This window comes from Cibotium barometz, chromosome 28 (assembly GCF_041138505.1).
Source record: "Cibotium barometz isolate CiBa-2024 chromosome 28, ASM4113850v1, whole genome shotgun sequence".
Lineage (NCBI taxonomy): Eukaryota > Viridiplantae > Streptophyta > Polypodiopsida > Cyatheales > Cibotiaceae > Cibotium > Cibotium barometz.
Genome location: NC_141073.1, coordinates 49,462,555 through 49,606,733, shown reverse-complemented (window position 1 = coordinate 49,606,733; position 144,179 = coordinate 49,462,555). Strand labels below are relative to the sequence as shown.

Genomic DNA, 144,179 nt, shown 5'->3' with positions numbered 1-144,179 from the left:
CCTCCTCTATAGTTTCGGTTGGCTTTAGTCCACCTTCTTCCCATTCCTTTATGTCTGTCCATAGGGTTGGTGAACTACGTAACAATTGCCCTAATGGCATTTGTACAGGTGTGGATAGTACAGCCGTGAGACTTTCTATGTCTCTGGGTTCTCTGGTGATTTTGAGGGTTCTCCCCAGGTATGTGCCTCGCATTCATCCATAGGGAAGGAATGGATGGACTCACCCAGCGCATTTTCCTCAAACATTCTGGATATTTTTTTTGCTTGAGATCTCTCTTTTGTTTCTTATGGAATTGGAGAAGGTACGTCCGATTTCCTTTCCCTTGTTGGCTCGTTTTGTGGTTACATTGTATCCCTGACCCGGTTAGCCCTTAGCTTGGCTTCATGAAGCCGTTGGCATTATTCTACTACTAAGGCCCTGGCGTCTTTGAGCTTTCTTATCTCTTCATCAGCATTGGGGTACTCATCGACTCCTTTAGGGGTTGATGGTCTCTCCCTTTGCTCCTCTAGGTCCGGCCCTTTGTGGTTGATCCTTTGATCCCCCTCTCTCTTGATTGGATGGATCCGGTGTCAACCGTATCTTCTTTGGATCCATCTTGGATTGTGACCCTTGTGTCACCCTTACCTACTTTTTTTACTCTTCTCTTGTGGCCAGTTCTGGAAATAGTCGCATCTTCTCGGTTCTTTCCCTTGTCTCTCCTAATTGGGCTTGGGCTCGTGTGACAGAACATTGAGTGGTGTGATATTTCTAGGCTGCACACTAATGGTTTGGATGGTGGCCTGATTTCGAACCACTTGCGCAATATGGAAAATCCTTGGTCGAATGATCAATACCACATTTAGTACACAAGTGAGTACTGGCATGTCACATTGGCCGAAGCAGTCACTTGTTGGGGTTGGTGCTGTGCGTATAAACCATATTCTTGTTTGGGCACTAAGCAATTTGTGATAAAAAACAGAAGCAGGAGAGAACACACACAAGAGAAGCAAGCCCTAATCCATAACCATCAATCATAAAGAAGGAGAGAAGCCATAGTCACCATCTCTCTCACACACACAAAGGAGAACACAACATAGTGTTATGTCCACACTACAAAGTAAACCTAATGTAATGTCCACACCACACATGACCAGCTGGACGCGGTCATAAACACACCACATGATATCTATCTTCCATACTGTCACTCTGTCAGCACCCATGTGCTATCCTCCAGCTGTATACGAGCTTGACATTTCAACACTCCCCCTCAAGCTCGACATGACCATCTCTAGGACTCCCAATCTAGTACGGAAATACTCGAACTTATCCTTACCAAGTGCTTTGGTAAAGATATCCACAACCTGCTCATCTGTCTGTACATATGTCAAATCAACATGCCCATCTAGCACTTTCTCTCTGATGAAATGATAGTGGACCTCAATATGTTTGGTCCTGGCATGATAAACTGGGTTGCTAGCAAGCTGAATACTACTCATGTTGTCACAATGAATGACAACTCGCATATCACTCTGTAACCTGACATCATCTAGCAACTTCTTCAACCACATAGCCTCACATGCAGCTATGGCTGCTCCACGATACTCTGCCTCTGTGGTAGATAAAGCAACTGTAGATTGCTTTTTACTACTCCAACTCACAGCTCCACTACCAAGGCTGAAAACATAGCCACTGGTAGACCTCCTGTCATATGCACTACCGGCCCAATCTGCATCTGTATATCCATAAACATGCATGTCTTTTCCTGCCTCATAGAAAAGACCATAATGCATGGTAGTTTTGACATATCTCAGAATACGTCTCACAGCATCCAAGTGAGGTTTACGAGGACTCTGCATAAACTGACTCACCAAACCAACTGCATAACTGAGATCTGGCCTCGTAATGGTCATGTAGATAAGGCTACCAACCATTTTCCTGTACATGGTGATATCATTAAGCTCATCACCCAAATTAGCCCTAAGCTTCATGTTTTGCTCTAATGGTGTCAACATTGGTTTGCATGCTGTCATACCATACTTTGCCAGTATGTCAAGTGCATATTGCCTTTGCACCAACCATATACCCTTGCTTGTTCCAATCACCTCAATGCCAAGAAAGAACCTTAAATCACCAAGGTCTTTCATATCAAACTCTTTGCATAAAGAGGCCTTAACCTCATCAATGCCTTTCTCACAATCACCTGTGATAATCAAATCATCAACATAAATGACTATCATCACGATACCATCATGTGTCTTCTTCACATAAAGTGAAGAGTCTGCATTTCCAACCACAAATCCAATACTGACAAGATATCTGCTGATCTTGTCACTCCAAGCACGAGGTGCTTGCTTCAAACCATAGATTGCTTTCTTTAACCTGCAAACGAGAGTAGGATATTTTGGATGTACATATCCTTCTGGCTGTTCCATGTACACCTCTTCTTATAGTTCACCATTCAAGAAAGCATTTTTTACATCCATTTGATGTAAAGCCCAACCTTTTTGTGCTGCTAGTGCAATGATAGACCATCTTAGCCACTGGGCTGAAAGTTTCATCATAATCAAGACCATAAGTTTGTGCATATCCTTTAGCGACCAGCCTTGCCTTATGTCTCTCTAGGCTGCCATCTGACTTGCACTTTACCTTATACACCCATTTGCAACGAATTGCATTCTTTCCTTGCGGTAACTCAGCCAATTCCCATGTATCATTTTTGTCCAAAGCATCCATCTCTTCATCCATGGCTTTCTACCATACATGCTCTCCAATAGCCTCTGTATAGCATGTAGGCACATGCTTTACCATAGATGTCATGTATGCATAGTGCATAGCAAAATCTCGATATGTCAATCTTTCAACTGGATATCTGACTCTCTGGGATCTCCGCAATGCATGCGGGTCACTCTGTACACCTGTAACTCGAGCATGTGGTGGCACATATCTGTCCTGCCTAGCACCAGTGCGTAAAATAGGTATGCCGAGCTCCTCATCCAAACTCTCAGAACTAGATGACTCATAACCTGTGATTCCAATTCCTTCGACTTTCTTCTTGCCTTTATCGATAGCACTATTCCCAGTGCTCACACTCTCATGCCTCAAACGTCCTGACCATGGACGTACACTGCTACTCTCAGCTTCTGCTGGCCCAGACATAGTAGTAGAACTAGAACTTGCTTGTGATGGCAAGTTCACAGACACATCTGCCTCAAGTGAGTCAATAACTCCCTCATCTTTTGCTTTGTACCAACTAGCAAGCTCATCAAACACCACATCACGTGAGATGACTACTTATCTAGTTTGAGGGTTATAACATTTGTAGGCCTTTCGATCCTGTGCATATCCAACAAATACACATTTCTCTGCCTTAGGATCCAACTTCCGTCTTCTTTCATCAGGCACATGGACATAAGCTACGCATCCACCAAAGACTTTGAGATGTCCAATGTCTGGCCTGTAACCTGTAAGCCGCATCTCTAGCGTGCTTCCATGAATGGCTGCTGTAGGTGTTTTATTCAGAATATACACTGCAGTAGCACATGCTTCTACCCAATAGTAATCTGGCATGCTCTTTTCATTGAGCATTGCCCTTGCCACTTCACATATAACTCTATTCTATCTCTCAGCCACACCATTTTGCTGAGGTGTATACCTGCATGTCAACTGTCTTCTTATCCCATGCTTCCGCAAGAAATGCTCAAAAGCTTTTGAGGTGTATTCACCACCTCCATCTGTTCTCAAACATTTAATCCAACAGCCATATTGCTTTGTACAAGAGCTTTGAAATCCATGAATTTTTCCAACACTTCACTCTTCTCTCTCAGAAAGTATATCCATGTCATCCTGCTGAAATCATCTATAAATGTCACATAGTATAGACTACCTTTGATAGATGGGTTTTGTGCAGGGCCCCATACATCATTGTGCACTATCTCAAGTGGCCTGTTACTCATATTTCCTTCTCTAGGAAACCTCAACCTTGCCTGCTTTCCAAACTGACAGGCTTCACAAACATGCATATGTCCATCATATTTGAATCTAGGCAATCCACTGACAATGCCTCTTGTTTGCATGTTCTTTAATCTCTGTATATTGACATGTCCAATCCTCTTGTGCCACATGTTAATGTCCTGCACAATCCCATTGCTCTTTGAAAACATGGCTGAGCTCAATTCTGGTATGCCTGCATCCAATTTGAACAACCTTCCTTCCTTCTTGCCCTTGGCAATTAATCTACAGCCATGCTTAAAGTCTTCCACAAAACAGCCATTCTCATTGAATCTTACTTGTAGTCCCTGCTCAACCATTTGGCCTACTGATGCCAAATTCCTTGTAATGGATGGTACATATAATACCTCTGACATATTCTTTACATTTCCATCATGCATCCTCAAAGGCACACTGCCAACATGTGTTATAAGATGCTGAGTATCATCTCCTGTGACCACATAACCATTTGTACCCAATGGTTGCATCTTCTCAAACCACTCACCATGACATGTCATGTGGTTTGAGGCACCTGAATCCATATACCATGACTCATCTCCAGCATCCTGAGAATCCATTGTCCCCATAATGTGCTTCATTGCAAAAAGATGATTTGAACTCCCATCATTGTTACTAGTAGATGCATAATTTCCATGTTGTGGTCTTCCATTCCTCACATCATTCTGCTTTTTGTAACAATCTTTTGCCATATGACCAAGTTTGCCACAATAGTGACATTCAATCCCATTCAAATTTTGTTGAGGACCTTGCCATCGTCCTCTACCCACGAGCACCTGTTCCAACTCTCCCCCTATGGGATTGAAATCCACGACCTCCACGTGATCCAAATGATGACTGTGAATTCTAAAAATTCTGATTTGATTGTGGTTGAGTAGACCTGTCATTCCAACCACGTCCTCCACGTCCTCGAGGGGTAAATCTCCCCCTGCCTCAAAAGCCTCTAGATGAGTAAAAAGCCTGATTCCTTGCATGGTCATCATTGCTCGACGAGGATGCACCACCTGTAAGACTCATACCACCAAGTCCAAGCTTTAATTCTTCCACAATGAGCAATGACACAAGCTCATTAAAGTCTGGCATTCCTCCCAACCTTACTGAGATGGAAGTGTCAAAAGATTTGTATTCTTTGCCTAAACCACGCAATGTGAGAGCAACCAAATCATCATCATCCACCATTGGGGCATGGATTGATGACAAGGAATCTGCATAACCCTTGATTTCCTGAACATACTCATGTATACTCCGATTCCTTCGTGTTACACTGTGAATCTGTTGCTTTAGTTGTATCTTCCTTGCACCAGTGTCTGTCTCATACATTCGGCACAATATACCCCATGCTTCTTTTGGTGTATCTGCATCTTGGATGTGAATAAGCAAGGCATCTGTTACACATATTGAAAAATAATTCAACACCTTCGAAGACCGCTCTACCCATTGCTTGTGAGCCACCAACTGAGCATTATTTGGTTGAGGAGGTAGGTATGGCTCCGGGTCTTCATCCGAGACGAGACTCCATAAACCTTTGCCTTTCAAAAAACTCTTCATTCGAAACTTCCACACTTGAAAGTTAGTGCGGTCAAGCTTCTCTCCAACAATCTCTATCGGACCATCTCCCATTGTTGCAAAAAATATAGTAGATGTACCCCTTTGACAAGTTGTATGCCGGACCTGTAAAGCTTCAAATCTCTCCAAATCACATCAAATGCTTGCAAATTGTGTACATTAACATCCCACAATGATGCATCAACAATGTACACTCGATCAAAGTTGAAACCAAATGATACTTCTTTACAAAAAAAATTCTGGTTTTTTTCTCGCCAGTAACCAGTCAAGATTATGCTCTAAATCCTTCAAATCTTATCCAAATTAAATGATTCAACTTGCATTGGCTTCCCAACACATTGCTCCAACATATCCTAGAAGGGTTTGATCAAATTCTTCAAGGTGAATGAGAACCACCAATTTTTGTAGCTCCCTGGTTTGCTTTTTTCTGCATCTGTCAGGTACCACCTTTCACTAAAAGTACTCTATCTCCTTCAAATCTTATCCAAATTCAAAACTTTTTGAATCAAAAGTTTAGCAACACCTTGCTCCTTGCTTGTACCAAAGGAATTAGTCCAATTCTCAACAGGTAGAGATAAATGCTTGCATTAGTGAAGCTCTGTTTCTGCAACACAGTTCTATAATTTTGCTAATGACTGGTTATTGAGTTGAATGAGCTCCAAATCCTTCAAGTAAGCTTCCCAAATGTTAATTTCAGCTCCAAACAAGTATTTGATAAGCTCCAAGTGACTTCAACCTCATGAAAAGACCTTGTAATGATCACATATGATTGAAAAAGATGAAAACTATCCAGAATCTGCTTCAAAATGCGCCGCCTGCTCCTGGGGCCTGTAGAGAAGAGGTTTTTCACAATTGAGTTGATAAGACTCTTGGCAATGACCTAATGCATCATGGGTATAAGGGGTTTGGCTCAATTTTGCTTCAATCTTCCACAAATCGATCCTCCACCAGGCATATGTTCTCTGTTTTTGTAGAGTCCAAAAAACCAAAATTTTTTCCTTCACAAATTGCCTGTAATGCATCAATTTTCCATGCAATGACTTGCCCCAAAGTTGCTAATACATGTGTTCATTCACAATACATGAGAGCCTCAGTGTTTGCTTTGCATTTGATCCAATACATTTGCCAAGACACACTCCTTCATAAGCTTTCCATTAAAGCTTCAAAACAGAAATTTTCTGCTTGCTTTTGCACATTTAATCTTCTCATACACTTGCTCTTGATACCTGCAATCCGCAGAGGGGGTCTTGCTACACTTACCAATGGTCCTTAGCTCTCAGATCTGATGCCGGTGTGTGATCCACAGCTTCTCCTTTGCTCCAAGCTCCAATGGCTTCCTTCACAGCTTTTTCTTCTTCTTCCCTCTTCTCTCACTCACTCTCACAACACAACTAATAAGCCCTAGGCTCTGATACCATGATAAAAAACAGAAGCAGGAGAGAACACACACAAGAGAAGCAAACCCTAATCCATAACCATCAATCATAAAGAAGGAGAGAAGCCATAGTCACCATCTCTCTCACACACACAAAGGAGAACACAACATAGTGTTATGTCCACACTACAAAGTAAACCTAATGTAATGTCCACACCACACATGACCAGCTGGACGCGGTCATAAATACACCACACGATATCTATCTACCATACTGTCACTCTGTCAGCACCCATGTGCTATCCTCCAGCTGTATACGAGCTTGACATTTCAACAATTTGATGTGGCCCTCCACAGCCACACGATATCTATCTACCATACTCACTCTGTCAGCACCCATGTGCTATCCTCCAGCTGTATACGAGCTTGACATTTCAACAATTTGATGTGGCCCTCCACAGCCAAAACATTATAGTGGTCCTCTCCTTATATCCGAGTTCATGTTCTTTCCCTTCCATTGTACCGTGGTCTGAAACACAGGTACTGGCATATTATTCTGTAGGACATAGAATTTTGGTATGACCTCCGCGTCTTCTTCATAGTAATCTCCGCTAAGTTCTACTTCATGAACCATATCAATATCTTCAGATCGCTCTTCAATCAATACTTGGTTGATCTTATCCTGTGGTGGTAGAACAGGTGGTTGTAGAGGTGAAGTGTCCTATACCCGAAATATCCCCCTAGGTAAATAGGAAGAGTTGGGTTGTCTTGCAGCTTCTACAATGATTTGTCTAGGTGCTGCTGGTAAAGCCAATGGAGCTCTAGGTGCTGGCAACTGTGCAACATTTTGGAACCTTGGATATCTGCACATTGAAGTGTCATGACTTTCTAACTTTACATAGTGTGCACAATAGAGTAATGGCCTTGCTCTTAATTGTGGACATTCGGTGGTAGTGTGATTCAATCTATACATAGAGCACCACACCAATTCCCTACGGGGATAAAGATGGTTATGCCCATGCCGCCCAGATGTCTCTCTTCCCTCCTTTACCTTTAATTTCTCTGGTATCCTATTACTGAGCTTGTCCTCCACAGTCACGTTTTTGACCTGCTTGCTTTGAGTTCCAATTTCTTGGTGACTCGAGACATACGAAGTTGTAGTTATTGAAGATATTCTGACATCTTCTGGTTGACAATTCTAGCATATTATCTTCATATTCAATTGCCAATTTGCAACATGCACATCTAGAGTGGCTGGTCAGGCTAGTACCAGATAATCATGCATCTTGTCGTCTCTAATCCTCTCTCCGGAAGCAAGGCAATAACTCGTCAGTTAACCTCTCTCCTGTAGTTTGTACCTTGAATTTAAGTGCTTAAGTTGAGATACATAGTCTCTCATCGACTCCATTTCCTTTTGTTTGATATTGTTGTATAGCTATGCCACAGGGCTCCATCGATCACCACTTCTGACAAAGCTGGGTACAAACACATTCTTGAGTCATGTGAAGTTAACCTTATCCTCGGGTTTGAGGGTTCAGAACCACTGATGTGCTTTCCCTTCCAGGGTCAGTGAGAAAACATGAATCATTGTCACATCACTGACAGGTCCACAGGTTTCGCATGTGGATTCAAAAATCTCTACATGTTGGATAGGATCTCTGTCTCCTGAGAGAATTTTTGGATGAGTTTGGGAATAATGTGTGGCTTTATCTTGGAGGGTCGGGATTCTAGAGCAGTGCCTAGCTCCCTGACCATTCCTTGGCCCATCTCTGTAGCCATATTTAACAAATCCATCCTTGTGGCTGCATTAAGGTCAATGGATGGATCCACCCTTGGTCTTTGAGGAATTTCTCCCCCCTACCTAGACCTCGTCCTCTTCCTATGTTAGCTCTTCTAGGTATCTCCGGTCCATGGCATGGTCCTGCCAAATTGCATCTTGGAGTGGCTCATCACATTAGTTGCCTCTGTACGCCTTTGCAGAATTAAAAATTCTATGTCCTGTAGGAATGTAGGATGATTGATCATCTGCTCAATATTTTTTTTGGTGTACAGATGGTCCTCCACTCACCCGTCACTCTTGCCTCTTCTTCTAGGGTTACAAACCCTTCCTTAGCTCTGGGCTTTTCACTTATGGGTTCTAAGTTTGGAATTTCTCCCTCACTTCTTGACTAATTCTGGCTCCTTACCCCATGATTGGATTAGGTTTAAACCTCCCATCTCCTTTTGTTTAGCTCTCGCTCTTTGACTATCGAGTTCTTGTTTCCTTAAGCTTAACTCACATAGTTGTCGTTCCACCTCGATCCGTTTTAGATCTAACTCTACTTCCTATGAGGTGGAGAAGAATACTTGACCTGTCCTGGCCGCACTTTCCATGTCTCGTCTCATTTGGGGGGTGCCGGTGTTTGACAGGCTTGAATTTGACGTTTGGATAGGCACTTCTTACTTGGACCAAGTTCAGCGCTGGTTGACGGACCCATGCCCATAGATTGCACTTCTTCGTCACTCATGATGACTGGGTTGAAGACCGAAAAATCCCCGGGTGATATCAATGATACCACTGGATCTAGTTGAGGAGGGTGGTTTCTCCTCTTCCCCAAACCCAAAGTACCTCAACCCTTCTTCCATATGGACTCTTCACTACTAGTTTCAACAGTGGTTAGGTTCCTTAAGACACTAAAGTGAGTGCTTACTGAGTGACTTGAACCCACACTTTTTTGATAGGAAGATCTTGGGTGATTTGATGCACTATCGTCAGGTGTAAGATCATCTCCGATGAGCTTTCCAGATCTTAAGTGCATGTATGTATGATTTGATAAGGTACTTTGATGTTCCAGTTAAGTTTTGATCAGATTCTATCAATCTGTTTCTGAGGCTGTGAGATTGCAGGAAAAAGTTCATGCTGTGAAGGGATAAGGTTTCACGTCGTGAAAAATAATGGGTTCACATCTCGTGACAAAAAATGGTTCACGCTAAAGTTTCTAAAGTGGTTCACGTCGTGGAAGTTTCTAAAATGGTTCACGTCGTAAATAAATTGGTTCACGCCGTGAAGAGTTCTGAAAAGATTACGTCGTGAATGATTTTCTGCACTTTCACGTTTCTTAATTTTGTCAGACCTCGTGGTGTCAGAGGTGTGAGAATAAGGTTACCTATTTTTGGCAAGGTAATCTCGTGAATTACGGTGTTAATCATGGTGCTAATGTCGAAAGCGGTTCGCAACGTGAAGTTGCAGAAAACGGTTCACAACGTGAACATTTTCTTGCAGTTTCACGTGAGAACTTCCCGCTTCGACTAATGTGATTCTGGGTGTAAAATACTTATCCAACAATTCCAAAAATGATCCTACCACGTCTAAGGAGTGGAATAAGAGTCCAAGGCACAATCAATGGCTCCTTATTTTTTAGATTTTTATGAATTTTTGGAAAAAAAGAAAACAGAACACCAACTTGCTCATTCACGTTAATGCTTCCAATGATGCAAATATTAAATTTAACTAGAAAAAACCTGTGAAGCTCTATTTTAAGATCACTCCATGACACATATACACAATAAACACAACCAATTTCACACGATTTTTCACTTCCACACAAATGTTATCCATTCATTTCTCCTACATAATGCACTACCAGAATGCAAAGACAATTATGAATCTTATGCAATGGGAGCTGAAACTCTAAGAGGAAGGAAGAAACAAAGGTGTTTCCTCGACAGCGGTGCCAAAAATATTATGGGCTACCCACCTCTAAGAGGGAATTCAATGCATTCACCTAAAGGATGAGCAATAGATCACATTCGTCTTAGGGGACTTACCAATGCTTCGAACGTAAGTCCCTTGAGGCCTCCAAGCTCACTTGTTAAGCTTCAAACCTCCAAGCTCTATCTCCACGCTATCACCGTAGAGTCGCTCACATCGTCGCATAAGGCGATCACTCTCTCTCATTTCCCCACACAAGCATGAATCATACAAGCATAGAAGAGACACAATGCTAGAATGCTCTCTCTCTCAAGATACAAAGAAGAGCTCTCTATAGCACAAAGGGGATTGTGTCTTTTCATTTATGAGAAAATGCCTTGCATAGATTTGGCCCTTATTCACACTTGGGTGCTCAAAACTTACTTAACTAGGCCTTAGGTGGCCAATATCTCATAATGTATAACTTTTGTAGTACCGTTTCATGACACTTATTAATGTCCTCAATTGGAAGAGCATGCTTTATTAATCCAAAATGGGATTAGCAACAATGAGGATCATAATGCATTTTTAATCACAACTAGAGATGTGTCCTTGTAATATCTTCTAGAGGATCTACTATCTCTAAGAGTTTCTAAAAAAGGAGGATGAATTCTTTAATTATTCTATTCAAATGAAGCAAGGAGGAATCTCTACATACAAATGGGATCATTATCTACAATTAATTTACCTAGAGTGCACTATGAAGGAAAAAGTGATCAATCTAGTCCCTAGAAAACTTGCTTATTCTACATAACCTAGCTCTTATTCATAAGATATTTCTTACTGTCAGACTTTATTGATTTAAAACCTTATTTATTTATTTATATAATATAGTATGAAAATTTCACATCCACGCTAGTAATAAATAGCATGATATATTTTAATATTTAGAAGGAATTTACAAATAAGAGGCACAAGGTAATGAAATTTTACCTACCTTAGCTATATAACAATGTCTGATGAAAACTTTAGAGAAATGTTTTATTGAATATAGTCTTTAGAGAGATAGGAACTATTTTTTTTGGTTATAATCAAAAGTGTTGCGTTCAAAGAACAAAATTTTAAAAGTTAGAATTATGAGCTAGTTTGTATAACATTAGAAACTTTAATTGAGAATTTTTTATTTAGAGACTTTAGATTCCTTATGGAGGTCTAAAATACTTCTAATGAACAGTCCATTGCAATAGATTTAAGAGAAAGTAGAAATTATTACTTTTGGATATATTTTGAGTTGATTGTTATGTAATACAATATATCTGTTCTTGATCTCCCAACTTTTGGGAAAGACATAAAACTAGACAACATGGATATAAATATTTGCAAGATAGTGGCCCACTCAATACTTGGAATATACAACAAGGTGTAGGTCACCATCCTAGAGTCTCAAGAAAGGAGAAGCTCACCATGGAAGCTTGATCTAGGCAAGACGATAACCCAATGGTTAATATGTCCAAAGATGTCAAAGATGTTTACCATGGAAGAAGATAAACATAGGCAATCCAACCAAGCATTATTTAAGCATAGCATGCGTATGATGAAGATTCTTTCAAAAGCCCCTTGATTGGATATGCTAATTGATTCAATCTTGCTAGATATGGTGTAAATCTTGGAAGAGAATCTCAAATCAAGGCATTAACCATTCCCTTGTACATAAACCCCATTATGAAACATTGACAATGGCAAAATTTTCCATGTAATAATCCCCCATTTTCCATCAAAGTAACAACGAAGTGACCGATGCTTTTACTAACCAAGAATGGATTTCACTAATGCTTATGACTTGAATCACAACCAACAACCACAAAGCATAGCCATCAATGCATCCAAGAATCCCATGTGTCAATGCATAGCATGTGATAGCTAATGGTGGCACAACACATCCCATTAGCTTGCAATCATGCATGTAGAAACACAATGGCATGTATGGAACCATTCGAACCACTAATACTTGCTATAGATTGAAATAGCTCCAAAAAAACCATAACCTATTGATCTAGGGTTTGATTAATAGCATAATGAGGCCATTTCAGATGTATAAGGTCCATAATGTTACTTCCCATGGTTTTTTGGGAAATTGATTAACATGTAATCAAGGCTTAATCCATGAGATTAAGGTTTCTTGAAGGGAAACCCTAAATCTTGATAATGGATTCAAGAAGTGCAAGAAACAGAAGCATAATAAAGCCATTTCACATGCATAAGGTAATGGATTCAAGTAGCGTAAGAAAGGAAACAATTCCATGAAAATCTCATGCACGCTTTAGCAACAATCAATCATATGTATGAGTATAGCCAAGCATGAGAAGAACATTATTTGAAGAAATTTTCCCAAATTTTGATAGAAACCCAAATTCCCAAAAGGAACCCTAATGCCAAGAGATGTAAGAAGTTTAAGCATTGAAGTAAAATATGAAGTGCTTATATTACCTTGGAGAAGCATTGTCAAACATGTTTTTGCAACCAATGTAATTCATAGCTCCCAATCTCATGAAAAACATGTTTCTCATAGGAATAATCGCACATCATAAAGTCTCTTGCGGTGCTTGAGTTGAAGCTTATACCATCTTATTCAAGATCCTAGGCTTCTCCAAGCTTTAATCTTCTCATTGAAGCTCCAAGATTCCATTGGAAGGATGTGCAAATGGTCGGCAGCTTGGCGAGTAGAAAAACATGTAGAGACCCTGCCTCTGACGATCTTCTGCGGCCTTCTTGGCAGCTTCCTCAGCTGAGCGGCAACAATCTCTTCTTACGTGGGCCTGGGGCTTGGGGGTAGCTCTGCCTATTCTATAGGTAGTGGGTTTATGGTGGGGCCTCTTGGCTAGTGGGGAAATGGTGGAGGGTATAAAGAAGCGAATGCGGCATCTAGTCCGCTCAATCGGATGGCTTGGGCAGCTCATCCCATCCCACTGCGTAGTAATACAGAACCCCAGGTAAGTAATGTGGTGACCGGCAACTTGCCTTGGGGGTTGGAGCACACTGCATGAAGCTCCCGGAAGAGATAGTTGGCCCAATTGACCCACTAGCCTTGTGCACGCGAGCTAAGGTTGTCAGACTGCACCTGCTAAACCTGTCTGTCCACCTTATCGTAAGGAGAAACTGCAAGGCGCGCAAGGTTGGCATTACAAGGCCGTCCTGGGCACTGTTGCCCCACTGAACTTCATTCGTGTTGGCATTCCCCTTGTACAGGTCACGGATGAGCTTAAGGGCGTTGATAATAAGACGGACATATGGTTGTTCCACTTTTGTGGTGGTAGTGCTAGTGCCTCCCGCACAAGTCCTATGCTTAGCTGGACTGGATGTCATCTCCCCTCTTGATATCCAAGATGATACATGTATGCTGGTTTGCATCATAGGTCAGTGAAATGTAACGCATTGTATAAATCTGGCCCCCAAGGCTCCAGTGTGGGTACTCGGCCTAGTCCAAGTAACTCTAACTTTTGGACCACAGCTCAGTCAGCTACAACAGCTCTATAGCATGGCCTTGTGTAGTAAAGGAGCTTGTACTCAACTTTACGATGGTTCTTCATCAAGGAATGGATAGTGTGTCCATTAACCTGCTTCATTAGGGCTTCACCCATATGGGAGAGCTAGGTGGGGTGCTTCGCGTACTCCTCGAAGTGCTGGTAGGTCTCTTCCTCCCCAGGGAAGTATGGTGGAGCACCTCCAGGGAGGAGTCGGAAGCTTCAGACATCTTGAAGGTTGGCTCTGAGAGTAGGGGTGTGCAAAAATTATTTGTAAGAGTTTGGCTAGGTTGAGAGTGAAAAGTGAGAAATAGGAGGAGGGGGCCCATATTTATAGCTTTGTGGAGAAGAAAAGTCCATGGCAAGTTCAGGGAACGAGCATGTGACTATAAGCGTACGGGTGCGGTAGGTTAGGCTACAAGCAAACGAGCGTGGTAAGAAAATCTAACGGCCGTGGGCTCATGGGACTATTTGGAATGGCCGGGGGCTTTTGAATAGAGAGATGGCACGGCCGTGGTAGTGTGCAGGAGAGGGAACATCCATTCCAAACTGGGAACGTCTGTGGCAAGTCAAATTTTGAGAAGGGAATGGCTGTGCAAAACTTGGAACAGTTGTGGGCTTTGTGGTTGAGGATGGCCATGGGGCAGTGTGGATTCTGAGAAGGGAACGACCGTGGCACTTTTAATTTTGAGAAGGGAATGACCATGGCACTTTGATGGTTTTTTTTTTGGGTGTGTACCCTATCATCACAGGTTTTGTACACAAAGGCCATGTTGCCAGCACCAGATTGAAGGTTTTGTACTGACCGCATGCCAAATTTGCCAAAGAAAAGACTTTATGCCAATTAGTTGATGGCGAAGTAGGGGGGGTAGCACTTCCTGTGAAGAGATTTTGATGTGAGTGGCAAGGAAGTAGTTGAGGCGGAGGGAGTTGAAGGGGGTTTTACGGTCCTGTCAAGTCTGTGAATGATAGCCGGAGGAATTGCTGACATTGAAGGTATATTTGAAATGAAGTTTGTGAGCGGTGGCTTAGAAGTGATTGTGTCACATACGACTTTTTGCTTCCCTTTGTCTTGAGGAATCTTAACTCTGCAGATGTTGGCTTGGAAGGGTAGATGACTGAGGTATGACATGAGGTAGGAGCTTAGGTTCGTGAGGTTTTGGGATCCATAGGGTATGATTGCCTTCATAACTATAATGTTGAGCGAGGAGAAGAGATTTTAGGATCCACCAAAGGGTTGAGTGCGTGGGTTTAGGGTTTGGTTGAGGGTCAGAGCACCTAGGAGGGCGCATAGATTTGTGTCGATCATGTACCTTATAGGCTTGATGTTGGCAAATGGGGGGCCTATGCTAGGGACAAGAAACTCTGGATGCCGGTTTTGGCGAGGGGGATGGTGGGACCTTTTGGGGATCCACAATGGAGATGTTTCCTCATAGTATCCTTGTCTTGCAAAAAGTTACTTGGGCACCCAGTGGTGGTGAGATATCGAACCCTATGTTTTTTTTCTTAGTATGGTTAGCAGTGTTAGTTTTGTTATTATAAGGTGGTGTGGTAGCTGCTTGTAATTTGACCATGTGAGAGTGCACTGCCACTATGTGGTGGTTGTGTGGGTGCACAAGGCGTTGTTGTGGATGGCATGTTGAGAGGCCTCTTTTTTGGGGGAATGGAATGATAAGGGTGAGGTGTTGGGGTATTTGTAGGTGATGGGAATGGGAGTTCGTGGCATGGGAGAGTAACAGGAACCGATTCTTTATCTGTCATTAGAACGGTAATGTGGCCAGAAGCCAATTGTAGGGTGGCCATCCGTGCATCCCAATCGATGTTGCATCTATTATGGCCCATCCATCTCTTCACTCATAACCATAACCGAGCTGGCTTCACCTCCCAGTCTTCTTCTTCTAAATATATTACTTGGGCCATGTTAACCATAACATGCTTTTGCATCAGCTTTGCTTGTCTCGCCTTGGCTTCTTCTTGCACAATTTTTTTCATATCCGCATGGTCTTGTTTTCGTTGTTTTTTATCAAGTGGCCTTAATGAGAGGGCCATAGTAGCGTTTAAGTTTGCTACCATTGAAGTATCGTGCCATCTCGACACCATCAAGGGATGGCCTTTAAAGTGGCCTTAATGAGAGGGCCATAGTAGCATTTAAGTTTGCTACCGTTGAAGTATCGTGCCATCTCGACACCATCAAGGGTTTCAATGCGCACATTGCCTTGTGGTGTGATTTCAGAGACCAAAAAAGATCCCAACCCACGGATTTTATGCTTTTTCTTATGTATTTTGGTGCTGAATGATAGGACCATGTCACCCTCATTAATCTATTTGTCCTTGAGCTAGTCAACAAACCACTGTTTACACCTTAGCTTTTCGACAATCATGCCATAGACTACAAGGAGGTGAGTTTCATCAAGCTTTTAAAGTTCAAACATGCAAAAACTTAAAGCATTTTCGGTGAGTTTTTTGTGCACTGTGACACATAGGCTTGGGACTAAGAACTCCATGGGCATGATTACTTCAGTGCCATAGGTTAAACTAAAGGGGGGTTAGCGTTAGCTACTGCCAAGGTATATGAAGTTCTATAAGCCCGAAGTGCATACAGAAATTTCTATTCCTAGTCGTTGTGGGGTTGGCCTCCATTGGTCAAAATGGCACACATGATTTTGTTTATACTTTTGTCTTGGCCATTCGCTTGAAGATAGTAAGGGGAGGACTTCCTGTGGGTGACAAGGAACTCTTGTAAAAAGAATTTAATTACTTTGTTGATGAAATGTGTTCCATTGCCGTTGACAAGCTCGAGAGGACACTCAAAGAAAGCGTGTGATTACCAACTCATAGAGAAATTTGGTCGTTGATCGAGCATCAGCTTTGCGGATTGTGTGAGCTTCTACCCACTTGGTGCAATAGTCCATGGTGGCAGCAATTATATGTTTGGATTGAGTGTATTTGGCTATTGGACTGATGGGTCCTATGAAGTCTATGCCCCATTTTTCAAATGGTTGTAAGAACACAATGGGATTCAGGGGCATGTGATCCTTGAAACGAGGGATTGCTATGCACTAGCATTCATCACATCGTTTGACATACTTAGCAGTGTCAGCCATTAAAGTGGGCCACCATAACCCATGGGGTCTACAAGTAAGACAAACTTGGTCACCAAAAGATAATGGCAAAACTTCTTAACCATGTAAACCATAGCTAATCCTTCTCTCAGTTATGGTGTAATTCCTCTCAGCTTCGTTGAGTTGGCGGGCTAGCAAAACTAATGGGGAAATCCATCTTGTGTTTGCCGGGTCGATAATACAAATGCTGAGGCATCGATATGGACATGGAAGATGAGATCCCAATTGGGGGATCTAAGGATTGGAGCACTTGCCAAGGTTTTTTTGAGTGTAGTGTAAGATTTGTGGCATTCTTTTTTCCACTTGAAAACTATAAGGAGTCCATAAAGGGGTCTAACAATATTAGCATACATAAAAATGAATCATCGATAATAGCTAACATGTCTCATGAAGCGCTGGATGCCCTTGAAGTTGGTAGGTGGCAGAAGCTTAAGAATGAGCTGCACTTTGCTGTCGTCAGTCGATATTTCTTTCCTCGAGACAATGTGTCCCACGATCACTCTGTATTGAACTTAGAATTGGAATTGAAGGAGGGGGTTCAGCGAGTTGTGATATAGTCTGCATCGCTCTAACACCTTACGCAAACATGCGAGGTGCTCCTTCCAAGAAGAATTGACACATAGGTCATCCATGAAGACTTCTAGGAATTCCTTGTAAGCCGTACACATTAAGAGTTGGAAGGTTACAGGGGCATTGATCAACCCAAAGGGCATGACTTTGTATGCGTAAGTACCCCATTCAGTAGCAAAAGTAGTTTTGTCTGGTCTTTAGGGTCGATTAACACACCTAGTTGTATCCTGAGAATCCATCTAGGAAGATGTAGGCTTCCTTTTCCCCACTACTCTTTCTAACACGTGTTTCGTGAATGGTAAAGGATAGTGGTCCCTTATAGTGGCAGTATTGAACTTTTTGAGGTCGACGCACACCCTGACTTTTCTATTTTTCTTGGGCACTATCACAATCGATGATACCCACTTTGTATGTTTAATTTCATAGATGAATCTAGCATCAATAAGTCTTCCAATCTCTTCGCGGACCATCTTGGAATATTTGGGGTTCACTGGGTAAGCTCGTTTGCTTGACTGGCCTAGCTCCATCAACCATGGGAATGCTGTGGTGTACCACTTTTGGAGGTACACCCTTCGTATCAGTGTACTTCCAAATGAAGCAGTCCTGGAATTCAGTTAAGAGGGTAATAAGTTTTTCTTCTTCTTCCTTTGAGAGGTCTTCTGCAACACGATTATGGGCCTTGGGTCTTCACCCAGGCCTTCCAAGTTTACGTCCTTAACCTTGGATGGACCATCATATGAGGTCCTAGGTTACCCACTATTAGACCTTTGAGCCGAATCATATTGAACAAAGAAGTCAGCCATTTGAGACAAGTCTTAAAGGTCACCTACCATGTTTCTTCAGCTTTAGCACTTTCCTCGTCAATCAGCCTTTTGGCTTCTTTTTTGTTGCGAGTGCTAACTTTTTGTTGCATGCCTTGTTTTGTGTGCAGAGTGACAAGTTTTCAGGGACTGGTTGAGTGGGTTCAGCCAGATTTGGGACAGTAGTGTGGGCCAAAAGAGAGTTGTTTGCAAAGTATTTTTGCCATACTTCATTGAAATTCTCGTGGGCTTCCACAGCTCCCACATACTTTAACCAATGGGTTTTGGAGTTGTGTGGCAAGATGTACCGCTCTGGCCCAAGGAATCCTTTGGGTCGAGTGGGTTCAGCTGGATTTGGGACAGTAGTGTGGGCCAAAAGAGAGTTATTTGCAAAGTCTTTTTGCCATACTTCATTGAAATTCTCATGGGCTTCCACAGCTCCCACATACTTTAACCAATGGGTTTTGGAGTTGTCTGGAAAGATGTACCGCTCTGGCCCAAGGAATCCTTCGGGTCTATGAGTTTTATGGGAGCGTGTACACCTTGATGGCTTAGCTCAAACAACCTGATCCAGATCTTGCGTGGCTATATTGGGAAGATATGCTAAACTAAGCATATATAACAATGTAAGCTCTTGCCCATCTGCCATGGAAAATCTCGTGCCATTTTTTCTAGGCAAGATGTCTAGTGTAGCAAGGATATGCATCCAATTCTCAGAGTCTTCTGCCTCTGGGAGTGGTGCACAATCCTCACTCTCCTTTTCATCTTCCAATGTTTTATGGCATGTCCAGCATAGGTGGACTTCAGTAGTTCGTGTAGTTGTGACTGAGTCCTCTACAAATGTTCTACCACTCATGGGGTGCACTTTCCATGTGCATGGATTGATATTGAAGGTAAGATCTTTTCTCCGAATGTAGATATGGTCAGTATTCCAATCATGGATCATCTTGGATTCTCACATAAAGGGTCTGCCCAAGGATTCAGTCATATGAAATTGGCCGACATCCAAAATTCATCACCACAAAGGTGTGGCGGTAGGTGGTTTCCCAGAATTTTAATTTTAATATCTTTAATAAACCAATGGGTCTAACGGTGGCTCCATCAGAGAGTTTAACTAACAATCGGGTGTTTTCCAACACAGGTGCTCCCCATTTTTAACAGCATTGTTTGGTCACAATGCTCACTTCATAGGCTTGGGATACCTTGGAGCAAGGTGCCAATAGGGATATGGACATGTGAAGAGAGGAACGAAGAGAGAGACCTGCAATGTCTCTTGGAGCGGAGGCAATCTTGTGAGGAAAGTCGGGTCTGTTGTTTCTCAAGCTTTTTGAGGTGTCTGGGATGGGAACATGGATTTCTATGTTAGTTCCCCTATGATGTCCATCTCCTAAGTCTTTAAGATATTCCGCCACCCTGTCTTTCAGTTGGGGTAGATTCTTCTTTTGTTATCTCTTGTAGGATTGGTTGATGTAGAAGTTCGCAAGGATAAACCTGAGCATCATGCACCGGTCTTGGGTTTGAGATTGACGGGCATGGTTCAAGGTAGGCAGTGGGAGGATCATCTTCCATCTGAGCTTGGCACTCTCACAAACTAACTCTTGGACAGCTAGGAGCCTTTCTTTTTCCTCAATAGTATTGGGATATTCCTTAAGCTTTTTAGATAGCTGACGGGGGTCAATGGGTTCTTGGGCACGGGCGACTGCACGTAGCATATCTTCTTCTTTAGATGAAGAAGTTAAAGGATGAGTTGTTGTGCCTGAGTCAGAACCGCTTTTGATAATCACTTGGCTTTCTCCCTTCCCAACCTTGGTGGCTTTCTTTTGTGAGCGCCACATTATTCAGGCTTGTTCAGAGGATCTTGCTTGTTCCTAGTTTTGAGAGGTTGATGCCTCTGCACAGCATGTGCTGCAGCCCTTTGCCTGTTCTACAGCTTGGTTACTACATTAAAGGGGGGACTACTACAATGAAACCATCTCTAACACTCAATAGGTTAAGGCTGGTGTTGGGATTAATTTCATGAGACTTTCGAGTTGTTTCGGGTCTTAGCGTGGGCAGTCTTTGTACATATGGTCGATATCACATCCAATGCACAGCAGAGTCAAGGCTAGAGCACCTGTTGGGGCACTCACTGCCCTATTCCTGTTGGGACACTCGGCCACTCAGTGAGGTCCACCACAATCATAACACTGTATGGGCAATCTTTTTGTTGTTTGATTCATATTACTAGCCTGCGATATCAGGGCTGCTAAGTACACAAGATACATTTGATCACCCTCCATAACTGTTAGATCCCTGTTCCCACTGCGCAATGAATTCAAGGTGCTAGCACTTCTTATGCGGGGTAGGGTCCCACACTCGGGGCCTCGCCCACGAATATTCGGACAAGAGACTAATCCATCGGTTCTTCCAAAATCGAAACCGAAAAAACTTCCCTTGCCCAGAAAGCACGAGCGATTCCTCCAGGATAAATTTTTCTTTAATGTAGTAAAAAGCCTTAACTAATTGAACTGATCTGACCGAGCCTGTAGTATCAAAGTCAGATCAAGGAAAAGATTGCACTTGGATCATAGAGACCAACGCTTTTTTCTTTATAGAGAGGCACAGCCGTTGATTCTTTTCCATAGAACAATTTTTATCCGGGATTTACTTCATCTATCGTACCATAACAAAATTGAGTCTCATTTTAGGGATCCACCATTCCAGCCTAACCCCATCTAGTCCCATGGATTATCCAACCACCCAACCACTGTAGTGATAGGATCCAATTAGGAATTTGGTTAGGTTTTATCCTGGGTACCAAGGAAAAGAGTTCCCAGGCCCCCTAGCCAGATATTCATGTAAACTTAAAACTAGTCACACCACTTACACACCCAATATGAAATTGCCTTTTTCACAGAATCAGCTATCTTTAAAAACAATCATTTAATAAAACCATTGTGTCACTGATCATAATCCTCAAAATCTCCGGTTAAATCCTTATTTCCAATCATTCCTTCATCGGTGTATCTATGGCATCATTGGTAACCAGAACGCTCACCACCTGTCCACTCATCAGGGGTCTTTTTGATAGTTCCTAGCTCATAGTAACCGGTAATATATTCACACATCAAAATGGAATCTGAAGATCAACAAGATCAACCAACGGATCCATATAAAGAGCCATGGACTCATCCATTGAGGACCAGCAACATCAATCAACCAGATCCATGCCCAAATTTAGAAAACAACTCTTACTCCTTGTTCTAATATTTTCCACGACGCATGTGTGGGTATCATCAGCGACCCAGAGCCCGAGCACCGTATGGTCAGCACTCTCTAGGATCCTTCGTAGGTGACCTAGCGCTTCACTCATAGGCCACTTCCTTGGTCCCTCATCCACTGTACCAGAAGCTCACCATTTTAATCGAACCAAGGCTGGTCAAGACCTCGGTCGACCTTGCTACGCGAGACGTCCTCCATTGACTCTCCGTCATCAGCTGTTGCAACTATCAGATTAGGTCTCCATGACCTCATTCACAAGATGGTCAAAATGCTTCTCCAGCATTCTTGACATAAAACAGTCATTTAAAAACAGTTCAAAAATATAGTTTCTATAACGAACTCTCGTCTTTCCACACTGCTCCACATCAACCCACATTTAAAACAGTTATTTAAAAACAGTCATTTAAAAACAGTTCAAAAATACAGTTTCTATAACGAACTCTCGTCTTTCCACACTGCTCCACATCAACCCACATTATTTAATTCCATAACCATTTCATAAGGATTCCTATTCTCATTCAATCACATCATTTTTCATCTCATCACATCTTTCCTCAATTTATTCTCATCAGATCTCATCCACTCGCATCTACCCATATCCACATCTCATCACATCTGTAAGATTCCTCCCCCAACCCCCTTTTTGATGTCTAGTATCTTCCCCCGTAATCAATCCCTCTTCAGAAATATAAAGACCTTGTTTCTAACTGTTTTAACCTAGAGAGAGAAAATATTCTAGAGAGAGAATATTCAGATTATGAATATTTTTGGATAGAAAAATAACTCATCTTATTAAAATAAGTTCCCCTGAAACAGAAATTCAAAAAGAAATTTCCAATGTGCAATTGGAATTAATTGGAAATAGGTATAAAGAACCTTAGTCTAAGGGCCTAGATTTTCAGAAATCTTTAGACTATGGTCCAATTAAGGTTTCTATGGGCCAATAGCATCAATCCATGTGTAGGGAGGAGATAAATCCAAATTGTAAAAGAAGATACCCAAAAATGAGTAAATGCTCACATAAGATGAAGAGTTGAAAATGTACAAGGTTTATTAGTAAATAAACACATATGTAAGGAAGGGGAGTTCTTTAAAGGAGGTGCATATTTCACATAAGATGAAGAGTTGAAAATGTACAAGGCTTATTAGTAAAAAAACTATGACACATATGTAAGGAAGAGGAGTTCTTTAAAGGAGGTGCATATTTCACATAAGATGAAGAGTTGAAAATGTACAAGGTTTATTAGTAAAAAACTATGAGCAATACAATTTTGACACATATGTAAGGAAGGGGAATTCTTTAAAGGAGGTGCATATTTCACATGCTTGAATGAGTTTTAAACTCATAAAAATTGAGATATTTCATCTCTCCTCTCTCCTCATTCAAGTCTAGTTCCAGAAAGTTAGCTTAACTGACCTAAAAATGGTCAAAAAGTGACCAAACTGACTTAGAAAATTCTAGAATCAGTTTGTTTGGTTAGGAGCTCAAATTTTCCTATAAATAGAAGCCTCCCCTTGTTGAAAAAAACATAGTCTCTTATGCTTTGTTACTCTACTCCACCTAAGCCAAAATATATAGTCTCTTATGCTTTGTTACTCTACTCCACCTAAGCCAAAATATATAGTCTCTTATGCTTTGTTACTCTACTCCACCTAAGCCAAAATATATAGTCTCTTATGCTTTGTTACTCTACTCCACCTAAGCCAAAATATATAGTCTCTTATGCTTTGTTACTCTACTCCACCTAAGCCAAAATATATAGTCTCTTATGCTTTGTTACTCTACTCCACCTAAGCCAAAATATATAGTCTCTTATGCTTTGTTACTCTACTCCACCTAAGCCAAAATATATAGTCTCTTATGCTTTGTTACTCTACTCCACCTAAGCCAAAATATATAGTCTCTTATGCTTTGTTACTCTACTCCACCTAAGCTAAAATATATAGTCTCTTATGCTTGTTACTCTACTCCACCTAAGCTAAAATATATAGTGTCTTATGCCTTGTTACTCTACTCTACCTAAACCAAGAACTGTGAATTCTTTAATAATTCACTAGTTTTTGATACCTCTCTCTTTCTTCAATCTCCATTGGTGGCTCCATCAACATACTAAACCAATTGATTGGTTGGGGGCCTCTACCGTGAATAAAGAATCAAGCAAATCATAAGGTAAGTATATTGAATTTCGATCTTTTCTATGATTTCTCAATGATTCTCTCTTCTCAACCCCTCTCAAGCTTGAGAAGTTTAATTGGTATGGTTTTTTTTTAAATGCTAATGAAGTTAATTGGTGAATAGTAGTGAAGAGTTACATAATTTAATAAATGCTATAGAAGTTAATTTCCACTTATATTTAAATTCTAATGGTTTTTATAATTTCTCTCTCTCACTCAAGAAATGGTCATACTCATGACCCATTCTCAATCCAAATGAAGCTTTTCATAAAGCTTTTCCTTAATCCAAGATTAAGCTATTCTTGAGGCCAAATTAATGGCTTTTTGCTATGCTTTTAGTTTATGCACATTGATGATTCAATCCATTATGGATTGATGACCCAATTAGAGACCATTCTAATTGTTTTCTTAATGATCCAATTAGAGACCATTATGGATTGATGATCCAATTAGAGACCATTCTAATTGTTTTCTTAATGATCCAATTAGAGACCATTATGGATTGATGATCCAATTAGAGACCATGCTAATTGTTTTCTTAATGATCCAATTAGAGACCATTATGGATTGATGATCCAATTAGAGACCATTCTAATTATTTCTTTAATAATGAGATTTATCCCTTAGAAAAAAAAATTGAGATTTATCAGTCATAGTAGCGGAGCTATGGCAAAAATTTTTATAGAAATTACGCATAAAATAAATTCATTCAAAACATAAAAAGAGGACTTCCTACCATATTCTAGGAACTATCATCCTAGATTAATTAAAAGAATATTATTAGGCATGGAGATGTGGATGTTTGCATGTAGATGTAGATGTATGGATGTGAGTGTGAATGTGGAGGTGGATGTGTGCATGGAGATGTGGATGTATGCATGTAGAAGTAGATGTATAGATGAGGATGTAAATGGAGATGTGGATGTATGCATGTAGATGTAGATGTATAGGTGTAGATGTGAATGGAGATGTGGATGTATACATGTAGATGTAGATGTATAGATGTAGATGTGGATGTGGAGGTGGATGGATGCATGTAGATGTAGATGGGAATGGAGATATGGATGTATGCATGTAGATGTAGATGTATAGATGTAGATGAGGATGTGGAGGTGGATGGATGCATGTAGATGTAGATGTATAGGTGTAGATGTGAATGGAGATGTGGATGTATACATGTAGATGTAGATGTATAGATGTAGATGTGGAGGTGGAGGTGGATGGATGCATGTAGATGTAGATGGGAATGGAGATATGGATGTATGCATGTAGATGTAGATGTATAGATATAGATGAGGATGTGGAGGTGGATGGATGCATGTAGATGTAGATGTATAGATGTAGATGTGAATGGAGATGTGGATGTATGCATGTAGATGTAGGTGTATAGATGTAGATGTGGATGTAGAGGTGGATGTATGCATGTAGATGTAGATGTATAGATATGGATGTGAATGTGGAGGTGGATGTATGCATATAGATGTAGATGGATGGAGGCGAATGTGAATGTGGATGTGGGTGTATGCATAGAGATGTAGAAGTATGCATGTAGATGTGAATGTACGCATATAGATGTGGATGTATGGATGTGAATATACGATATGTGATGTGAGGGAATCTGAAGTGATGAGATGGAAATGATGTGATGGGATGAGTATACATATAAATAGAATATGGAATAAGTAATGTAGATTGATGAGGGATAATGTGGAAAAATGAAAGTTAAAATAGAAATTGTATTGTAAACTGTTTGTAAATGCTGTTTGTAAAAGATTGTTTTATGTCAAGAATGCTGGGGGGAGCATTTTGACCGTCTTGTGATTAAGGTCGTGATGGTAAAGTTGCAACTGCTGACGGGGAGTCAATGAAGGACGTCTCGCGTAGCAAGGTCGGCCGAGGTCTTGACCAGCCTCGGTGCGATTAAAATGGTGAGCTTCCGGTACGGTGGATGAGGGGCCAAGGAAGCGGCCTATGCGTGAAGCGCTAGGTTACCTGCGAAGGATCCTAGAGGGTGCTGACCATACGGTGCTCGGGCTCTGGGTTGCCTAGGATACCCACGCGTGCGTCGAGGAAGATATTGGAACAGAGTTGGAGTTGTTTTCTGAAATCGAGCATGGATCTGGTTGATTGACCTTGCTGGTCTTCAATGGATGAGTCCATGGCTCCTTATATGGATCTGTTGGTTGATCTTGCTGATCTTCAACGAGAGTCCATCTTGTTAAGTGATTATATTGCCAAGTATTATGGGCTAGGAACTATCGAAACGGCTCCTGAGCGTTCTAGTTGCCAATGATGCCATAGATACTCTGATGAAGGAATGATGGGAAATTAAGAATCAATTGGATAAATTGGAAGATGGTGATCAATGATACTATGGTTTTATTAAAGGATTGTTTTAAACTGGTTGAATCTGGTTGAAAAAGGTAATTTCATATTGGGTGTGTGAGTGGTGTGACTAGTTTTATTTTGCATGAACATCCGGCTAGGGGGCCTTGGAACTCTTTTCCTTGGTACCCGGGACAAAACCTAACCAAATTTTTAATTGGATCCCATCACTACAGTGGTTGGGCGGTTGGCTAACCCATGGGATTGGATGGGGTTAGGCTGGACTGATGGATCCGTAAATCGAGACTCAAACTTTTGTTTTTACGATAGAAAAAAAAAATCCCGGACAGTAACTGTTCTATGGATAGGAATCAACGGCTGTGCCTCTTGAATGGGGGGAAAAAAGCGTTGATCCCAATGATCCAAGTGCAAGTTTCTTCCTTGAACTGACTAAGTATCTTATAGATGTAATTGGATCATCTCGATCAGAAATGATCTTGACTACGTTAGAGTAAAAAGTTATCCTGGTGGAATCGCCCGTGCTTCCGGTTAAGAAAGTTTTTCCGGGTTCGGTTTTGGAACAACCGACGGATTAGTCTCTTATCCAGATATCCGTGGGCGAGGCCCCGAGTGTGGGACCCCTGTCCCGTGCGAGAAGCGCTACTTCCGCTGCCAGTACCCCGAATCCGTTGCTCGGTGGGAACAGGGATCTTACAGTTGGTATCAGAGCAATTGGTTTATAAAGATCAACTGAGAAGACAAATATGTCAAAAAATTATCAAGAAACACAAAAAGGCTATAATTGTGTGATAATTCATACAATTTGATATTCAAACGGAAATTCGTAATTTTGGTAATTGGGTCTTCAGATGGAAGTGCCGCAATTATATAGAATCCCTGACTTGCTTGAGGCCTAGACATGATAGTATTTACCTTATAATTCCAAGGGCCGTGACTACCCGTATATACCGAGAGTATACTGCAGCTCTTTACTGACAGTATATACGAGTAAATCTAAGACTTGAAATTATAAGCGTTAATGCTATCTAGATGATGATTTCGAATGTGATTGATATGATTTTTAATTCTGTTTGAGAATGAATGAATTGATTTGGATTCTGATTGAAAATGCTGATTGAAAAATGTTGATTTTTAAAAATTAGTTGAACTATAATGAAACCACAATGAGGGGGAATGGGACGAGTCCCTGTGATGATATTCATAACTAGAATGATGATAAGGAATTCAGCAAATCACTATGAGATTAGTGGGTTGTGCTGTCAGATTGCTACTGTTAATACTTGACCGATAGATCAAGTTAAGGGATGTCAAATTGAGAACTTGCTTGACTAAAGTTTCCGTGGAGGAATGTTCCGAAGGAAATTTTTCGATCTAATGGACCATTATCATGTTAAATGAATTGTTATTTAATAATGAGTTCTATATAAGGGATATTTATCCCAGTGTTCTGTTGGGTTGACCAGAATATAAGCAACCCCAGAATAAAAATTGGATCTTAAGAAAAAGAGTTATCCTCTACCTTGCGAGATAAGGACATCTCGCACTTTTTAAGTGGGGTAGAATGTAAGATTCCTCCCCAGCCTTCGAGGTATACAGGAGTAAGAATCTCCCTTTCTGATCTTATAATTATTCCCTCTCTAAAATAAAAGAAAGTTTCTGTTTAAAAAAAGGAAGACCCTTTCCCTAGAATACTCTCAGGAGTCCCACCTGTTTTAAGGATTTAGAACAATGAGTTTAGAAGTGAGAATCGGTGTTTTGGATACCAAGGTTTTGGTTTTCATTCGAGTACGGCCCAAAAGAAGTTCTTTATCTCTTGGGAGTATAAGAAGTTATCCCCCAGATATTGTGATCCTTATATCTGAATTCAATGAAAGTAGGTGACTTAGCCTACAAGTTTCTTTTATCTCCTCATCTCAAAATTCTTAATGCCTTCTATAGAAAAATGTGCCAAACCCAAATCATGGAAAGACGGTAAAACTTCAGTGGCAAGTTACCGTTGGCTTCTAGGTTACGCTAGCTCCTTCCTTTATATAAGTCATAACTTTTACTTGTCGCTCACAGTAATCTTACTCCCATCAATCTGATTTCTTTCTTAATCTCCTTCATGGATTGGCAACAGGAATTAGTTTTATCCCTGATGATTTCTCACCTTCAAGACGCAAGAGAGTCTGTGAAGAAAGACTTTATAGAACAGTATGAGCGCTCACTTTTTCCTCACCTAGGAACTTCTGTAGCGCAGACCAAATGGCGGACCTATCAAAACATAACTAGGGTAACACCCTGGGGTCAGCAGCACTTTCGTAACAATGGCCGCTTGGCCATGGTTATTGAAGCTTTGGGTCTAGGTCCCCGATACTACTGCGTCATGAGATCAAGGCATCTTGGGTTTTCTGAGCGGGTCTTCTTACTGGCATGTTTTCTTCCTCATGAGAAGATATGCCTTTACCCCGTTTTTGGCTTGCCTCTCAGAGGTCCTTTTGTTAGATCACCTCATACCACTGAGATAGGTGCGGCAATAACCAGCAGAATCATTCCCATAGATGAGTTACCCTATACTTGTGCAGCTTGTGAGGACTGCTTTTGTGACCATATGATGGATGGGCTTATGGAAGTGTAAAGAGTTCTTCTATCTTTACTGTATAAGTCCCGTGAATGAGTAAAGTTTAAATCTTGTTCTTATTTTGAATCTTGCTCTCTTTAAGACTTTTCTTGGTGGTTAATCTTGATTAAAAATTTTCTCTAAGTCTCATATTCGTGCATCTTGCGAAATTATCCCAAGTTGCGAGATGAGGACATCTCGCGTTTTTTAAGTGGGGTAAAATGTAAGATTCCTCCCCCAACCCCCTTTTTGATGTCTAGTATCTTCCCCCGTAATCAATCCCTCTTCAGAAATATAAAGACCTTGTTTCTAACTGTTTTAACCTAGAGAGAGAAAATATTCTAGAGAGAGAATATTCAGATTATGAATATTTTTGGATAGAAAAATAACTCATCTTATTAAAATAAGTTCCCCTGAAACAGAAATTCAAAAAGAAATTTCCAATGTGCAATTGGAATTAATTGGAAATAGGTATAAAGAACCTTAGTCTAAGGGCCTAGATTTTCAGAAATCTTTAGACTATGGTCCAATTAAGGTTTCTATGGGCCAATAGCATCAATCCATGTGTAGGGAGGAGATAAATCCAAATTGTAAAAGAAGATACCCAAAAATGAGTAAATGCTCACATAAGATGAAGAGTTGAAAATGTACAAGGTTTATTAGTAAATAAACACATATGTAAGGAAGGGGAGTTCTTTAAAGGAGGTGCATATTTCACATAAGATGAAGAGTTGAAAATGTACAAGGCTTATTAGTAAAAAAACTATGACACATATGTAAGGAAGAGGAGTTCTTTAAAGGAGGTGCATATTTCACATAAGATGAAGAGTTGAAAATGTACAAGGTTTATTAGTAAAAAACTATGAGCAATACAATTTTGACACATATGTAAGGAAGGGGAATTCTTTAAAGGAGGTGCATATTTCACATGCTTGAATGAGTTTTAAACTCATAAAAATTGAGATATTTCATCTCTCCTCTCTCCTCATTCAAGTCTAGTTCCAGAAAGTTAGCTTAACTGACCTAAAAATGGTCAAAAAGTGACCAAACTGACTTAGAAAATTCTAGAATCAGTTTGTTTGGTTAGGAGCTCAAATTTTCCTATAAATAGAAGCCTCCCCTTGTTGAAAAAAACATAGTCTCTTATGCTTTGTTACTCTACTCCACCTAAGCCAAAATATATAGTCTCTTATGCTTTGTTACTCTACTCCACCTAAGCCAAAATATATAGTCTCTTATGCTTTGTTACTCTACTCCACCTAAGCCAAAATATATAGTCTCTTATGCTTTGTTACTCTACTCCACCTAAGCCAAAATATATAGTCTCTTATGCTTTGTTACTCTACTCCACCTAAGCCAAAATATATAGTCTCTTATGCTTTGTTACTCTACTCCACCTAAGCCAAAATATATAGTCTCTTATGCTTTGTTACTCTACTCCACCTAAGCCAAAATATATAGTCTCTTATGCTTTGTTACTCTACTCCACCTAAGCTAAAATATATAGTCTCTTATGCTTGTTACTCTACTCCACCTAAGCTAAAATATATAGTGTCTTATGCCTTGTTACTCTACTCTACCTAAACCAAGAACTGTGAATTCTTTAATAATTCACTAGTTTTTGATACCTCTCTCTTTCTTCAATCTCCATTGGTGGCTCCATCAACATACTAAACCAATTGATTGGTTGGGGGCCTCTACCGTGAATAAAGAATCAAGCAAATCATAAGGTAAGTATATTGAATTTCGATCTTTTCTATGATTTCTCAATGATTCTCTCTTCTCAACCCCTCTCAAGCTTGAGAAGTTTAATTGGTATGGTTTTTTTTTAAATGCTAATGAAGTTAATTGGTGAATAGTAGTGAAGAGTTACATAATTTAATAAATGCTATAGAAGTTAATTTCCACTTATATTTAAATTCTAATGGTTTTTATAATTTCTCTCTCTCACTCAAGAAATGGTCATACTCATGACCCACTCTCAATCCAAATGAAGCTTTTCATAAAGCTTTTCCTTAATCCAAGATTAAGCTATTCTTGAGGCCAAATTAATGGCTTTTTGCTATGCTTTTAGTTTATGCACATTGATGATTCAATCCATTATGGATTGATGACCCAATTAGAGACCATTCTAATTGTTTTCTTAATGATCCAATTAGAGACCATTATGGATTGATGATCCAATTAGAGACCATTCTAATTGTTTTCTTAATGATCCAATTAGAGACCATTATGGATTGATGATCCAATTAGAGACCATGCTAATTGTTTTCTTAATGATCCAATTAGAGACCATTATGGATTGATGATCCAATTAGAGACCATTCTAATTATTTCTTTAATAATGAGATTTATCCCTTAGAAAAAAAAATTGAGATTTATCAGTCATAGTAGCGGAGCTATGGCAAAAATTTTTATAGAAATTACGCATAAAATAAATTCATTCAAAACATAAAAAGAGGACTTCCTACCATATTCTAGGAACTATCATCCTAGATTAATTAAAAGAATATTATTAGGCATGGAGATGTGGATGTTTGCATGTAGATGTAGATGTATGGATGTGAGTGTGAATGTGGAGGTGGATGTGTGCATGGAGATGTGGATGTATGCATGTAGAAGTAGATGTATAGATGAGGATGTAAATGGAGATGTGGATGTATGCATGTAGATGTAGATGTATAGGTGTAGATGTGAATGGAGATGTGGATGTATACATGTAGATGTAGATGTATAGATGTAGATGTGGATGTGGAGGTGGATGGATGCATGTAGATGTAGATGGGAATGGAGATATGGATGTATGCATGTAGATGTAGATGTATAGATGTAGATGAGGATGTGGAGGTGGATGGATGCATGTAGATGTAGATGTATAGGTGTAGATGTGAATGGAGATGTGGATGTATACATGTAGATGTAGATGTATAGATGTAGATGTGGAGGTGGAGGTGGATGGATGCATGTAGATGTAGATGGGAATGGAGATATGGATGTATGCATGTAGATGTAGATGTATAGATATAGATGAGGATGTGGAGGTGGATGGATGCATGTAGATGTAGATGTATAGATGTAGATGTGAATGGAGATGTGGATGTATGCATGTAGATGTAGGTGTATAGATGTAGATGTGGATGTAGAGGTGGATGTATGCATGTAGATGTAGATGTATAGATATGGATGTGAATGTGGAGGTGGATGTATGCATATAGATGTAGATGGATGGAGGCGAATGTGAATGTGGATGTGGGTGTATGCATAGAGATGTAGAAGTATGCATGTAGATGTGAATGTACGCATATAGATGTGGATGTATGGATGTGAATATACGATATGTGATGTGAGGGAATCTGAAGTGATGAGATGGAAATGATGTGATGGGATGAGTATACATATAAATAGAATATGGAATAAGTAATGTAGATTGATGAGGGATAATGTGAAAAAATGAAAGTTAAAATAGAAATTGTATTGTAAACTGTTTGTAAATGCTGTTTGTAAAAGATTGTTTTATGTCAAGAATGCTGGGGGGAGCATTTTGACCGTCTTGTGATTAAGGTCGTGATGGTAAAGTTGCAACTGCTGACGGGGAGTCAATGAAGGACGTCTCGCGTAGCAAGGTCGGCCGAGGTCTTGACCAGCCTCGGTGCGATTAAAATGGTGAGCTTCCGGTACGGTGGATGAGGGGCCAAGGAAGCGGCCTATGCGTGAAGCGCTAGGTTACCTGCGAAGGATCCTAGAGGGTGCTGACCATACGGTGCTCGGGCTCTGGGTTGCCTAGGATACCCACGCGTGCGTCGAGGAAGATATTGGAACAGAGTTGGAGTTGTTTTCTGAAATCGAGCATGGATCTGGTTGATTGACCTTGCTGGTCTTCAATGGATGAGTCCATGGCTCCTTATATGGATCTGTTGGTTGATCTTGCTGATCTTCAACGAGAGTCCATCTTGTTAAGTGATTATATTGCCAAGTATTATGGGCTAGGAACTATCGAAACGGCTCCTGAGCGTTCTAGTTGCCAATGATGCCATAGATACTCTGATGAAGGAATGATGGGAAATTAAGAATCAATTGGATAAATTGGAAGATGGTGATCAATGATACTATGGTTTTATTAAAGGATTGTTTTAAACTGGTTGAATCTGGTTGAAAAAGGTAATTTCATATTGGGTGTGTGAGTGGTGTGACTAGTTTTATTTTGCATGAACATCCGGCTAGGGGGCCTTGGAACTCTTTTCCTTGGTACCCGGGACAAAACCTAACCAAATTTTTAATTGGATCCCATCACTACAGTGGTTGGGCGGTTGGCTAACCCATGGGATTGGATGGGGTTAGGCTGGACTGATGGATCCGTAAATCGAGACTCAAACTTTTGTTTTTACGATAGAAAAAAAAAAAATCCCGGACAGTAACTGTTCTATGGATAGGAATCAACGGCTGTGCCTCTTGAATGGGGGGAAAAAAGCGTTGATCCCAATGATCCAAGTGCAAGTTTCTTCCTTGAACTGACTAAGTATCTTATAGATGTAATTGGATCATCTCGATCAGAAATGATCTTGACTACGTTAGAGTAAAAAGTTATCCTGGTGGAATCGCCCGTGCTTCCGGTTAAGAAAGTTTTTCCGGGTTCGGTTTTGGAACAACCGACGGATTAGTCTCTTATCCAGATATCCGTGGGCGAGGCCCCGAGTGTGGGACCCCTGTCCCGTGCGAGAAGCGCTACTTCCGCTGCCAGTACCCCGAATCCGTTGCTCGGTGGGAACAGGGATCTTACAACATCACATTCATTCACATCTCATCCATTCAGACCACATCACATTCACTCACATCTCATCCATTCAGACCACATCACATTCTCTCACATCACATCTCATTCATTTTACCTCACATCTCATTCATTCACATCTATCCCGATTCACATCCCATCACATCACATTCATTCATATCCATCACATTCACATTTATTCATATCCATCACATTCATTCTCATCACATCACTTCCATCCACATCATATCTTATTCATACACATCTCATCTCATTCATCCATATCCATCCAATCGTTCACATGTACGACTACTCACATCTATCCATACATTTATATCTATCACTTCACATCCACATATATTCATGTCACATCTCATCTCTTTACATCACATCATATTCTTTCACATACACATCTATATATTCATATACATTTATATCTATCACTTCACATCCACATATATTCATGTCACATCTCATCTCTTTACATCACATCATATTCTTTCACATGCACATCCACATCCATTCTTTCACATACTCATCCACATCCATTCTTTCACATACTCATTCACATCCATTCTTCTCATACACATTCACATCCATTCTTCACATACACATCCTTATCCATTCTTTCACATACACATTCACATCCATTCCTCACATACACATTCACATCCATTATCATCACATACATTCACTCACATCTCATATCATTTATTTACATTCTGATTCAAATGACATGACATCTCATCCATTCATTCATATTTATCTGATTCACATCACATCTCATCACCTCTATTCACATCACATCCATCCATCCATTCATTCCCATCTATCTCATTCACATCACATCTCATCACATCTATTCTACTCACATTCTCATCATCTCTATTCACATCACATCCATCTATCCATTCATTCCCATCTATCTGATTCACATCACATCTCATCACATCTATTCTCCTCACATTCTCATCATCTCTATTCACATCACATCTATCCATTCATTCATTCCCATCTATCTGATTCACATCACATCTTATTACATCTATTCATCTCATATTCTCATCACTTCTATTCACATCACATCTATCCAATCACCTATCTGATTCACATCTTATCTCATCACATCTATTCACCTCACATCTCATCACCTCTACTCACAGAATTTAAACATAGAATTTAAGAGGATCCTAATTTTTTGATATAAAGATTCTTTACGCATCTATTTATGCATAATTCAAATTTAAGAAAAATAACACTTTTGAAATAAAATTAAATCCTTTATGCATCTTTCTATGCATAAATTCAATTTTAATGAGAATAACTCTTTTGAAATAAAAATAAATCTTTTATGAATATTTCTATGCATAAATTTAATTTTAATGAGAATGACACTTTTGAAATAAAAATAAATCTTTTATGCCTCTTTTTATGCATAAATTCAATTTTAATGAGAATAACTCTTTTGAAATAAAAATAAATCTTTTATGCATCTTACTATGCATAAATTCAATTTTAATGAGAATGACACTTTTGAAATAAAAAATAAATCTTTTATGCATCTTTTTATGCATAAATTCAATTTTAATGAGAATGACACTTTTGAAATAAATGTTGGAAATCATGGATCTAGGACTAGGCTAGCCTAAGGAGGCTCAAACATAATGCTAAACATGATTATAAACAAATGACAAAAGCAATACAAGGCAACACAAGATGCACTTACTTGACCAAGAGATTGTGTACTTGAGAATGAATTGTTGTGTTTCATTACATTGAAATGACCCTTTATATAGGTCCAAGTACCATATGGGCTTTGCCTTTGCATGTGGGATAACTCCTAGCCTTCACCACATTCATCCACATCCCTTTGACCTTGTCTATGATATGACATAGATCACTTTTTCTAACACCCTTCCTTGATCATGGCATATCATAATGCCCTTCCTTGCTTCTAACATTACATGAAAGAAAAAGCTTAACTCATAAGGAGTATAGCTCTACAGTACATAAAAGAAATTAGCATCGCTCATAGGGAGCATAGCTTCTACATTGCGAAAAGAAAATGACATGACATGAAAAACATTCCTACATGAAAACATTCCTCTCCCATACCCCATCATCATCATAGCATCATCATCATCATATCCATGAAAATTGTGCCTCATGTGCACCATCATGTGTCTCTCCAATACTCCATATCCATGAACATTGTGCCTCATGTGCACCATCATGTGTTGAGCATGGAAACCCAACTCCCATCAATCCCCCCTTGTGGGTTACATGGCCAACGTAGGAGAACTGTGAGCATACATCATATCACATGACCTACATCATCGGTGGTCAGAGGTGAACATACATCTTGAGTAAAGGAGTGCATCATCATGGCTTTAGAAAGCCCATTCATCATCAGGTACCTCTTCATCATCATAAGAGGTGGTTATATGATTACATGGTTCGGTGGTAGTAGTGTCCATACATAAACATTTGGGTAAGAGAGGGCATAAATCATTCGTCATTATGACATGTGAGCCATGACATAATAATCAACATAGACAGCATCTTGTTCATCTTCATTGACATCTTCGTCTTTGTCTTCATCCATTTTTGCATCTTCATCTGCATCTTCATCTGCATCGTCATTTTGTATAGCATCTTCTTCGTCCTGACATTGCTCATAGACTGTGCGTGCATTCCCATCCTTGAGGCATCGGCATAATGCATAGAATTTTCCAAAAAAGAGGTAAAAGAACATCGTACCATATGAACAGCCTCTTAAATTACTTTAAGGTTTTTAAACCTTAGTCTGAAAATAATAAAGAAAATCTTTTCAAATGCAAAAAACGGCTCCACCGGCGCGCTGATTTCGGATCTCGTGCGCTGATTTCGGATTTGCTTGGCGCCGAGCTACGAGCTGCGCTCTCTGGTCTTCACAGTGCTCTGTTTTGCAGAGCTGGTTTTCTCCACAGTGTTTGATTACTCAGCTGCTCTCTTTCTCGCGCACTGAAGCTTGCTACTTCTCTTTGCTGGTTCGCTTGCTTGTGTGACTGTATGGACTGCTCATTTGACAACTTTGTTTAGACAGACATGCAGCTACTTTTTGTCTTCTTCACCACTTTGTCACTCTTCGTTTTTGTTGTGCTCACCTGTCCCTTCTACTGCGTGTCTGCTGCTGCTTCTCTCGGCTTCACGAAACTCTCAAACTCTTCTCTTGATGAGATGAATGAAGGCTACTCTACTATCTCTCTCTCTTCAAAAAGAAAACTCTGTCTTAATGCCCTAATGAAGACTTGGCTACACAGGAGCTTTCCTATGTGAATGAGGATTAAGATGAAGACAACCCAATTTTTTTTTTTTTGCAAAGCTACAACCACAAGGATTTATTGGTTGAATTTCTCTCTAGCCTAATCAAAAAAAAAATCCTAATGATAAGACTAATCCTTGCTAAGCAACACTTCACTTGTGGGTATTGCTCCACAAGAATTAACCCTAAGCTAATCACAAAGCACTTGCTAATCCTAATCAAACAAGGACCACATTAATCAAAATCCTAATCTAGATCCACCACTAATCTAGACACTAACCTAAGCTCTGATACCATGTTGGAAATCATGGATCTAGGACTAGGCTAGCCTAAGGAGGCTCAAACATAATGCTAAACATGATTATAAACAAATGACAAAAGCAATACAAGGCAACACAAGATGCACTTACTTGACCAAGAGATTGTGTACTTGAGAATGAATTGTTGTGTTTCATTACATTGAAATGACCCTTTATATAGGTCCAAGTACCATATGGGCTTTGCCTTTGCATGTGGGATAACTCCTAGCCTTCACCACATTCATCCACATCCCTTTGACCTTGTCTATGATATGACATAGATCACTTTTTCTAACAATAAAAATAAATCTTTTATGCATCGTTCTATGCATAAAATCAAAATTAATGAGAATGACTCTTTTGAAATAAAAATAAATTCCTTTATGCATCTTTCTATGCATAAATTTAATTTTAATGAGAATGACACTTTTGAAAAAAAATCTTTTATGCATCTTTCTATGCATAAATTCAATTTTAATGAGAATGACACTTTTGATATAAAAATAAATCTTTTATGCATCTTTTTATGCATAAATTCAATTTTAATGAGAATGACACTTTTGAAATAAAAATAAATTCTTTTATGCATCTTTCTATGCATAAAATCAAAATTAATGAGAATGACACTTTTGAAATAAAAATAAATTCCTTTATGCATCTTTCTATGCATAAAATCAAAATTAATGAGAATGACTCTTTTAAAATAAAAATAAATTTCTTTATGCATCTTTCTATGCATAAAATTAAAATTAATGAGTAACTCTTTTAAAATAAAAATAAATTACTTTATGCATCTTTCTATGCATAAAATCAAAATTAATGAGAATGACACTTTTGAAATAAAATAAATCTTTTAGAATGCACAAACGGAAGGAATTACTCTTTTAGAATAACCTAATGATAAACTTTAGTTTCATAAAATTTAAGAAAATTTTACCATAACCTCCTTTGTATGGCTGACCATTTCTCAATTTTAACATTCAATTTATGACTTGAATTAATCTAATTTGAATTCTAATACCTCTAATCTACTCTATTTTCTAAAAATTAAGAGAGTAAACAATGAAAAGAGTTTAATCAATCATTTAATTAAACTTTCTAGGATTAAGAAGGGCTGAATTGTAAAGAAGAGAAGGGGGTGGCATTTCCATCAAGGCATAGCATGAGATTTTAACTCAAACATTTTCAAATCATAAAATTTAAGAAAACCATAGATTTAAAATTCACAATAAGTAAGAATTAAGCTTCCATGGAGTTTGTAAGCTTTCCTTTGGCTTGAGGGATTGAGGGTTCTACTCTTGTTTGCAGCAAGAGTGGCCACCAGTTCTTTTGGAGAGGATTTAGTCAAAATCAATTGAATTATCAAGTGAATTCAATGTATCTGTGGTGGAGGAGTAGAGTAACAAAGGGGGAGGCTTCTATTTATAGGAAAAAGTGAGCCTCTAACCAAGAAAACTAATTCTAGAATTTTTCAGATCAGTTTGGTCACTTTTTGATCATTTTCTGGTCAGTTTAGCTTACTTTTTGGATCTAGTTGAAACAGGAAAGAGGAGAGATGAAAATATCTCATTATTTGTGAGTTTAAAATCCATCCACACATGTGAAATAGGCGCCTCCTTCATGAGGAGAATTCCCCACACTGAGGTATCAAAAATGCATCATTTTCTCTAAATATCTCTTCTTTTTTAACTAATAAACCTTGTCCTTAGTCAACTCTTCATCTTATGTGAGTATTTACTCATTTTTGGGAGATTTTCTTTTATCCTTCAATTTATCTTCTCCCTACATTTGGATTAATTTTATTGGTCCATAGAAACCTGTTATTATTCTGAAAAGGGAATTGATTACAGGGGGAGAAACTGGACATCTTGAGGGGCTGGGAGAGGAATCTTACAATCACATTGTATAACTGAGAATTCGTGAGGGTGGACTCATGGGCTCTCGGGTTTCATAAGTGGGAGTCTCCAGGATTTCTTCCTCATTCCCATCCTCAAAGAGTTATGTTAAGGTTATTTGACAAACAGTGTGACTCTGGGTAATAGGGGCTGTGCTGCTGGGAGAACTGGGGGTGGTAGGGGCGTCTCAAAGACCCTAAGGATTCCTCTTTAGGCTACTTCTTGGCTAGGTTGGGAAGCGTTGTGATGTGCAGGGATTGGCAAAGCCAGCGGCGATTGCCTGGGGTGTGCAGGTAGTACCTGAGGCATTGCTCAAGCCAAGGCAGCCTTGCGATGGTAGCAGTTAGAGATGTCATGATTGCTTGATTTTACATAGTAGATAAAATAGAAGCTTGGGTGGGGTCTCAAATGAGGACATTCGGTGCCAGTATGGTTTTCTTGACAGGTCGGCCACTATACGAGTTCCCTTCTAGGATAAATATATAGATGGCCCCCTCGATCACGGCCTTGGTTGATTCTCCATTGTTGGGTCATCTGTTGCATTAGGGCGAAGGCCAGTTGCTCTACACTTTGTCCAGATGTGGACTCCTTACCCTTTTCATGAAGCTTTGTGCTGGTGGTCTTGAAGGAGGCTTCTGATGCACCTTCATGGAGGTGTCGAGAATGTGTTTCCTTGAAGTTATCCTCAAACTTCAGAGCACTCTTGCAACGTTGTTCAAAAGACGTGTGATCCAAAGCAAATAAGGAGTTGTGCAAGGGAATATCTTCGAGTCCCTCCATAAATATCCTAATTAGTCTCTCATCAGAGAAGTTATCTATAATATTATAGCGTGAATGGAGATATCTGACTTTGTTTATGTAATCTCTAATGGTTTCACCCTCATTTTGGTTTGACATTATTGAGCTATTCAACAGGGCTCCATCGAGTACCTTGACGAGAGTACCCTACCTTGAAAGCTTCTTTTAGAGTCTCGAAGGAAGCTTTATCTTCTGCTTTCAGAGATCTGAACCATTGGACAACTTCGCTATCCAAGGTGAGGCCAAAGGTGCTTATCTTGGACTGATCGTCTATATGGCCAAATACCTCGCAGATCTGATTAAACATCTCCAGGTGAGTAATGGGATCACCTGTCCCATCAAACTTCGTGATGATCAACTTCGAGATGTTTGTTGGTTTGGTTCATTCCTACCTAGGTTAAAGTAGTACAGGGGGATTAATGATGCGAGTGGCTACCCCCTCCCTATTTTCATGCCAATTCTTAACATTTCAGGTGTTAGTGTTGGAATTAGGGTTGCAGGAAAGCACACAAAGCTTGGAGAAGAAGAAGCAAGATTGCACGCAACACAAAGTGTATTAGATTGTGTCAATGTACAAAAGATAAGTTAGCCCTAGAAGGATGGGCGTATATACAAGCCGAGGAGAAAAACCTCCTAAAGAGGAAAAAAGTGCCCCGGCGGTCCTAAGTGTGTTCACACACATCACTGCCTATGTATATGGCAACAAATCCCCCCTGGGAGTGATGGTGTGAACGAGAGCTGGCACTCATGTATAGGGGAGTGCCATGCCCGAAGTAGATCAATCCACAAAGGGGAGCAAGCCCAAAGCTTTGCGGAAAGCTTCGAACTTCTCACGAGGAGTAGCAATAGGCTTGCAGTCTTCAAGGCCAAATCTCCGCAACAATGTCTCAATATACTTTGTCTGACACAAAGCAATACCTCCATCACACTGCTTAAATTGTATCCTCAAATAATGATGCAAATGCCCCAAATCTGACATCTCAAAAGAGGCATTCAAATCAGCCTTAAAATCAGCAATATGACTCTCATTTGGTCCTGTGAGCAGCATGTCATCGACATAGAGAGCAATGATTAGATGTACACCATCCACACGTTTAACATACAAAGTGCTTTCTGTTGGACTATTCTGAAAACCATGTGCAGTCAAATATGCATGTATCTTTTCATACCAAGCTCGTGGAGCTTGCTTTAAACCATATAAAGCCTTTTTCAACCTGCACACTTTGTTTTCCTGCCCTCTTTGAACAAAACCACGAGGCTGCGATACATACACCTCCTCATGCAAATCTCCATTCAAGAATGCAGTCTTTATGTCCAGCTGATGTACATTCCAACCATTATGAGCTGCCAATGCACAAATGCTACGAATGGTAGTCATACGACAAGTGGGAGCAAAGGTCTCATCAAAATCAATGCCCTTTTCTTGAGCATAACCCTTTGCAACAAGTCTAGCCTTATAGCGATCAACACTGCCATCTGGCTTTCGTTTCAACTTAGAAACCCACTTACATCCAATGGCCTTTTTACCAATAGGCAAATCACACAAAGACCATGTACCATTCTTCATTATAGCATCATATTCACTTTGCATTGCAGCCAACCAATTTTCTGAATTTTGTGCCTCATCAAATGAAAGAGGTTCTTCCTCTTCACACATACTAGACACAGCCAAAGCATAACAATCTGATGCATAAGAGGCATGCTGAGAACCTGAACGAGTACGACTAGGCATAGGTGCATCAATTTTACTATCACGCAAGGTTTGCACCAGCCATTTAGGCATACCTCTAGCCTGCTCATTTTCAGCCCTATCCTCATAAATTACATCCTGTAAATCTACATCAGAAATAGGCTGATCTATGATGTCGTTTGAAATCTGCATAGGCTGAATATTTACCTCATTAGGACTTACATTTGAATTCCCACCTGTAAATAGAGGCAACAATGTATCAAATACATCCCGTGAGCTCACACCTGTCTCTTTGGTACATGATAACAAGGGCTGCACAGCATCTTCCACAAAAACAACATCTCGACTAATCAAGATACGCTTTGACTGCGGATGATACAATCTGTAACCCTTGCTCTCAGCACTGTAACCAACAAAAATGCATTTGACAGCCTTATCATCCAATTTTTTGCGTTGTTGCACAGGCACTAAAGCATAGGCCAAGCAACCAAAGACACGCAAGTGACCAATAGAAGGCTTCCTGCCATGCCAAGCTTTGTATGGAGTAATAGACTGCAAGGCCTTAGTGGGACACCTGTTGAGTACATATGCAGCACACATGACAGCCTCAAGCCAAAACGCATGTGGCAAAGCTTGGCTCTTGACCATACATCGTGCCATCTCCATAAGTGACCTGTTCTTCCTCTCAGCAACACCATTTTGCTGAGGGGTATACGGCACTGTACATTGGTGTTTTATCCCACGACTAGCCAGAAATGCATCAAACTCTTTAGACATGTACTCCCCCCCTCGATCAGAACGGAGGGTGTCCACAGTACAATTGGATACATTTTCAACCATAAGAAAAAACTGTTTGAAGCACAAAAACACTTCGGACTTTGCCTTCAATGGATATACCCATGCATGCCTTGAGTAATCATCAATGAAAGTCACGAAGTACAAGTGTTTACCAAATGACGGAGTTTGCATAGGCCCACATACATCACTATGTACAAGTTGCAATTTGCGAGTGGCCCGCACAGAACCATCCTTTGGAAACGCAAAACGCTGCATTTTGCCCAAAATACAGCCTTCACAAACATGTTTCAATGGTGCCTCAAGAGGGGGCAATGAAGCAACCATATCAAATTTCTGCAAACGCAGCAAACTAGCAAAGTTCAGATGACCAAAACGAGCATGCCATAGTTTTGCATCTGAAACTGCCTTTTCATCAGAAACTGCATTTGCTGAATCTTCCACACACTTGTCATAAGAATTGAGCCTATATAGCCCACGAAACAAGGTGCTAGATACAATGATCGTATCACCAGAAGTCAAATCATGAACAGTACATCTGTCATCCACAAATTTGACTACAAGTCCAAGTCTAGCAAGCGCAGAGACAGACAATAGATTCTTCTTTATCCCTGGCACATACAAAGCATCTGAAAGTGTGAAAGCGCTGCCATTTGCAGCAGTAAGCATAATTTTACCAATGCCCTTCACTGGGTAAGAAGCATTATTGGCACATGTGACAGTATTCCCATTAGGGACAGCCTCAAGAGAAGTGAACATATCACGATGCGAGGTAATGTGCTTTGTAGCACCACTGTCAAAATACCAAAAACATGAGAGTCAACAGAAACTACCAAACATGCATCATGTACAGATGGGTCATACTGGCAATACACGCTAAATGCCCATTCTGTATCCTGCACAACATTTGCAGAATCTGCATTTGTAGAAGCATCCGCTATTGTGGCTGCATTTGACTCTTTCTTCTTTGCCTCTTTAGCCTTTAGCTTAGGGCAATTCTTAATTACATGATCATTTACCTTACAATAGTTGCACCTGGTCTTTTTCTTGCCTTTATCAAGAGCCTTCTTAGACTTATTGTTGCTGCCTGTGGAAGGAGAAGAAGTTGCATACCTACTAATAGGAGAAGAAACAGTGGAAGGGGTTGCCTTACCACTTCTTCTCTGCTGTTGGGCAGCAATAAATGCTTGATCAACTGCACGCTGCCTGGCCCTGTTTTGCCTGGACTGCGCTTCTTGCAAGAGCTTGTTGACTAGAGTATCATACTTGACAGCATCAAGTCTGTCCTCATTAAGAAGTCTCCACGTGGAAGCAAAAGTCTGATATGTCTCAGGTAAAGCATCAAGAACAGTCTGCACAAGAGAATGATCAGGAATAATCTCACCTGCAGAAATCAACTGTTCTTTGAGATCTTTAATCTCAGCAAGAAAAACATTCATGTCATCATCTTCTTGCATAATCTTCAATTCTAGCTCTTTACGCAGGTAAGCGATTTTTACCTCGTTACGACCTGCATACAAACCAGCTAGAATATCCCAAGCCTGTTTTGCTGTTTTAGCTGAACGAATATGTGGGGTGATGTTACCTTTGACAGAAAGTGCAATCAAGGCATGAGCCTGCGCATCTTTACCATCCCAACGAGCTTGTTCAGCAGTGGGTAAAACAGCAGCAGCAACAGTAGAGCTGCTAGAACCTACAACATCCTCAACAGATCCTACATCCACAGAACCTAGACGTACATCCATACCCTGCACAATGTTCCACACTCCTTTTACAACCAAAACATGCTGCATCATGTATGCCCAAAGTGGGTAGTTGTTGTCTCCATCCAGTTTGTCTTCAGCAGACAACATGCGAAATACATCATTGCTGTTATCAGCCATGGCCACTGACTGAAACTGATGCAAAAGCTGCCTGTAATGAAGCAAAGACTGAACAGAAAACAACTCGTGCTATGTAGCACGGTCCACAATAGAGTACGTATGCCTATTTTGCAAAAAACTGCACTGTCGAAATTTCTGCAGAAAATGACGAAAACACCTGTGCAGAACTTGAAATGCAAAAACGGAGCCCGAAACGACCTCAGATGCAAATTCCGAGAACGCAAAGCCATTCGAGCTTATTTGCGGAGTATAGGGACCTGCGCTCGTGAAAACTCACCTCAATCGGAGAACGTGAGTCGGAGGGTGCTGGCAGCGTAGCCCTGGGAGCCGATGCCTGCTCTGATACCAATTGTTGGAATTAGGGTTGCAGGAAAGCACACAAAGCTTGGAGAAGAAGAAGCAAGATTGCACGCAACACAAAGTGTATTAGATTGTGTCAATGTACAAAAGATAAGTTAGCCCTAGAAGGATGGGCGTATATACAAGCCGGGGGAAAAAACCTCCTAAAGAGGGAAAAAGTGCCCCGGCGGTCCTAAGTGTTTTCACACACATCACTGCCTATGTATATGGCAACAAACCCTATCATGGCGGGTGCAGGTGGTGCAGGTTGGGGAATAGGTTGCGGAGGATCAGGACTGAGTAGATAGTAGACAAGTGGGGGCCTTTGTCCTATGGAGGGAGGACCATGTTGTGGGCCGTGGCCCACGGGGTCCTACTTGGTACACTGGGTGTACCCCTCAAGGTAGTGGGCCTTATTGTGGTGATGGGCCTGGGTAGACCCATTCTCTTTGGTGTGATGTCTCAGGCTTCTGGGAACATGGTCTTGGTTCTTGGTTTGGCAAGGTTTTTGGAGCTTTGAATGAGTCTGCTGTTCCCCCGAGAACGAGTATGGCTCTCTAGTCTAGTAGCTGGATCTGGCTCTACTGGCACGGCATGTGCGTCAAGGAATTCAAAATGGAACGGGCGTTCGCTTTAGGGTCAAGAAGTAATGGGTGTTCGGGATGAAATTTATTGGAATGAGCGTGGCAATATGGTGCCGCGGGCGTTCACTTCTAGGTTGGCATGGGCATTCGCTTCTAGCTTAGGAAGGAGCGGGTGTGTGAGTTTACAAGCCGATTAGAACGGACGTGGCAAGGTGGAAAAGGAAACTCGAACGAGCATTCGCTTCTGGTGAGAGAAGGAACGGTTGTTCAGGGAGGAGTTGGAACGGACGTGCGCTTGTTGCAAGCGTGTGGCCGTGGCGTTATCGAACAGAGATTTCTCAAATTTGACTATCTTACTGCACGTTTAATAGCCATTCAGACAGTAAAAAATTCTCCTTATTTAAATGCACTTCAATGCACATGAGGCCTAATTAAATGCAATTAAACTAATTTTAATGCTCTTGCCAAATTTAGGCAACAAATCTACCAGATTTAGGTTGCAAGAAAAAGGAACATGCCTGGCAGAGTTGGAACGGGCATTCCCTAAACTTGCCAAGGACGTTCGACTCTTAGAGATGCTTGACAGAATGGAATTTTGCCTAGAAACCTCTCCAATCAGAGCAATAGAAGCTGATTTAGGCACCTTCCTAGGGTCTTTTGATGTTTTTGTTTTTACAAAGAGTTAGAGCTAGTCTCTAGCTACTTATTGATAACTACAATGCATGGTTTAAGCTAATGGATTGAGATTAATTGAATGATTAAACAAAAGTGCAAACATAATGAAAAACACAAAAATTAAAAATTGCTTGAATGTTGAGGGCAAATAGGGGCACTTACTGCTCTCGGTGAAGACTCGGATGCTCCGATGCTCAATCAATGATCCAACCTTCGGATAATATCTGACAAAACACAAAACAAATAACGTTAATCAACCAACTGGCAAAAATTAAGCTCTAGCTAATGAATCAAGTAGAGGACCCTAAGCTAAATGCCATCCCTGGAATGGCACCAAAGATGTTAATAGTTTAACATGCTACCTCATAAACACAAGAGAGAAGAAGAAGAGAGTGCTTGAAAGGGTTAAATCCGGTGCTTTGCACTTGGCCAATCCTATTAGGGTTAATTCCCCGATGTGAGGCCGCTACTATAGGGGCTCACTCTCTTTGTGTCACCCAAAGAGAGATCCAAGTAAACTAGGTAGGAGCAAGAGGGAAGGAGCTATGGAGAGCTTAACCTCTACCTCATGCCAATCATATGCAAACAAGACAAGTTGGAGAGCAATGAGAAGGGAGAGCAACACCATTCCTATTCACATTGTAAGATTCCTCCCTCTAGCTTTTGAGGTGTACAGGTGTAAGAACCTCCCCTTCTGATCTTGTTATTATTCCTCTCTTTGAAATAAAAGAAAGATTCTATTTTACTCTGTTTTGACCTAGAGAGAGAAAATGTCTAGAGAGAGGTAATCCAAAATTGAGATATTTTTGGATATAAAAATCCTCATAGTGTCTAAAATGGTTTCCCCTGAAATAGAAATTCAAAAAGAACTTTCCAATGTGCATTTGGAATTAATTAAAAGAAGTATAAAGGACCTTAGCCTAAGAGTCTAGATTTTCAAAAAAATTTAGATTCTGGTCCAATTAAGGTTCCTATGGGCCAATTGGGTCAATCCAATTGTGGGGAGGAGATAAATCCAATTTATAAAAGAAAAACTTCCAAAAATGAGTAAATGCTCACATAAGATAAAGAGTTGATTAAGGACAAGGTTTATTAGTAAAAAACTATGAGTATTACTAAAAAATGAGATATTTTGGATATAATGATTCAATTTTGACACTTTGGTAAGGATAAGGGAGCTCTTCAAGGAGGCGCCTATTTCACTTGTGTGGTGGAGTTTTAAACTCAAAAATATTGTGATATTTTTATCTCTCCTCTCTCCTAGATCAAACCAAATCAAAAGGGAGCCAAACTAGGTCCAAATCTTGTCCAAATTCAGCCAAACTGAACCTAGAAAATTCTAGAAACTAGTTGGGCTTCCTCACCTATAAATAGATCCTTAGCCCTTTGTAATGACATTTGGAATTCCATTCATTGAGATAGAAAAAGAGAAATTCTTAGCATATTGGAATTAATGAGTATTTTAATTAAATTCAAAGATAAAATTTAGATAAATTTATTTTATCTATGAGAAATATTTAAATGTTCAAAGAGGAATTCCTATGACATTTGGAATTCCACCATTTACATGGGAAAAGAGAAATTCCTAGCATATTGAAATAATGGATATTTTATTTTAGATAAATTTATGAGAAATAATTGATGAAAAAAGAGGAATTCCCATGACATTGGAATGCAAATAATCAAATGCAAAAAGAGGAAGGAATTCCCATGGTATTTGAGATCCAAGAAATTAAATGGAAAGAAGAGAAAATTTTAGTATAATTCAATTTATGATTATTTACCAAAAGTGAAAATATGGGTAGAATTGATTTCTACAAATCTCATGAATTATTTCATTCAAAAGGAGAATATTGAATATAATTCAATTGAGAAATTGAGAAGGAATATGAAAATAGTCGTCGAGAAAAAGAACCTTTGATTAGACCAAGCAATTGGCAGAAATTTAGAAAAAGTTTTATTATCGGTATTAACCTAGTTGGGTTTACAAGTTAAAATGCAAAGCAGATGGTAGCATTGATTGCTACAAGGCCAGACTTGTTGCAAAGGGGTATGCACAGCAAAAGGGCATTGATTATGATGAGACCTTTCCACCCACATCTCATATGACTACCATTAGGTGTCTCATTGCTTTGGCAGCACACATCATGGGTGGAATGTACATCAATTGGACATTAAGACTTCATTCTTGAATGGTGATTTACATGAGGAGATATATGTATCGCAGCCTCCTGGTTTTGCTGTGAAAGAAGAAGAGTCTAAAGTATGCAGGTTGAAAAAGGCTCTTTATGGCCTTAAGCAGGCTCCTAGAGCATGGTATGAGAAGATTCATGCATACTTGGTTGCAAATTATTTTTGCAACAGTCCAACAGAGAGTACTCTCTATGTGAAGAGAAGTAAGGACACATTTTTGGTCATCGTTCTATACGTTGATGACATGCTGTCTATGGGACCCGATATAGATTAGATCAGTTGAGCAGATTTATGCATAGCCCAGGTACGAAGCATTGGCAAGCTGTTAAGCGGGTTTTCTGCTATTTACAGGGCACTCAGTATTTTGGATAATTATGTCCAAAGAGGGGTGAGTCACAGCTACATGCTTTCAACAGATTGGGCTCGATATTATGACACACGAGTGTCCACTAGTGGGTTTTGCTTTCGCCTTGGTGATTCATGTATATCATGGCTCAGTAAGAAGCAACATACAGTGGCCACTTCTAGCTCTGTGAAGCTAAGTACAAGGCAACTTTTATAGCTACAGTTGAGTGTGTGTGGCTCAGATGTTTTATGTGGCTGATTTGGGTGTTGGGCAGTCATCTAGTACTACAATTTTCACTGACAGCCAGGAGTGCATTAGCAGTTGTGAGGAACCCAAAGTTTCATGCTTGCACTAAGCACATTGAGGTGCATTACCACTATGTTAGGGAAAGACTCTCTGCAACAACAACAGAGATTAGCTTGTGCTATGTGCCTACACATGACAGCATGGTAGATTTATTCACGAAGTCTCTTCCTCATGAAAAGTTCAAAGCTTTTCGTAAAGCTTTGGTCTTACTGCCTTTTCAGGATTGATCGGCCATACTCTGTACATGTTCACATCATCACTCCTCCAGGGGGGATTTGTAGCATTATACGGTAGTGATGTGTGTGAACACACTTAGGACCGTCAGGGCACTTTTTCCCTCACTAGGAGGTTTTTTCTCCCATGCGTATGTACACCTTCTTATCTACTAATTTTGGGGTGTGTACTTATCTTTTGTATCTGGCACACATTTGTTGATTCTAATCTATTGAGTTTGTGTGCTCTCAAGATTTTGATTCTAATCTACTGAGTTTGTGTGCTCTCAAGATTCTCTATCTTGTGTGTGTGCATTGTTGCGACCCTAACCCTAATTCCAACATGGGTACAGTATAGTATCGCTTAGAGAATACAGCAGTTTGTGCAGGACAAACAAGAGTCTTGTTTTTGGTGAGTTTGTGTTGCAAACAAGATATCAAATGATGGAATTAACCAGATTATTATTGCAGAGAAGCTTGACAAGAACAACTTCCATGCTTGAAGGTTTAGATTAACAAAATTTCTGATGGGAAAACGCTACTGGGACTACATTGAAGGTGAACATAAGGAGACACCAGAGATACCTGAGATTAATCCAATTGCTACATATGTAAAAGAATACAAGGATTGGAATGAAGGAGCAAGGAAAGTCATGTATTGGCTTTCTATTAGCATACAGGACAGCTTTGAGTTTAGCATTTTCTTCCATCAGTGTATAAGAATTCCTTAGCTTTTAGCTCTATTGTTAGCTTTTCCCTCTCCGCTTCTAGCCCAAGCCTGTAGTAGGAAGCTTCATAGTCTTTTTTGGCATTCACAAGCATTTCATTATTTGCCATTTCATGGATTGTCTATATTCTTTGCAGCTCAATCAGCTCTTCATGTACTCTTTTGTAGGCAGCTCTTACAGAATTATAAAAGAAATACTGATTTTGGGGCAGTAGCGACTGCTTTTGTATAGTATCATACACTGTCTTTATGAATTGCCTTGCTAGTTGGTTTCCATGATATTGAGATTATGTTACCTCCAACTTGGCTTCTAGAAAGGCGAGGTCCCTTGATAGAGATTCAATCTTCTAGCTATTGTCTCCCTATCACAAGAAGTTTTAGACAAATTCTCACTTTGCAGATTACGACATCATGAGCTTCTGTGGGGGAGGCACGGCATACCTAGCTAGGTGCGGTTGGGGACACGAGATTGCCGGTCTTAGGTGGAGGACCGGTAGTCCCCTGTCCCTAACCACACCTAGCTAGGTATGTGGTGCCTCCCCCCCCACGGAAGCTCATGATGTTGACCACTATAGGGGGGGGAAAGGGAAAAGGAACCCCTTTCCCACAAGGGAAAATGTCCAAAACTTCTTGTATATGGGCATGGGCCGTGAAGGTTTTGGATTTGGAGCCGACTACTTGGTGGCAACTTTCATGCGGAAGCCACAATTCCCACCAAGGAGTCAAGCAGCAAATGGCCCACAGAGCCAGCACCACCAAGTTCTTCTTCAAGCCCACAAAAGGAAGATGAGACCAAAAGATATGAAGGGGGGGGATCGGGGATCCCCTGCCCCCATCCGCACCTAGCTAGGTGCGCGTGCCTCCCCGCGCAGAAGCTCATGATGTTGTCATAATCCGAAAAGTGGAAATTTGTCTAAAACTTCTTAATTTATTCTAAGCTCTCTTTTGACTTGCTTCGCTTCCTCATTGCTATCCTTGAATACAATGTCCTTGGCAATTCTATATTCCCCCCTATCAATGCTTAGAGGTTTATGGCTTGCTTGCAACCTCTTTGGGATTTCTCGTTCCACCCTAAAAACATCCGGTAATCGATCTATTGTCCCAATACCATAATATGCAAGTCTGGTGAGCGAAAGCATGCCACCTAAGTAGAGTTCCATGGAGAGAAATCCAACCCCTCATCCTTTCTTGATGGGTGCTTAGCTACTTATCCCAATAACTTTAATCTTCCTTTAATCCCCTTTTAGTGTGTAGATCATAGTAATCTAGATCCTCAAGAGAGCACGAACGGGGAAGGTTTCAGACCTCAAATTTTAGCCAAGCAGGCACACATGCATCCCCCAGGTTTACCCTTTCTTGATGAAGAGCAAATAGTGAATGCTAGTGTTGGTGGGTGGCCTCCCTGGTTGGGTTTGTTTGTCAAAAGGTTACTTGCAGTGTAGCAATTGGTTTTAAGCGCCTCCCCTAGATCATATAGGTGCTGAAGAGAAGTAGCAGAAAAGTGAGTGGTGGGACTTTGTTCTAGCTTAAAGGCTAAATCCAAGAGATGCACCTTCAGAACATCTCATTACAAGAATTCTGAAATGAGATACTCTCTAGGCTACCCACCGTGGCTTCTACATCTCATTACAAGATGTCCAATCAGTAAAAACAACCTTCCAGTGATTTGTTATGAAGTTGCTCAGATGAAGTTAAGATCTCTGCCATAAACTGTTCGTGTTAAGGGGAGTTGGCGTATTATGTTAGTTCCCAATTTAGAAGAACCTTGTTTTCCAGTTTTTGCTTGATCAAGGCTCTTAAAAATGTTATGTCCTAGCCGACTTGCTTTATGGGTTAACTTTCATGTTTCCTTTAACTCTTGTGCTCTCTATCCTTCAATCCTTGGCACCCACCACTAGAATGATTGGCAGTCCATGTGTTGATTAGTTCAACCATACCTTGTCTAATTAAAGGACTTCATATCATTGTTGTTGATTTTTAGTGAATTTTGAGGCTTTATTAAAATTTTATGTACATGAGATAAGAATCTAAGCTAAGGTTTGTTATATCTTATTAATTATTTATAGATGTAGAGGAATTTGTGAGACATTGCCAATGCACAAAAATTCCAAGCAATCAAGACAATGTCATTAAGACCAATGATGGCCACACGAGCTTTTGCTGATTGGGGAAGTGATTTTGTTGGACCAATCAAACTCCCTACTAAGAATGCACATGAACAATATATCATAGTTGACACATTATTTGATCGAGTGGATACAAGCAAAACCAACAAAGTGTAACAATGCTAGGAGAATGACAAAGTCTTTGCTTGAGAATATGTTTATGAGATACTTGTGTAATAGAGTTAATTAGTTATAGGGACACTCATTTCCTTAATGAGGTAATTGGGTTCGTGACATCTGAGTTCATGACTATGCACAAGAAATCCATCCTCAAGCTAATGGCGAAGCGAAAAGAACAAACTAGACTCTATGCACAATCTTGACAAAAATTTGTGAGAAATCAACGGATTAAGAAAACAAGGCTTCCATCAATCATACTACATAATTAGTATGTGCTGCTAGTCAGATCAAAACAATGGATAATTCGCAAATGAAGGAACTTTGTGTCGGAGGTCAGATATGAGAACCACACGAGCAGGACGATTTACCGGATCAGTAAATGCCCAGGGATGTTGATTCCTTAGCGCGTCAGCAAGCTCACCAACTGCTTGAAGGTTTTCAAAGTTGAAGATATTTGTGTTATTAGCCAGTGGTACTGCACAACCTTGAGATGCAAGAATGGTATTCAGCAAAGCCTGCTTCGAGTGTTGCGGATTGGCGCCTTGTGCATTAGCCAAAACATCATCGTGCCAGAACACAATAAGAATGGGATCCTCGACACCAGCATGCTTTAAAGCCTTGTAAAAGTCTTTTCTCATTTCTCCATTAATGCCAAAAACATTGCACTGCTCTTCCAGCGCGGAACGACAAAGGCATCTCAGGAGATGACCCATCTGTAGGGTAGAAAAAGTCACAGCTGCATAAATATATATAAATGTAGTGTGATTTCTCACATATAAATTAATCCCTTGAGAAAAAAAAAGTAAGTGCATTCATACACATGCGTACACACCAGAACGTATTTTCTCTTAAGCATGGCCTCTGTATCTGTATGTCTGTATGCGCATAGATACCCGCATACAAATCATTCTGAAAATCAATATGATTAATGAGCAGATTGACTCTTGGAAATTCCAGCATGTATGTCCATCCAACCACACTCCAACAACACTCCTTCCACTGTGCACAGATAGCACAATACTTGTAGGTTGTGACGGCCGCTTCATCACCGGTGGATTAGAGCCATCATCACCCCCCACAGGAGACGACTGCCCCGCCACTTTAGTTTCTCTATCTTACAGCACCCCATGAGAGAGATACTGAGATGAGAAGATTACACCAGTCTTATGCTAGTTGTAGATATTATACACTTTTGTTGTACCTCAGTAGGAGTATTTTCCTTTCATAGCTGTTTAGGACTGTTTTAGGACTTTTTTAGTCCTTTTTGTCTTACTTTTGATGAGACACCATCAGCTGTGTACTATGTTTTGGTCTCATAGGCCACTGTGGCCTTTCGCAGACATTAATCTCTCTCTCTCTCTCTCTCTCTCTCTCTCTCTCTCTGGGCCACTACGCCACCACCCTCTACCAAATCCCAAATCAACTTTTCCTTTCTTGGCCATCAGAGCCCCGCGCCCTCAAAACCACCTCTAAGTATGCTGCAGGATGCCATTAACAGGATGCAGACCCGAAAAGCCCAGGACCATATGAGAGACTTCTCTCATGTGAGGGATACATTAGCACCACCATTGACACATACGTTCAATAGGACGATTTGTGAGGGCTTTCCCACCGGCTGGGCACAACTTACACAATCGTTCCCATCCTGAAATCCGGCCACCCCATGGATCCCACTGACTACAGGACCATCATGATAGGCCACACCATGGCCAAGCTACATGGATCCATCCTCCAGCATGAGCTTAGCCGCTGGGATGAGAAGCAGGGATTGATTTTCGGAAGGGCTTTTCAACACTTGATCACATCTTCACACTTCGAGCCATCATTGAGGAGGGGAGGGACCAGAAGAGGAGGGATTCATAGCTGTTCCGTGGATTTCTACAAAGCCTTCAACACTACCACGGGCCAAATTGATGAGAAGCTTGCAAGACTTGCGCATGATGAGAGTGAAAGAGAAAGAGGGAGATAGATAGAAGACCAAAACGCCAATCTCTATATCAAGAATAGATGCATACAAGAGAGCACTCGCGTGGGTACCTGAGTACCAGTGAGTGAGGGCTCAAGGGATCTGAACTGAATTGAGGGAATAAGTGGGTAAGTGACCTATTTATAGGTCACTCAGAGGTAGGTCAACCACACCTCTAGAAAAACACCCACGACCTAAAATAAATAAATAGACCTGAGGAAAATGCCCAAAAATGGGGCAGATGGACATTGGGTGGCCAACCCACAATCAAGGGCTAGGCTGACAAAAACAAGCCTCTGAACAAGACCAAAAACAAGCCTCTGAACAAGACCAAAAGGTTGCCAAGAAACTGACAACCGGAAATGACCCGCTAACACCCCCTCTCAGATCCGGGATGTGGAAGTAATCCAAGGGACCTGGAGTGTGCCTTGACCAAAGTCTGCTAAAGAGCCTTTGTGAAGGGCAGCGTAATCGTGAAACGCGTTTCGGTCCCTTTTTCGATACGAAACGTTTCAGCCCTGAAACATTCCCGTGAAACGCTGAAACACTAGGCGTTTTGGTGATACATAAACATACAACACCCACATATACATGCATACATACATACATAGAGTGTGTGTGTGTGTGTGTGTGTCTATATATATTTATACATATACACACACACACACACACACACACACTCTATGGATGTATGTATGCATGCATGTATGTATGTATGTATGTATGTATGCCTATATATCAAACACACATACATACATACATGCATACACAGATACACAGAGTGAGTGTGTGTGTGTGTGTGTGTGTGTGTGTGTGTGTGTGTGTGTAGGCATTTCAGTGTGGGGTTTTAGTATGCACCTATCCATGGGTGAAACGTTTTGGCGTTTCGAACCCCGTTTCGACATGAAACCTTTCAGGGGCTGAAACGTTTCACAGTTATGATGGCACTGAAGAGGTCTGCCAAGTTATCCTTTGTCTTGCAAAAGATCAATGCAATGGTACCATCCAAGAGCTTCTCCCGTACAAAGTGGTACTGGATCTCAATATGCTTGGTTGTTCAAGCATGAAACGTCAGGTTCTGACCAATCGCCAGACAACTCTGGTTATCACATAAAATGGTAGAACTCTTCCCTTGCAGATGTAAGGTCCCTCCCAAGCCATGTATGTATGTGTCTCTTCTAATATAGATTTCAATAAGAAAAGAGAGTGTAATTAGAAAGAGTGAGACAATAAGGCTAGAAACATTAGAAAAGTGTTAGAATAAAAATATTAGCTCCAAAAATCCTAAAAGAAATAAGAACATAAGAATAGTTCTATTAAGAGATAAGTATCCCCAAAAATAGAATTTCGAGTTTAGGTGATAAGAGGTCATATTTAGAGTACTTTTACACATTTAGAGTCCATGCATACTAAAAATGTGGAAAAACAACGTGTTTCCAAAGATGGCGCGTTTGTGGCTATATACACACGTTTTTGCCTATTCTGCCCGCGATGGCTTGTAGACCAGATGCCTTCCCGTTCTTTTGACTGGTTACATGAGAGTTATGGCCAAAACAGTTTGCTGTTTCTGTCAGGGTCTCTACATAGAGAAAACTGTGAGAAGGCAGTAAGTAGCCTCAAGAAAATCCTAGAGTTTGAGATGTATATGTCCCTTCATTCTTATCTAATATCTTAGAAAAGAAGCTTAGATTGCTATGGTCTTTCGGAAGAAGAGACCAAAACTCCATAGCTTTTCTTTTAGAGAAAGAATAGTATACCATAGCCCTGTAAGAGAAGGCTATTTTGCCACCATAGATCTTAGAAAGAGAGAAGAGTCACAGTATGAGTAAGAGGAGATAAAGCTTGGAGATGATTGGATGATTTCAATCGTAAGACAAGGTATTAGAAGACTCTATTCTCATATGTCAAGTTCTAAAGCTCTTGTTAACGAGCAAATACAACGATAAACGACAAATTTCTATAAGGTATATACATATTTTGTTTTTCAATTATATATCATTCTTAGGGGTTGAGGTATGGCCCCGGCTTCTCTATTGATTGTTACTGTGATCTATTTGATTGATTTACCATTTAAAGTTTGTATTCTTTCAAACAACAGCATATGCCTTAATAAAGAATGTCTTATCGCAATCTCAAGTTGAAATGCTAAAATCTTTGTGAAAAAGATTGTTTTCTTAAAGAAGGTGACATGGATTCTAGTCCTATGGTTTAGTTGAGTAAATGGATTGCTATCTTGGTTAAATTAAGGTACAAGTACAACTCTCCCTGCCTTGACGCTGCCCCGTTCTTGTGCTTGTATAGCCGGACGGCGGAGACGTTAGTAAGGCCCGGAGTTGGCCCATGGTATCCCTCATACCATTGGGAGAATGAGGTTTGCCGATTGAGACGAGTGATTGTGATGCTGCCTAGTTCTGAGGACCCAGGCTAGTGCGGTGAATTAGCCCACCCTAGTGCGCAGACATCCCTCTGAGGGGCGGGAGGATCGAGCGATGGAGCCTGAGAGGGCGACAGGCCGGCTTGAGTCCTCGCCAGCGGCCGACGATGAGGTGTATGGTCCCGTAGGGTTTTGCCCAGCATGTGGAGATTGGAAGGCCGAATTCTAGATCATCGGCGGTATAAAGGAAAAGAATAAGAGAGCCAATTTGGCTTGTATGAAATTGATTCATGTTTAAACTTTGTTTTTATAAATCTTATCTTTGGTATGATTATATTGTAGAAAAAGGCTGTTTTAACAAACCTTGTGAAAAGGGTCTTAATTAAGGAACATGTTTGTTTATGTCAAACAGTATGGTAGGATTAATTAGAAAACAAATTGAAGCGTGAGTAGGGTGGAAAGTGGGAGGATGGAATGCCCCGACGGCACCATCCTACGGACGGGTGGACTCGATTAGTCGGGTAGCTTTCCAACATATTAAGTGAAAGCCCTACGTTAGATAAATAGGTTCTCGAGCAATTCTATTCTAGAAGACTAAGCCAACGGCTGTGCCTTGCATGGATGAGGAAAAAAGCGTTGTCTCTAGAAATCAAGACTAGTAGTTACCCAAATTATGATCGATTACCCTATGGGTGATTTGATTTTTAGGAGACCACGCTCCCCCTGCGGGATAGAACTAGGTCTTACCTATGAATCGTATCCTTGAATCTCTGCATGGTCAAGGTGTCGATGAGTAGGAAATTTTCTCCAAGTTTAGACTTAGTGGACTATCTTAAGCGTTTCCCCTGTTTGTGGAAGGGGGGGAACCTTACAAGTGGTATCAGAGCGGATCTTAGTTCCTAGGATTTGTTTTTCAAAGGTTAACTATCAAGGGATTAAAACAAGCGATTGTTTATCATATGAGGACGAATCAATCATCTCTACTGGCCATAGAAGTGATTTGAATATCCTCACATGTTGAGACAATCATCCTATGAAATTGTGCTTGTATCTTGGGGGTACACACGCAAGATATTTGTACAATAAATTTGAGAAATAAGGTTGGGGAGAAAATCTTTTGTGAGGAAAAACATAGGGTGATCAAATTAAGAAACTAGTGAGAGACTGAATGACTAGAAGGATAGACCGAAACTTGTTTAGAGAAATTTTCAGGATATATCTCATTACCTTGCATATTATAAATTATTAAGATTATAATTCCATTAAGGTTTGAATAGTTGACGTGTGAATGCCATCCATTGGATGCTTTACACTAGGACAATCATCCAAGATTTTAAACCCATCTCAGACAAACATGGGTCTCGGATGTGTAATTCCTAGAGGATCATGCTCTTAGATGTGTTAATCCCAAGATACTAGATGTGTAATTTTCAGAAAACCAATCATCTTAGATGTGTCAATCCTGATAATCTTTGGATGTGTCAATCCCAAGGCACCAGATGTGTCAATCCCAAGATACCAGATATGTAATTCTCAAAAAAATGAAGATCTCAAATGTATTAATCTTGACTGCCTTCAAATGTGGCGCTATGATAAGTATTTGATAGTTTTGAACTTTTAATGGATACAATGAAAGAAGCAAGCTCACCCTTGCTCGTGTCTAAAAATCGTAAGAAATGCCAAATTAGTTGGAAGCATTGTTGTCAATCTAACCATTGGAGCTAGAAAGTTACAAGCATTGTTGTCAATCTAACCACTGGAGCTAGAATCAGTTATGAGATGCCATGAAAGTATACCTTTGTGACAGGTTTTGTCCTCTAGGATTTCGAGAGGATAAAATGAACGAATTTTTAGAGCTAACCCAAGAAGGAAAGACCCTAAAAGAATACCACCAAACTTTTGTTAAAAACCCAAATTGCTCAAGAGCTGGATGAGGTAATTCTTCTCTATCGATTCATTTGGAAGCTTAATCTATCTTTGAATAACCTCATCAAGAATGTGAAACCATCCTCTATTTCAGACGCCATAATTATAGCCAGAGACTATGATAAAGTTTTTTTTGTATAGAAAGTGTCGAGAAGGACATGAGTCCTTCCATGATAATCAAGAAGAGGTCTCCTAATTCAAGAGGAACGTCAAGCCCACCCTTGGCTACAAGGAATCATGAGCTAGAGCAACAAAATTAGGTCAAAAAATAGGGATAGCAGGGTTAAAGATAATCGAATTCAACAAGTATTTCTATGAGTAAATAGAAGAGGATTGGTGCAAGATTCATGTGAAGTAATGTGCATGATGAATAGAGGTATTCTACAAGACGATACTAAGATTATGAAATTGCTATCATAGGTTAGATTGCGTAAAGGATTGATTCCCTTATGTTTTTCCATGATAATTTATTAAGTACCATACTACAAGGGAGTATAGAATAAGGAATTCGAAGATTCATATCATATGAGAGGTATATGGATACATGAAATTAGGATAATAAGGCCAATTAACTCTAGAATAATAAAGACCTTTTGGAGGCACAACAAAACAAGCCAAACACATGAAATAAGGGACTCGCAACAATGTTTAGATAAAAGAAAATTTCTACCTAGTGGAGACACCACTTTGAAAGAGACACGAGGATTTACTTAGATACTACCAGCTCGCGAGATGAGGACATCTCGAATCTTTTAAGTGGGGGAGATTGTAAGGTCCCTCCCAAGCCATGTATGTATGTGTCTCTTTTAATATAGATTTCAATAAGAAAAGAGAGTGTAATTAGAAAGAGTGAGACAATACGGCTAGAAACATTAGAAAAGTGTTAGAATAAAAATATTAGCTCCAAAAATCCTAAAAGAAATAAGAACATAAGAATAGTTCTATTAAGAGATAAGTATCCCCAAAAATAGAATTTCGAGTTTAGGTGATAAGAGGTCATATTTAGAGTACTTTTACACATTTAGAGTCCATGCATACTAAAAATGTGGAAAAACAACGTGTTTCCAAAGATGGCGCGTTTGTGGCTATATACACACGTTTTTGCCTATTCTGCCCGCAATGGCTTGTAGACCAGATGCCTTCCCGTTCTTTTGACCATATTCTGAGTTTTTATCAGAGAGTTATGGCCAAAACAGTTTGCTGTTTCTGTCAGGGTCTCTACATAGAGAAAACTGTGAGAAGGCAGTAAGTAGCCTCAAGGAAATCCTATAGTTTGAGATGTATATGTCCCTTCATTCTTATCTAATATCTTAGAACAGAAGCTTAGATTGCTATGGTCTTTCGGAAGAAGAGACCAAAACTCCATAGCTTTTCTTTTAGAGAAAGAATAGTATGCCATAGCCCTGTAAGAGAAGGCTATTTTGCCACCATAGATCTTAGAAAGAGAGAAGAGTCACAGTATGAGTAAGAGGAGATAAAGCTTGGAGATGATTGGATGATTTCAATCGTAAGACAAGGTATTAGAAGACTCTATTCTCATATGTCAAGTTCTAAAGCTCTTGTTAACGAGCAAAGACAACGATAAACGACAAATTTCTATAAGGTATATACATATTTTGTTTTTCAATTATATATCATTCTTAGGGGTTGAGGTATGGCCCCGGCTTCTCTATTGATTGTTACTGTGATCTATTTGATTGATTTACCATTTAAAGTTTGTATTCTTTCAAACAACAGCATATGCCTTAATAAAGAATGTCTTATCGCAATCTCAAGTTGAAATGCTAAAATCTTTGTGAAGAAGATTGTTTTCTTAAAGAAGGTGACATGGATTCTAGTCCTATGGTTTAGTTGAGTAAATGGATTGCTATCTTGGTTAAATTAAGGTACAGGTACAACTCTCCCTGCCTTAACGCTGCCCCGTTCTTGTGCTTGTATAGCTGGACGGCGGAGACGTTAGTAAGGCCCGGAGTTGGCCCATGGTATCCCTCATACCATTGGGAGAATGAGGTTTGCCGATTGAGGCGAGTGATTGTGATGCTGCCTAGTTCTGAGGGCCCAGGCTAGTGCGGTGAATTAGCCCACCCTAGTGCGCAGACATCCCTCTGAGAGGCGGGAGGATCGAGCGATGGAGCCTGAGAGGGCGACAGGCCGGCTTGAGTCCTCGCCAACGGCCGACGATGAGGTGTATGGTCCCGTAGGATTTTGCCCAGCATGTGGAGGCTGGAAGGCCGAATTCTAGATCATCAGCGGTATAAAGGAAAAGAATAAGAGAGCCAGTTTGGCTTGTATGAAATTGATTCATGTTTAAACTTTGTTTTTATAAATCTTATCTTTGGTATGATTATATTGTAGAAAAAGGCTGTTTTAACAAACCTTGTGAAAAGGGTCTTAATTAAGGAACATGTTTGTTTATGTCAAACAGTGTGGTAGGATTAATTAGAAAACAAATTGACGCGTGAGTAGGGTGGAAAGTGGGAGGATGGAATGCCCCGACGGCACCATCCTACGGACGGGTGGACCCGATTAGTCGGGTAGCTTTCCAACATATTAAGTGAAAGCCCTACGTTAGATAAATAGGTTCTCGAGCAATTCTATTCTAGAAGACTAGGCCAACGGCTATGCCTTGCATGGATGAGGAAAAAAGCGTTGTCTCTAGGAATCAAGACTAGTAGTTACCCAAATTATGATCGATTACCCTATGGGTGATTTGATTTTTAGGAGACCACGCTCCCCCTGCAGGATAGAACTAGGTCTTACCTATGAATCGTATCCTTGAATCTCTGCATGGTCAAGGTGTCGATGAGTAGGAAATTTTCTCCAAGTTTAGACTTACTGGACTATCTTAAGCGTTTCCCCTGTTTGTGGAAGGGGGGGAACCTTACAGCAGAAAGCCAAGTTCTCCCAACAGTTGACAAAGCCAAACTACCTGTACATGCTACTTCGGTCGAAGACAATACAATAGTAGGCTGCTTCTTGCTACTCCATGAGATAGCACCTGAGCTTAGGGTGAAACAATAGCTTGTCGTAGACCTCCAGGAATCAATGTCACCTACTCGAAACAAAATCTATCCAACCTCTCAAAACAAGATCATCGTCTCCCTCCTTCCCGACAGCATGCAATATGCCGCGATCTGGGGTTTCCCACAGATACCGCAGAATGCGCAATCCTTTTTGCCCATGAGTTTTCCAGGGCTTACTCATAAACCCTGCCAAGAGCCCAACCGGAAAGCAAATATCCAACTTGGTGTTGAGCAACCAGATCAATGATCTAGCAAGCTTCCAGTACTTAGAAGTATCCACCAACTCAGAATCATCATGAGCTGAAAGCCTCACATTCAAGTTCATCGGAGTAGATATGGGCTTACACTCCATGCCAAAGGCCTCAAGAAGCTCATGAACGTACCACTTCTGGGATATGAAAATCCCCCTCTAGTCCTGCCAAATTTCTAAACCAAGAGACCCATGTCGATCATCTCAAACTCCGCCTGCAACGTCACCTTAGTCTTCCTTATGTGCTGTGTATTGCCACCAGTGATGATGAGATCATCCATGTACAACACAATGACTGTCGTAAGGCCGTGGTCCCTGTGGATGTAGAGGTTCAGATCCGCAGCTGAATGTTGAAATCCCTTACGCTGGAAGAATGCATCAATCTTCTCATTCCAGGCTCTGGGAGCCAGCCTATTTCAATCCATACAAGGCTTTTTTCAGCCTGTACACCATGCCTTTGGAGTTAGGACGCTGAAAGCCAGGAGGTTACTCTACATAGACGTCCTCCTTGAGATCTCCATTGCATCCATATGATATACTGGCCACCTTTACATCATGCCTTTGGAGTTAGGACGCTGAAAGCCAGGAGGTTACTCTACATAGACGTCCTCCTTGAGATCTCCATTGCATCCATATGATATACTGGCCACCTATACACCATGCCTTTGGGGTTAGGACGCTGAAAGCCAGGAGGTTACTCTACATAGACGTCCTCCTTGAGATCTCCATTGCATCCATATGATATACTGGCCACCTTTTCCTGCTAGCCACAACAAGAGTAGTCCTGATAGTCGCCATCCGAGTAGGAGGAGCAAAAGTATCATCATAGTCAACACCAAGACGCTGAGCATATCCCTTGGCTACAATGTTGGTCATGTTCTGGTCATGTCCGCCCGGCCCGTTCAGGTGTGAACCCGCTCTGTCCCCCAGAGCACTTTTTACCCTGATTGGACACGGGTTTTTTCCCCGTGGGAACACACTCGTGTGTGTGGGCATTTCGCCCTAGGGCTTTATTATGTACTCTCACTTCGTACATCTCATCATTATCAAGAGTACACCTTTCCAGCATCTCTCTCTCACGTTTCTCTGTGTGTGAGCTTGTGTGTGTGTCTGTGCGTAGGCTAGCTTCCTCCATCCCCAACATTGGTATCAGAGCTAGGGTTTGCCCTTCTTGCTCAAGCTTGAGCCTACTGCACTGAGGACTGAACACTGAGCACATAATCTCTCTCTTGCTTGCGCACTCTCTCTCTAGATCTGTGTGTACTCTCTCTCGTGTGTACAGATCTGCACGCGGCCGTGCAGCTTGAAACGTTGCCGTACTGTGCGCGCCCATTCTCTGCTGCGTACAGGTTCTGTCGTATAATGCGTGCTGAGCGCTGCCTTCATTGCGCGTTGTTTGCTTACCCTGCACACTGCTGTACGTCACCTGTGCTGCAGCGCACTTCAGTGCTGCTGTGTTGTATGCTATTAGAACTGCTGTACTAGCTTTGCCTGCTAGCTGCGCATTTACTGCAGGTGCCATCATCGCAGCTGCTGCCGCTGTACTTTGCTGTGCTGCCGTACTTCGCGTGTTGCTAACCGCCGCTACTCACGACCTGCTGCAGCTAGTGCTGCTACTGCGCCCAGCTGAGCTGCGCGCTGCCTGCTGGAGCTTTACCTGCTGCTGTTGCACACCGCCTGCTGTACCAGCCACCGAGCACTGCCGTACAACCCTGTCAGCTGCCGTACGTGAAGTCCCCCGGCTACTGTTGTTTGCAGATCTGCATCCATGAGCTGCACGTTGTGCAACTGGCTGTTCTGAAGCAGAGCTGTGATTATCTGCAGCCCTTTGTGGCCTTGATACAACATTGGAGACCTGTGCTCAGTTTGCCTCTTCTACAAAGCTTCCAATCCTCAGAATACCTCAATTTTTTGTTTAAAAATTTGGGACTTTTTGTTTTCAAGCAAAATTAGGCACCAAATTCATACATTGAACCGACATTGAGCAGGATTCCATTGGGATTGACCCACAAATTTGGGGTTCTTGAGATATTGGGCATTTCCAGCAGATTGCAATACTTTACAAGGGTTGTTTTGCGGTCTCCTATCAATTTTCCCCTTCCCGAGACTCTCTAATTGGCCCAATTTGCTGTCAAAAATTGGGGCTTTTTGACATCGAGCCCTCTTTTGCACTATTCGAGTCATTTGGCAGTGATTTACCTGGAATTTGTGCACATATGTATACATAATTGTGGATTTTCAGCAGATTGAGTCGCATTACAGGTGGTTACAGGTGACATTGTGTGACATTTGGGGCTTTTGCACATTTCCCCCAAATTTCATTACACATTCGTGCACATTGCAGATTGATTCTGAGCTGAGAGTATATTTTACAAGGCTTATGTACACATTTGTGGTTTCCTACAGTATATGTATGCCATTGTGGATGCTTTGACAGCCTTGCTTTGAGTGCAGTACTTTTATAGTGATTGGCACATGTATTTGTCTCTATTGTGGTGAAGGAGTTCCCTTCCAGTCCACTTGTTTTTCTGCTACTTTGCTCCCGCATTCGTATAGCCTTGCTGGGCTTTGTCTATTCTTGGGGTGAATTTTTTTTGCTATTATCATGGCCAGCAGCAGCAATGATCTCTTTGGCATGTTGTCTACTAAGGACAAATTGAATGGGGATAACTACCCCATGTGGTCTTACATGATGCGGCATGTTTTGGTCGCCAAGAATGGTTGGCACTATGTGGATGGCATTGAGGAGCATCCTCTCGCACCTGCACTAGCGGATGGTGAAGTTGTTTCTGCTCATCCTCCTGCAGGTCAACCTTCTCGCCCTCCTCCTACCCAGCAACAGCGTACTTGGGATGCTAGGGATGCCCAGGCCCATGCATTGATTGCTCTCTCGTGCTGCAAGCACATTATTCCGCATATTCGATCACGCACCACTACCAAAGGTGCTTGGGACATATTAGTGGCATCGTATTTGAGTCGCAACAAGGCTCCTTTAGGGCAAGCTAGAGTCCGATCGCATGCATGAAGGTGATCCGATTGATCAGTACCTTACGCATGTGAAAGACCTTAGAGAGCAGCTTATCGATATTGATGAGGTCCTGACAAATGGTTATTTGGTTCAGACAGTCTTGAGAAATTTGCCAAACTCGTATCAATCATTTGGGACCACATTGCGTTGTTGAGTGGTAATGCGCCTAATGCTATCACTTTTGACACTCTTGTGACTCTTATGCTTAACAAAGAGCAATCCCATTCCAACAGGAACAATCTGATTTCTTCTGAGTCAGCTATGGCTACTTCGTTTCTTGGGAATCGCCTTGGGCCTCGACCTAGCTCAATGGATCCTCCCAAGAAAGAAGACACGTCTGAAAAGAAAAAGTGATGTAATTATTGCAGAAAAAGTGATGTAATTATTGCAGAAAAATAGTACATACCATAGAGGAATGTCATAAGCGTATTGCGAGTGAGAAAAAGAAGAAGTTGGCATCTTCTTTAGCCGGTACCAACGAGGCCAATCTGGCCAAAAATGTTAAAGCCATGGTCATTTCATCTTCTTCACCTACAGAGATGTCTTCTGATGCGGTTGCTTTTGATGACTATGCCATATAGTCAATACTCTTGGTATGCTTTGTCTGGCAGATGCATTTCAGGGGGGATTTTACATGCCCACATGCAGTTGGTGATGCCTTATGGTCACTTATGCTTATTGACCCTAATGCTTGTCTATGCTACCTTCTCTTGCAGCGGCATTGTCTCTACAATGTTGACATTGTCACTTTTGCATATGTGATGTTTGCTGGGAGTGCTTTCTACACACTCAGCCAGTGTTGGCTTGCTCTCATAGCTTTGACATGCCACATCTATTCTTTTCTTGTGGGATTATGCATCTTTACTCTTGCCATACATGCCTCCCAATTTTTAGCCTTTATCCATTGCTGAATTTTTACTTTTATCAGCCCTACCATTGCTGATTTTTACTCATTGGACACTCCATTGATGAGTTTACCTCTTGCAGGTTACATTGCATATCTCACAGGCATGACTTTGGGGCCCTACTGCCTCTACACATGCGTATCCTGCTACATTTTCTTATGCTTATCACTGATGCCGTTTGCAAGCTATGCTTTGCTCTCTTGTTGTCATTGATGTGAATTACATGCAATTCAGTTTGGCATTTGGATGCTTATCTTGAGGGGGTAATTATATTTACTTTCCTTCTTGGAGGGTTTTATAACGCCTTCTTCTATGCAGCATATGCCATGCTTCTTGATTTGATGCAGTTGATGTCCACATGATCTTTGACATGCATTTATGGTGATGCGTTCATGTACTTTTGTGCTCTAGCATTAGCACTATGACATTGGGACCGCTCATTTTCCCCGTCATATAGTGCTTGCTTTTCCCATTAGCACTCAGTTCATTTCCCGCTCCGTGATCATCACTTGATCACTGGAACTTGGTTGAACACAATGCTAATCAATACACTTAAATACACTAAGATTTGATGGACACTTGCTCAAATACAAGAAGTAAATTGCTGAATTGACAAGAGACACACAATGAGCCGGAACGACCGACCCCTCCCTCAAATAAAGTATATTGATCTTGGGAGAATCAAGTACATAGTGTCATGGGCATTTCTGACCAGATTTCCATACCAATGCACATGAATACAGTATTGCAAACAAGTGGTTGTGTAGACTTGCAATCCACACTACCCTCTCAAGTGCCCATGTTCCCTACCATTTGCTCTCTATTGTTCCACCAACACATGGTAGCAACAATCTGCAAGAGAGCACGTAGGACAAGAGAACACTACTCAAGCTATGTGATCTTGTAATCCGGTTCCTCCCTCCTGCTACTTACTCCCATATTTAAGCATAAAAGCTTACCAATAGCACGTAGAGTCGATGACAACGGAAGTCTTCGCGATGGAAGTCCTTGGAGTGTTGAGATCTTCGATTTGTCGCATTTCTTCACGACAAAAGTCTTCAAGAGGATGAAGGGAACTGAAACCGATCCCGTCAAGTGGGAAAGACTCCGTTGGACACCCACACGCGTAATAGCACAACTTAATACCACAATTTAAAATGGACAACTTAATTACAACTTGAAATTGAAGTGAAATGAAATGGATAAATGGACACCAGCACTGGGGCCGGAACGGGCCGACCCCCCCCTCAATATATGATATATTTATTGGGAGTATTTAACAAATACAATGCTCCATGGGTTCCAAGAACCAGATGATGTCCATGTACATATGAATACAGTACCAAACAAATAGACTCGAAGTAGATACTCGAAGCAGAACGACCACTAGCGTGGTCCAGTCTCTACGGTCCTGTGCTTTCACTCTACTCCGCGGAGAGCGCCCAACTGGTGTTCCAGGACCACGCACAAACAGGCGCTCCCGTACTAACGCCTGGCTCTCCCGATCTCAGCACCTTTGGACCAAGGTTCTCCAATAGCTTGGACTACCCGGCACCGAACGGGTGTTGGCCGTAAAGGGAGTCGGGAATCCCTTATCAGATTTATCACAAAGTACTTTATTCAAATCTGAAAATTCACTTACTTGTAGCTTGCAGATGGAAAACCAATACCTGAGGTATTTGTGTGCATTTACTTGAGTGAGACACCAACACACAGCAGCCTGTCGAGGAGGTTGAGAAGGAGCTTCCTGTGTAGAAGGTGTAGCCACCGTAGGAACACAGCTACCAAACCGTGGACAGTCGTCTACTGGAGCGTAGCCTGCTGATGATGGACAGCAACTTATAGAACCGCCTGGCTGCAGTGGAGAAGGGGCAGCCTCACGCAGCCTGTAGAGGAGTGGTGAAAGAGGCGCCCAATCGCTTGCAATGGACAGGCGCAGCTGCCAGCTGTATGGGAACAAAAGCGTAGGTTGAAGCACAGCCGCCTGGGAGATGGTGAAAAAAGGCCGTCTGAAGATGGGGAAACAGCCGGCTGGCTGTTCAACCACCTGCGCCTACTGTGTAGTGGGCAGCCTGCAGGAAGACAGGCGTAGTGCTTGCTGGAGATAAGAATCGCCTGGCTGCTTCAGGTGGGGGCAGCGCCTGTTGAATAGGTAGAGCAGCCTGCAGGTAAAACAGGCGCAGCCACCTGTATGAGAGGCAGTCGCCTATTGGAGAAGGGAGCGCACCCTGTCAGCAGCAGCCGAGTACAGAAGTGCAGAAGAAGCCGTTTGCTCGTGTACATGCGCAGCCTAAAGGAGCGAAGAGATGAACGCTCGATTCTCCACGAAGGGTGAAAAACGATTGCTGATGGTCCACGATGGAGGTGGTGGCTTTAATTTGTAAGGTTGAAGTGGAGTTACACGAATAATGCTGGCTGGCTCCCCACGCTTGCATGTGGGCGGCCAGCTCTTTGGGGGTGTGGGTAGGTGACCATGCACCCACCCCCACACATAGATCTTGTGCCAGGTAGTTCTCCACCCAACAAACCCGCATACCGAGTGAGTGCTGCACAACAAGAAGAGATCATGAAGAGGTAAACGAGCTTTTAGAGAAAGGTTTGGTTCAGTCCAGTTCCTCACCTTACTGCTCTCCTGTGCTTCTTGTTCAAAAGAAGGACGGATCATTCCGCATGTGTGTGGACTACAGAGCTTTGAACAAGCTTACCATCAAGAACAGATTCCCGATTCCGCGAATTGATGATATTTTGGATAAGCTTGATGGTTCGGCTTGCTTTAGCAGACTTGATTTGAAAAGTGGTTATCACCAGATACGAGTGGTGCCACAAGATGTCCATAAAACTGCATTCAGGACAGCCTTCGGACTATGTGAATTTTTGGTAATGCCTTTTGGTCTCACCAATGCTCCTGCCACGTTTAATCATATGATGGATAGGATATTCCGACCCCATCGCAAATTCACAGGAGTTTTCTTTGATGATATCTTGGTTTTCTCCAAAAATGAGCAGGAACACAGAACTCATTTGGTCACAGTGTTCGAAGAGTTGCGGAAGCATAAACTTTTCATTAATGCCAAGAAAAGTGAGTTCTTCCTTTCAGAGATTCATTATTTGGGACATATTGTACAAAGATGGGAGTTACAATGGACCCTGCAAAGATAGAGACCATTCGGGATTGGCCCGAATTGCAAAACGTACATCAAGTACGTAGTTTTCTGGGATTATGTTCGTATTACAGGCGTTTCATAAGGCATTTTGCTATGATAGCCACTCCTCTACATGATCTCACAAAGAAGAAAATCACTTTCAAATGAACTTCAAAGGAACAGGATGCTTTCTTGCAGCTCAAGCATGCTATTATATGTGGTCCAGTATTGATTGTTCCTGACTTGCACAAGTCATTCGTAGTTGAATGTGATGCTTGTGGTGATTGCATAGGAGCTGTCCTAAATCAAGAAGGGCATGCAGTTGCATACGAGAGCCGTCGTTTGCATGATGCCGAGCTTCATATGGATATCTATGAGAAAGAGCTCTTGGCTGTAATTCATGCCTTAAAGATATGGAAACATTATCTTCTTGGGACTGAATTTGTAGTCAAGACAGATCATCAAAGCTTGAGATACTTTCTATCTCAAACAAAGCTTTCAGAGAAGCAGATGAGAATGGCAAACTTTCTTTCCATGTTTCATTTTCAGATTGTGCATACTCCAGGAAAGAAAAATGTGGTGGCCGATGCACTATCCAAGAGGCCTTATGTAGCTGCACTCTCAGTGGCCTCTCATGGAGACTTATCTACTATGCGAGATTTGTACCATTTGAATGCTGATTTTTGCCATATATAGACTGATTTGATAGCTGGTCATTCACATGCCTCTTATGTTATCAACGAGGGTTATCTTATGAAGGATAATTGCCTATGTGTGGTGAAGGATTTGCGTCCAAAGGTTATGGACGAATGTCATGCTCCACCTTATGCTGGTCATAGAGGTATTATGCCCACTACTCGCATGATTCAGAGATATTTCTTTTGGCCAACCATGCGTAAAGACATTGAGGCTTATGTACGTGCATGTATTACTTGCCAAAAGGTGAAATTTGATAGGCAAAAACCTCCAGGTTTGCTTCAGCCATTGCCTATTCCCTCGCAACCTTGGGAAAGTATTACTATGGATTTTATTATGGACTTGCCCAGATCCCAGCATGGGAATGATGCTATTTGGACCATTGTGGACAGGTTTAGCAAGCAAGCTCATTTCTTGCCCATCAAGAAAACCATTAAAGCTGATTATATGGTAAAGCTTTTTCTTGCTAATATTTTCAAGCATCATGGTATGCCTAAATCCATTGTTGGGGATAGAGATCCCAGGACTACAAGCCTCTTTTGGAGGGCTTTATTTGATAATATGCGTACTAAACTTGAGTTTTCATCAGCTTATCATCCCCAAACGGATGGCCAAAGTGAAGCTGCAAATTCAGCCGTGTTGGATTTGTTGAAATGTTATGTGGCAGATCAAAAGACTACATGGGAGAAGTATCTTCCACTTGTTGAGTTTGCCTACAACAATATGATCCATGCTTCCATGGCGGGAAAGGCTCCATTTGAGATTATCTATGGCAGAGTGGTATTGCCACCCATCCTTCGTACAAAGGATGAGATTTTTGCAGCTGATGAATATGTTCGTGACTTGGATGTAGCCTTTGGTCAGGTGCGGACACCCATTGCAAGATCTCAGGATAAGCATAAAATGGCTGCTGACAAGCATAGAAGGGACATGGAAGTCAAAGAAGGTGATTGGGTTTTGCTGAAATTTGAGAAAGCCAGGCTTCGGAAGAGGCCAGGACGAGAAGGATCATATCCTAAGCTTTCTCCTCGCTATTATGGACCCTTCAAGGTGATTCAAAAGATCAATGAAGTGTCATACAGGCTTGCTTTACCTAGTCATTGGAAGATTCACAATGCTTTTCATGTGAGTCTATTTCGGAAATATGTGGGGCCAGATCCTGATGAGCCAGTCACAGAAGATCCACCAGAGATTGAAGAGCTTGAGGAGATCCTCCAGCCAGAACAGATTGTTTTTCACAAGGAGAGAAAGCTACCTGCAGGAAAGCTTTCCAGGAGATACCTTGTGAAGTTTAAAAATTATTTGCCTATTGATGCAAAATGGGTAAATGAGGACTATTTTGTTGATTACCCACAGTTGTTGCAGGCATATCTTGAGGCTTTTTAGTTGAGGACAACTCTTTAGAAGCCCGGGGGAATGTCACCAATTGGCCGACCATTTGGTCCATCTCCAATTTTTGTGTCTCGTTCACTTGAGGCCAAGCCGGTGTCTCATGTGAAGAGGCTAGTATTTTGCTGACATGGACGGGAGCCAGACTGGTGCCACCTCTTCCTTTTGCATAAAAGATTTCAGCCTTTGAGATGCGGGATCTCCATGCTTCAAACGAGGTGGATTTCTGAATTTCAGCTCTCTGTCGTCCCCCTCTTTGATATCACCTTTGCGGAGGAGGTAGGCAAGTGCCAACTCCCTTGGCTTCTTGCCCACTTCCCGTGCCATAGACTCAAAAGTTACATCTACCATTGCATCAGCCTTCCTAGCTTCAATGGCACTTTGCACACGGGGATCTTCATGCAAAAACAGTTTCAAAACATGCAAAACATGAGTGCACGTGCAAATTGTATCATGGACATATCTCCCGTTCATGGAACAAGTACAAAATATCTGTCGGCACAAAAATGGCACGACGTAAAACATAAAAACCTGGTCTTCCTATGGAGTGACAGTCCCATAGGTAAGACAGTTCCAGGCACGAGCCTCCCTATGGTGTGACAGTCCCATACACAAGACACGGCACGAATACTTGCTCTTCCATGGCGTGACAATCCCATGGATAGAACACAGTCCAGGTCATACACGGGTGGCACCAGTCACGCTCCCGTCCATACGACACCATCCTGCTTAAACACACGGGTGGCACCTGTCTGGCTCTCGTCCATGTCAGCAAAATACTAGCCTCTTCACATGAGACACCGGCCTGGCCTCAAGTGAACGAGACACAAAAACTGGAGATGGACCAAATGGTCGGCCAATTGGTGACAGGAACCTTGGGAAAGCTTCCCCTATGGTTCAACTTGAGAAAGGAGGGCTGAAATCGGGGTTTTCAGCAAAAAGATAAAGAGAGCTGTTTTGCTGAATTTCAGTCATTTGGGAGTGTGTAGAAGAGTGATTAGCATCCGGAATCACTCTTAGAAGCTTGAGAAACACCTTAGCAAGCTTGGAAATGGAGTTGGGAAGGAGAAAGTGCAGAAAATGCAGCCCAGCAGCCCTCATGCAGAAGGCGCCCATCTCTAGAGAGAGAAGTGAGGTGGTGAGCTGTCCAGTGTAAGTGGCAAGCAGGTGCTTTGTGGAGCAAGCTAGAGTGGACACATGGCTGGTTACTCCCTTTGTACAAAGGAGATAAGGTCTGGGCGGTGGACATTGGGTTATGTCCACCTCGGGACATCAGTGTGTGTGAACACCGAGCTGGTTATAATTTATAAGTGAGTTTTGGTCGCCCAAAATGTAATGAAGTGTGTAAACACTCACTTATAAATTAATGCTAACTCCGAAGGCTAGGTTTAAGACCAATACTTACCACCTGTAACATGCCACATAACCATGTCATCAGACAGTTTCACACTCATACTGTGAGTTGACTTATCCCCGCATGTCTCTCTCTCTCTCTCTCTCCCTTCTTCTCTGTGTGTGTCTCCCACATGAAACCCTAACTCTCTCCCTTCAACTGGTATCAGAGCAGGTTCTGCTGCAACCAGACAGTCTCCACGCGCAATCGCCACCCCGCCCCAAAACTAGTTGCCACCGCCATCTCAAAGCCACTGCTGCCCATCACCATCGTTCCAAAGCCGTCGACCTCCCACTGGGCGGCGCAAGTGTGCAGCCAACCACTGCCGTCGACGATCAGCCGCCGTGAGGAGTAGCCGGGACAGCCGTGGGGCAACATCAACAGTCGTGAGGAGTGCTGTGCGCAGCCGGGGCAGCCGTGAAGAGCCGGCAAGCTGTGGAGAGTCTGTGAGCGAGCCGGGATAGCGTGAGGAGCTTGAGGACCACCTTGAGGAGTTTCGTGCGCAGTTGGAGGAATCGGGCGCCGTGCGGGAGAGGCTTCGTTCCATCGTCGCCGACCTTGATAGCGCAACTCACCTCATGCAGGCTCAGCTCCCATCGTTGTCCCCTCCAGCACCATGCCATCCCGTCGCATGCTGCTTCCATATGTAGATAGGCGAACCAGCTTAGGCTTCTGTGTATAGAAGCTCCAACCAGCTGTGCAGTCCACAGAGCGGTCCGTCTGCACACAAAAGCTCCCGTCTGCACATACTTTCTGTAGCTCGCCTCTGAGGAGCTCGTCGTCTGTTGCCCTTCAACGATGCTCCCGTCACATCAGCAACTAGCTGCAAGCCCATCAACAAATCCCACCTCTTTTCTGCAACAGAAATCAGAAAATTTCAGAGGTATTTGCTTCAATTTTGGAATTTGCATGTCCATTATCATCAATTGAGCAGGTACAGGTCCAAATGGCTCAGATTTTGAGCAAAATTGGCAACATTGGGTGACATTGGTCACATTCCGAGTCAATTTGCAGGAAATTGGGTGTCAACATTTGGGGCTTTTTGATGTAATTGTGCCATTGGGCATTCATACATGCTGTATGATGTGAGCAATCTCACATTCCGGGCAAAATTGCAGGAAATCGGAGTGCAAATCAAAGGGCTTTTGTGCCAATTGGGTTAATTTGCATGCAGGCACTGGCATTTGATGCTTTGGGCAATGTGTTGATGCCTGTCAAGCACTCAATGTGCCAGTAAATCAAAGGGCCTTTTATGTATTGGATGTATATGTGGCCAGGGGGAAGCATTGTGAAGACTCTGGATGCCTTCATGTGCATTAATGTACCATTCATGATCAGAAATTGATCTTGAATCAAGGGGCTTTTCAAGATTTTGTGCTTGTTGAGCTTGGCAAAGCAGCAAGGAAGACTTTTATGCCTTGAACCCTCAGAAATCCACTTGCAGTCAAGGGGCTTTTGCCCAATTTCTGTCCGGGACTGTTGTATGCAGTGGTAGGGACTGTCAAGGTCTGATTTTCACTCATTTGGACAGCCAAGAGAGCATTTATTGCTACTGTACTTGCTGGTACAGATTTGGTACAACTTTGTACCAATTTTGGCATGGCTGTACATTGATTTGAGTGAGGAAAAAGTTCATTTTCAGCTGCTGTACTTGCCGGTACAGATTTGGTACATCATTGGTAGGCACTTAGTACTGTTGTACAGTATTTTGGAAGGGGAACAGAGCACATCTAAGGTGCTGTCATAAATCTGCAGCAACCAGATTTTGGTGATTTTATCACATTCAGTGGGAGTAGAGTTGCATTCGTGCTTCCGCAGTGGGAGATAAACTTTGGGAGAACAACTGTGAGCACTTTGTGTGCTTTTGGTGCAGTGTTTGCACATCTTGCAGGGAGTCAGGCATTGACTATGTCAATGGTTGCATATTGCTATGGCAACCACACGTGAGAGCTCTTCATTGCTTCACATCAAAAAGCTTGAAGGCTCACATAATTATGACATTTGGCAAACCCAGTACTATAATGTGTTGCTCCAGAAGAAGCAGCACAAGCCCATCAAAGAAAGGGGTGTAATGCCTGCTTCTCTTACTGCTGAAGAATGGGAAGATATGGATGAGCTAGCAAGATCCACTATCATGTTGTCTGTGTCAGACACTTTACTTTTCAGCATACGTGAAGAGAAGACAGCTTGGGGAATGTGGCAAAGATTGCAGGACTTGTATGCCCAGCAAAGTGCCTCAAGCAAAGTGTATTGGTTTTGAAGAAACTCATAGGTCTTCAAATGAAGGAAGGGGCGTCTATGACAGCCCATCTAAATGAGTTTAATGGTGTCGTCAGCCAGGTCATCAATCAAAAGTTGGCAATGGACGATGAGTTCAAAGCCACCTTTCTCTTATGCACTTTGCCAGAGAGTTGGGACACATTCAGGACAGCCACTAGCAATTCAAATGCTATGCTGTCATATGCAGATGTGGAGGGTGCTCTCCTTCAAGAGGAGATGAATAGGAAGAATAACTCTGTTGGAAAGTCCAATGCAATGAATGCACGTGGGAGATCCCAGCAAAGGGGGTAAAAGCCAAGAACGAGGAAGGAGCAAGTCCCGCTCCAAAAAGGACTTGGAATGCCATTATTGTGGCAAGAAGGGACATTTCAAAAAGCAATGCTACAAATGGAAGAATGATCAAAAGAAAAAGGGCAAAGGCAAAGACAAAGACAAAGATGAAGCCAAAGATGCAAAGCCAAAGGGCAAAAGTGGAGTCAAGATTGAAGAAGTCAATGTGTCACATGCAGGTGACAGTGAGGATGAAGTCCTATTCATGTCTTCACTTGATGCCCATTCACTCCATGCAGGAGATGGTCATGGTATGTACTCATGGATCATTGATTCAGGTGCCTCCTTTCATGTCACAGGTTGCAGAGACTTGTTTGTCAGGTATACTGCTGGCAATGAAGGAGTAGTTTATTTGGGTGACAACCATGCATGCTAGATTCTCGGCAGAGGTGATGTGACGCTTGTGTTTTCAGATGGCTCACAGCTTATGCTCCATGATGTCAGGCATGTGCCTGAGATCAAGAAGAACTTGTTTTCTACTGGACAGCTTGATGATGCTAGTTATGTTACCACATTTGGTGGTGGAAAGTGGAAGATTAGTAAGGGCTCACTGGTTGTTGCCAGAGGCTCTAAGGTGGACACTCTTTACTTGATGCATGCTAATGTTTGTCACCATGCTAATATAAATGCAACCGAGCTGCCAGAAATCTCTGTGGCATAGCCGGTTGGGACACATGAGTGTCAAAGGAATGGAGCAATTGTCTCGTTTTGGTTACTTGCCTTCTCTAAAGTTCTCAAGTTTTCAGTTTTGTGAGCATTGTATATATGGCAGGCAACTCCAGTGCCCCCACAAGAAAGCTCTTGGACAGAAAGATGCTCAGTTAGAGCTTGTGCATACAGATGTATGTGAGATGCCTCAGCTTTCTTTGGGAGGGGCAAAATATTTTGTGTCTTTTATTGATGATGCCACACGCAAGGTGTGGGTTTATCCTCTTCGTTCGAAGAGTGATACATTCTCAGTGTTTGAGAAGTTTGTTGCTCATGTTGAGAATCAAACTGGCAAAACACTGAAGGCTTTGCGTTCCGACAATGGTGGAGAGTATATGTCCAAACAATTTCAGGACTTTTGTGATGCTAAAGGCATCAAGAGGGAGCTCTCTTCTCCTTATGATCCTCCACAAAACGGGACAGCAGAGAGGATGAACAGGACCATTCAGGAGAAGGTCCGTTCTATGTTGTCACATGTTGCGTTACCTCATGGTTTCTGGGCTGAAGCTGTTATGACAGCCGTTCATCTTATAAACAGGTCACTAACACGAGGCTTGGTGGGAAAGTGCCAGAGGAAGTATGGACAGGAAAGCCTCCGTCCTAAAGCACTTGAGAGTGTTTGGTTGTGTTGCGTACGTGCACATACGCAGGGAAATACGCACCAAACTTGATCCTAAGTCTCACAAATGCATATTCCTAGGATATGGTGATAGAGGTGAAATGGGGTATAGACTTTGGGATCCAGTGAATAGAAAGATTATACGCAGCAATGATGTCATTTTTGATGAAACATGCATGTATAAGGAGCCTGCAAGGCAACAGGAGCCTGGCAGAGTCATCTTTGATGATGATGGACATCATGGACAACAACCAAGGGCTGTAAATCAGCCATTACAGCATCAAAACCAGCCCTTAAATGGTGCTGAAAATGGTCCAAATGGACAGCCAGAGATGGTAGAAGATATCCCTATGGATATCCCACACTTAGAGGAGATACCGGGCATGATCTTTCAACCTTATGGCATGGAACAGGAGCCACCAATAGGTGATATGCAGGCTGGACAGCAACCTGCAAATGATGATCATTGGGTACAGAGGTCCACAAGACCCTCCAGACCCCCTGACAGGTTTGTTCCAGGGGTTGACTACTTGATGCTCATTGAGACTGTGGGGAGCCCTCATGTTATAAGGAGGCTTTACAGAGGGCAGACAAGGCTCTTTGGGAGCGTGCTATGAAGTCAGAGATGGATTCTCTGCACAAAAATGGAACATGGAAGTTGGTGCATTTGCCTACATGCAAGAAAGTTTTGCCATGCAAGTGGGTTTACAGGCTCAAAGTTGCACCTGATGCAAAGCCAAGATACAAAGCCAGGTTAGTGGCTAAGGACTTCAAGCAAGAATATGGTGTGGACTTTGATGAGATCTTCTCTCCAGTGGTCAAAATGACCACACTTGGAGCTGTATTAGCTTTGGTTGCTCATGATGATCTGGATTTGATTCAGATGGATGTGAAGACTGCTTTTCTTCACGGTGATCTCCATGAGGAGATATATATGCAACAGCCAGAGGGTTATGCAGTAAATGGAAAGGAGAAGCTTGTATGCAAGCTGAAAAAGAGTCTTTATGGGCTCAAACAGGCACCAAGGGAATGGTATCATAAATTTGATACATTCATGAAATCCCAAGATTTCAGAAGGAGTGACATAGATCATTGCTTATATACCAAGAAAGCTTTGGATGGCAGTCTATTGATCCTCATCTTGTATGTTGATGATATGTTGATTGCCGGGAAATCTCGTAAAGAGATGGATGCCTTGAAGAAGAGGCTGCATCAGACCTTTGATATGAAGGATTTGGGTGATGCAAATCACATTTTGGGTATGCGGATACTTCGGGACAGAAATCAGCATGTGTTGTATTTCTCTCAGAAGGAATACATTGGCAAAGTTTTGCAGAGGTTCAATATGGATGGGGGGAAGAAGACTAGTACTCCTTTGCCTCCATATGTGAAACTCAGTGCTATGGACAGCCCACAATCGGATAGTGACAGGGCTGATATGGCCAAGATTCCGTATGCTTCAGCTTGTGGCAGTCTCATGTATGCCATGGTTGCTACTAGGCCGGACATTGCATTTGCAGTGGGAGTGGTTACTAGATACATGGCCAACCCTGGCAAGAAGCATTGGGAAGCAGTGAAAGGTGTCATGAGATACCTGAAGGGCACACAAGATATGTGCATCTGCTTTGGCAAATAGGATGCATTAATGCATGGTTACAGTGGTTTGCTCATTGCAGACACTTGATGGGCATTGGATGAGGCCAGTTTCAGCCTTGATATGGCCTTGTATATTATCATGTACATGCTGATTTTTTCTTTTCCTTCATTTAAGGGCACTTTGCCTTTAAGTGGGAGGTTGTTGGGGTAAAGGCATTATGCCCACCCTTGTAGTGTGTACAAGCCCATAAGTTTTATAGTACATAGTACACTTAGTACTTTTAATGTACTAAGTGCACTATGTGTACTAGTGCAAATATACATGTGTGATAGGGGAGTCACACACTCATACTATGATTGAGTTGACTTATCCCCACATGTCTCTCTCTCTCTCTCTCCCTTCTTCTCTGTGTGTGTCTCCCACATGAAACCCTAACTCTCTCCCTTCAGTATGGACAATCCCCGTTCATGAGACTATACCAAAATAGACGTGCTCCAGGCAAGTACACGAGGTACCAGACCCAATGGAACACCAATCCACCAAGCATTTCCGGGCATGTACACGGAGGCACAAGTCCCAACGGAAAGCCAAGTCCACAGTATCACATGAGTGGCATCAATCCCCAGCATAAACAACTACCATGGACACCAGTCTAATGTACATACATGATGAGAAAGCACAAGTGGACCAATTGGGTGGCCAAATGGTGAGAATCACCTTCGCTGTGGAGCTCAGTACAAGGCTACTTTCACAGCTTACACACCCTGTACCCGTTCACACCGTTCACTTGAGGGGGGTTTGTTGGTCATGTTCTAGTCATGTTGGGCACTTTTTACCCGGTTTTTTCCCCGTGGAAACACACTCTTGTGTGTGGGCATTGAGCCCTAGGTCTTTATTATGTACTCTCACTTCGTACATCTTATCATTATCAAGAGTACACCTTTCCAACATCTCACTCTCGCGTTTCTCTGTGTGTGAGCTTGTGTGTGTGTGTGTGTGTGTGTGTGTCTGTGTGCAGGCTAGCTTCCTCCATCCCCAACATACAAGCCTAGCCTTAAGCTTTTCCAATGACCCATCGCTGTGATACTTATTCTTAAAGACCCATTTCACTCCAATTACCTTCCGCTTTGCTGCCGAGGTACCAATTCTCAGGTGCCATTCTGCTCAATGGCATCAATCTCCTATTCCATAGCTTTCTTCCAAGTATCTTGTCAGAGAGCTTCACCTACATGAGTAGGCTCTCTGTCCTCCATAGCCCAGGTCATCAACCCATAGTTAACATGCAAGCACTCACCAGTCAACCCCTGTCCGCGAAGCTGATGGAAACGCCTAGGGCCATCCTCCAATCGCCATTTTGGAGGGATGCCCTCTATGCCAGAATCCTTCACTGTCTAACGAGCCCACGTTGGAGGGGCACAAAAATGTTGAACCTCCTCAACCTCTTCCTCATTTGGGACATCCTGTTCATGCACCACATCATCCGTGGCATCCTCAAAGATTTCAATTGGCTCCTCCGAGGTATGAATCTCCTCTGCGTGAACCTGCTGCATAGCATGCAACGATGCTGGAAGCCAACAGTCACTAGGATCTCCGAGTAGTGGAGGATCCTAAACACGAGTAGGTTAAGTAGGGACCCCCTCTGGAACACTAGTCTCATCAAAGACTACATCTCTGCTGACCACCACATCATTCATCTCAGGGTCATACCACTTGTATCCCATCAAAAGAGAGTTGTACCCCACGAATATCTACTTCTTGGACTTGGAGTCCAATTTCCCCCTTTGGACCTTGTCCGTGCCATGTCCACCATAGTCTTGTTTTTCCACTCCACAGATGGTGTGTTCGTGTTGGCAAACTCCCTCTTAATACCCTGCTTAGCACACAACTGTGCCATCTCTCCAAAAGAGAACTCTCCTACTTTGTCAACTCTGACTGTCTGGACTGAGTGTCCACGCTCCTTCTGCACCAAGGTCAACCAATCCCGGAAGCTAAGAAAAGCTTCACTCTTCCATTGAAGGAAGAAAACCCAAGTCGACTTGCTGAAGTCATCCACAATGAGCATAAAAACTCACTATGTGCACCAATTCTAAAGGCTGGGTCGCCGGGCTGGTAGCCTTCTTAGGAAAAGGCTCTTGATTTGCTTCCCCTTGATGCAAGAGCTACACTTGCTCTTTTTCGCCCCAACCTCAGCAGGCCTGTCACCATCTGGTTCCTGAATGCCTCGCGTGGAGAATCATAGTTGATGTGCCCAAAGCGAGCATGTCATAAGTCGCCGATGGAAGAAGAAGAAAGATGAAGAGAAAGAGCCTTGGGACCTTCACAAACCAATTTCTTAGTCCTCTTGTCCCAAACCCATAAATGATTGTAATATGCGGAAGCTTCGGAGAAGGATCGGTACTTCAAAACTCAGAAATCAGCACTCTTTTCGCGACGGAAATTAACGCACAAACTGAAAGGGGATGTGCAGAAAATAGAGAGAGAAGGGGGAGATGGAGAGGACACAGTATTGGGTCCCAATTACCCTCTGTAGGGCCCCCACCACGGATGGTGTATTTGCTTTATTAGAATGATGTAAATCTGAAAACAAATACAGAAAACTTAACCTTTTCTTGGCTGGAAGATCCTGCCCTTGACCTTCAGAAGTCCACCCCTTTGCTTGGCAATCTCCTTGGCTTGACTGGCCCTTGATTGGCTTGAGCACTTGGTGAAAACTGAGATGAATGATGGGATTATGGCCTCCACTATTTATACTCCTCCTGAGGAGCAGTCGGCCAGCTGAAAAAACAAGCTATGTCCCACGACTGGTGAAATTCAGCAATAAATGCTGAATTAAATCCCAAAAAATACTACCTTTTTTCCCTAACAGGCTGAAAGTGATGCGCCTGCTTCTGATTGGCTGGACACCACTTTTGTCCACAATCCCAAGGCTGGGCAGCCTGTATGGGCTGCCCCATACATGCCCTACAGCCATACAAAGGCTGTAATCTCCTGGAGATTGCCTTATCTCTGCCCTAGGGCTGTCCTACAGCCCCTCCATGGCTGGTGAGTTCAGCCTGGGCCTTCCTGGCCCTCATAGGGGTGGTTCTACACCATTCCCATGCCCACACTCAGATCCAGGGTAGTCCTATGGGCTGGCCCCTTGTCCTAAACATAATCTACTCAGTGATCTGGCATCCGGTACCATACCAGATACACAGAACCACTGACATCATTCTAGAGGGAGACTCACAGCGCGGACTGGCACTGTTTCATGTGCAGGACAGTGCACACCTGACCTTGGACTCATGTGCAGGACAATGCACACCTGACCTCGGACGACTGAGATGGATCCCTGGCTGACTCGCATGGGACCAGTTCACCATCCCAAGTCCTGCACCTTCTGTACAGAAATGTCTACGTGGCATTTAAGTGCGGGATGCACGTGACATCCCCTTCTGCTTAACTTGACGGAAGCTGCATAGCCTCCAAATAATCCGTCAATAATGCCGGATAGTCTTCGAAAAATTCTTTGTCGAGCCATACCGCTTCATGAGTTCCTCGGTCGTGAAACTTCGTGAGGAACTGTCGTAGTCTTCGGCCTGAGCCATGCTTGAAACGGTGCAGAAGGATCTGTTCTGGAACCATTACTTCTGCTTCATCAACAATGTCTGGTTCCGCTTCGTCTTTGACCTCTGAAGGGGGTGGACCTGCATATGGCTTTAACCAACTGACATGAAATACATCGTGCATAGTCCAACTCGGAGGTAGCTTTAACTGCATAGACACCTCATTAATCTTTTTCCGAATGGGAAATGGTCCGAAGCTCCTGAAAGACAACTTTGGGCATCGCTTGCCCACCTGCTTCAATCTTTGTTTCATAATCCGAAGATACACCCAATCCCCTTCCGAAAACTTTAGGTCCCTTCGGTCTTTATTGGCCTGTCGAGTGTAGGCCTCTTGCGCTTTAGCCAATCTGTCTTTAACGGACTCTAGGATCTCCTGGTAAGACTCCGTCACTCTGTTCGCCTCCGGTACTGAAGACGAAGTCCTGGTTAACGACGACTGGAAAGGCCTTCCAAACGCTGCCTCATATGGAGTCCTACCAATAGCTGAAGAAAAAGAGTCATTCAAAACAGCTTGAACTAAAGGCAAAAACGGACAGAGACAAAGAGGGAGAAAGATAGAAGATCAAAACACCAATCTCTATATCAAGAATAGATGCATACAAGAGAGCATTCGCATGGGTAACAGAGTACCGGTGAGTGAGGGCTCGAGCGCTCTAAACTAAACTGAGGGAATAAGTGGGTAAGTGACCTCAGAGGTGGGTCAACCACACCTCTAGAACAACACCCACGACCTAAAAAATTAAATAGACTTGAGAAAAATGCCCAAAAATGGGGCAGATGGATATTGGGTGGTCAACCCACAATCAAGGGCCAGACTGACAAAAACAAACCTCTGAACAAGACCAAAAGGTCGCCAAGAAACTGACACAACCGGAAATGACCCACTAACAGAGAGATGACTTGGGGGATTATGCCACTATATGAGTACATATGCCAGAGGAAGATTCAGATCTGATACAGAGCAGCATTGAAGTTAAAAATGGCTGCCCACTATCCCCAAAACTCTTTGGTCTTTACATAGATCAGGTTTCAGATTTCATTGATAGACGGGGGGAAAGAGAGCATCTTTGGCTGGTGTTTGGATACCACTCCTCCTTTATGTGGATGATATTGTACACCCATTGGGGACGAACTTTGAAGTCATGAAGTTGGCCTTTTATCAAGACCATCTTCTCCATCGAAAAGAGGATGGCTTCATTATACGTCCCAGGTACATGGACACCCGCTACAGTTGAGCAGCATGACATTGATGTGGAGAAAGTCCTTAAGTCGCTGGAAAGCAACGAGCTCTACGTCAATGAAAAGAAGTCAGAATTTTATATGTTCCAGGTGCATTACTTGGGATATATAATTAGTGCTGAAGGCATTCGACTTGATCCGGCTAAAGTGGTCGAGATTGTCAACTGGGAAGTACCTCAGATAGCCTATGACATTAGATCATTTGTGGGTAGGCATATTCCACCCACATCGATAAGTTTTCTGACCTCTCGGCAGATCTCACCGATCTGCTAAAGAGAGTGAAGACAAGAAGGCAAAAGATTCAAATGACTCCACGAGCGTTGGAGGCATTCCAGAACCTCAAGGTGGCTTTGTCAGAAGCGCCTTGTTTAGCACTTGCCTCGTGGGACGACCCATTTCAAGTGATCACCGATGCGAGTAATATCGCAATTGGAGGTGTATTACAACAAAAATGGTCATCCAATAGCTTACATGTCTCGTAAGTTACTACCTGCCAAGAAGAACTATTCAGTCTACGATCGTGAACTCCTAGCAGTGATACAGGCTTTGAAACATTGGAAACATTTCCTGTATGGCCGTGACTTCGAGGTTCGCACTGACCATCAGGTATTACGCTGGATTCAGACGATGCCAAGTGCACAGTGGAGTGATCGACAACACCGCTGGAGTCAGATATTCCAGGAGTTCGGTGTGGTATGATTGAGAGGCCAATCCAGTGGCCGATGCTTTGAGCAGGAAAGGACAAGTGTCTACGATTCAGACCACTAGACTTGATCTTGTTGGTACAGGACTAGAGGACATGAAGCACACGTACGCGGATTCCGAGGAATTCGATACACAGTGGGAACAGGCATTGGATGCCATTTTCTGATACGCGATGGTTGGCTTTTCTACAAAGGCCGACTATGTGTCATGAAGTCATTCAGGGACAGCTCTTCTTCATGATGCCCATGACGCCATTACAGGTGGTCATAGGGACATGAATTCGACTCTGGAGAAATTAGAACGGCAATACTATTGGCCAAAGATGAGGTGTGATGTGTTTACATATGTACAACGCTGTGACATTTGTCAAAAGGTGAAAGCTCCTCGTCACCGAGTCAATAGTAGAACTTCATGCCAAGAAAGGAGAATATGCGATAAAATGTGAGATGAGCGAATACGGACAAGATGAGCCCCATTCACAATGACCCACCATGAAGCCTGCCCACGTGTCCGTCCATGTGACAATCCCTCCAACTCAATCAAGTCACGAGCCATGAATACCCAAGGCTGCTCCTGCAAACACATATCCTGAAAAAGAGCCCACCTACGCGCCACCATATACAAGCGGACATCCAGTAAAGCAGCCCCACCCATTCTTTTGGGCGTCGTAATGTGATTCCAAGCTATCCATGTTTGACCCATAATATTTCCTTGCCTCTTCCACAACATAAACCGAATGGGAGCAACCAAACGGAGAAGAGATTTGTGCGTCCAAGGTAGCAAAGGCAAAAAATAGGAAATCATGCTAAGCATAATAACCTGAGCTACCTTAACCCTCACGTGCATAGGCCACCCTTGAGCTTTCCAATACACAAATTTATCCGAGATCTGAGCAGAAATCCAAGCAAGAAGCGCTTGGGGGTCCACATCCACACCCACCGGATACCCAAGATGACGAACAATGTCTCCTGTATGCACCACACGGCCTTGCCAACCTAATGCCTCAAGATCAAATTTCGTGCATACAATGAGGGCTGATTTTGTTGAATTTATTTTCAGCCCAGAAGCCAATGCAAAATTATTCCAAGCTTCCATTGCTCGATCTATATTGGCTTTTTCGGCCCTGAGAAACATAAAAGTGTCATCCGCAAGGGCTTGAGCAACCAATTGCTTACCATGAGGGAGATGCAAACCAACCACTTCACCATGCGATGCCATAGCATCTAGGCGAGATAACATAGGATGAGTGGCAATGGCAAAGAAAAGAGGGCTAAAAGGACAGCCCTGCCGGAGAGAACAGGTGAGAGAAATACCATCCGAAAGTCCTCCATTGAGCATCATCCGCATGATAGAGCCAGAGCCAAGTAAATGCACCAAATTAGCCATTTTGGGACCAAAGCCCATGGCTGCCATTAACTGAGAAAGGAAAGACCAGCTGACATGATCAAAAGCTTTTTCAAGATCCAGCTGCACCATCACAATCTCTTGCTTCTTTGCCTTGGCATAATCCACTCCAATTTGAACATTAAGAATATTATGCAAAATATTCCTGCCATGCACAAATCCATATTAATAAGGATGAATAAGAGTAGGAAGCACCTTCTGCAAGCGATTGGCAAAAATCTTTGTAAAGATTTTATACATAATACCCATAAGTGAGATGACAGTTAGCATCCCGCAAAGCATCAAGACGTGCAAGTAGTTTAAAGCTAACATATTGTGCTTCCTACACCCTAGATAGCTCCTTTTTCAACCATTCTATGGCATCCACAACTTCAGCATCCATAGAGTCAGTAAACATGAACGCCTGCAAGCCCTTTAAAAGCGACTCAAGAAGAGCCACATGCTGTTTCTGTATAGAGGCATTAGCAAGACCATAATGCCGCGCTAATTTCCGAGTGTTGGTAAGGAACATTGGTCAAGCATGATAATCAGCCATGGACACTCTTGTGGAGAAATGTCATATCAACTGACGCATATAAACATCAAAAACTTCATGCTCTAAAAAAGTGTGATTTAAGCGCAAAGGCAAGCGTCCCAACAAGCCTTTATATGCATCCACAGGATGATAGACCATTTCAAACACAAGCGGCCAATGATCCGAGAAAACCTGTTACTGATCAACCGTCATAGTAAGAACCTCTGGCAAAAAGAGATCTTGCTGTAAAATATACATCCTATCCAATCTAGCATAAGTGCCCCGAAACTGTTGTGAGGCATAAGTGTAACCCCTTTCATCTGGATACAACCAAGACCACATGTCTTGTTTTAGCGACCTTGCTGCAAAAGCTTCCCACGCCATTCTCTCCGGGCTATCCGTTACAGAATGAGGCGACGTGGCTTGCTCCCTGGAGACACACATATTAAAGTCTCCCATCACAAAGCCAGGATGAGAGATTGAAAGAGCACACAAGTCATTCCACAGCAAACGGCATGCACGAGCATTATTTGGAGCATACACCCCTAACAACCATAAAGACGTATCATCCCAAACAATCTGTATCACTAGAAATCTTCCATGAACATCTTGAATCACAAGAGAAGGCTGAAACTGCGAACGAACAGCAAACATAACACTTGAGTGCGAAGCAGGATGTCCGCTGTAGAAAACATGAAACTCCTTATATACATAGGCTTTGCCAGCCAACTTATGCTGCTTATGTTCAACTGCACACAAAACATCCCAACCATGACAAAAAGTTGTACGCCAAAGCCTGAACTGCTTTTGGCGCGAAGAAATACCCTTTACCTTCCATTGTACAATTTTCATAAGCCTTCCCAGAAAAGGAATCAACAAGGCCGTGTACTAGGCCCAGGACAATCTGCCAAATCACGAACCTTTTGAAGCATTGCATTTTTAGACATGGTATTTGTGATCTCAGACTGCCCTTGGAGTTCCCGAGCACGTGTTGAAGGGTAATGACCATCCCATGGCGAGATGACCTCACCTTTCGAACCAAACACAAGAGGCAATTGTTGTTGTGCTTCTTTTGTTAGGCGACTTCTAATAGGATAGCGTTCTACTCTATCCACCCCAAGAGCCCCTGTACCCTGAGAAAGTTGGCCTCCCGGCCTCTCAATCTTGGTCTGTTGTTGGGCACCTGAACCCAAAGGGCAACGAGCATATGTATGTAAGGGCCCCTGATGAGTACGCAAAGGCCCCTGCAAAACAGCATCTGAGAAATCCCCCCGCGGGGCAACAAATCGTGTCTTTTTACCACGTACTTCCACCCATGGCTGCTCAACCTCATTCTGAACATCCACATGTACATCCATGTGCTGGGCATCATGTAAAGGAGCATCATGCTCATCTTCCACGGGCAACTACCCATCAACGATATCCTTGGTAGCAACAACTTGTTCTTTCTTAGGACATTCGAAGACAAAGTGGCCATCTCACCACATTTAAAACAGTGGCCAGCAAATGTATCCCACCTCAATTCATACATTAAAGGTTGCAGCCCAGCCATATTGGCACGCAAATGTGTCGGCCTAGGTCTCCCAGTATCCCACAACATGCATAGACGATTTCGGTTTCTAGATGTCATTCGAGGCACCACCAAGACATCACCGATACCTCGCATGAGACCTGGTAAGACACGCCAAAACATTGGTGGGAATTGTTTCACTTCAACCCAAACTGGGCAAGCCTGGCACAACATATCTTGGTACTCTGCCATAGGCTTCCACGGAACCACATGAACCAACTGCCCATCCAAAAAGAGTGGCACCTACTCCAAGACTGCCCTACGGGCTTCCGAAGTGCGAAAAAGTATTTCATAAAAGCCTCTCGGACCATCATAAATCTCCTCAAGTGCCTCAGGCGACACCAAGCGGCCCAACCATGCTCTAAGGCGAGGCAACAACGGAATACGCCCAGTAAAGAAGAAGATAGCAGCACGATAATGAAAATCTGCTAGCTGTTGTAGCAACAAAGGAGTCTCCATGCATACATCAGCCACACCACCATTATCTACTGCAGCCATTTGCACTATTTGCCTTCACATATTCTTGCAGAAGCTCACCAGTGATCTGCAGCAAACGTGCAAACTCCGGAGAAGATACCTGAGAACTTTCCTCTACATTCTCTCCAACATTCACCGGAGTGTAGCTTGCATCAACATCAAGCCTTTGACGTTTTTGTTGCTCCGAGGCATCTGAAGCATAACCCACATCCTTCTCGATCATTTCCTCAATAAGATCCATGTTAAGGCTATTGGCAGCCATGCCACCAACAGCAACAGCCGGGTCATCCAAATCCATGTACAAAAGCAAAGAAAACCCGTTCTCTCAAACCCTAATTCAGCACCTGAAAACCCTAATTCAGCACCTGCAAACCCTAATTCAGCACCTGCAAACCCTAAATCAGTAGCTGCAAACCCTAAATCAGCACCTACCTTTGGATTTTGTAAATGAAGCAAACACCCTTGAGTATCTACACCATGTTCACACGTCCCTTGAGAAGGCAAACGAGCAACGAGCACACGAGACTCCAGCGAACAAAGGGACGAAGAAACAACTGCTGCTAATCTGTCGACACAGGCACAGACTTAAGTGATACACGCCAACAGTGAACGACGCCTATTGTTGCCTTCTTCCATGCTCGAATCTTGTGCGCTAGGGTTCGCTTGTCGCCCGGTCGGCTCTGTCCATCTTGCTGTGTGCGCTGGAGACCCTCCTACTCACGCGATCAACAGCCGGTGACCTTACTCTCTCAGAAAACTCGGTGACACCATCTCTCCTCACCAAAGTCTCTCTCTCTCTCTCTCCCCCCCCACCCCCAACACTTCCTCTCTCTCTCTCTCTCTCTCTCTCTCTCTCTCTCTCTCTCACATAGGCCCATTGGGTCTTTAGTAGACGCCAGCAACCCCCTCTGCGCCCCCTCCCGCCAGCCCCTCCCCCCCCTCTGCGCCAGCCCCCTCTGCCCCTCCCCTCCTGCCAACAACCCCTCTGCGCCAGCCCTCTCTCCCGCCAACCCCCCTGCCCTCTCTCTGTCTCATGGATTGAGGTGCGCCATTGGGCAGATCCGCACCTCTTCACATCAGTTAGAGATAGAGACAGGCAGATTTAGAGGCATATCTCCAGGGGACAGGATTTGTCATATTTGTTGGATAGAGCCAGAGACGGAGGAGCACTACATCTGTCGTCGCTGCACAGCATATTATGAGATTCGAGGGCGCTACCATTGCCTTTTCAGAGAGGGATTTGGACCACTGGCTAGAGTCATGCACTATTGTGATCAGCGATGCTTGGGTTTTTATCTCCTGGAGATCCGCAGGCTCAGAGAGTCCATTATCAGGAGCAGACGCCTGTCTGGCAGGGAGTCCACACAGAGACAGATTACTGACTTCTTTAGAGGGACTACCCGGGAGGACACACAGCCGACAGCCCAACAGTGGGCACCCCGTGGGACTCTAGTTGAGAGAGCTATCCAATTGGGCAGATCTAGACGCCCGAGGGTTCGCGGATCCTCACATCGGAGACGGTGCCTACACCGGAGGATTCAGAGCATCATTGCGAGGCATCGGGCTCGTCCGACCAGGCATCTCACTATGGCAGATATCCAGGCCATCCGGCAGAGACCCATGCTAGAGCTCCTAGGATGATTACGACTCCAGCCATATACTGTTGTACTCATTGTCACTTTTGTACTCCCCCATATTCATGTATTCAGGTATCCATGTACTCATGTACCCCATTTTGACTAGTAGTATTAGCTTCCCCCCTACTGATATATTGTGGGGCTATCTCTTTTCTTTTCCAGAGAGTGTATCAGATGTCACATGGTTGTAACTTTGGTCTCATAGGTCACTTTGGCCTTTTGAAGACGTTAATATAACATTTCATTTCATTTCATTTCTCTCTCTCTCTCTCCCACCTGCGCATCCCCTCCCACCTCTCTCCCCGCTCCCCACCTCTCTCTCTCTCTGTCTCTCCCGTCGCCTCTCTCTCTCTCTCCCCGTCGCCTGCGCATCCCCTCCCCGTCGCTTCGTTTTGGTTGCCGCCTGTGCTGCTGCTGCCGCCATGTGAAGCCCCAGCCCAATCCAGGTTATGTTCGATACCCTTTCCTCATCCACCCTTGCTCAGGCCTCCAAGGCAGCAACATAAGTGTTAGGGTTCTATCTCTCCGAGGTACATCGAGATGGCCAAGGGTGCAAGCAAAGAGGAGATAGTCAAAATGGAGGATAAGCTGAACATCTCCATCAGAGAAAACAAGAAGACGGCGGACTCCGCCATCAACCGACTTTCCTAAGTCGAGAAGGAGATCGAACCTTTACAAAAAGAGAAGGAAGCTTGGAAAAGGGAGAAGGAGACTTGGGAGAAGGAGAGGGAGAAAGAGAAGGAAGGAGGGAAGAAGGAGAAAGAAGCATGGAAAGAGGAGAAAGAGAGATGGAAGAAGGAACCAGACACTATGAAGGAGGAAATCAACATCCTCAAAACGGAGGTGATCTCTCTACGGGACCGACCACCACGGGAGGAGGGGGAGATTGTGGAAGTTGACAAAGAGGCCATCAAAGAGGAACTCACCAAGGCAATCACCAAGAGCCTAGAAGGTAAGATGGGAGGCAACAAGGGAGGGTTGGGTAGAAGTGGTGAAGAGGAACATCAAAAAGGAAGTGAAAGAGCATGCCCAAAAAGAAGGGCTCCAAATCGTCAACACCACCATTGAGGAGGAGCGGATGCGACATGCTCGTAGACTCAATGTGAGAGTCACGGGGATTCCCAAGGTAGCCGACTCTACCCCCGAGGGGGATGGGCGGACACTATGCACACGACTTGGATACTCACATGAGGGACCCCCCCCCCTTCCTCAAAGCTTGGAGGGCCGGGAAAGACATGACAAAGAAGAGAGCTCTCATCATAGAGTTTCGGGATGTGGAGGCACGCACCATCTTCATGAGGAAGAGGGTCATACTACGAGGCTTAGAGGGAGCTCCTATTTTCTTGGATGATGATCTCACGAGGATGCAGCTAGAGCATAGGAGAGTTTGCATGCCACGAGTCTTACACGCGAGGAGAGAAGGCAAGAAGGCCTTCTCTCGAGATGGTCGGGTCATCATTGATGGCCGGCCCATGGATTAGCGGTTTGGGGCCTATGGGACACAGACTAGGCCACTAACAGAGATACACATGGCAATATGGAACTGTAATGGTTCACAATGGGTGCAACCAGGACGACTGGAGCATGTTATGGTGACGAGAGACATCATACTTCTGACAAAGACACATCAAAGCCCAGAGAGAGGGCTGCTTCGAGTAGAGGGATTCCAATGGGAGTCAGCATACAGGAGGACCACACGCCAGGGTACCTCGGGAGGTCGGGGGGAGTAGCAGTTCTATTCATACGGGAGCTACAGGGGAGGCTGAGAGTGGTAGCACAGGATCCAAAGGCTAGATACATGTGGATCAGCTTACAGCTCTCACAGAACAGGGTTATATACATAGCCCTAAGTTACTTTCCTCCATCACGATCCTCCTATGTCATTACAGAGGACATGCCACAGGAGGAGGAGACAGGAGCCTCGCCATACAATTGTCTGTCAGAGGAGATTATGCATTATTCTACACTAGGGGAGGTATTTCTTACGGGTGACTTCAATGCCCACACACAGAGCAGACAGTGTGAGGTGTATGACTATGATGACATGGAGATCCTCCACCCTGTCGATCCAGAGGAGATAGGGGCTAGTCGGGCATCAGAGGACACTGGACCAGACAGAGGACATTATGGGGACCACTTACTAGAGTTGGGAGCCAGGCATCGTCTCGTTATTTATAACGGGATGCTACAGTGGCCGAGATCAGGAGGGTTGACATGCTTCCCACATGGGGGTCATACACGGACCGGAGGCACGGTGGTAGACTACATTATGGGGTCTTTGGAGGCATCGCAGCTTGTCACCTCATTCTCCATCCCACCTCGTCCTATTGGGGCAAATCATACATACTTGGCATTTTCACTAGCTGGATCACCAGTATCACCAGGCCCCCACATACCGACGCCACACACTACCATCTACTTCACACATGACATGGTAGACATATACACTGGCAGAGTAGAGGATGGGCTCCTACTCATGGATCCCCTGGCACCTATGGATACCATTACAACCCAGCTGGCATCACTCCTACACACGGCTGCATTACAGAGCTTCCCAGATCGTGTCCACTCAGGAGAGCCTGCAAGATCTGGGACTATGCCCCATAACAGATGGTATGATAAAGAGTGCAGAGCCCTATACTCACGGCTCCGCATACAGAGAGCCTTGGGAGCCATCACAGAGCAGGAGTCGAGGAGAGAGATGAGGAGACTTACTCGCCGCAAAAGGCAGGCCTTCGCAGAGATACAGGAGCTAGAGATCTTCCATTTCTTCATGAGTAGAGATAGGCCTATCTCATGGCGGCACTTCAGAGAGCCCCGAACACTGACACCCATTGCAGACCCACAGACATGGCACACATATGCAGAGGGCCTATACCACGCCCCCACAGCAACCACCTATACCTCAGCCACAAGAGCCTCGAGCCACCACAGCTAGCTTCTTTACCCACTCGATGGTAAAGGAAGCTATCCGCCGCCTACAGCATGGATGAGCCGCCGACCATATGGGCCTTCAAGGTGAGCATCTCATATATGCAGTAGATTCTTTGGCTCCTTCTCTTGCACACCTATTTTACGGGGCACTAGCAAAGGGTTTGCCTGCGCAGTGGACGATGCACACCATTGTGCCGATCCACAAAACAGGGGATATGCTCGATCCGAGCAACTACAAGACGGTTATGGTTGGCCACGTTGTCGTGCCATGGCACGTCTATGGTGTGAAACCATGCATGTGAGGCCATTAAATTACAAATTCAGATGCATGGGATTAAGTGCCATGACTTGAGTCATTATATGATGCCCATGTACGTATGTTCATATTGTAAATGAGGTTCAATAAGACGAGCTGAAGCTGAGCCAGGTCTCGAAGCCTCAGTACATGAGTGTGGTGTGAATCGTGGAGTTTTTATGCTTATGGTGAACCTTGGGGGCTAGCAGAAGTCCCTGTGCCTTTGTACATAGGTTTGGATGCTTGTGGGTTTGACTGCTTTTACTGGTCTTTGAAATGGTGAAATGCTCATAAGCCGTGCCTATCATGATTGAGTTGGTATTAACACTTATTCGAGGCAGAAAACTTTTATGGTATATAATGGTCGTGGTCATGATTACATGCTTTTGCCAAAGATGGCGAGGTCGTGAATAAAGGATGCCAAATTGGGTTTAAAGCAAAGTTGGCGCTGGCTGAAAAGCGAATGAGAGAAGCTGTCTGGCATTGAGTGTGAAGTCTGCTATGAAGCTCTGTAACTTATGGGCGCCGCGTGTTAACCCGAAGTAAAAGGAGCAGCCAGCCCTCTTAGTGTGGCCATCATTGAGCTTTAAAAATAATAATAAAAATAATAATAATAAAAATACAAGTGGCCAACTTGGGAATGGCCACATGGGAAGCCTTTTTTGCTGCCAGCGCAGAGCTCTAGAAGTTGGCGAGGGAGCTGGCGAAGAAGAAAAAGTGGCCGCCTTGTGCTAGGCATCGTGGGGGGGGGGGGGGGAATTCGGCAGAGATCCGGCGGTTTTGTGAGAAGGGGGGGTCGTCTACAAGGCAGAGTGCAAAGGAGGCGAGGAAGGACCGGGCTGGTGAGAAGCGAGGTTGACAACCAGAGGCGCAAGGCTGGTAAAAAGGAGGTTGCGACCTGGTTCTTGGAGGGCTGTGGGGTGAAGCAAGTAGGCGTGAAAGACAAGCGGGCGACCTGGTTTTTGAAGAGCCGCCGGGGGGGGGGGGGGGGCAGGAGCAGAGAGGCGGTGGTGCTGTGGAGGCTGCTTTGTCTGTCTATTTGGAATATCCTTCGCGGTGCTAATGACTATTTGCTGGATGAGATGAAACGCTCACTGCATGACGTACTCAGTATTGTAAAAAGGACACTGGAGTCAAACACGATTGTAGCAGGCGGTGGTCGTCTACAAGTGCAAAGAGTGTACAAAGAGCTCAAGCATCCTCGAAATATTAATTGTGATTGAAGCATTAAGATCCAGGAGTCGCGGCCTTCCCAATCGTGCTATGGTGCTCATGACCAGCCTCGAGCTACCAGTATCTAGTATGTTGGTGTTTCTTTGGGGTATGCTCCAATAGGCTGTGCATTTGTTGTTGAGCTGATTTCTACTTCTTGATCCGGAGCTCGGTTGTTCTCTGCTAGTATGTGTGTTATGATTATGATGGTAATTGTGTGTGTGATTTTGGGAGTGCATGTGTGATGATGAACTTGTAACCAAGGAAGAGAAAGGGAGAATGATACTAATTTCAAACCTTCGAGAATTGAAGTGAATTGGCACTTGTACATGTCAACAAAAATGGTGATGTCTTATGCTCCTTGAGGAGCTATCTATTCTGTTTCCTTCCTGGGATTTGGAAGCTACTCTCACAGCCAAAAGTCCCGCGCTTTCCCAGCGAAACCGTCCACGTCACGATAGCTTTTTGGTGAACCCGACGTGAAACTGCTGGGGTGAGAGTGTGGTGAAATACACAGGGAAGCTATGGCTGAGAATCCTGAGGGTCAGGGGGTTCATTTTGACCCCGGAGTTATGCAAATGTTTCAGATGTTTACTATGTATATGCAACAGCAGCAAGCTGCTGAGAGGGGACAAATTTCCACGACCAAAGCACTGCAGTCAATTGTGAAAAAGGTGGATCAATTTGATGGTAAGGATATCACAAAGTACCTGCGCAATTACACAAAGGAAATGGAGCTAAACAGGGTGACTGAGGAGGATATGGTTCGAAGCTTTGAGCTGGTATGTGTTCCTGAAATAAGAGAGCGCATAAGAGGATTACAGACAGCACATGGTGGCAGAAATTGGGAGGAGTTCAAGCTAGCTTTAAAGGATGAATATTTCATGGAGGATTCCGAGCGGGTGACCAAACGAACTTTCTTGGAATGGGTCACAAAACCCAAAATGGGAATTTCTGCCACACAGAGTTGCTAAGAGAGTTTGAGAAGCGCTATGCCCAGCTATCAAGGATTGAGCGCACTACCTTGGACAGGGAAAAAACAGAGCTCTTCTTACAAGCAGCTGGGAAAGATCTCCAAGAAAAACTGAAAATTCTCCTTGAGGATAAGGATACAGAGCAGGGACTAAAGAGTGATTGGAATGATGTCGAGGATGCGGTCACCATGCTAGCAAAGCGGCAGCGAAGGAGGGATAAAATGGTGATGAGCTCGGCAACTCCTATAACTGCTGTTACCCCTGAGAATCTACCAAAACCAGCTGCTGCAATTCCAAAGGTAGAAGGGCCGATGGAAGAGCTTATTAAGGGCATGCGAGACCTAAAATTGAAGATGTCCAGGATTGAAGAAAAAGGGCTACCATTAGGGCAGGCTTCTATGCAAAGGCCTCAAAGCAAAGAAGGGTTTACATTCAGATGTATATGGTGTGATGACCCAGAACATGCAAAGAAAGACTGTGCTAGCTATAAGGAAGCCCTCAGAAATCAACTTGTGTTTTTCAAAGATGGGAAAATCCACCTTACAGAGACTGGTCTTCCATTAAGCACAAACTTTGGGAAAGGAGGGATGAAAAAGCTGGTTGAGGATATGGCTGCTAGCCATGCCATCTCTATGGTTGAGGCAGCAACCTATGGGTTAAAGGCTGGTCAATCAAAGCAGGAATCTGAGAATGATGAAGATTATGAGAATGAAGATTTTTGGCCATCAACAATGGAACTAATTGCGTCAAAGAAGGTGTCTAAGCAGGCTTTGCATGAGGCAGGTGACTGTATACGTCTTGAGACTGGCTGGGAAGAGCCTGTGGATTCTTTATCTGTTCATGCCTACATTGCAAAATGCCAAAATAATGAGGCACAGGTAGAGGAAAAGCGTAAGAGGGAAAATGAGGAAGGAGGGCCATCAAAAAGGGTCACTCGTGGTAGTGAAAAGAAGGATCCTGGGCCATCACATATGCCTCCACCGCATAGCAAACCTCCACAGGAAGTATCAATGGAAGAAGTGCCAGCAAAAATGAAGCATGAGAAGGAGAAGGGTAAAGGGAAAAGTCCACTCTACAAGCTTCAATCTGATATTGAAGCCGCAACAGACCTCAAAAAGGTGCTTGAAGAGAGGATTCTAAACAGTAGGGTGGAATTTACACTAGGGGAAGTCTTGGGGATTGCAAAGAAAGAATTCCATGATGAGATAATTGATATTATACGAAGGAAAAGGCAGTCCATAATTGAATCTATTCCATCACAAGGGGAGGCAAGCACTTCCAAGACTCATGGAGTACAGGTACAACAAAAGGAAGAGAGAGAGAATGTGGTGGAATGTAATCACTCTGCTGAAGGGGCACGACAAGTGCGCTTTGTGGATGAGGATGATGAAAAAGAAGTTCTTACAAAGAGTCATTATTCCAGGAGCCATTGGGCAAGAGCAACCACAGAAACCCTTGTCAAGATAGGTGACTTGGAAGAGCCGTATGTTGCTCTAATTGATCATGGGTCTGAAATAAATCTTATGGCTAAAAATCTCTACAACAAATGTAAGTGGCCAATGGATGTAGATCATGGGTGGATGATTAAAGCAGCTAATAACTCATCTGGAGAGCTCTATGCAGCCTGTCCAAATGTAAGGATAACTATAGGGGATGTGAAAGATGATCAGAACTTCTTTGTTCAGGAGATGTCATCGTATCCCCTCATCCTTGGGCAACCCTACATTACAGCTGTGAGGATGGAAACAAAGGTTTTGGATGATGGCTCGGCATATGCAAGAATAAGGAGTAAAGATGGCAAGAAAGCTGTTCGGTTCTTGACAGTTTGTATTAACCATGAAAGGAACCGTGAGTCTCTTCGAGCACAGTCACTCCCAAAGATAAACAGAGAATTCATGAACTATAGGGAGATGAGGGATTTTGGCCAGGTGCCATTGTAAAGCGGGATTCCAATGGTACAAGGGAAAATGAGTTCTCGCAGGACTCAATCAATGTAAATAACTTTTCAGAAATTTTCAGGGATTTTCTAGCTATGGGTCACTGGTCTTTGTAAAAAGCAAGGATTTGAAGCGTGGTATGCGTCAATATGTACAGAATGTACAAAAAGGTTTTGAACAGTGTGGTCTTTTGGAGAAGGATGAGTTTATATCAGGTGTCCTTGATGAGGTGTCATTTGTGGATACTATGGGTGAGCTTTGTGTCATGGGAAGTTCATGCTTGCAGGGTGGGAATGAGATGGTGAAAGTATCGTCTGTGGGTATGTATGATGTAATCAAGGAATTTGAAGAAGTGGGTATGTATGATGTAATCAAGGAATTTGAAGAAGTGGAATGCAAAGGTATGTATTGTGGGACAGATGCTCGAGTTGATACAAAGTATAAAACGGTTGCAAAGAAGGTGAAACCAGTTGCCTTGCCCCTGCCACCAGAAAGCAAGGAGAAGATAGATGAAGCCTCTATGCAACCGAATCTCAGAGATCCGAAGAAAATTGGGCATAAGTTTACACAGGAAACCCTAAAAGAGCTGAAGATTGGTGAAAAGGATTTTCTGTTGCCAGTTGAAAAGGAATGCTTTGAGGAGATGCTTGTAAAACATGGGAAAGCCTTTGCTTTTCAGCCGCATGAGATAGGCTGTGTTGATCCAAGTGTAACAGCGCCGATGGTGATCTTCACTGTTCCACATGTGCCCTGGAACCTGCGGCCGATTCCAGTACCAAAGGCTCTCTTGCCAAAGCTGATGGAATTACTAAAAGAAAAGATCAGGATGGGAATTTTGGAGCCATCATGTGCTCCATACTCCAACAGATGGTTTACCGTGCCAAAGAAAAATGGAGCATTGCGCTTCATTCAAGACATGCAACCTGTAAACAAAGTCACAATCAGGAATGTGGGAGCAGGTCCGATTGTGAATGAGTTTGCAGAAGCATTTGCAGGGAAAGCTATATACTCTATGGGTGATCTGTATTCGGGATATGATCAGTTCCAGCTGGACATACAAAGCAGGGACTTGACCACAATGAAAACTCCTTTGGGATTGGTAAGGATGTGTACCTTACCACAGGGAGCCACCAACTCAGTGGCGCATATGATGAATGGAATGAATAAAGTCTTGCGAGACTTCATACCACAAATAACTATGCCTTTTCTGGATGATGTGCCAATAAAAGGCTGTGATGAGAAAGACAAAGATGGGGATTTGGATTCAAAGGGGTGCCGCAAGTTTGTGGCAAATCATATAAAGGATTGTGATATGATTCTATCCAGGCTTGAAGAGGTGAATCTTACTTTATCTGGACTGAAATCAGTGTTTGGGGTTGGTGAAGTGCTAATAGTGGGACATCTTTGTAGTACTAGTGGACGCCGACCTTGTCCAACCAAGATAGATGCAATACAAAGAATGAAAGAGATATGCATTAATGTTACAGAGCTGAGGAGATTTCTTGGTGCATGTGTCTTTTATGTTATATGGATCCCGCATTATGCACATGTAGCAGATCCTCTTTATCAACTTTTGAGGAAAAATCAAAAATTTTTATGGAGTGCAGCACATATTAAAGCTATGCGGAAGCTGAAATATCTGCTTCAATCATCACCTACTCTAAGGAAGGCAGATTATGAGTGTGGCAGGCCTGTGATTGTTACAGTTGATACTAGTCCTACTGGGATAGGATGGGCAGTAGGGCAAAATGATGAGGATGATCACAGGTATGTAATCAGATTTGGAGCAAAGGTATTAAGCATTCGACAACGAAAATATCCGCAGATCAAGAGAGAGTTATGAGGAATAGTCACTGCTCTAAAATGTGAAAAAGAATATCTTATTGGGGCATCTGTACTTGTGGAAACTGATTGCTTGCCACTCCTTGGGATGATTGTAAGCTGCACCACTCCAGATATCGCTATGCTTAGGTGGATTGCCTATATCAAGTCACTAAATCCTGAGTTTGAGCATATTGCAGGAAAAGACAACCCAGTTGCAGATATGCTATCAAGAGCCAGGTATGAAGATGAAGAAGGGATGATTAGTGACATTGATGATGTAGGTACAAAGTTCTACACTATTGCATATGCAAAAGGGAACCATACTTGCCTATCAAATGCACTTGAGTCTTTTACTGAGGAAATGTATGAAGGAGATTGGTTGCTTATTGGTCAATACTTGAGTACTCTTACAAGACAGGAAAATTGGTCTGACTCAGAATTTAAGAGGATCCGCAGAAAAGCATATGGGTATTTTCTAAAGGATGGGTACCTGTGGAAGTATCCTAAGCAGAGGAATGCTATGCCACACAGAGAGTCATATGTGATAAAGAGACTCAAGGGAAGCTCATGAAAGAATTCCATGAGAGTCTCTGGGCTGGACATCGAAGTGTGTGGGCCACCTTTACCAAAATAAAGGAAAGATATTGGTGGAAAGGAATGTACAAGGATATTTCCCAATATGTGGAAACATGCATGGTATGTCAAATGTACTCAAATGTGCGGCATCGTGATGGCTTGCAACCAACCTACCCACCTGCCATGCACTACAAATGGATAGTGGATCTAGTTACAATGCCTTTGGGAATTTGGCAGATGCGGTACATAGCACTTGCAAGAGAAGATTTGACAAATCAGGTAGAGGGGCGTGCTCTTAGAACAAATCAGGTAGAGGGGCGTGCTCTTAGAACAAAGAGTACGAAAACAGTATGCAAATTTCTCTTGGAAGATGTGATTTGCCGGTATGGTTGTGTTGGGAAAATAACAGCTGATAGGGGTGAGCTAGATGTTGAAGAAGCAAGGGAATTCTTCTCTAGAATTGGCATCAAACTGTCCCTAACATGTGCTTACAACCCTGAGGGCAATGGTAAAAGTGAGCGAGGACATCCTCCAATCATTAAAGCTTTGGCTAAGGCATGCAGAGAAAGAATGCGAGAGTGGCCAAGGCTGCTACCATATGCTTTGTGGGCTGACCGTACAACTCATAGCTCAGTGACAGGATACATGCCTGCAGAATTAATGTATGGACAGAAGCCAGTAATGCCAGTTGAAGAAGTAGTTCCAACTTGGAATGTATTGCCCTGGGTGGAAGGATTGAACAGGGAAGACCTCCTTGCATTGCGAATAAGGCAGCTGGAAAGGAGGCCTGAAGATGTAGAGCTTGCTAAAGCTCGTTTGAAAGATGCAAGGTTGAAAAATAAAGAAAGATTTGATAGAAGACACAGACTCCGGCCAAAACCTATTGAAGAAGGTGATTGGGTCCTAATGTATGATAGTAGCCTTGACAACCAGTTCACTGTTCAAAGAAAGTTTGCAAAAAGATGGTTTGGCCCTTACATTGTCAAGCATGTGCATGGAAATGCCACGTATACCCTGTGTGAGCTTGATGGAACAAAGATAAAGAATCTTGTGGCAGGCAAAAGAATCAAGATGTTTAAAAGAAAGCATGACAGTGATCCTTTTGATTCACAGGAGACTCAGGATGAGAGGCTTGACAGTGATAGTGTGGATATGGTTGAAGAGGAAGAGGATGATCTTCCTGATAATGTAGAAGATGAAAACGACATCCAGATATATGTGGATCTTGATGATGATTTGGCACATACCAGAGGATGTGCAGGTTTAGAGGGGGTGGATGTCGTGCCATGGCACGTCTATGGTGTGAAACCATGCATGTGAGGCCATTAAATACAAATTCAGATGCATGGGATTAAGTGACATGACTTGAGTCATTATATGATGCCCATGTACGTATGTTCATATTGTAAATGAGGTTCAATAAGACGAGCTGAAGCTGAGCCAGGTCTCGAAGCCTCAGTACATGAGTGTGGTGTGAATCGTGGAGTTTTTATGCTTATGGTGAACCTTAGGGGCTAGCAGAAGTCCCTGTGCCTTTGTACATAGGTTTGGATGCTTGTGGGTTTGACTGCTTTTACTGGTCTTTGAAATGGTGAAATGTTCATAAGCCGTGCCTATCATGATTGAGTTGATATTAACACTTATTCGAGGCAGAAAACTTTTATGGTATATAATGGTCGTGGTCATGATTACATGCTTTTGCCAAAGATGGCGAGGTCGTGAATAAAGGATGCCAAATTGGGTTTAAAGCAAAGTTGGCGCTGGCTGCAGCGAATGAGAAAAGCGGTCTGGCATGGAGTGTGGAGTCTGCTATGAAGCTCTGGCACTTATGGGCGCCGCGTGTTAACCCGAAGTAAAAGGAGCAGCCAGCCCTCTTAGTGTGGCCATCATTGAGCTTTAAAAATAATAATAAAATAATAATAATAAAAATACAAGTGGCCAACTTGGGAATGGCCACATGGGAAGCCTTTTTTGCTGCCAGCGCAGAGCTCTAGAAGTTGGCGAGGGAGCTGGCGAAGAAGAAAAAGTGGCCGCCTTGTGCTAGGCATCGTGGGGGGGGGATTCGGCAGAGATCCGGCGGTTATGTGAGAAGGGGGGGTCGTCTACAAGGCAGAGTGCAGAGGCGAGGAAGGACCGGGCTGGTGAGAAGCGAGGTTGACAACCAGAGGCGCAAGGCTGGTAAAAAGGAGGTTGCGACCTGGTTCTTGGAGGGCTGTGGGGTGAAGCAAGTAGGCGTGAAAGACAAGCGGGCGACCTGGTTTTTGAAGAGCCGCGCGGGGGGGGGGGGGGGGTGGTGCAGGAAAGGAAGCGGCCACTGGGCACGTGAAAGTCGCCGGGAGGGGGCTGGTAATACTGCGCCGGGGGGGGGGGGGGGGGGGGGGGGGGCAGAGAGGCGGTGGTGCTGTGGAGGCTGCTTTGTCTGTCTATTTGGAATATCCTTCGCGGTGCTAATGACTATTTGCTGGATGAGATGGAACGCTCACTGCATGACGTACTCAGTATTGTAAAAAGGACACTGGAGTCAAACACGATTGTAGCAGGCGGTGGTCGTCTACAAGTGCAGAGAGTGTACAAAGAGCTCAAGCATCCTCGAAATATTAATTGTGATTGAAGCATTAAGATCCAGGAGTCGCGGCCTTCCCAATCGTGCTATGGTGCTCATGACCAGCCTCGAGCTACCACCAATATTAGTATGTTGGTGTTTCTTTGGGGTATGCTCCAATAGGCTGTGCATTTGTTGTTGAGCTGATTTCTACTTCTTGATCCGGAGCTCGGTTGTTCTCTGCTAGTATGTGTGTTATGATTATGATGGTAATTGTGTGTGTGATTTTGGGAGTGCATGTGTGATGATGAACTTGTAACCAAGGAAGAGAAAGGGAGAATGATACTAATTTCAAACCTTCGAGAATTGAAGTGAAATGGCACTTGTACATGTCAACAAAAATGGTGATGTCTTATGCTCCTTGAGGAGCTATCTATTCTGTTTCCTTCCTGGGATTTTGGAAGCTACTCTCACAGCCAAAAGTCCCCCGCTTTCCCAGCGAAACCATCCACGTCACGACAACGTATTGGCCAAACTCTATGGTGCAGTGTTGGAGCAAGAGCTTAGCTTATATGCTGAGCGAGCAGGTTTATGCTCATCAGGGCAGGCAGGCTTCACGAGAGCTTTCTCTACCACTGACCATGTATTCACTTTGAGATGTATGATTGATCAAGCCAGAGTGAGGAAGAGAAAGCTCTATTGCTGCTTTGTGGATTTTCGCAAGGCATTTGACACAGTACCACGAGAGAGGCTCTCTCAGCAAGGCATTTGACACAGTACCATGAGAGAGGCTCTCTCAGCACCTGCAGTCTCTTGGCATACTAGCAGATATGACATGGGGTATCTATGCATTATATCAGCAGGTTTTTGGGAGAGTCAGATGCCCAGGAGGTATGTCCGAGACTATTGCTAGCACCATTGGTGTGAAGCAAGGATGCCCACTTTCCCCCATGCTATTTGGGTTATACATTGATGAGGTGGCTGACTTCATTACACGGGGAGGCGGAGATGGAGTTGATCTGGCAGGAACCTCAATACATATTATGCTTTATGCTGATGATATTGTATTAGTGTTTGAGTCTCCAGGAGGTCTACAGCAGCATCTACATGCACTCGATGATTTCTGCACACAGAGGGGTCTTACTATGAACCTTGGAAAAATCAAGGTTATGGTCTTTCATACATCGAGACAGAGCAGGAGTCAGCTGGCATTCACTCTCGCAGGACGCCAGGCGGAGGTGGTGACATCATACGTGTACCTAGGGGTTACCTTCTCTGCAGCACCCACACGCTTCACCATGGGTTCAACAGCCAGAGCTAGATTGACACGAGGATATGCAGCATTGGCTATGGTAGAGAGATAGTGCCACCAGGCGCATTTTTTCAGGATCCCTGGACGAAGGGGGTGGCTATTTGACACATTAGTCACACCGGCACTGATGTATGGAGCAGCGGTATGGGCGCCAGGCCTTGCTACCCATTGGTGGACACAGATAGAGAGACCACAGGCCCTCATGATGGCACGCATGATACGCAGCAAACCGTCAGTACCTCATGACATTATCCGAGCAAAGTTTGCTGCGCCTCCTATGATGGTAGAGGCCATATTTCCAGACTATATGCTTGCTAGACACATTCAGAGAGATGTCACAGGACAGATTGTCATACAGAGCTTTTGAGGCATCTAGACAGCTGGCTGAGGTAGGAGACAGAGGATCATGGTATGCACAGGTCACACATTGGTTCTCACAGCATGTCCTAGACATGGATCATCTACCACCATTCCAGTATGACAGGGATGCACCACATATCTGTCTCTCTCATAGTGAGAGGAACAAAGTATTGAGACAGGACCTATGTTGGAAATAAGTGCACACTAGGTGTACTATTTCTCTAGTCTAGTTTCAGTTGAGTCTTTGTGTCTTGAGTCTAGTGCCATGTGGTACCTCTACATTTATCCCATAAGTGAGTCTACTCAATCTTGTACTTCTCACCTATAAATTGTAGGTGTCACATCAATAATCAATCAATCTTGTGTCTTGTCTACACTCATCTCAAGGTAACTCTTTGTCTTTCATTTTTGTTCTTGTTTCATTTCTAGTCTGCTCTTGCTTTCATATTTTCTACATGGTATCAGAGCCATGGTTTTAGGGTTTCCCTGTTTTTCCTCTGAGCTTTCGCCATTCTCTCCAAGCTGTCCCACTCAATTCAGCGCAGCCCTGTGTTGCCCGCCATATCTTCAGGCCACCATCTCCCTAGCTGCGCTCAGCTTTTAGGACCAGCCTATTCACATTCTGAACAGGCCCGCCGGCCTGAACTTTCTATCCGCCCATTTTCTTGCTGTTCGCCCTGTTCCGGCCTGTTTTCCAGTAGCTGCTGCGGACTCCTGTATGTGTTCAGGCTCATACAGCTCGTTTTCGTGGAGCTGCTTCTCCCTCCTGGTTATGGGCCCACCACGCTTCCGCTGCGCCTACCTCAGCCCCCCCTGCATCTACCTCAACCCATGTTGCTGCAGCATCTTCATCAGCAGATCTTGCTGTTCATCTTTATGGCTAAATCCTTGGTAGAAGGATGATTCTAATTGATATTCTCTTTATCTTAAGTCAAACTCTAAGCTTGACAAGCTAGAGAAAGAGAATAGTTAATTTTATGATTTTTAATCTAGAAAAAAGGATGATTAATTCTTTTAAACTTGTTTATAATATGAAAAAATCATATTAATTCATCCTAAATTGAAAGAGGATTATGCTAACATTTTCAAGAATGAGAAATGATTATTTTAGTTTAATCAAAAAAATTAATCATAATTAAGCTTATAATTATGGTTATAATTATGCTAAGTAGACATAAATTAATTTTAGTCCAAAAGAGGAGTTTCTATCGTATTTTCATTACAAGTTTTTAATTCAATTTAGAAAGTTGAACAATTTCAGTAATTGCAGCGATGCTTTGACAAAAAAATTTAGAAAAGAGATAAATCTTATTTTTTTAATAAATGCAAAAAGAGAAATTTCTATCATATTCTAGGTTTAGATATTTTATGCTAAAAGAATTATTTTTATCATATTTATGAAAAATACTTTTAGTATTTATGCATAATTATTAAATTAAGAGAAAAGATGAATTTTTGATATATTTATTTTCATGCATAAAGATTTAGATGCAAAAAGAGGAATCCTCATGATATTCTAGATTCAAACATTTTAAATGTTAAAAGAGAAATTTTTAATATATTTCAAAATAGTATTTTTATCAAAAGTGAAATTATGAGTATTATCATTTTATGGGAATAAATTTATGCGAAATAAATTTTATGCAAAAAGAGGAGTTTTAAGCATTATTCAATTGTCAAAAAAATAAAGATGGGTATACACAAATTTTCTAGAATCGTGAGAATTATGAAAATGATTCATTTAGATAAATGAATTAGCAAATATGGGTATAATTGATTTTGTAAATCCCATGAATCTTTTATTCAAAAAGAAGAATATTGAGTATATCTTGTTTTGAGAAATTTGAGAAAGAATGTGAAAATATTCATCGAGAAAACTTGGATAATTCTTAATCAAAAAAAGGAAATTGAATACATTGAACTTTTGGAAATTGACGTACATGTCTAGATTCTCGGAAAATAGAATCTTAGAGTACTTTCTGAACGAGAAAAGGCCTTCCCAAGAAAAGACCAAAAACACGCTACTTGAATGAACGTATGACTGATTTATTCCTAAATTCCCTGGAAACGGAATCTGAAATCCCTGAGAGGATCAAAGATCCAAAAAGTCAACAGAAATTTAGATTTAATGGAATCGAAAAAAGTTACCTTTAACTAAGCCAAGTAATTGGTAGAGACTTAGAAAAGTTCCGTCAGTATCGAAAGTAGAGTAACTAAGTAGAGTAACTGTACTTTCAAATTGAGATGGGAATGGATGTGAGTGGATGTGAATGAATATGAATAGATGTAAATAGATGTGATGTAATATGGATAGATATGAATGCATGTGAATAGATATGTTATGATCTGAATGGTTATGAATGGATGAGAATGAATGTGATATGAATGGATGAGAATGAATGTAAATGGATGTGATGTGATGTGATGTGGATAGATGTGAATGGATGTGATGTGGATAGATGTGAATGGATGTGATGTGATGTGAATGGATCGGAATGGATGTAAATGGATGTGATGTGATGTGGATAGATGTGAATGGATGTGATGTGATGTGAATGGATCGGAATAGATATAGATGGATGTGAATGGATGATATGAATGAACATGAATGAATGTGAATGGACGTGAAATAATCTGATTGGATGTGAGTTGATGTAGAAATGATGTGATTGGATGTGAATTGATGTAGAAATGATGTGATTGGATGTGAATTGATGTGGGATGATGTGACTGGATGTGAGTTGATATAGAAATGATGTGATTGGATGTGAATTGATGTGGGATGATGTGATTGGATGTGAGTTGATGTGGAAATGATGCGATTAGATGTGAGTTGATGTGCAAATGATGTGATTAGATGTGAGTTAATGTAGGAATGATGTGATGTGATGTGATGGATTGATGTAGAAAAATATGGAAAGATGAGAAATGATGATGTAGAAATGATGTGATGTGATGTGATAGATTGATGTGATGTGATGTGATGTGATGTGAGTTGATGTAGGAATAATGTGATGTGATGTGATGGATTGATGTGATGTGATGGATTGATGTAGAAAAATGTGAAAAGATGAGAAATGATGAGGAATAATGTGAAAGGAAGTGGAATGATGAGATATGATGAGAAATAATATGAAAGGATGTGGAATGATGAGGAAAGATGAGAATTTTCTTTAGAACTATATTTGTATATGAAATCTATTTTTTAAAGACTATTATATGTCCAGAATGCTGGGAAGCATTTTGACTATCTTGTCGATTAAGGTCGTAAGGACCTAAGTGAAAAGGTTGTAACAGCTGATAGAGAGTCAATGAAGAACATCTCGCGTGGCAAGGTCGACCGAGGTCTTGACAAACCTCGGTTCGATTAAAATGGTGAGCTTCCGGTATGGTGGATGAGGGAGCAAGGAAGCGGCCTATGAGTGAAGCGCTAGGTCACCTGCGAAGGAACCTAGAGGGTGCTGACCATACGGTGCTCGGGCTCTGGGTCGCCCAGGATACCCCGCGTGCGTCGAGAAAGAAAACGGGACAATGAGTTGGAGTTGTTTTCCGAACATGGGCATGGATCTGATTGATTGACCTTGCTGGTCTTCAACAAATGAGTCCATGGCTCTTTTATATGGATCTTGTTGGTGGTTGATCTTGCTGATCTTCAACGGAGAGTCCATCTGGATTTTTCTTATGTGATTATATTTCCGGGTACTATGAGCTAGGAACTATTGAAGAGACTCCTGAGTGAGTAGGTGGTGAGCGTTCTCGTTGCCAATGATATTATAGGTACACCGATGAAGGAATGATTGGAAATTGGACTTCAAGCTAGATATTTTGGAGGATTATAACCAGTGGTTGTATACACAAGAAGAATCCCGGATGATACAAAATGGAATGGGGGCCATGGGGCCATTTTATATGCCCCCAAATACCCAGTCGGCCTGTGCTAAAGGCAGCCGACTGCCTCACGACTGGTGTCATCCAGTCGGCCATCATCAGAGAGGTCCACAACCTGTATAATCCAGTCGGCCTGCTCCAGAAGGTGAACACGTGCACACTAGTGGAGTCGGTCAGCCACTGGGTCATCCTGCTATCATAGGGCAACCACCCAAACCATGGAAAAATAGGGAAAATGGGCAAAAAATATGGAGAGTGGGGAAAAATGAGAAAACACCCAATACGGGCGGGCACACCCACAACAGAGGCCCTGGTGTATATGTATAGACAAGAGATGACTTCTAACATATACATGATTACCATCATTGTGAAACATTACATGAGCATATACATCCTGCAAACATAAACCAACTTGCACATGACACAACACTAGGGACTGAAGTTGGTGGGCCAGCGCCCCCCCCCCCCCCCCCCCGCCCCCGCCCCCGCCCCGAGGTATCTTTATTACCAGCAGAAGTATTTTTATATACAAGATGTGGGTGCCCAGAGAGTACACACTCATCCACCGACACCAGATTTATCCAACTATGGAAACATAAGTAAACACATTACCTGCAACTCCTCGGTCACCAACCAAGGTCGAGCAGTCACCAACCCCTCCTGTTGCAACACCCTCGGTCACCAACCAAAGTTGAGCGATCACCAACCGCTCCTGTAGAACACCCTCGGTCACCAACCACAATAAAGTGATCACCAATCACTCCTGTACTTTGATAGAGCGGTCACCAACCCTCTAACAAAGTGCTGTCCCAAACCTACAAAACAGTAACCAGAGATGGTTTTGGCTCACTGGCCACCCACAAGTTCCACCAGATCACACCCCCAGGCTTGGTACTTGTCTAGGGACATGTCTGCTCAAGTTTCGTTCGCGAGAAACCTCCTGCAAACCTGTACCTCCTGCAAACCTGTAAAAACAGCCAATAATGGCCCTTATAACAATCGGCCAGCTCTTGTAGAGGCTCTACTCACTCCGTCCAAGCCCGAAAAACAGTCCCAACAGCCATGCACAAGCTCCTGGAGCCAAATCGATCAGCCTGTAGCCCTGTAGATGAAGTCAACATGCCCTGTAGAGAGAGAAATAGAAGCCAGCCAGCCCTGGAACCCGTGTGCTTCGCATGTATTCCACCTGCAGCTCATGCATATGAGTAAACTTGCTGTTTTTCCTGCCCACACAGCTCCTAACAGCCCACGATTTCCAATTGAGTACTCTACAACTCAGGGCTTGCCCACTTTGACCCTCCCACACCCAGAATAGCAACTCGTGGAGCTTTTTAGGAGTGCCCGGGTGCCCATCTTTCATATTTGACCTTGGTTCATTAAAAATAGTCCACCCTGATGTGACCTCACTTATAAAATTATAAGTGTGTCCGCCCACACTTTAAGTGAATGTGAACCCTGCACCCAATAAACCTTAGTAACATGAAATAATGAATAAATTGGGTTAAGTGTGCACACTTACCACCTACAAAACACATAAGGAAACCATATGAGTCCCAAACAGGTGTGCACAAGCGTATCCACGGGTTGTCCAAGCGTCCCCGCCGGTGCCCGTGGACATTCACAGGCAAAATACCAAACAATGTCCAGGCATCAAAAACAAGTCATCCATGCATGTGCAACTCACATACATATGCTGGTGCACAAACATAGTGGATGAAATCTCCCAACTTACATCTTGTACATCCAACTAGCCTGTTCACAGGCGCCGTCCACACAAGACCAAAAAGTACTCACCAGGGTAATCACCCTTCCATGAGTCCAGAGTCACTCTCGAGGGTTACCACCCTTCCATGAGTTCATAAATCATGCCAAGAACTCACACCAGGATACCAATCCTTCCATGGAGCCCTTCCACATGTATTCAATCATGACATCATTTTTGACGTCTACCAGAGAAGCGGTGACATGGACTAACTGACTGACTTGCTATGCTTGAGAATGACCTACGTGGCTCATGCATGACTTATCCTGGACTGAGGATTACAATGGGGTCACGGCGTACGACAAATATCATCCTGAAAGGAACTAATACTGTACAATGTTGCACTAATGATGATGAGCCAGCTTGTCACCATGCACTACAATGCAAAGTGCATGTGACAGTCTTAAGATAGGCGGTCTACTAAGTCCTTTGGAGATCCCGCATGGCAGATGGGAGAATATTCCCATGGATTTTATTACAAGGCTACCAAAGACACTGAAAGGACATGACTCTGTGAGGGTGGTCCTTTCACAAAACTTAGAAAGATAGGTGAGGTTGCTTAGAAAATAAAACTACTAGAAAGATCCCATCTTTCATGTCATTTTTTCAAAAAATTGGGCGACAAGGAAAATCTGGCAGATAATGAAGCTCCTCTTAAGTTTATAGAACCATGTAGTCTTCCACATGAGTTAAGAAAGTAACCTGTCTGTTCACAAATAGGGTGTCTGGACGTTAATTGATATATAGAGATTGGGTGGTTCATTCAACTAATGCCATGCTAGACTATTCTAATAACACATTTACTATTTTGAGTCTTTTCTCCATGAGCTTGGCAAGGAAGGCTGCATGCTAGGGTTTAGGGTTCTAACAGTTTAATAGTCGATCTTGAATAAAAGTGCTGATCCCCTTGTAAATTGCACACCAAATGACGGCCCAAATCTCATCTAAGCTTAGAATCAGGGCTGAACAAAAAACAGGGGGAACAAGGTACCTTTCATAAGGAATTCAACAACCCCCGGCCCCCGCCCCAACCCCACCTTTCCTTCTCTTTTCCCCTTCCCCTACAGTTGATCCCCCTGTTAGCCTGCTATAGGGGACCCCAACAAGAAGAAGAGGAGCGCGTGGGGGGCAGGGGCCCGGGGAGGGGGGGTGCTTTTTGCTCTTTTGACATTCCCAGCCCCAGCAGTGTATAGGCTCTGAACATGCAGCAGGCCACAGCAACATCCACACTGAAATTTGTCCAGATCTCAAGTCCGAAGCCTGCTCTGTTTGATCTTAGTATGTCATCCTTGGTGAAATTTCCCATCACATGGGTGCACCTATTCTCCCCTAGGGACTCCTAATCTCCTATCACACGCATGCACCTACTCTCCTAGGGCATCCTTGCTTGTGCTATAGACTCAATGGCCTTGTCCCTTTATCAAACAGGGGTCCCAACGGTCCATATGCACCCTGTACAATTATGGCACATGCATCAGAGTGACAAAGCATGAGAAATGAAAACAACAAATCCATGCTAGCTAAAGTAGACGTGATCTATGCCTCCTGAATCCATCAGCATCTGATATAAAACTGAGTCAGCCTCTAAGAAGCATCCCAAACCTTGAAGGCCAGGAGTCAACGACTTGGGTTATGGTGCAAAAAACGAGTTGCCATCACAGTACACTAATTGTTTTGCAACCAATGAGAATCACTGGATGATAAAGGATAGCTTCAGTGGGATCTAACCTGAAATCTACGATTTTTCTCTGAAAGCTCGAAAAGAAAACTAAATATCACTTGTCAAAACCACAAATCAGATTACGGAACCTGTAAAACTGTGATCAAGAGAAAAAAAAAAACAGATTCCTACTCTGCGCAGATCTCATTCTCCATCATACGGAAAATTTTATGAAATTACCTAAAATAGCAACGTAAATGCTCAAAAAATATACATATACAAACGCGCTGAACTTAAGCGGGCCTTCTGCACGTTGCCGTACCTTGATCAAGAGGCGTCGTTATTTGGCGGAAAGGAAAATCAGGCGTCCGAGGCGAGCAGAAAAATGTGAACTGTTTAAATTCAGGGACTGCAATTTCTGATTCTTATTACTTATAAGAATGATGTGATGAATACCTTACTTAAGGGACGCAGTGCTTTTAAAAAAAACATATTTTTCAACCAATCAAAACTAGGACCCATCCAGTAATCTCTATAACTAAAATACATGAAAAACCGTTCCTTAATTAATAAGGGCTACGTAATATCATTAAGTTTTTTTTTTTGTGGGTACATATTCCCTCTTTGTATATTAATTAATTTTTTCATGGATACCCCAATTTAATTTTTGATAAAAACACTTAGGCTTTGCAACCTTAGTAATAACCTTAGTGTAGGATAGATTTTAATATTTATTTATTAATCCTTGTACAATTTACAATTTCACAAAAAAAAAATAAAGCTAGCAATTTCACAACAGTGAGCTTTAAAGATGTTTTAAAAAAATGGAGCGCTTTAATTTTTAACAAAAACCATCAAAATCAAATACAATAAATTGTTGCATGTTCACGAGCAGAAATCGGACCCATAATCAGAATTAGGTAGGGGAAAGATCCTTATGTATTGCCTTTTATTGATACAAAGATTACAACATACCAAGAACCACAAAAATTTCACAATTCGACAATTTGACAATTTTCTTTTTCAAAAAGCTCAGTGCAGGTACAGCTCGACCAATCTTGCCTTGATCATGTGATGTGTGGGTCATACAAGCGGGAGCATGGGTCCCATGGATGAGGCGGTTAAGACCAAGGACATAGCAAGGGCTGATTGTGTCGGTGAATCCGTGGCGCTTGGAAGTAGGCTACTGTAGTGTCGAAAAAGATGATGTGCACATCGGGGTACTTGGCGGAAAGCTTGTGGAGGGCAACGCAAAGCATGTGATTGCGTGAGCTTTAAAAAATTGAGCACGTCAATTAAAAAGGGTACTAATTATTCACTCTCATGCAAGCTTTCATCACCGTTGATGTGTTCAGATAAGAAAGTGGTGGGGAGGAGGGCGGGAGGGGGCTTATGGGACTAGGGTTAGCAGCGGCCTGAGTAGGCCTCGTCAAATTTGGGATCAAATAATCTACAAGGCTACCAACAATTTTAAAAAATCGAGCACTACCAACAAACCATAAAAACCTTAAAAAGTGTTAAAAAAATTAAATCGAGCGCTACCATCATATTCGAAAAAAACAAATACAATATACTATTTAAAAGGAACTCTCTCTGCATGTCCGTGGGCTGAAATCGGACCCATAATCATAATTACCTACACGAGAAATCCTTCGATATTGCCTTCTGCAAGAAACCTCAAAGAAATGCATGGTTTTCTCTCTCTCAGCGCATGCGAAGTTGAAGCTTCAACGCAGTTTTAATGGCTTTCAACACCATGTCTCCACAGATATACTATTGGCATCAACCTCATGATGGACAAATTTGGCATAGTATGGGTGGCTTTTATGCAATCCATGTAGGTGGCGAAGCTAAACTTCAGTACAATCCCAAGATTTTTTCTAAAAATAAGCCTTTGAACACAACCATACGAACAACCATACGAACCTTTAAACCGCGACGAACGCCCTAGCTACATTTAACCGCATGATGATGCGTGTTTTCCGGGATTTGATTGGAAAGTGTGTGTTCATATATCTGGACGACATACTGGTATTTTCAGCTACAGTTGAGCAGCATGACATTGATGTGGAGAAAGTCCTTAAGTTGCTGGAAAGCAACGAGCTCTACGTCAATGAAAAGAAGTCGGAATTTTATCTGTTCCAAGTGCATTACTTGGGATACATGCAGAAGGCATTAGACTTGATCCGGCTAAATTAGCCAAGATTATCAATTGGGAAATACCCTAGACAGCCTATGACATCAGATCCTTTGCGTATATACCAGGCATACTCCACCCACATAGACAAGTTTTCTGATCTCTCAACGACGGATCTCACCGATCTGCTAGATTTTAATGAACCTTCAAAACGTGATTTTAATTAATAAATAAATACAAAAAAAATTGGGTTCATATTATCTCAATTGGTTTTTTTTTTATTGTAGCTGGTTCAAATACACTCGAATGCGATTCTTTTCGAGCACTAAGCATTGTATGCATACACCTTTATTAGAGCGCCAACGCCTTGGACAACAATTCTAACAGTCCTTTCCCACAAACTTGGTTGTGAGCAATAAATGTAACTTGGTCAATGTTCTCCTAAATGTGGTCGTTGTTGGTCTCCGCATCCCCGTCTACTCATCATTCACGAGATGAAATATATATGGGTGTCTTTCATGCAAAAAGAAAGAAATTAATGCTTCCACCATTACCAAGTTAACTTGCTCATGGGAAGATGTTGTAAGACGACTATTGTAATAGTGTAGGGTCTGACTCCCACTCAGGGTTGCCATTTGACAAGCACCCTTGCCCTTCAAAAATGACTAGGAGGAGTAAAAACCAAACATTTTTTTAGGGTTTACATGTAATTTTTGACGTGCTTAAAATAATTACACAAGTATTTGATGGCCAAATGCCTAAAAAACGGGCATAATGTCCTCATAAAAAAAAGCAAGGATGCTCCCACGTCTTAGCAAACAAGCAACAAGCAAGCATATTTTTATTAGCGTTCCAAACAACTAACTTGCTCCATCACAACCATCTATCGACATGAGCTAGGAGATTCCCTACATGTTGCTAACCAACTAACTTTGAGCATTTCCATTTGGTATATGTTCGTTTTAACAATCTCAAGTGGCAAATTATCATAGAAGGGAGGGTGTTTTGGTAGGAATGTAAAATCTACTTCATTGATGTTAATAGTTTCTTTGAATGAAAATTTCATATATCATAGGTAGGCATGTAAAATCTTCTTCATTTATCAGAATAGGTTCTTTGAATGATATATAGTTTACAATCAAAAGTGTCATGGATCTTACCCTTGCATAGCAAAAGACGATTTGTAAAATGTGATAATCTGCAACAAAACACAAATACCATTGTTCATTCTTCCTCATTGATTACATCGTCATGATTATACACATAATTAGCTTAATGAAGTTTCACCACAATTGTGTTCTTATTTATGTGTACACACAAGTGCGCGTGCACACACACACACACACACACACACACACACACACACACACACACACAAACACACACACACACATTTTTGCATTGAAATTTGTGATGTTGGGTACTACCTATTGAAATTTGTAATATTGGGTACTATTGATGTGTACACTTGTAACATTGATTCATGTGTTTCAAAACTAGCCTTTCAAAAGTTTGAAAATAACCACGAATGATTTATTGTGCACTCATCATGCAAAATTCATTTGAAAAGTCTTACAGTATTTGTTTTGACATCGAACATGGACTCCTTCTTGGACGCTTATAGCGTTGATTCATGTGCTAGCCTTTCAAAAGTTTGAAAATAACCATGAATAGCACTCACCATTGAAAATTGATTTGAAAAGTCCTAAAGGATTTGTTTTGACATCAAACATGGACTTCTTCTTGGGGAAATTGGTTTTATACATTGTGCCGCCATTGCTATACTACAAAACCATCAAGGATATCTAAAGACATGTGTGCACATAGAAGGTCCTATTATGTCAAAATTTATCATGTAGTATTTTATAAATACCATTGTGATCTTTGTCTAGTTTTTCCACCATATTCTCATTGTTTCTTTGAGGGTGAATACTTTTAGGATGCGGTCTACTAGAAAGATGCTAAGTCAGTACTTGGAACACTTGGCATCTTGTCCAATTCTTTTCCTTTTCCCATGTCCATGCACCTACACCCTATGAAACATGGGATTGGTGTATGTTGTGTACTTGGTGCTCATCCACTTTAACCTTACCAAATGGTGAAGTTTGCATGGACAATTAGGTTTGTTGTGATGCAATGTGTTTTACCTTGTAATGTATAGTTTTTTCTACCTTGCCTTGGTATGTTATAGTGTATTGTTGGATGGAATTATGGAGATAATTATTATGTAAAGTTACCTATTTTGTGGAATATATTAGGGATTCAAGTATTTTTGATAATGGTTGCAATTTATCTTTGTTTGTTATTTTGAGGATTTGTATTCATACACATTTAATCTTTTTTTTCCATTTATAGTATTTGTGATCATGTATTTGTTACAATTGTGTTTGTTTATCGTTCAAGTATTTGTGATAGTGTATTTGTTCAAGCAATCAAGTATTTGTAATCTCTTTTTTAACTATTTCGAGTACTTGTAATCAGGGATTTGTTGCAATTATGTTTGTTTGTCATTTCAAGTATTTGTGATCATGTATGGTTGCAAGTGATCTTTGTTACTTATATGTTTGAAACCATAAATTTAAGCTCTTCATTGGTTATGCCAATCTATACAAAGATTGAGTAAATTAAGGGGAGAAGAAAGAAAAGGGGAGAGAGAGAGAGAGAGAGAGAGAGAGAGATCTTAACATAGCCAAATCCTTAGACAATGGGCATTGTACACTATGTCAGAATACACCTTTGCTAGGGCATCCAGCCCCGTGGACAATAGTTCTAACATCCCTTTCCCATGGGCAAGTTAATATTGGCGGATGGAATTATGGAGATAATTATTATGTAAAGTTACCTATTTTGTGGAATATATTAGGGATTCAAGTATTTTTTATAATGGTTGCAATTTATCTTTGTTTGTTATTTTGAGGATTTGTATTCATACACATTTAATCTTTTTTTTCCATTTATAGTATTTGTGATCATGTATTTGTTACAATTGTGTTTGTTTATCGTTCAAGTATTTGTGATCGTGTATTTGTTCAAGCAATCAAGTATTTGTAATCTCTTTTTTAACTATTTCGAGTACTTGTAATCAGGGATTTGTTGCAATTATGTTTGTTTGTCATTTCAAGTATTTGTGATCATGTATGGTTGCAAGTGATCTTTGTTACTTATATGTTTGAAACCATAAATTTAAGCTCTTCATTGGTTATGCCAATCTATACAAAGATTGAGTAAATTAAGGGGAGAAGAAAGAAAAGGGGAGAGAGAGAGAGAGAGAGAGAGAGAGAGAGAGAGAGAGAGAGAGAGAGATCTTAACATAGCCAAATCCTTAGACAATGGGCATTGAACACTATGTCAGCATACACCTTTGCTAGGGCATCCAGCCTCGTGGACAATAGTTCTAACATCCCTTTCCATGGGCAAGTTAATATTGGCCATGAGCAATAAACGTAACTTGGTCGTTGTCCTCCTAACTGAGCCAATTTACGAATTCTACTCAATACCTAGTCTCCACAACAGTCTTTCATCATCAACTAAAAGTGGGAATGAAATACATATGGGTGTCTTTAATGCAAAAGGAGAGAAATCAATGCTTCCATGCTTGTTAATTTGCAAGTGGGAAGACATTGTAAGATGACAATTATAGTAGTGTAGGGTCTGATTCCTACTCCCATGCAAGGTGTTTTATGAAAAAGGAGAGAAATCAATGGTTCCACGGCCGTTAATTTGCATGTGGGAAGACATTGTAAGATGACTATTGTAGTAGTGTAAGGTCTGATCTCCACTTCCACGTAGGGTTGCCATTTATAGGCACCCTCCATGCATTTTTTTAGTTCCATGTGTATTGAAATAATTTCACATGCCTAAAAAAGAGGATGACGCCCTCAAAAAAGCAAGCATGCCCCCGCGTCTTAGTAAACAAACAAGCATATTTTGATTAGCCTTCCAAACAATTAGCATGCTCCATCACAACCATCTATTTACATGGACCAAGAGACTGCCCACATGTTGCTAACGAACTAACTTTGAGTATTTTCATTTGGTACATGTTTCATTATAATAATCACAAGTGGAAAATTATTGTAAGGTTCTAAATGTAAACTCTACTTCATTATGGTTCTTTGAATGAAAATTACATATATTATAGGTAGGGATGTAAAATCTACGTCATTTGCAAAACAGGTTCTTTGATATGATAATTTCATATTTCATAGGTTACAATTAAGTGTCATGGATCCCACCCTCGCATAGCAAAAGTTGATTTGCAAAATTTAATAATTTGCAACAAAACACAAATACCATTGTCCATTCTTCCACCACGATACTTCCCAAGCTACAGTCAAAGAAATCCTAATGGTGAAGCCATGGACAACATTCTATGCTTCCAACATCGAGGTAGCTTCTATTAATACAACAACACCCCCAAAATTCCCCTTAACCATCCTTTCCTAAGATTGCCTACATGCTGCAACAAACTGACTTTGAGAATTTCCATTTGATACATGTTTCATTATAAAAATATAGTAGGTAGGGTTTTGGTAGGAATGTCAAATCTACTTCATTTATGGTATTAAGTTCTTTGAATGAAAATTTCATATATCATAGGTAGGGATGGAAAATCTACTTTGATTTTTATGATATGTTCTTTGAATGATAAAAACACTTAGGCTTTGCAACCTTAGTAATAACCTTAGTGTAGGATAGATTTTAATATTTATTTATTAATCCTTGTACAATTTACAATTTCACAAATTTTTTTTTAAAGCTAGCAATTTCACAACAGTGAGCTTTAAAGATGTTTTAAAAAAATGGAGCGCTTTAATTTTTAACAAAAACCATCAAAATCAAATACAATAAATTGTTGCATGTTCACGAGCAGAAATCGGACCCATAATCAGAATTAGGTAGGGGAATGATCCTTATGTATTGCCTTTTATTGATACAAAGATTACAACATACCAAGAACCACAAAAATTTCACAATTCGACAATTTGACAATTTTCTTTTTCAAAAAGCTCAGTGCAGGTATAGCTCGACCAATCTTGCCTTGATCGTGTGATGGGTGGGTCATACAAGCGGGAGCATGGGTCCCATGGATGAGGCGGTTGAGACCAAGGACATAGCAAGGGCTGATTGTGTCGGTGAATCTGTAGCACTTGGAAGTAGGCTACTGTAGTGTCGAAAAATATGATGTGCACATCGGGGTACTTGGCGGAAAGCTTGTGGAGGGCAACGCAAAGCATGTGATTGCGTGAGCTTTAAAAAATTGAGCACGTCAATTAAAAAGGGTACTAATTATTCACTCTCATGCAAGCTTTCATCACCGTTGATGTGTTCAGATAAGAAAGTGGTGGGGAGGAGGGCGGGAGGGGGCTTATGGGACTAGGGTTAGCAGCGGCCTGAGTAGGCCTCGTCAAATTTGGGATCGAATAATCTACCAGGCTACCAACAATTTTAAAAAATCGAGCACTACCAACAAACCATAAAAAACTGTAATTTTGTTTAAAATCGAGCGCTACCATCATATTCGGGAAAAACAAATACAATATACTATTTAAAAGGAACTCTCTCTGCATGTCCGTGGGCTGAAATCGGACCCATAATCACAATTACCTACACGAGAGATCCTTCGGTATTGCCTTCTGCAAGAAACCTCAAAGAGATACATGGTCTTCTCTCTCCCAGCGCATGCGAAGTTGAAGCTTCAATGCAGTTTTAATGGCTTTCAACACCATGTCTCCACAGATATACTATTGGCATCAACCTCATGATGGACAAATTTGGCATAGTATGGGTGGCTTTCATGCAATCCATGCAGGTGGCGAAGCTAAACTTCAGTACAATCCCAAGATTTTTTCTAAAAATAAGCCTTTGAACCTTTAAAAGTTATAAACAACCATACGAACCTTTAAACCGCGATTTTAATGAACCTTCAAAACGTGATTTTAATTAATAAATAAATACAAAAAAAAGGGTTCATATTATCTCAATTGGTTTTTTTTTAATTGTAGCTGGTTCAAATACACTCGAATGCGATTCTTTTCGAGCACTAGGCATTGTATGCATACACCTTTATTAGAGCGCCAACGCCTTGGACAACAATTCTAACAGCCCTTTCCCACAAACTTGGCTGTGAGCAATAAATGTAACTTGGTCAATGTTCTCCTTAATGTGGTCGTTGTTGGTCTCCGCATCCCCGTCTACTCATCATTCACAAGATGAAATATATATGGGTGTCTTTCATGCAAAAAGAAAGAAATTAATGCTTCCACCATTACCAAGTTAACTTGCTCATGGGAAGATGTTGTAAGACGACTATTGTAATAGTGTAGGGTCTGACTCCCACTCAGGGTTGCCATTTGACAAGCACCCTTGCCCTTCAAAAATGACTAGGAGGAGTAAAAACCAAACATTTTTTTAGGGTTTACATGTAATTTTTGACGTGCTTAAAATAATTACACAAGTATTTGATGGCCAAATGCCTTAAAAACGGGCATAATGCCCTCATAAAAAAAAAGCAAGGATGCTCCCACGTCTTAGCAAACAAGCAACAAGCAAGCATATTTTTATTAGCGTTCCAAACAACTAACTTGCTCCATCACAACCATCTATCGACATGAGCTTTACATGTAATTTTTGATGTGCTTAAAATAATTACACAAGTATGTGATGGCCAAATGCCTAAAAAACGGGCATAATGTCCTCATCAAAAAAAGCAAGGATGCTCCCACGTCTTAGCAAACAAGCAACAAGCATATTTTTATTAGCATTCCAAACAACTAACTTGCTCCATCACAACCATCTATCGACATGAGCTAGGAGATTCCCTACATGTTGCTAACCAACTAACTTTGAGCATTTCCATTTGGTATATGTTCGTTTTAACAATCTCAAGTGGCAAATTATCATAGAAGGGAGGGTGTTTTGATAGGAATGTAAAATCTACTTCATTGATGTTAATAGTTTCTTTGAATGAAAATTTCATATATCATAGGTAGGCATGTAAAATCTTCTTCATTTATCAGAATAGGTTCTTTGAATGATATATAGTTTACAATCAAAAGTGTCATGGATCCCACCCTTGCATAGCAAAAGATGATTTGTAAAATGTGATAATGTGCAACAAAACACAAATACCATTGTTCATTCTTCCTCATTGAATACATCGTCATGATTATACACATAATTAGCTTAATGAAGTTTCACCACAATTGTATTCTTATTTATGTGTACACACAAGTGCGCGTGCACACACACACACACACACACACACACATATTTTTGCATTGAAATTTGTGATGTTGGGTACTATCTATTGAAATTTGTAATATTGGGTACTATTGATGTGTACACTTGTAACATTGATTCATGTGTTTCAAAACTAGCCTTTCAAAAGTTTGAAAATAACCACGAATGATTTATTGTGCACTCATCATGTAAAATTCATTTGAAAAGTCTTACAATATTTGTTTTGACATCGAACATGGACTCCTTCTTGGACGCTTATAGCGTTGATTCATGTGCTAGCCTTTCAAAAGTTTGAAAATAACCATGAATAGCATTCACCATTGAAAATTGATTTGAAAAGTCCTAAAGGATTTGTTTTGACATCAAACATGGACTTCTTCTTGGGGAAATTGGTTTTATACATTGTGCCGCCATTGCTATACTACAAAACCATCAAGGATATCTAAAGACATGTGTGCACATAGAAGGTCCTATTATGTCAAAATTTATCATGTAGTATTTTATAAATACCATTGTGATCTTTGTCTAGTTTTTCCACCATATTCTCATTGTTTCTTTGAGGGTGAATACTTTTAGGATGCGGTTTACTAGAGAGATGCTAAGTCAGTACTTGGAACACTTGGCATCTTGTCCAATTCTTTTCCTTTTCCCATGTCCATGCACCCTATTCACTTGTATATTTCAACACCTTCCCTCAAGTGAATACTCCTAGCACACCTGGACCCTATACCAAGTTTCCCTCTTACTTGATAGTCCGACTTGATAGTCCGCGACCTGTGCCTCAAGTCCCTAAACTCATAGTCCTTGACACACACACTCTCTCTCTCTATGTGTCCAAGGCTACTAGGCTACTACAAGTGCCCGCTTAACTAAAGTGCTCACACCACATACATCTACCACATGGCCTACATCATCGGTGGCTCAGAGGTGGTTTTACTCTGTTGGGGAAGGTTACATTGGGTTGTAGGGTTTCTCTCTCTCTCTCTCTCTCTCTCTCTCTCTCTCAGAAAAGATGATCCAACTCCACTTCCTTAGGAGCCTCCATGAAGTTCTCCAATGTCGTTCCTTCTCCACTGGGTTTGCTGTAGCAGTCCCTTGCCATGTGTCCTGGCTTTCCACAGTTGTGGCAAGTGAAGGTCCATCCTCCTACTCTGCCTCTTCCTCGTCCTCGTCCTTGAGAGAATCCTCCTCGGGTGAAGAATGCTTTTTCTTCTCTTGCTATTGAGTCCAGCCATTTCTTCTCTTTGCCTCTGGTCTCTTGCTCTAGTAGAGCTCCTTCTATCTCGTGTAGCTTCAATTCAGGTACATTCTTTAGTGTTGCTACAATGTTTTCATATTCACCTTTGTCCACACTCTTCAGAAGCACTGCTAGTGCCTCATCATCTACCTTTTTGCCAATGGCTGCCAGTTGTTGCTGCTTTTAATGCTTTTATATTTGTTCAAGTGTGTGATTAAAGGTTCACTTTCCTTCATATCCAATTTGTAGAATTGCATTAACAGATTTATCTTTGAATTTTAGCTTGTGTGCCAAATAATTTATTGAGTTCATCCCATGCATCTTTTGCCCATTGTATCCCTGTGATATGATGAATGATTTCATCATTTAAACTGAGTGTGATAAGTCCCAATGCTTTTTCATTCTTGCCCATTTAAATGATTTCATCATTTAAACTGAGTGCGATAAGTCCCAATGCTTTTTCATTCTTGCCCATTGTATCCCTGTGATATGATGAATGATTTCATCATTTAAACTGAGTGAGATAAGTCCCAATGCTTTTTCATTCTTGCTCTTCCACTCATTTCCCCCTCTCACCTCTAGGCATTCATCTCTTCCCTCAACTAGCCCCCACAGATTTTTCCTCATGAGTAGATACATGGTTTTTCTCTGCCATGTGTAAACTTGCTCCCCATTAAATTTGGCTATCTCTTGTGCTGTACTCATGATGACAGTGAAGGGGGTCTTACCTCGATCCAATTTCAAGATTCAAGGGCAATGTCTAACCTTTTACATCTCAATCTGGTGTTTAGGAGATGATTACAACATATTTATCAGCAGAAATTACATTAAATCAAGGGTAACCAATTTGTACGAAATGGTTGGAGTATCAAACCATCTCCGAATTGCAATCTGAAGTTATAGGGATCTGTATATCAGATACCTAATGGTTAGTTTGAACCCTCAATTACACCAAAAAAATAGTGATTAGTATTGATTAATCACTAATTAGCAAATTAATCCTCTATTTTGTGTGCAAAAAACAGAGTATGTGGGGAGCCCAGATCTGAGGCCTTAGAGTTTAAATGAGCTCAAATCCTTTCAAGGCCATCAATAGCAATTAGTCTAGTAGAGGATTAAGCCAAGAAACACAAGATTTGACCAAACATTGAATGCTTAATCTTTGTTTTACCAAAGTCACCTGCCCTGCAGATTTGATGAAGAGCTTGAATCTCACTGTAGACTTGATCAAATCAAATTATGTCACCAGCTTGTAGAGCATCCTTGAAAACCCCTAGGGCCAAGAGGAATTAGACCCATTGCATTTGGTGAAGCAGAGATTTCAAATTCTCCTCAAAAAAACGGTGCCTGCAAATTAGCGAATTTCTCCAGCTATGCGCGACGGTTTGACCTTCTGTTTGGATGGACTGGAGCACAAGTGTGTTAGCTATGTCTGCCTAAAGTGGCTTGAGCTAATTTGATGTATGATGGGAGATAGAGCTCCTCCACCAGATGGGGGTACAAGAGGTAAAAATAATAATTATCTACTACTCTTAATTAGCCATGTGATTAGTAAGATAATGGGCTCACAAATTGATGGATTCTAGGCTAGGCTTTGATACCATGTTAAAATTACACCAATGTGATGAGTTATGGTGGATCAAATGCTAGAATCAACATCATTAACAAAGAGATTAGATGATAATTAAGATGTGATTAGTGAGCAATTAATTGATAGCTTAATGTAGGCATGGATAATAAAAAACTAGCAAATTTTCATTAGGCCAATGCCTCAATTTCATTAACAAAGAGATTAGATGATAATTAAGATGTGATTAGTGATAGCTTAATGTAGGCATGGATAATAAAAAACCAGCAAATTCTCATTAGGCCAATGCCTCAATTTATAGGGTTTACATCCAAGCATCTAATCCCACTGATTTCTCCTTGATTCACTCCACCTCTTTTGCTTGATTCTCCCCACCTCTTCCTAGAATATCTCCACACCTCCTAAATCTCCTCATGCTACCCTTTATTCTCTCCCACTAGATACTTCTCACTTTTCACAGGTTCTCTCACATTTACAAATTCTCTTTTACAGCCTCTTGCCAAGGGCTTGTTCCCGTGCACACCCTATTCACTTGTATATTTTAACAATGATTGCCCATAGGCTCTCAGGCATGACACTTATTTTAACAACTTTCAAAACACTATTCGAGCAACTAGCCAACACATGAATTTTCTTTTTCTTTCTCATCACTTCCTCTTAGAAGATTATTCATGTCTTCACCTCCAAGATCACATTTGAATATCTCATGTTTCTCCATGCTTAATGCTTTTGTCATAAGATCTGCAATTTGACCAATGTGTGTATTGATATAGATTACATCAATTTATTTTGCCAATACTTTCTTTCATACATAATGATATTTTAATTTCACATGTGAATGTTGTGCTTTAGTGTGCACTGCAAGAGTTCACTCGGGACCTTTTCTCCAGCTATGAATGTGTATTAATCCACAAGCTTCTTTAGTAGCCTCGATGGAGAAGTTTGCATGTTATGGACTCTCTCTCTTTCTCTTGCATGTTGTAGAGTGCCTTTCTTATCTCTTTCTTCTTGCTAATTAGGATAGTATGTACTGTGTTGTGATGAATTCTATCACTTGTTAATGTAGCTCTCGATCTATAGAGAGTTGAAGAGACCCATGAACTGCTCAAGATGTTGGTTGTTGAGACACACTTTTCACTCCTTCTCTCTCTCTTGGTTGTTATAAAAATACACTATGAGCTACCACTTAGGGGCACATGAGCTTTCTCTCTTATGCCACCTTTAAGATGAGAATACAGAGTTCTTGCATGAAATATCATATTGTTGGCCAAGTGTATTAAACTAACCTTATCACAAAACACCACAATTGGCTTCTCAAACTTAAATCTCGGATTGTTGGCTAAGTATATTGAGTTAACATTATCATAAAACACCACAATCAACCAAACTTCACATGTAGTATGAGTCAACATCTTGTACTTAGCTTAAATACTTTATATACAGCTTGAGTTAATTCCTTGTACTCAGTTTCCATCTCCCAAAGAACATGCGATAACACTTCTTTTAGTGTGTAGATCACATGCCCAACCCGAATCACTCTATACATATAGTCTCAACTACTTCTCTCTTTCACAAAACAACCATGATTAATTGTAGTCTTCACATATCTCATGACTCTTCACTACATCATAATGAGGTTTTATGGGCTCCTACATAAATTGACTAACTACACCAAAACATATACAATATCAGGTCTAGTGATAGTTAAATAAATAAGCTTGCCCCACTAGCATGCGATAAAAAGTAACATCTTCAAATAAATCTCCAAACTCTGCTCTTAGCACATTGACATCCATTAGTTTGGCTATTGGCTTATGATCTTACATGCTAAACTCTTCAAGCAAATCTAATACATATTACCTTTGGTTTAAACATACGCCATCTTGTATGCCAAATTCTTTAAGCAAATCTAATGCAAATTGTCTTTGGCTTAAACATATGCCATCTTCTATCTTGACAATGTCTATTCCTAGAACGAACTTCAACTCATCGAGATCTTTCATCTCAAATTTATTCATACAACTGCCTCTTCATTGTGTCTATTTATTTTGCATTGTTCCCAATCTTTATGAGATCATCTACATAGATGACTATGAGTGTAAGGCTCCCATTCACTTCTCTTATTAAACAAAGAGTGATTGGCATGGATTATATGTGTTGAGATATTGAGCTCAACTAGTGTTGCAGATATTGATGACACGCCTAGGTGATAGCTTCTACATATATGCCATCGGCATGGTTGGTGGTTGATATGCCGCCAGTGGATGATAGCGTTGTGTGATGGCCATATTTGGATTACTAGAGTATGGCATAGTTATAATGCCATCTCATATAGTCGGGTTCACACCATTCTAAGTTATAATAAGAGTACTTTTCCTTATAGTATGCATTCTTATCTCTTTAGTTTATGGTTTATACAGAAGAGAAGAAGATAGAAGAAAATTCTTCCATCCATCTCTTTCTTGTGTCTTACTCTCTCTTGTGTATGTGTGTTTACTTGAAAGGAGCTCAAATCTCTCCCAGATTGTGTCTTAGTCTCTCTTGTGTATGTGTGTTTACTTGAAAGGAGCTCAAATCTCTCCCAGATTGTGTCTTAGTCTCTCTTGTGTATATGTGTATGTGTGTTTGAAAGGAGCTCAAATCTCTCCTAGATTGTCTTTATGGTATTAGAGCTCCGATTTGTGTGAGAGATAAGGAGGCAAGCAAGAGGTAAGAACAAGGTAAGCAAGGTAGCAGTACACGAGTAAGGGTATTTCCATCTCTTTCACTCTTTGATTTTGGAGCAATAGCTTTGGTAATTGTGAGAGCTACATGCAGACAGTGAAGTCACTGTCTTAGATTATGCATCCTCTTGGGTGAAGTCACTGTCTTAGATTATGCATCCTCTTGGGTGAAGGAAGAAGGCCATGTTATGTGCAGTAACTACATTTTTGCGCATTTCGGCATGTTTCAAGCCCCCTTTTGGCTTTACAAGTTTTTCACATGCACTCTGTGTCTATATATGCCTAATTTCAAGTCAAAGTAAAGTTACAACAAAAATTTGGTTGCAAGACACTCTGTGCAGAGAATCTAAGTGTTGCAAGTGTTGGCAGATGTATGTGTATGTGACTAGTTCACATATAGTGGAATCATAACAAGTTAGCTGCAAGTGCAAAAGTTTTTGAAAAGCACAATTTGATAAGTTGCTAGGTAATCATATCTAACAATCTATCCTAGATTATGAGTGAGAAGCTAGATAAGAATAACTTCCAAGCATGGAAGTTTAGGATAACCAATTTCCTTATGGGAAATTGGTTATAAGGAGTTTTTGAAAAGCACAATTTGATAAGTTGCTAGGTAATCATATCTAACAATCTATCCTAGATTATGAGTGAGAAGCTAGATAAGAATAACTTCCAAGCATGGAAGTTTAGGATAACCAATTTCCTTATGGGAAAAGGATATAAGGAGTTCATCACAAGTGATCAAAAAGAAGCCAGAGATTGCTAAAGAAAATCTGACCCCATAGAGTAGGTGCATACATATAATAGCATTACATATGTTGGTAAAGTGCCATTGTCTATACAGGATGACAAAATGAAGTACTTTGTAGATGAACTCATGTTTCAAACATTACAAGAACTTGGTTTTTGTTAGATAGATGGTTGAGCAAGGTCTACAAGTGACATTCAATCCTCAAGGGTGTTTTATGGAAGATTTTAAAATTAACGCCGCTTGGATACAAAGGGTAACATAATTGGCATGATGTTTACTTTAAATGTGATGTGCCGGAGGTGAAGACATCCATGTTTGTGCATGGAACAGGTGTCATTGTAGATATTGATATATGGCACAAGCACATTAGCCATGTGAATATACAACAGTGGTGGATGAAGTCTATGGAGGCCCAAAATATTATTGCATGTTTATCGAAGTTTAAAGTTGATGGTGTGCATAAAGCATGTGCAGCATGCTAGCTTGGTAAGCATGCCAAACATGTTTTCTCGTATGAAAAGCACATCAATGCAAGGCTATGCAAATGGATGTTCCCTACACAACCACAACTTTGATTATGAAGTTCTCACCATGTAAGTATTGATGCAAATGCCTATCTAGTTGTTTAACTAACATCAAAACAATGAGAAAATAACAACTTTAAATGCTTAAACAATGCAAAACACTTAGTTTTCCTCTTTTTCTCCTCTTTCTTCACAACCTTATCCCACATCCTATTCTCTTCTCTACCAATCACACAGCTTCAAACAACCATATTAAGGGAAAAGAGACTTGTAAGAAGATGTTAGGAAGTGCAAATAGAGTAGAAAAGACCGGTGGTTCCCTGGCAGCGTGCCAAAAATGTTATAGGCTACACCATCGATCCCCCCTTAATGCAAAGGACAATTCTCACCTTAACTTGTCGTCATCGCCGATGTTCGTATCTCGGTAGACTCTAAGAGTTGTTAGTGGTTGCTAGCACCACTCTCTTGCCTCCTCCTTAAGCTGTCACCACAAGAGGTTGCCATTCTCCACACAAGGGCATTCACTCCTGTCAACTCTCACACTTAAGAACTCAAGCATGAAAGGGACATGTACCAATAATGTAGCTCTCTCCTCTCAACTCTCTCTCTCTCTCTCTCTCTCTCTCTCTCTCACACACACACACACACACACACACACACACACACACACACACACACACACACCCCATAGATATGTTTCAATGAATAGCTCAAGGAAAAAGATATTAAAGTCGAGTACATGGTTCTTGTGTACAACACAAAAAGCCGAAAGTGCAAACTCAAGTATAAGGGGCTTAGACCATTCATTGCCTGTGAGCTCATCCCACAAGGATTAGCATGCATTGAAACACTTAGCGGTGTCAAAATATAAGAATTCTTCAACGGTAGAAAACTTAGATGCTACTATAGCCCCTTGACTGAGAATGCCTTAAAGTCCATTCATAAAAAAGGGGGAAAAATAAAGGTACCTGCACTAAAATAAGAGGCCCAGCAAGAAGCTAAGGCTTTCAAAGAAAATTTATGCAACCATCACATTTCAATAAGCATGGCCCAAGTTTGTGACCTAGAAGAGGAGGATTGGGAGGTTAAGCCTACTAGACTCTAGCTGTGGGCATGACCATAGAGACTAGCCTAGAACACAAGCTTTCCCTCATCGACATAGGTACGAACCATAACTTAATGTCCCGCATAATTTGGTGTGCATTGCAATAACCATTGTTGACACCCACAAATGCGCGAGTTGAAGTAGACGACACAGTCAAAACCCTATGCATAGGATCATTTATTTTTATGTTTTACATTAGGAATAACCCCTTGGAAGGAAAGGTCTAACTCTTTTACATAGTTTCAGATCTAAAGGTGGTTGGAGGTGTATGTTACACATAAGTATTTGTGTCTCAAAAAAAAAGATGGGTGCCTAAAGAAATCAGAAAAAGAAAAGCCTCATCACCAACTTTAGTTATAACGAGTGCACCAAAGTCTCAAATGGTGTGGAGGCCAAACGTCATTATTGAATGATGGGTGCCTAAAGAAATTAAAAAACAAAAAGCCTCACCACCAACTTTAGTTGCAATGAGTGCACCAAAGTCCCAAATGGTTCAGAGGCTAAAGCATCACTAAAATTAGAGAAGCCACAACAACGTGCACTCCAATAATCAACCAAGGGTAAGAAATAGTAGGTAGCCTTGTCCACCACTCAACACTTGAAGAGATACAAATCTAAGCTTCAACATCCTTGCTTTTCACGTCCATAACTCACATCCACAATGGAGTTATCCAATTGCATGTCTAAGTAGATAATGTATATTGACCTACTTTTTAAGCCAATATCATAAGTTACAAAAGCTTAGTGATAGTAAACATAAGGACCTTCTCTCTCACAAGGACCTGTTACTTATAAGGTGCATCTCACAAGTGGTAGGGTTGTAGCATCTATAATCTTTCTACTCCAAATCATAACCAATGTAGATGCATTTCTCTACCTTTGAATCTAACTTTGGTTCTCACTTCATTAAGAACATACACATATGAAATACATCCAAACACTTTCAAGTAAGATATATCTAGTTTTATACATATAAACTTTTGTTCAGGCTTCATAATATAACATATCTAGTTTTATACATATAAACTTATGTTCATGCTTCATACTATAAATAACTACAGTGGGTTATAGCATCTATAATCTTTCTACTCCAAAGCATAACCAATGAAGATGCATTTCTCTACCTTTGGGTCTATCTTGGTTCTCACTTCATCAAGAACATGCACATATGTAATATATCCCAACATCTCTGCTTACTCACATCTCACAAGTGGTAGAGTTATAACATCTATAATCTTTCTACTCCAAAGCATAACCAACAATGAAGGTGCATTTCTCTACCTTTGGATCCAACTTGGTTCTCACTTCATGAAGAACACGAACACATGCAATACATCCAAACAGTTTCAAGTGAGATACGTCTAGTTTTATGCCTGTAAACTTCTATTCAGGCATCATACTATAAGTAACTACAATGAGGGTCTTGTTCATAATGTAAAGAGTAGTTGGCTATTGATTTAGCCCAAAATATTCCGACATATTCTTTGTAGACATCAAGAGACGAGTAACTTTTGTAATGTGCATGTATTTCCTTTTTGTTGTTCTATTATAGCATGTACCTACATGTAATTGCCCCTTGATTTTGTGCTTTCTCAAGAAATCACTAAACTTATTGGATAAATATTCTCCCCCGTCACTATCCCATCTTAGACATTCAATTTGCATATTTTTTTCCTTTTTAACCAAGGCCTTAAATCTCTAAAAGTGAGCATACACCTCACTTTTCTCCTTCATGAAGTAAACCCAACTTTCTCGATGTCATCATTAGTTAATGTAATATAGTACCTATAACCTACAATTATTGTAGCCTTGGTTGGTCCCCATACATCAGAGTGTATGACATCCACCTTGCACTGACGCGCTTTTCTACGAGAAAGCATGTTTAGCCTGCTTTACCAAGCTGGCACATGCTTCACATACTTTGTGCATACTATCAACCTTAACCTTTAGTAAACTTGCAATAATATTTTGGGCTTGCATAGACTTTAACTATTGTATATTCACATGAACAATGTGCTTGTGCAATATGTCAATATTTGCGATGACACTTGTCTCATATGTAAACATGGCTTCCTTCACCTCAAGTATGTCAAAGTAAACATCTTGCCATTTCTATTACACAAGTAGAACTAATTTTTGAAGTCTTCCTCCACACAAAGCACTGTTGAGGATTGAACCTCACTTATAAACCCATGCTCAACCAATTTTCCAATAGAAACTAGGTTTTTTGTAATATTATGAACATGACGTACATTTGCTAGGTACTTTATTTTGCCATCCTGCATAGACTCCTATTGGTGAAACTGAGCATGTGCTGCATCACAAATAGTTGCTTACTTCTATCATCACCTTGTGTACTTGATGATGCATAGTTGCCTTGGTGCACTTTTCACTTTTGATATCATTTTACTTTTTATAGTAGTTCAGTTGCCTTACTGCAACTTTTCACTTTTGATATCATTTTACTTTTTATAGTAGTCCTTTATAATATGTTTTAGTTTGCCATTGTAGTAGCACTTCATGCTATTTATAGTAGTTCTTTATAATGTGCCCTAATTTGCTATTGTAATAGCACTCCATGCTATTTATATTTTGATTTCTTTGCTAACCACCTCGACCTTTGTGACTCCCCTTGCTTCTAGAGTGGTCTCTTCCTCTTGTTTATACATTAGATTCTTGTTGTTTACTACCCGTGGTTTTTGTTTAAAAATGGCTTGTACCTTGACCTCTAGATGATGATCAGCCTCTAACTCTACTTGTATCTAAGTAAAAGACCTATTGATATGAATTTTTTGAAGGATGAACCTCCCCTAATATTCATCTCCTCATGGAATAGGAGTTTTTGAAATTTGGAAAGTTCTCTCAAACTCCAAAAGCGGTTGCCATTGTAATAGCACTCCCATGCTATTTATAGTAGTCCTTTGTAATGTGTCCTAATTTGCCATTGTAATAGAACTTCACGCTATTTATATTTTTATTTCTTTGCTAACCACCTCGGCCTCTATGGCTCCCCTTGCTTCTAGAGTGGCCTCTTCATCTATTTATACATTAGATTCTTATTGTTTACTACTCATGATTTTTTGTTTAAAATAGCCTACACCTTGACCTATAGAGATGATGATTTTCCTCTACCTCTACTTGTATCTAAGTAAAAGGTCCACTCATGTGAATTTTTGAAGAGTGAACCTCCTCTTATATTCATCTCCTCACGGATGAGGAGTTTTTGAAATTTGGAAAGTTCTCTCAAACTCCAAAAGGAGGTTTAAAATTGACCATATTCCTTGCAAAGACCATTAAAGGTCATTGATACTTTATCATCGTTAGCTACTTGTGATCCAATAAAAGCAAGGGAAACTTAAGCCCTTTAACCTTCATCGAGAAATCATTTATACTTAGATTCCCTCTGGTCACATTATGTAGCTTCTGCTTTAGTTACATCTTCCGAGCTTGAGTGTTTATATTATACATCTTCACCAAGGTGTCCTAAGCCTCCTTAGACATTTATATATCTTTCATATGCATAATCATAGAGTTTTTCACACTGACAGACAACCATTATAACACCTTTTCATGTGATGCTTTATATGCCTACACCTATCATGGGGTGGGACTTTCTTTAGCAACTTCTAACTCCTTTTCATCACTTGTGGTGATGTGAACATCCATATCCTTTTCCCATAATGAAATCGGTCATCTTGAACTTCCATGCTTGGAAGTCATAATTGAGGATAGATTGTCAGATATGATTACCTATAGCAATTTACTAAATAGTGCTTATAAATACTTTTGCACTTACAACAAACTTGCAATATCCAATAGAGTAGTATAGTACTTACAACAAACTTGCAATATCCAAGAGAGTGGTACAGTACACCTATTATTATTGCAACTCTCTATGGAATAATCACACAAACATACATCCCACCAACAACCTGCAAATCTCAGATTCTTTGCATTGATTATTATGCAACCAAATTTCTATGGTAGCTTTGCTCCAAATGAAAAAATTAGGCATACATAGTCAAAAGCGACGTTTTCACCATAGACTGCTATGGAAAACTTACTGAGCCAAAATGGGCCCCAAAATGTATCCGAAGTGCCTCAAACTGTGCAATGCTAGGATGAAGCACATTGAGGTGCATTATCATTTTGTGAGGGAGAGTGGATTTGGTATATGTCAATATAGAGGATCATGTGGCTGACATCTTTATAAATGCATTGGGTACAAAGAAGCTCCATAAGTTTAGGATCCTACTTCAAGTGCAGTATGTGGAGTTGAGCCTGAGGGGGAGTGATGAGATATCGAGGTCAACTAGTGCATCAAAAATTAATGACATGTCTAGAGGATAGCTCCCGCACTTATGCTACTGTCAAGGTTAGTGAGATTATGGGCAATATGCTGCCAATGGTTTATAGGCTATGTGACAGAGCCACTTTGGCATACTCGAGTTATGCAGAGTTATATTGCTAGCTCATGTAGTCACATAGCACTAGTGGGAGGAAGAGAAAGGGGATGGATCTTCCAAAGATGCGAAAGACAAACATAAAATTTTATGGGTCAAAGAGACTAAAGGATGAGCTCCTTCTCATCCGAAACCTTAAATCATGATGGTGAGTGGTTTTGTGACCCTAGAGCATCCTTTCATGTGAAATATCATCAGGATTGGTTTTTTTAACTTTGTGGATGAGGGCTATAAAGATAGTGTGATAGTTAGTGATAATAATGCTTAAGGGATAAAGGGTATGGAGACACACCTATTCAAGTTTCATCTACCCATTCCCAAATTGGCAAGGAACTTGCTATTTGTAAGTTGCATTGCAAACCAAGACATGAAGATTGAGTTCTACAACAATAGGCACCTCATCAAAGAAATGAAGATTGAGTTCTACAAAGATAGGTGCCTCATCAAAGACATGAAGACAAACTTTAGAGTTATCATCGAGGAGTTAGAGATGATGAAAATTTCTATAAGCTTGACACTATTTTGGAATAGCAAGCATTAATAGCATCAAGCATCACAAGATGACTGAAGTAAATTATGGCATGAGAGATATGGATATTTAAATTAAAGAGTTTGTTTATGAGCCATGTATGGGAAAGTAATCAAGGTTTCCATTTCCCAAACATGAAACATATAGGTTAAAAGGAGTACTTGATCTCATTCATAGTGATATTTAGGGTCTTTTATCGATGTAATCTCTTAGAGGATCATCTTATGATGTTATGTATATTGATGATTACTCACATAAGTATTGGATTTACTTCTTGAAGCATAAGTTGGAAGCCTTTGAATAATTTCAATAATTAAAGGAAAAGCTGGAAAATATGCTTAGAAGGTGTATCAAGGATTTGAGAATGGATAGAGGTGGAGAATACAATTCAAATGCATTTAATGATTATTATAAAGATCATTACATTCATCATCAACTCATAATAGCATATACTCCTCAACAAAATGGACTTCAAACACCCTATATTCACATGCAGTGATCTGGGCATGTATTAGAGGCCTATTTAGACAATAGCACATCTATTAGAGGCCTATTTAGACAATAGCACATCTATCAAGCATGCGCTTTATTTCACCCGACCTCTAGATTATAATCTTCCTCTATCTCTACCTATGTCTGTGTAGAAGGCTTGCTCTTGCATATTTACAAAAGATGATTCACTCATGGCATTCATCTCCTCTCAATGATCAAAAAGGATATAAGGTCTTCAAAATTTGGGAAGTTTTCCTAAAGTTTGGATAAATGTCCAAAATTCTTCATAGTCTTTGCCAAGCCCATTCAATGTCACCAAGTCATCATCATAGGTCATTTGTAATCAAATGGAGCTCCAATAGAGCTGGGGAATTTGTAAGCTCCAATAGAGGTGGGGCATTTGTAAGCCCTTTTGCTTTTGAGTGAGTAATCACTGATATTCATCTTGTTCCTCTCCACATTACTCTTGCTTTAACTGCATCTTTCTTACCTTGATACTTATGCTATATAACTTGACCAAAGTATCCCATACATCCTTAGGTGTCACTGCATCCTATATATGACCTATCATAACATCTAACATGCTAATAAACAACAAGTACATCACTTTGTTTACTTTCTTATGCCAAGCCTTAAAGGCATGTGCCTATTGTGAGGAGTGATGTTTTCTTCGAGAAGATCCAGCTCCTTCTTGTCACTTAAACCAAACTCCCACTATCCTTTTTCCATAAGGAAGTTTCTCATCTTGAACTTCCATGCTTGGAAATTCTTCTTATCTAGCTTCTTACTAATAATCTAGGATAGCTCTTATGTGTGTATTTTACCTTAGAGTGCGTACTCTTATCTTTATATTATGGTTATAGAGAAGTGAAGAGATTAGAAGAAAATTCAACCATCCATCTCTCTTGTGTGCTTGTCTACTCTTATGTGCATATATTTTCTTGCACAAGGAGCTCAATCTCACCCTTTGCCCTGCATTCTTCTCATGGTATCATGGTGTGGGTTCATGTGAAGAGCTTAAGAGACAAGTAAAGGAAGTAGTACCCGGGTAAGCATAACTCCATCTCTTTTTCTTTGATTTGGAAGCAAAGATTTGCCACTATCACATCTTGAGACACCCTAGAAAAGGGGCATTATATTATATGGGTGAGGTCCATAGGATTTTAGTGATTTCAAAATTTAGATTCGAGGGGTGGCCCATTTTGGATTAGCAAGTTTTCCCAAGGCAGTCTCTTGAAGTTTCAATTTTGATTGTGTATGTCTAATTTCTAGTTTGACACAAAGTTACAATAGAAATTTGGTTGCAAGATAGTCTCTTTACATAGAATATGAGATTTATAGGTTGTTGGTGGATGTATTTTCAAGTGACTAGTTCACATACAATACTGCTATGTTAGAGATTACAAGTTTATTGTAAGAATAGAAGTTATGCAAGTCCTATTTGGTAAGTTGTTACAGGTAATTGTGTCTGACAGTCTATTTTAAATTGTGAATAAGAAGCTAGACAAGAATGAATTCCAAGCATTAAAGTTCAAGATGAGAAATTATTCATGGGAAAAGGATATTGGGAGTTTATTTTAGGTGACAAGAAGCAGCTGGAGCTTTTGCAAGAAAATGTCACTTCTCAATAGCCACATGCCTTAAAGTCATGGCATGAGAGAGCCAACAAAGTGATGTATTAGCTATTTGTTAGTATGTCCAAATGCTATAATTGGTTATATAGAGGACATAGCATGACATCTAAGGATGATGTAACATAAGTATCAAGGCAAGGAAGATGCAATTAAAGTAAGAGTTGCATAGTGTAGAGGAGTAAGTTGAGTATTAGTGTGAGATCCCTGTCCCCACCGCGCAATGAATTCAGGGGTGCTAACAGTGAAAGTAGCACTTCTTGCATGGGGCAGGGTCCCACACTGGCCTCGCCCACGAATAACCGGACAAGAGACTAATCCATCAGTTCTTCCAAAACCGAACCCGAAAAAACTTCCCTTGCCCGGAAAGCATGGGCGGTTCCTCCAAGATAACTTTTCTCTAACGTGGTCAAAAGCCTTAACTAATTGAACTAATCTGAACGAACCCGTAAGTCCCATAGTCAGATCAGGGAAAAGATTGCACTTGGATCATAGAGACCAATGCTTTTTTCCTCATTGAGAGGCAGAGCCATTGATTCTTTTTCATAGAACAATTTTTGTCCAGGATTTACTTCATCTATCATACCATAACAGAATTGAGTCTCAATTTAAGGATCCATCAGTCCAGCCTAACCCCATCCAGTCCCATGGGTTAGCCAACCCCACTGCAGTGATGGGATCCAATTAGGAATTTGGTTAGGTTTTGTCTCGGGTACCAGGGAGGAAAAGAGTTCCCAAGCCCCCTAGTCGGATATTCATGCAAACTTAAACTAGTCACACCACTTACACACCCAATATGAAATTGCCTTTTTCACAGAATCAGCTATCTTTAAAAACAATCATTTAATGAAACCATGGTGTCACTGATCATAATACTCAAAATCTCTGGTTAAATCCTTATTTCCAATCATTCCTTCATTGGTATACCTATGGCATCATTGGCAACCAGAACGCTCACCACCTGTCCACTCAGGGGCCTTTTCGATAGTTCATAGCTCATAGTAACCGGCAATATATTCACATATCAAAATGGAATCTCCGTTGAAGATCAACAAGATCAACCAAGGGATCCATATAAAAGAGCCATGGACTCATCCGCCGTTGAGGACCAGCAAGGTCAATCAACTAGATCCATGCCCGAATTCAGAAAACAACTCTTACTCCTTATTCAATATCTTCCTCAACGTACTTGTGGGTATCTTCGGCGACCCACTGAGCACCGTATGGTCAGCACCCTCTAGGATCCTTCGTAGGTCACCTAACGCTTCACTCATAGGCTGCTTCCTTGGTCCCTCATCCACTGTACCGGAAGCTCACCATTTAAATTGAACCGAGGCTGGTCAAGACCTCGGCTGACCTTGCTACGCGATACATCCTCCGTTGACTCTCCGTCAGCTGTTGTAACTTTAACAGCTAGGTCTCCACGACCTCATTCACAAGACGATCAAAATGCTTCCCCAGCATTCTTGACATAAAATAATCATTTAAAAACAGGTCATAAATACAATTTCTATGATGAACTCTCGTCTTTCCACATTAATCAACATTACTTAATCCACATTCATTTCATATAAATTCCCATTCTCATCCAATCACATCATTTTTCATCTCATCACTTCTTTCCTCAATTATCCTCATCAGATCTCATCCACTCGTATTTACCCATATCCACATCTCATCACATCACATTTATTCACATCTCATCCACTCGCATTTACCCATATCCACATCTCATCACATCACATTCATTCACATCTCATCTATTCAGACCATATCACATTCATTCACATCTCATCCATTGAGACCACATCACATTCACTCACATCACCTCTCATTCAGACCACATCACATTCACTCACGTTACATCTCATTCAGACCACATCAGATTCACTCACATCACATCTTATTTAGACCACATCACATTCACTCACATCACATCTTATTCAGACCACATCACATTCATTCACAACACATCTCATTTAGACTACATCACATTCATTCACATCTATCCCGATTCACATGACATCACATCTATTCACATCCCATACCATTCATTCTCATCCCAATTCACATGCTATCACATTCATTCACATCCCTTATCGTTCATTCACATCCTGATTCACAGGCTATCACATTCATTCACATCCCTTATCATTCATTCACATCCTGACTCACATGCCATCACATTCATTCACATCCCATATCATTCATTCACATCCCTTATCATTCATATCTATCCAATTTACATCACATCTCATCGCCTCTATTCTCGTTCATATTCATCACATTCATATCCACATATATCCACATCCATACTTATCACATACACATCCACATCTATCCTTTCACCTACATCTACATCCATCCTTTCACATACATACATCCACATCCATTCTTCTTTCATATACATCCCGATTCACAGGCTATCACATTCATTCACATCCCTTATCATTCATTCACATCCTGACTCACATGCCATCACATTCATTCACATCCCATATCATTCATTCACATCCCTTATCATTCATATCTATCCAATTTACATCACATCTCATCGCCTCTATTCTCGTTCATATTCATCACATTCATATCCACATATATCCACATCCATACTTATCACATACACATCCACATCTATCCTTTCACCTACATCTACATCCATCCTTTCACATACATACATCCACATCCATTCTTTCATATACATCCACTTTCATTCTTCACATACATCCACATCCATCCTTTCACATACATCCACATCCATCCTATATCCTTCATTTACATCCTGATTCACATGACATCTCATCACTTCTATTCACATCACATCTATCCATCCATTCATTCACATTTATCTGATTCACATCACATCTATCCATCCATTCATTCACATTTATCTGATTCACATCACATCTATCCATCCATTAATTCACATTTATCCATCCATTCATTCACATTTATCTGATTCACATCAATCACATCTATCCATCCATTCATTCTTTTATAAAAATCAACTTCAGTGGGAATAACACTTTTATAAAAATCCTTTTATACATCTATTTATGCATAAATTTAATTTTAAGAAAAATAACACTTTCGAAATAAAAATAAATCCTTTATGCATCTTTCTATGCATAAAATAAAATTTCATGAGAATGACTCTTTTGAAATAAAAATAAATTCCTTTATGCATCTTTCTATGCATAAAATCAAAATTAATGAGAATAACTCTTTTGAAATAAAAATAAATTCCTTTATGCATCTTTCTATGCATAACTCTTAATGAGAATAACACTTTTGGAACAAAAAAAAAACCTTTATGCATCTTTCTATGCATAAAATCAATTTTGATGAAAGTAATAATTTTATATAAAAAAAATTCTTTTATGCATAAAAATCAATATTGGTGAAAGTAACACTTTTATAATAAAAAAATTCTTTTATGCATCACTTTCTGCATAAAAATCAATATTGGTGAAAGTAACACTTTTATAATAAAAATATGTCCAATATGCATCTTTCTTTGCATAGAAATTAATTTTAATGAAAATAATGCTTTTATAATAAAAATATTTCCAATATGCATCTTTCTATGCATAGAATGAAAATAACACTTTTAGAATACACAAACGGAGGTGATTACTCTTTTTGAATAACATAAAGATAAAACTTATTTTCACAAAATTTAAGAAAATTTTACCATACCCTCGTTTGTATGGTTGACCATTTCTCAATTTTTACATTCTAAATCTACTTAGAATTTACCCGAAGATGAATTTAGCACTCTAATTTAATCAATTCCCATTTTTTTAAAGAGAAAACAATACGAAAAGTTTAACTCTATTATTTGATTACACATCTTGGATAAAGAAGGGCTGAATTCAATGAAGAGAAGGGGGAAGCCTTTCCATCAAGGCATAACATCCAATTTCAATTTAAAGGAAGCAAGATTGAGGGTTCTACTCTTGCTTGGATCAAGAGTGGCCACCAATTCTTTGTAGAGGAAATAGTCAAAAACAAGTGAATTATTAATGAATTCAATGTTTTTGGCTCTGGGGTGGAGTAGAGTAACAGTGCATAAAACACTATTAAGCTTTCACAAAGGGGGAGGCTTCTATTTATAGGAAAAAGTGAGCCTCTAACCAAGCAAACTAATTCTAGAATTTTCCAGATCAGTTTGGTCACTTTGTGACCATTTTTAGTAGGTCAGTTTAGCTTACTTTTTGGTTCTAGTTGAAACAGGAGAGAGGAGAGATGAAAATATCTCATTATTTGTGAGTTTAAAACTCATCCACACATGTGAAATAGGTGCCTCCTTCATGAGGGAAATTCCCCCACATCGAGGTGTCAAAAATGCATCATTTCCTCTAAATATCTCTTCTTTTTTAACTAATAACCTTGTCCTTAGTCAACTCTTCATCTTATGTAAGTATTTACTCATTTTTGGGAGGATTTTCTTTATTTCTTTAATTTATCTCCTCCCTACATTTGGATTAATCTAATTGGTCCCTCAGAACCTTAATCTAAAATTTTTAAAAAATCTGGACCCTTAGGCTAAGGCCTTTTTAATAGATTATAATTTATTTCTAATGCACATTCCGAAATCCTTTTTGAACTTCTGTTTCAGGGGAATTTATTTTAATAAGAAGACATATTTTTCCATCCAAAAATATCTAAAAATTGAATAACCTCTCTGTAGAATATTTTCTCTCTCTCTAAGCCAAAATAGGTAGAAACAAGATCTATTAATATTCTGACAAGGGGAATGATTACAGGGGGAGAGATTGGACATCTTGAGGGGCTGGGGGAGGAATCTTACAATTAGTGTGATTACTCATTGAAAGTGAAAGGGCTTGCACATGCCCTTGGATCCATTGGAGCTCCAACAATTGATGATACAATAACTTGGTGTTGGTCACATTGAATAGGCTTGGCAAAGAGTATGACCAGTTTTTGTAGGTGCCCTCGGCTTCATTGGAGCTCCAACAATTGATGATGCAATAACTTGGTGTTGGTCACATTGAATAGGCTTGGCAAAGAGTATGACCAATTTTGGACATCTATCTGAAATTGCAAAAAAAATTTCAAACTTTGAGGATTTTATAGCCCTTCTTATTACGCTAAGGAAATGAATATTGGGAGTAAATCATCTTGTGGAAATATACAGGAGATGAATATCGGGAGTAAATCATCTTCTGGAAATATACAGGAGATGAATATCGGGAGTAAATCATCTTCTGGAAATATACATGACATAAGGTAGAGGTAGAGAAAGATCACCATCTAGAGATCGAGTGCAAGTTGCTTTGGAAATAGAAATCATGGGTTGCAAGCAAAATAAAAATCTAATGTACAAAGAGGAGGAAGAGGCTACTCTGGGGAAGCCACAAAGTCGAGGTCAGCAAAGAAACCAAAGTGAATTTTTTTTTTGGAGTGTTATTATTGTGGTAAATTAGGTCATATAGCAAAGGAGTGCTATAAAGTGGAAAGTTTGAGAAAGGAAACTATGCATCTTTAAGCAAGCAAGATGAAGATAGAAGCAAGCAACTTTTTGTGGTATAGTATATACGCTTAGTTCTATGACTGCATAGGTGTAAGGAACCCTAAATATTTATTATATGTTGATTTGGTTGCTTTTAACCACATGACCAGTTATTATGAAGAGTGGTTTAGAGATACATAAAAAATGAAAAAACTAGGGTATGTGGAAACAAATTACAATATTGTGCATCCTATTGCACATATGTTAGTAAGGTCCATTGTCTATGCAAAATGGCAAAATGAAGTACCTAGCTAATCTACTCCATGTTTTAAACATTATAAAGAACTTGGTTTCTATTGTGACAACTGAGGTTTAATCCTCAAGTGAGAGTTTTCATACATAAGATTCTCCTTTTGCCTTTGATAATATAACCCTCTAGTTGTTTGACATATATTTTCTCTTCCAAATAATTATCTAGAAATGCACTTTTGGAATCCATTTGCATGGCATCCCAATCATAAGTACGTAATGCCTCAAAACTCTCTTAGATCCTTGCTCGCTCTGCTCTCAAGTTGATCCTTAATTTGCTTATCCTCGTTGGTCTTTAAGTACCATTGTGGAGTCTTCTTCACCACTTTATGAGGTGCACTTTACGAGGCAAATCCTCTCCCGTAGCAATCACGTCATTCATTGGACTTTTGAGATGAGTTTTTATGCAATAATGTACAATCATTTATGAGTTGACTGTTGGTATCATCCTTATGCTAAAAAAATTTCTTCTTGACTTTCCTCTCATCACCTAACCATAAAGATGAGTTGCTTTCTAGATTTTGCTGAGAAAAAACATCTCTTATAATCTCATAAAAATGAGATCATGACTAATTATAATTTTCCATTTCCTATGGGATCAAATAAGTGGTATACCTTTTCATTTAAAGCATAGCCAATGAAGATGCATTTCTTTGATTACATTTATTTTCCTCCTCCTCTTATCCAATATCTCAATATGTATATAAGCATCACAACCAAACACTTTCAAATGAGAAATCTTAGGTTTGAACCTTAATAAACCCTCTTGTGGAGTCATACCTTCCAATGCCTTTGTCAATGACCTATTTTGAAAGTATGTAAGCTATTTGGATAGCTTTGGCCCAAAAACTATCTTTAAGACTCCTTGCCTTTAGCATGCTCCTTATACAATGGGCTCAAGACTTTCGATCATCGGAACCCAGTTTAACATTACAAGGACCTACATTAGGGGGCCAGTGATACTTTGTCAAATTTTGAGTCAATGGAAGGATCCCTAGTTCCAAGAAGTGATAACCCTAACTAGGCCTCACCAGTCAAGCTAGCTTACCAATCTTTTTGACAGCGTAGCTAGCTACCTCAAATGTATGGCCTTAACCGCTTCCTCTAAACCAAATCTTATTACATAATACATACCACATGATGAAGGAGTTGAGGAAAAATATAGAGAGACACCTGGTGTACTCTCATCGTTACAATCTGAGAGCATTCATGTTGATATCCTCATTTATACAACTCCTGTTGCACCTAGTGCAACTGTGACCATCGAACCATCCCCTTCACAAGTGCTTATGCTGCCTGATGGTAGGACATTAGAAGAAGTGCAGACAGTAGAGGCAATAATCCAAGCTGCTACTATAGAGCAAAGGAAGAAGAGAGTTTGTAAGTGGCACAACAACGATTAGCAGCCCAGTACTCCCAAAACGAGTCCCAAGCTAGGATTGCATAGTAGTGCCTGTGAGACAGTCTCGATCTAGATAATAACATTGCATCTACCTTGGGGAAAGAGCTAGGAGGACTGCATAGGTAGTGCCTGACAGTCTCGATCTAGATAATAACATTGCATCTACCTCGAGGAAAGATCTAGGCTTGCAAATCTTTGATAAACGTCTTCTCACAAATGATTGGGAGTGTGATGCATCAATAGAGACTCTTGTGGATTTGCCATAGGCCAAGCTTATAGTGTTAGTTGGGAAGGGATTGTCAAATCAATATCTGGTGCCACAATAGAGGAGGAATGTTTGTATGGTATCTGTGATTACATACATAGGATCATTGAACATGAAAGGATCAAAAGACCTATGGTGAAAGTTGGGACATCCAAAGCAAGAGTGCCCATGATGACCAAAATGGTAACACCTCCTGTGAACCCAATGGATCCTACTTTTGTGGTATCACCCTGCTACACGATGGACCAAGCTCTGACTATTGCTATTGTTCCTCTAGGTTACACAAGACTCCAAGAATCTATAAGCACAAAATTCACATTCCGAGACCATAGTACACAAAGGTGCCAACCCAAGATGCTGTTAGCACAATTCCAGATTCTGTTCTCTACACCACTCATAATGACACCACTTGTGACCAACCATGAAAATTGCCCATTAGTTTCATGCTCTTGGTTACAACTATGGCAATGCATGGTTGCAGTAGTCTCTATAACAATGGCTCAAGGCCTATGGCAACCCATGGTTGCAGTAGTCTCTATAACAATGGCAACCCACGATTGCAATAATCTCTATAACAATGGCTCAAGGCCTATTTAACACATCCACCTCATCAACTAGGGCCACAGAAGGAGGAACCTTCACCAAAGATCCTCGATTCCTTACATCTTTCTCTACTTTTCCAATGCACCCTAGAGCAAGGGGGACATCCTCACAAATGACTAGACTAGTGGGTGGTGCCCTTGGCTCATATGCTATCAGTACCTATGGGAATTCCTGTATGCCCACCTATCAAACTCATGTTACTCCTCCGGGATTCATGCCATTACGCTCGAAGGCAACATCCTTCATACCACATGTTTCCCATGCTATACCAATACCTCCAACAACCCTTCCAATTGATCCAATAGCCTTTGTGCAAGCATTAGGGAGAGCTATGGCTAAAAGTATGGGACCCATCATGGGATATAACAGATGGAGTAGCTCTGGAAAGGCTACACAAATTGTGAAGCTTATGTATAAGTTTAATGGGGAGAGGGTGATCCTAGAATATGCCTCAAGGTCTTCGATCAAGTTTGCAACAAGGCCTTAGGTGAGAGGAATGATCTTGTAAAGACCAACGCATTTTGCCTTAAGGTCTTCGATCAAGTTTGCAAGGCCTTAGGTGAGAGGAATGATCTTGTAAAAACCAACGCATTTTGCCTTACACTAGGCAAGGCTGGTGATTGGTATCGGACTCTCAAAGTTGAAGAACATCTAAACTTTACTGGGCTTAGGAGGTTATTCCTAAAGCAGTTTGTGTGTGTGAGGGAGCTTTGGGGAGTGTGGCTTCATAGTTGCACAAAGCTGAGAGAGAAGAAGATGAGTCAATGAGGGATTTTATTAGTTGTCTTAAGCATTTGAACTCTTTCTCTACTCTACATGAGTGCTTTTCCAAAAATCAACTAATTGATTGATTTATCCACGGGCTTAAACAAGAACATATCCATAATGGTTTGGTAATTAGAGGTATCACCACTTGGGAGGATGTCGACTAATCCATCCAACTTGAGGATAACTTGATGATAAAGGGAGTAAGAGCTTCAAATTCTAAGTCTGTTATGTCAGCATCCCCACCAGCGGTCATAGCACCACCACTGTAAAACCTGTAAAGCTAAAGGTAATACTTAATCGAAAAGGACTTGGACTAATTTCTCGAAATCCCTCCAAGAAGAAATGAAGGTTGCTAAAGCTTTGAACAATGTGCATAGAGCTACATTGGTGTTCCATTTGCTGTAAGGGACAACCACTAGTGAATGTCCAAATTTAAGAGCTTGTTACAATGGTAACTGTAGCTTTTGTGGTGGGCCCTATGGTCATGAAGCCCAAGATTTCCAAACATGCCTACAGGATATTGCCAATACAATGAGACCACAACTAGCATTGCTGGCACCACAACAAACGCTAGCCCTCAGTCTTGTAATTAACAAATCAAGCAATGGTTGAACATCCCACACAACAACGCCTATCAAAGGGCATGCACTATGCACCCAATGTGCCATTACCTCAACTAGTCTTGGGACCCCAACCACCTCCACCAAGGGTGACACCTCTTAATTAAGTAAGCTTCGAGGAGACTATTGATTACTAAGAATATGAGGTAGATATCAAACGCACCCCCACCT

The 144,179-nt window shown here is 41.4% G+C and overlaps 2 protein-coding genes and 1 pseudogene across 3 annotated transcripts; 2 read left to right on the top strand and 1 right to left on the bottom strand.

The window, feature by feature from the left end:
* Positions 1-52,298: 52,298 nt before the first annotated feature.
* LOC147622889 (uncharacterized) lies at positions 52,299-110,630 on the bottom strand. Of its 2 annotated transcripts, XM_086822505.1 has the most exons (3): positions 110,466-110,629; positions 52,922-52,998; positions 52,299-52,802 (listed from the first exon to the last, which is right to left on the bottom strand). In XM_086822505.1, the coding sequence occupies exons 2-3, from the start codon at positions 52,943-52,945 to the stop codon at positions 52,377-52,379; spliced, it is 450 nt and encodes a 149-aa protein (XP_086678631.1). In that variant the 5' UTR covers positions 52,946-52,998; positions 110,466-110,629; the 3' UTR covers positions 52,299-52,376. The 2 variants fall into 2 exon arrangements, 1 of the variants encoding a protein (XP_086678631.1); XR_015269549.1 differs by lacking the exon at positions 52,922-52,998 and having other exon boundaries at positions 110,466-110,630.
* LOC147622891 (uncharacterized) lies at positions 89,255-90,930 on the top strand (annotated as a pseudogene).
* Positions 96,328-100,475, top strand: LOC147622890 (uncharacterized). The gene is made up of 2 exons (XM_086822633.1): positions 96,328-97,178; positions 100,390-100,475. Exons 1-2 carry the CDS (start codon positions 96,359-96,361, stop codon positions 100,473-100,475), a joined length of 906 nt encoding a protein of 301 aa, XP_086678759.1. The 5' UTR covers positions 96,328-96,358.
* Positions 110,631-144,179: the final 33,549 nt, after the last annotated feature.

Bases quoted from the DNA above. Each gene is read 5' to 3' on its own strand.
- LOC147622889 (XM_086822505.1), bottom strand. From the start codon at position 52,945: ATGCTTAAGAGAAAATACGTTCTG. The intron at 52,803-52,921 runs GTGTGTACGCAT...TCTACCCTACAG, and splicing joins TTAAGAGAAAATACGTTCTG to ATGGGTCATCTCCTGAGATG.
- LOC147622890 (XM_086822633.1), top strand. From the start codon at position 96,359: ATGCGTCAATATGTACAGAATGTACAAAAAGGTTTTGAACAGTGTGGT. The intron at 97,179-100,389 runs GTCCGATTGTGA...CGCTGGCTGCAG, and splicing joins AATCAGGAATGTGGGAGCAG to CGAATGAGAAAAGCGGTCTG.